The 144,179-nt window shown below is 35.7% G+C and overlaps 1 protein-coding gene across 1 annotated transcript; it reads right to left on the reverse strand.

Moving 5' to 3' along the window:
* Positions 1-120,654: 120,654 nt before the first annotated feature.
* Positions 120,655-121,341, reverse strand: LOC131148248 (uncharacterized). The gene has a single exon (XM_058097973.1). The coding sequence runs from the start codon at positions 121,339-121,341 to the stop codon at positions 120,655-120,657; it is 687 nt and encodes a 228-aa protein (XP_057953956.1).
* Positions 121,342-144,179: the final 22,838 nt, after the last annotated feature.

Below are 144,179 nucleotides of genomic sequence, written 5' to 3' on the forward strand. Positions count from 1 at the left end.
AATGGGGTGTGAAAATGAGTAGTATAGATTTTGGGATTTTCAGAGAATTTTTCTTAATCAAATCTACCAATCTCTTCTTAATTTGCACAAATGATCTCATATAAATAGACATGAGAAGAGATATGACTGTTAGGGACCTATTGGGTATTAATAGGAAAGTTTAATGACATTTCAAATATTTTAACCCTATTTAAAAAATGTTTAATCGCGTAAAAATGAGCGCAACCCGAGAGGTCCGATCGACCAAAACAATTTTGGTTGACCAGAGTTCATATGGTTCGGTCGACCAGGAGGTTTTTGAACTAAAGGCTTGATCAACCAAAAGTAGGCGATTTCCCAATTCTCAGAGGTTCAGTCGACTAGGCCATTTTGAACTGGCCGATTCGGTCGACCAGATCGTTGGAATTTTTCCCAAGGACCCTCGGTCGACCAGGTAGTTGGTATACAAATTTTGCTCGGTCCACCAGATGGTCAAATTGTTGACCTCAGGGGTTTCGGTCGACCGAGGGGTTTTGAACTACACTGGTTCAGTCGACCAGGGCCTTGGTCAACTATTGACCCAGGCCTGTTTTGGTCGACCGGGGAAAAATGAACTACCTTGGCTAGTCGACCGAAAGTGCACAATGTGCACATTTCGGTCCAATCTTGAAACATGCAAACCCTATTCAAGTGCCTAACAATCATAGGTGCAATGGTGTGTGTCGTAAGGTCACTTGGGGTCCAATTTTGAAGTCACCAAAATAGTCTGGTGTCGGTCGATCGAGGGGTAAACCATAAGGTCTTTTTACGGTCACTTTTAGTTCGTATTTGGTTTAAGCTTACATACTATCATGCATGTGATGTGTGTGAGCTTATTACAAACCAAAGACCCTATTTAACTATTACAGACTAATTATGTAAATGAAATACATATTACAACACTGAATATAAATTGGTCTTCAGGCTTTACTTGCTTTGTGCCCATCTTAATCTGAACAATCTTAGTTCCTGCACAAAATCTCAAACACCATTACAAGAAAATTGGTTTTTAGTGATGAAAATATTAGTGACAAATTCAATTTCATCCCTAAAAGTCAGTATTAGTGACGGTTTTTAAGAATCGTCACTAATAGTTTAAGCATTAGTGACGATTGTTTTAGCCATCACTAATACGACATTATTAGTGACAGTTTTAGAACCGTCACTAATATTTTCGTCACTAAAAACAGCGCTGTAAAAATTTCCGCACGAAAATTTTACCAGGAAAATATTAGCAATGATTTTTGTATATTAGTGATGATTTTAGAACTGTCACTACTAGTGTTTGTATTTAAAAAAATATTAAAAAATAAATGGTTAAGGGTATTAGTGATGATTAGAAAAAACCGTCCCTAATAATGGGTATTAGTGACGGTATTGAAACCGTCACTATCAATGTTTTTATTTAAAAAATATTAAAAAAGAAATAGTTAAGGGTATTAGTGAAGGTTTGGGAGTACTGTCACTAATAAGTGGTATTAGTGACGGTTTTGAAACCGTCACTACTAGTATTTTTATTTAAAAAAATTATTTTAAAAAACTAATTAAAGGTATTAGTGACGGCTTGTGAGAACCATCACTAATGAGGGTTATTAGTCACAATTTTTAAAACCGTCACTACTAGTGTTTTTATTAAAAAAATTATTTTAAAAAATTAGTAAAGGGTATTAGTGACAGTTTTGGAACCGTCACTAATAATGGGGTATTAGTGCCGTCACTACTACTTCAGACTTTAATTCCAAAAAAACCCTAATGGCCTCTAACCCGCACGTGGCTCTTACCAAGGCCTCGCTCATCTTTGACCTCTCAGCTCTTCCTATCTCAAATCTCAATCCTCTCCTCTCCTATGGTGCACTACTACGTGCCGAACCTGCCGGTGCTGCGAGCCTGCGAAGTGCAAACGATCCCTAGCTCAAGTCGTTGTCTCTTCCAGGCTCCCCGAACCACAGCCACATGCGTCATTCATCCCCGTCGTCTCCTCCAGGCTCCTGCTGCTCCTTGGTAAGATACAACTTATTTTATGTTCTGTTTTTTTGTGGGATACTAGGGTTGGTTCTGGGGTGGTAGCCTTCTGGTTCGTTTACCTATTCTGTTTGTTTGGAGTTTCTTGGTAATGGTCAGTTGTGGGTTTTTTATGCTCATGGGCCTTTTTGTCGTGGCCATAGGTCTGGTTTTTGGGAAGAGCTTTTTTATGTTTTTCTATTTTGCTTCTCTTGATTGGTTTTAGGAGAGTAATTTATTGTCATTTTATTTTGGGCTGAGAAATTCGGAGGTTCCATTATCACCTCTAGCATGCAATGTCCTGATAGATTTTTCAAGGAGTGCAGTCTTTGTGATTTTACTTTGTCTAATGCTTTGTTTACTCGGTGGTCAACACTGACTGTTCTGTGGCTAGTCGACTGGATAGTTTTGTGTTGTAGTGATTGGGAGGATATGTTTCTCCATATTTCACAGAAGCTCTTTGTTAGGCCTGTGTCTGATAGTTTTCCCCTGATTTATAGTTCTTTCAGTGTTAGGTGGGATCTCACTCCTTTCCTGTTTGAAAATAATAGCTTTTCCAGCCTTCTTTTAATTATTATTTTTTAATCTTTTATATAAAATTTTGGGGTAATTGCTTGCGCGAGGGGTGGAAGGTTTCATACTTGTGGAAATTTAGAGCACTTTGATGGCCTTGAAAAGTTGTAATAGGGATGTATTTAGTGATGTGAGGATTAGGATGTTTTCTATTTTAAAGGAGATTGAGGAAATTGATCATTTATGAGATTTCGCGCATAGGAGAATGTCTCTTTAAGTCTTGGGAATGGCTTCAAGACATTGTTGTTCAAGGTGGAGATGTGTCAGGTACAAAAAGTTAGGTTTAACAAAGAGGTGGATTGTGATTCTAGATTTTTTTTTTCCATATGATAACTAATGGAAAATGTAGGAAGAATGTGATCAAAAAACTGATATTTAAGGGGAAAAGTGTCATTAGGGATCCAGCTAACGTTGAGGAGATTACTTGTTTAGTTTTTATTTTTATTTTTTTTTCTCTCACTCTAGGAATCTTCACAAGGATCATAATACTTGTTGGCCTATAATTGAGGGTTTCGATTGTGTCTGATTTCTGGTGATATATATGCTTGCACTGGAGAGGCTTTTTAAGGAGGAGGTTTAATAGTGTTTAGTATGCATGGAGAGAAAGCTCTTGGGCCAAATGGATTTAATTTAGCCTTTTTTTTTTTTTTTTAGAATTTGGGATGTGATTATGGTGGATTTGATGTTGATGAAGGTTTTTCATGTTTTTCATGCTAATGGCTTCATTCCCAAAAATATGAATTTGACTTTCATCACTTAAGCACTGAAGAGAAGCCACTCTCAGTTTAATTATGAGTGTTATAAGATCATTGGTAAGGTTTTGGTAGACAGGTTTGAGGAAGTGATAGTGAGTACTATTTCTAGTTCCCATGCAGCTTTTGTGAGGGGAGATTATATCTCAAATGCTATCCTTGTGGCTGATGAAGTTTTAGAGTATGTTAGGAGGAGGAAGATTTAGAGCTTAATTTTTGGGTTGGATTTTGAGAAGGCGTATGATAGGTTTAGTGGGGTTTTTCTTTGGATGAGTCTTAGTGGAGAGGCTGGATTAGGGTAACTTTCTTCATCCTCCTTTAACTTGATTATTCCTTCGACAAATTCAGGACTATTAAATCCGTACTATTTCATTCAAAATTATTTTAGGTCTACCCCCTACCCCTTCTACTGCCCCTTACAACAACTCACTCTTCCTCATTGGCACACTATGTGGCTTACACTACAAGTGGCCAAACCACTTGAGTTTCTCTTCCTTATTTTATCTCACATTTCCTTCATAAAATGTAAATTAATTAAGAATATTTGCAATGACCAATAAAGAGAATTCATCTGAGCTATGTGTTTGGTCACATGCAATGATGGTAAATTATTGTGGTACAAAGAAAAAAGAGTATGATTCATAATGCAAGCCTAAAAATAGCAAGAATCAATGCTGAAAGTGACTATCAACTTAGTTGATGTAACTCACCAACTTGTTTTAGCCATTGATTGGGAAAAACAAGAAAATCGGAAAGAGATCCATAGAGATTAACCTTGGAATAATTAATTATTTAACTACATAGAATCATATAGTGATGATCTTTTCTATATATTGTTTATTATTTTGAATATCACTTATAAGATTATGAACACATTCAACAAAATAAAAGAAAAGATAGGAAAAAATAGAAGACAAAATAATTTACGTGACACACCACCGCAATTTTAGATTACAAATTGGGTTAATAAAATTGATCAACGCTTATTTACATACATCACTTAAGTAATTCAAAATTTTTATCCACAACATACATTTACTAGAAATTCAACATAGGTTTACAAAGTATTTCAACAATTCAAGAGTTCAACAGTTCTACTCTAGGTGCCCTATTCAAGGGTTAAAGGATTTTAATGACCATAAACGTAGGCCTACAAAATAAGGAATATTGAAGTAGTGTCTGAAAAAACCCTCCTATACTTAAGTCATGGTGATCAAAGATAGGGCAATAGTGAGAGTTTTAGGGTTTCTAGAAATTAAACTTAGCACCCTTGGGTGTTATTTCTTTTATCATTGTAGGGTGTCGGCTAAGTATAGAGCCAGGCATTTGCAAGATCCCTCATATTAGTAATAATATGAAAAATTCTCTCAGGGTTATGAAAAATTCGAGCAGGTCAACTGTGGCTTGACAGATCTTGGGTGATCTTGGAGTCAAAACCTTCTTGGAAAGAAATACACCTCCAAATCCAACCTCCTGCATTAATCTATGTTTTGGCTAAGATCTTTCCAAACTGACTCCTATTAAGTTGGACCATAAGGGGTTGTCTTTCCTTCTCTCATTCTATGAAACCAAGAAGAAGTTTTGCCTTAGACCAAAACTCATTTTCGATGGTGAGGAGTAAATCAATCTCCTTCACTTCCAAGAAAATAGAAACCTTTCTGCCCTCCGGTATTCCATGATTTTGAGAAAGGCATCATGTTCTCCATTGAGGACCAGGTCAAACAACATCCTTTCAACAGCCACCTCCTTCTTGCGTTGCCTCACATAGAGAGAGGGCTTTGTGTTTTAGATGGCTTATAATATAGTTGAAGATTTTTCAAAATGATCAATGCTCTCTTTGAACTGTAAATATTTAAAATTCTGATTATTTATTAGAAAAGAAGAGATTTCGTTAAGAAAGAAGGGAATATACAAAAAGTTGGAGGTTGAGATATAGCCTCCCAAGATTGTGCAGATTGGCGGAAAAGGATTCATGTTGCCAGCTGCACTAGTTGGTTAAGGCTTGGTTGTGGTTTTTTGTTTTTGGAGGATAATAATTCTCCTAGGAATAAAATCAAAGGCACAAGGAATGAAAAAGAAAGAGTTGAATATATCCGTAAAGCCTTTAATCGTCCTGGAGATTTGAAAACACATGCCTTAAAAATATTAAAAGCCCAAGAATCCAAAAACATGATCCTACCCAAAGCAATAATAATATCAATCCCTTTCTTGTGAAAATATTAAAATCCTTTCCAACTGTATTTCCTACAGAGTAGCAAAATTTGCACCTCCACAATCTCCTTGTATCTTTACTCCTACCCAAGGATCTAAAAGAAGGAGACAAAAATCTTCTAATGTCTCTAGACAAACCCAATTCTCTCCAAACAAACAATCTAGTTCACAAAGCCCAAGCAAATGTAGTACAACAAAAATGGGAATTTGTGTCAAAACTATCAAAGCATGAGATACATATGTAGGGATAGTGCCTTAGAACACCTCCTATTGTATAGCAAATTGTTGGTGTTTACTCTATTAAGAACTACTAACCAAGTGAATGCCTCAATATTAGAGGAAATTTTTGTCTTCCAAATATTGGGGTGAAGAGTAAAAGATAAAGAAGAGCAAATTAAAATCCCATTCTTAGTCTAGTTTGGTGCTTATATAATTTTAGATGCATTATTTCATTAGGGAATCATGCATTACTAGATGTCATTGGTGGTATGTTTGTGTTCAAAATGGGTTTGATACATGTCCAATATCATAGGAAAATACAATGCTTGCAGTAGAAGTATGAATTGAGGGCATTCCCTAGTAAGTATTTATTTTGAAAATCAGAATCATATTGTAATTTATCCTTTACTTTTTTTTGTAAGAAAAAATTCTTGATGATTTCTAGAACTCCCTTATTTTCCCTCTTATAGTTATTTCCAAATTGTTCCCTACATTGAATAATTTTCATAATTGTGCTGTTTGCCTTTGTTACAAAGCATGAATGCCATACTACATGTTAGCTTTACCGTGATCCCAAGAGGGGGGGGGGGGTGAATTGGTATTTTTAAATTGGGGGGGGGGTGAATTGGTATTTTTAAATTTTATCTTCTAGGTATTTCTCCTAGCAGCAGTATGTTCACAATCCTAGGGTCAATCTAGTGCAAATAATGTAAATATACCAGAAATTAAATAAAGCAGTTTAAACAATCATATAAGCGTCAGAAAGCAGTAAAGGAAAGATGACACGCAGATATGTTATCGAGGTTCGGCCAACTGCCTACGTCCCCGCCTTGGCTAACCAGCACAAGGATTATCACAATGCCTTGCTCACTTAAGCGGGTGGAGCGGCACCTATACAAACCAGGTCAAATTACCACAGGGCTGACCTCAACCTTTACACCAATCCTTACCGGGCTGGATTACAACCCCCTCAGGCCACGCCTGGAATCTCTCAGATATACAATCACAAGGTAAAATGCAGGAGTGCTTTCACGTAAAGTAGATTTGTACCACAAATGCGCACAAACACAAACACCACAAGTGATTTAAAATGTAAGCTCTGTGTGGTCTGAATATGTCAACTCTCAACTATGTTTTCTATCAGTGTAGTACGTATGTGAGAGTGTCAATAATAATCTGTGTACTTTAAAATATTCAATCAAGCTTATTCACATAGAGTATCAAACAAGCCTCAACATAATCAATCAATAGAATGAGTCAATCATACGAATATGTATATGCTTGAATGGCAAAATAGATAATCTTTGTTTTCGGTAAATGCTATATTACTTGTATAAATAATACCACAAAGATTAGTGTAACAAGCACAAATACCTTTTCACAAATTGTTCAATAAGTTCCACAAGATATTTGAATAAGCTTGAAATATGTTTTTGCAAATCAAAACAAATACATACTTCCAAAGATGTTGCAATGATAATGCAACACTCAGAAGTTTACCACAAGTTTTCTTAGAATAGGCTTATTAGCGAAGCCTCCTAAGAAAACTTAGGTTATGCTCTCGAGAGAAAAATCAATTTAAACACTCTTAAACAATGAGAGCAAAACCTGTTTGAATATACACTCAAAGCACTTACAAATGATTTGAAGAAATGAGCTAAAGTGCTTTTGGGAAAGATTTGAGCAAGTAGGAATCACAAGGAGGTATTTTTGCTTGAGAGAGATTTTCCTAATCCTTTTTGCTAATCAGTGCTTAATCCACCAAATGAAGGAGTATATATAGACATACTAAGAATTTTGACCGTTGGGGATTAATTAGGGATTTTTAGAAAAGATTAATGACCCTTAAGAAAATTTAATCCTGTTTAAAAAATTTAACCTCGGTAAAAAAATAGGAGCAACCCGAGAGGTCCGGTCGACCAAAAGTGGTTCGGTCGACCGGGACTCAAGTAGCTTGGTTGACCGAGGGAATTTTGAACTGAGTGATCGGTCGACCGGGCTAGGCGATTTTCAGAAACACCGAGGTTCGGTCGACCGGCCCCTTTTTGAACTATGTGGCTCGGTCGACCGGACCGTTGGGAATCCTCTCAAAACCCTTCGGTCGACCAGGTCGTTGCAGTACAATTTTCATCCGTCGACCGGGGGGTCAAAATGTTGACTCCCAGGGGGTTCGGTCGATCGAGGTCAAATGACCTGCAAGGGGTCGGTCGACCGGGACCGGGTCAAATAGTTGATCCGGATCAGTTTCGGTCGACCGGGCCAATTTGAACTGAATTGGCCGGTCGACCGAAAGTGCACCAAGTGTGCATTTCGGTCCCGAATTGATCCAGAAAGGTTTATTTTAAGTGCCTAATCAACATATGTGTATATGTGTGTGTCCTAAGGTCACTTGGGGTCCAGTTTTGGAAACACCGAAAAAGTTCGGTGTCGGTCGACCGAAGATGTTCACGCTAAGGTCTTTCTATGGTTTGGTTTGAGCTTATAAATAAAATCATGCATGTGATGTGTGTGAGCTTATTACAAACCAAATACCTACTTACTATTACAGACCAATTAAAGATATTACATTATGAAATAAAAACTTTGGTCTTCGGGCTTTTCTTGACTTTGTGCACATCATTGTCTCAACACCTTTAGTTCCTGCACATCCTTCTAACACTCATTAGATATAATGAGTATTTGTCATAATCAAAATCGGGCGTGACGCGTAAGGTCAACACTACATATAAGACATTACGTGCAATTGTGTTCTGGTTATCTACAAGCATAGGAAACTCACTTGATGGACATTTAGTATGTGGATGATTTAGATATTGGCATTACCAAAAGACTTGCAATGGAGGCAGTTGGAGTTATGTAACTAGCTGGTTACTTTTCTCATATTCTATTATTGCACTAAAATATATTTTGAATTGTTACGTGTAGATGGCAGTTTAAAACTATGGATTTAGGTTCCCAAGTAGTGAGTTACCTATTATTAATTGTGAAGAGATAGGTTGATCACTTGAACTTATTCCAAAGTTCGAACATTGATTGTGTTGGGGTAGCTTTTTAAACTTTAAGAATCAGCTGGTTGTTTTGAAGTACGGGGACCTCTAGATTTAAATCCATCATTGCCTACCAATCTCAGCAAACCAGTGTTATTGGTTAATACTGTTACAACATGGCTCAAGAAAATGTAGAAAAGATAATTTTAATTGTTTGAAATATTCTAATGCTAAAAGTTGGTATGTATTAATTTTTGGAACAAAACCATAGCTGTTGTCTATTGACCATAAAAGGAAAAAATGTCACTACTCCATGAAACAAAAACTGGCATCAAAGTTAGCATTAGATTTTATACAACAAATTCCAAATGGGAGTTTTTTGGCCTTCCTTGGTATGGCAGGCAAGTCAACAATATTTAGATTCTGACCAATTCAAAATTTAATCAACAAATATGTTTCAACCATTCTTGGATAGATTTAGTTGTGTTTTGTTGTCATAAGATCAATGATCAACAAAACTTTGAAAGCCACTCCGTTATCATTATAGAATGTGGAAAGGTTGAAATGAAGGATGAATTGCACAACTTTGGTATTTATCAAAGATTTGGAACTTAGGAGGTAGCTAGGGGGCTTAGACATCTAAGTTTGTTGTGTCAAACAGCTGATTCACAATTGACCTGTTGGCCTCTCCGACGTAGAATGGCTGTAAATGCTCTAACCATGACGTAGATAGGCAAAGGAATCCCAATGATTCTCAAGATCAGTAACTGCAAAATAAAGAAAGAATTATCTATTTCTTGGACATCATCAAAATTATAGTGTAATAATCTTTTACATGAAAGTGTACTACCCAGTCTTACCATAAACAGTGAAAATGAATATTCTCTAGCTCCACTAATTATAATTGGTAGTGTGTCGCGTAACACAACATTAAATATATTTTTTTGTTTTATATGTATAATAATTTGAGATGACGTGAGAAGAGGGGAAGATAAAAATATGATGTTGGTCCTATTCCTATATATATAATATTTCATTTCTCTAATATCTTTGACATTAACATCTTGTTTGTTCCCGAGAATATACACACGCACACATATATATATACATCAGAGAATATGTTACTAGGATGTTGTTTGAAAGCAACTTCATAGGTAAACTAGCTTGTGGGGGTTCTCTCTCTCCAATGGAACATTTTGCCAAATGGAAGGAAACTTTAGGAGATGGCCATGATACTAGCAGTATTCTAAAAGCTCAAATGTTCTTGCATCCTTACTGCTGATTAGATGAGACGCTTAGATATATTTTAAAGTTATTTGTGCACATCTCTTGCCAAACATGTTTCGTTTCCTATCTCACAATGTGGTCTTCCCTATCTCACGTTATAGTCTTTCCTTGTACTGTTCCCTAACAATGGTTACCTTATAATATAGAGATGAGGTTTACAAGGAAAAGATGGTGAAAGAATAATTTGAATAAAAACATTTATTATTGTAAGATTACAACAATATTCTAGTATAGACTAGTTACAAGAAGATCACATATCCAAAATAAGTGAGCGTCCTAACTTTTTCCTTTTCCTAAAAATTATCCAGAGACCCATATTTTTCAGGAGGTAAGAACTGTCAAGGGGTCTTGGCCTTGTTTCTTCTTAACTTTCCTTAACTAATCATATTTTTGTCATTTTATTACAACACCTTCTTTCAGTTTCAATGAATGAATCAAATCTAAGAATTTGATCTCATTGTTTTATGCGCAGCAGCTTGGCAACCACAGTGTTCCACTGCTGTAGGCACTGCTGCAGGCACGGTGTAGTAATTGTCCAAGTATATATCAATTTTTTTTCTACTTGGCAATATAGGCTCACCTATGTGAGAACTGTGTAGTTTGATTAATGTTTATGATGTTATATTTAAAACTTCAAGGCCATCAAAACGTAAGCTTATTTTAGCCATGATACCTTCCATCTAACTGGTTAAATTTCACATTATGTCCTTCAAAGCCTCAAGGTTGTGGTGGCTGTCCAAAATACATATTCAATGCATTACCTTAGCATAAGACAACTTACAAATGTTTCTGATTCTTCTTCTAATTGGTTGTCAAGTGAAGATACTGTAATGATGTTGTGTGTGTACGTGATCACCTAGCCCTGCTTGCAAATGCTTCTAGCTACTGCTAGATTGTTATCAGCACGGCTGCTTAAGTGCTTGCAGTTATTTCTTGTGGACTATGTGGTCAAAGCGAACCTTAGAGAGGCTATGTATATTTTTGATTCCTCTTAGAATACTAAATTCTGTAGTTGTGGCTGCTTTTTGAACTTAACCTTTGAAGTTCTATAGTGTTGCTTTGTGCTAGTGTGCACTGCCTTATTTGCATTGTTTCTATGTTTTTCATTCTCTGTATTGGTGTGTACTGATTGAGGGGTGGATTATTTCGTCCACTACAAAAAAAGCTTTGCTGATATTGTTTACAATCAAATCGCTGCAATCAAACTGATTGTGGAAAGTGGAAACTTAAAGGGTTAGGGGGGTAGAGCTATGAGCTTGACTTGTGTCTATGCTCTCTAGATCTCCTCACTTTCTATATTGGCATTGGCTAGAAAGTAGAAAGTAGTAAAAAATAAATTTAAATCAAAATGATATATAAATATAAGAGTTTAAGACCATAGGGCTCGGAAGAAGCCTATGCTACTATTTGTCACCATAGGAGAAGAAGAAGGAGACTACACTTTTGGCAGGCTGTTGTTACAATCTGATGTTGATGTGATTTATTTTTTTTGCCTGTATATGTGCTACATAATGATTTATTTTCAAAAATTGTATACTAATTTTTTTAACTTTCTTAATTTGTAAGGTTTGCAACTGTGACAATGTCAAGACGATGTCATGCAGCTCGGATGCAGCTTTCCACTTTTTTTTTTTTTATCTGAACAAATGAAATATATTTAAATTTGAAACTTTATAATGCTGTGCATTTAAATTTGAATTTGTATAACATATTTGTATTTGAATTTGAATTTGTATAATATATTTGTACTTAAATTTGAATTTGTATAATATATTTGTACTTAAATTTGAATTAGAATTTTGAATAATTTATGAATTTTATTGCAATTATGGTTTTTACAGGAATTAATTTGAAATATATTTTTACAGGAACTTAAAATTGGAAAAAAAAATACACTTTACTATTAATTGTGTAATTTAAGTATTAGTGATCAAAATCGTCACTAAAGCCATAAGTAACGGTTTAAAACCGTCACTAAAGCCATAAGTAATAGTTTTGCAGAGCAATAGTGACGGCTCTAAAATCGTCACTAATAATAGACCAATAGTGACGGTTTTAAAACCGTCACTAATAATAGACCAATAGTGACGTTTCTCAAACCGTCACTACTAATGAGTAATAGTGATGATTCTAAAACCGTCACTAATAATGGAGTAATAATAACGAATATAAAACCGTCACTAATAATAGAGCAATAGTGACTAATTTAAAATCGTCACTAACAATAGAGATTTAGTGACGAATTTAAAACCGTCACTAATAATAAAGCATTAGTGACGGTTTTTGATCGATCTGGTGTAGAATCTATAGTGACGGGCTTTGGTCTTTAGTGACGAATTAAAACTGTCACTAATACTCTATTATTAGTGATGGTTTTAATCCGTCACTAAAACTCTATTATTAGTGACAGTTTGAAATATTCGTCGCTAATAAGTATTAGTAACGGCAGGTATAGCGACAAATTGAAAACCGTCACTAATACTCATAGAACTATCACTAATACTAGTAGTGATGGTTTTGTGAGTATTAGTGACTATTTAAAACCGTCACTAATAACCTTATTTTTTGTAGTGCACCCATTAGATACAATGAGTATTTGTCATAATCAAAATTGGGAGTGACCTATAAAGTCAACAGCAATGAAGGCTATTACATGGGATAATCTAAGTTCTAATAGTTCAGAAAGTGAGTCAACTGACCAAGAGGTTGCTTGCTATATGGCATGGGATGATGAGGAAAGCTCCTTATCCAAATCAATTGATGATTCCTGCAATGAGTCATCTAATGATTCCAATGATGAAGGTATACCTTCTTATGAAGAACTTCAAAATGAATTATTCAAGGTTCATAAGATCTTAGTTAATGTGACTAAACGATACACATTATTGAAAAACAAGAATGAAGGTGTAATGAAAGAATTAGAATCGTTAAAACTTGCTGAAAGAGAAAAGGATTCAAAAATCAATAAACTAGAAAGTAAAAATGAAAAGGTGATAAAAGGACTAGAAGACCTAAGATCTCAGAATCATAAGAAAAGCATATATATATTTCTGAATTAGAAAGTAAAATCAGCAAGGTGTCTCAAGACCAAGTAAAGATGCAAGAAAAGGGTAAAAATATACAAGACTTAGAAATTAGTGATCTTAAGAAGAAAAATGAGGATCAAGCCAAAATAATTTACAATTTCACAAGAGGAAAAGAAAACTTTGATAGAATGATAGGTGCACAAAGAATGTCTTTGAATAAAGAAGGCATAAGGTTCAACGGAATTGAAAATACAAAAAAAAAAAAAAAAAAAGAACCTCTATATGGGGTACTCTACGAAAGCATCCAAAAACTATGCTAGCACCTTTTCTAATGCCTATACTCACACTATATGCTACCTATGTAAAAAGAAGGAACATATAAAATTTGATTGTCCATTAAAGAGGAAAGATATGAAAGTTAAACAAGTTTGGAAAGTAAAAGAAGCATCTTTTGTTAAACCATATGGACCCAAGAAAGTATGAGTACCAAGATGAAAGGCTAGTTCATAAACAAATGACTCCATGGATTAAGTCATTTCCCTTTAAAAATTAAGAAAGTCACTTAATTCATTTTTCATCAAATGAACTAGTTGAAATAGAAAATTTTAAGGATGAGTTTAAGATCTTATTGATAACTATAACAATTATAACAAATACAAAAAATGACATTGTTGGCCAAAATCATAGGATGATTTGTACAAGGCTTAACTTAGAAAATATTAAGAATTGGAAAGTAATATGAATTTTGGGTAATCTTATGAAATCAAAAGAAAGAAAATATGAAGAAAAATTGAGTTTATTACATGAGTATTTTGATTAAAAAAAGATATTTAAGAATAAGAAATACTCAAGAAACATGAGAACAATTTGAACAATTGTAGAACAATGCACAATGCAATTATATGGTCCATGCTTATATATGCTGATATGCTACATGCTAAATGCTAATATTCTGATATGCATGTGTGATGAGATACTAATATGAACTATATGCTGATATGCTACATGCTAAATGTTGATATTCTGATATGCATATGTGATGGGATACTAATATGAACTATATGCTGATATGCTATGCTAAAATGCTGACATGTATGGTTTTTATATTGCCAAGACATGATATTGACTTGACTCATATTGAGAATTTATGGCTCACTATACATTGCAAATTTGAGGATGAAATTATTGAGCATGGATAAGAAGCATGAATCTTGGTATGATATGAAATATATTGGTATCCATAAGTATGTTAATTGATACTTGAGCATGACAGGATATTTGTATCCATAAGCATGTGTTGATATTGATATGATAGTGGTATTATTCTTAATATTGGTATCCATGAGCACTTACATGAAAATAAATTAATATTTGAGCATGGCATGATAAATTCAAAAAAACAGTTGGTATCTTTATGAATACATAGTTTTCAATTGGTATCACAAATGAAAATTTGAATTTATTGAATATGAGATACATTTCATTCAGGGGGAATTAGACTTGTTAAATAATGTTATTATGATGGCAATCATTGAAAATTATAATGTACAATCTATTGTATTTTCTTATGCTACTTTGGATCTTGTTGTCTATCTTTTTATGCATGATAAATGCAAAGCTTATGTTTTTAAGCCTTCACTAGATCTAAAATTTTGATTATGATTGCTCAATGCCTTAATATTTATATTTTTCTTGACGTCTTACTCTTTTTGATTGATGTCAAAAGCGAGAGAAATTTTGGGCAAAAATTGAGCATGATACTACATACTTAAGATGATATATTGGTATATTGATCTTGAGTGATATGATTATTAATATATGAGCATGATATTAAAATTAATATTGAAATTGATCTTAATATTACAAATATTGTTAATATGATGCTTATTGTAAGGGGGAGCCTTTTTAAGGCTTACTCAATTTTTTGCTCCTTATTTGCCATCATTAAAAAAAGGGGAGATTGTTGGCCTTACGAGGCTTAAAATCTTGTTTTGATGATAACAAATAAGATGACCTTAACATATTTGATTAAGTGATGATATTTTAGGATTCAAGTATATGAACACAAGGTCAAATGCTCACAAGGATCATTCAAAGCTTATGTTCCAAACAAATATGTCCTAGTAAAGCTTGAAGATCATGAGAGCATGGATGTTAAAGAGGACTTGCTAAAAAGCTTAAAGTATATTAAAACTTGAAGACAAGATGGAGCCAAAGAGAAACAAAGCAAGAGAGCCTAAAGACAAGCATGAAGACTTAAGTATTTAGAATTTCAAAAGTCATAAGAAGTATTTATGTAAGTACTTCGCATTTGAATATCTTATGGAAATATAATGAAATCTCTTCTAGGGTAAATTATGGACTTAGAGACCATATTTAAAACCTTAGAAAATGTTTTATAAGAAATCAAAGTAAGAGAGCAAAAAGGATTTTTGAAAACAAAAATGAAAATTTTGAAGTTGGTCTACCCAGACGACTGAGCTATACCCTAAAAAGTCTAAAGATGCACCCTTAGACAGCTGAAGTTTTATTTTAGATGTCTGAAGAATTTCTTTGAAAGACAGAAGACAGAAGAATTAGTTCAGTCAACTAAAGATTTATTTGTTGAAACACAGAACAGGTAGAACACCCTTAGAAGACTGATCTCGTAGTTCAGTCGTCTGAGCTGGGACTTCCAAAGTCTGAACCTACAGTTCAGTCGTCTGACCCTATGTCTAGACTATAATTTTCAGTACTTTAAGGAACATTAGAAGATTGAACCCGATAGTCCAGTCATCTGAACACTGTTAATGGCTAAAAATTTTAAATGTTTTAAATTTCAAATAATGGTTTCTTGAGACCCAAAATTAATGAAAACTTGGAAGACACTCCAAGTAATCTTGGGCTTTACGAAATTACTTTTCAAAGACTATAAGTACATGGTTCTACAAATCAAATAAAACACCAAGAAAGAAAGAATTGAAAAATCTGCTGAAAGATATCTTTCAAACAAAGCTCTCTTGCTCACTCATTGCAAAATCTAAATTACTGAATTTTTGAGTTGCTGATCCATCCTACCTCTGAGTTTTGAGTTGCTAATTCTCATCTAGAAGGAACTCGGTGATAAATTCTCTTGAGTTTCATTGTATTTTAGATTGATAATTAATTATTGAAGTACATAGTGATTGAATTTGTACTAATATTCTCTTTGTGAGAGTGTCGTTGTACGTAGCTATTGTTTCTTGTTTCTTGACGATTTAGGTTGTTGGATCGTTGATCGAGTGTGGGGTATTACTTGGAGAGACACTGCTCTAGCCTATTGAAGGAGTGACCAAGCGTGGGGTATCGCTTGGAGACATTGCTCTAGCCTACTTAAGGAGTGTTTGAGCATGATGTATCGCTTGTAAAAGGTTTGTTCTGCCTGAAAAGGAACGACATAGTGGAATCCTTTGGTGGTATTGGCCAAAGGCAAGGACAAAGGCTGGGGATAAGCCGAACCTCATAAAAAACGTGGTGGCACTCTCTTTCCTACTCTCTTTAATTTCCAGTATATATCAACTACGTGGATGATTTAAATTTCCTAATCATAAAAACTAAGTGGATTGGATTTTAAATATACTAAAGATTAATTTGTTTTTGGGACTTGCGGAAACCGAAAGGAAGTACGTGGGTTGATCAATATTAATTTCGGAAACTTTAAGAGAGTACGTTGATTGGTCAACACCCAAAACCTATTAATTGAAGGTTTATTTGAAATATGAATTTTGGGAAGAGTGTGGATGTTATATTGCTTATCATCTTGAAAGACAAGTTCATTTCTCTATAGTGCTTGAATCAAATTCATATACATAGGGTTACAAACAAAGCTAAAAATTGCCAAAGTGCTGCATATTATATGTTGTGATTGATTACTTTGAGTTATTAAAGTGCTAAATCTTGAAAGCATTGCTGGAATCAATCTAACTTGTGTATATTGTTTTGATCATTTTTGGTTGAATTGAATTGTTGGAAGAATATTTGAAAATCTACAAAGTATTCAAGTTACCATACTTACACTTATTTATAAATGTTTATAACTTAATTAATTTTCTGCTGAACTTGTGATTATAAACCAATTTTGTTTGTGTTGTGTTGATGTATTAATTTGTGGATTGATTGTCCAAATAAGGTTTGGTTGTGTGATTTCTAGATTTACAAAAGGTTAAGAATTCACGAAAGGAATTAAAAATAATTTTAATAATTCAATTCACCCCGCTCTTGGGACAATTCCTTAACTTTCAATAGCCCTCTCATAACTCCAATTAGCAAATTTTATTAATTTCAAAATCCTCTCAAAATAGTTTTTAATCAAAGTTCCCCCAAAACTCTTTTCATTGCAAAAATCTTCTCTTTGGAGAAAAATTTCTATACTCTCCCACTCTCTTCTACTCATTCTTTTGAAAATCTTTTGGAAGAGAACATTTTATTTAGGCATTTGTTTCATCATTTTAAATCACATACTCTCACTTATTCTTTAATTTTTAAAATCATTTTTGAGAGTATAGCTTAGGTTTCTCCCAATTATTTTCTTGATAAATATTTTTGGGAAAATCTTTTATAGCTTTTGATTCTTTGGACATCTATTGTAAGATTCAAAAGCTCATATAATATTTATTGCACAAATATTTTTGAGCTTAACACTAGAAAAAAACTAGTTTTTAGTGACGATTTAAAAACTATCACTAAAAGCTCTTATTAGTGACAATTTTAAAAACTATCACTAATAATACAAGTATTAGTTACGGTTTTCAAAACCTTCACTAATAAGGAACTTTTAGTGACGATTTCAAAACCGTCACCAATAATTCCATCACTAAACTATCACGAGAAGACACTTTTGGCGCTAAAATTTCTTGAGAAAGTATTAGCAACTGCTTTTATACTATTAGTGATGGTTTTAGGGCGTCACTAATAATGAATTATTAGTCACAATTTCTCAACCATCACTAATAGTAAATTATTAGTCACAATTCACAAAACCGTCACTACTAAGCCATTATTAGTGACGGTTCTGGAAAACCGTCATTAATAGTTTTGTATTAGTGACGGTTCATAAAACTGTCATTAAAAAATTAGCCTTGATTGGGGTAAAAGTCAAGAATATTAGTTGTAGTATTAGTGACGGTTTGAGAAACCGTCATTAATAGTCATGTATTAGTCATGGTTCATGTAACTGTCACTAATAATGTAGTGTTGACCGAAAAAAGTCAATAATATTAGTGACAGTTTAGCACAACCGTCACTAATAGTTTTTGAATTAAAAAAAAAAAAGAAAGAAAACTTCAGGAAAAATATCAAATTAATTTGAAAAGTTATGAAAATTTTTGGGGAGGTAGAGGGTACATTTTGGAGGCCGTGGATAGTCTATTTTTTGGTTTTTCACTCCAGGAAGGGCTTGAAAAATGACAAGGAAAGTTGCGGTGCATGGCGCACGGGTTGGTTCAGGTTTTTTTGTTGTTCCTTGTATTAGTTTTGTATCTGTAGTGAAGTTTTGCAATGATTGGACTGATTTTTTAAATGCGGTAGAGGTTGTGAGATCTTTTGAAACTGTTCATCATAGTAAAATGGAATTTGATGCCTGAAAAAGAAATAGTGCATTTAAGGTTCAGATTCTTTTTTTAAGTAAAATGCTTGAAGAAAAAGATCATCACCAATAGTCTTATATTAGCTAGTACTGACGATTCTTATAAACCATCAATAATAATGCATTTGTATATAGGGACAATGGTCAAGACTGATTCACAAGTAGGTCAATCTAATGTAGCAATGAAAATGGCTAATCAAGTGCAATTAGCGAAACACAAACATAAAAATGACCTCGCTTTGGAAAAACACCTAGCAACTGACCTAGCTGATGAGTCGGGCCAAACATGCAACCCTGTTGGACCAACACCCATCTCTCAAAATCCAAAGCAGAATGATCTATATGGCCATGGACTGGGATTGTTTTTAACATAGTAGATTAAAAAGATGGAAGAGCTATCGATCATTGATAGTGAATATTGTTTGAAAAGATTGATTCTCTAAATTTAAACCTTTTTGAGTTCATACATTTTGAAATGACCATGTATAGACCATGGTCTGCTAGTCGTTTATTTCCGTATAATTCTAGCTAGTGGTGGACAAATAAAACCAATTGATGAGATTGTCCAAGAATCCAAATAGGAAAGAAAATAATTAATTAATGTTTTGGGCAACCTAGCCAGTGCGCTTCACACCACAAATGAGAATCTGGATGAGTTGAAGAAAAAATACAACGAGAAGAGCATGTGCTTAAGTAGAAAGCTTGAAGAGAAAGACCATCACTATTGGTTTTTTGGATTTTATATCAATATATTGTTACAATTATACATAAATGAGTGAATAAATAAAAACAAAACTTATAAAAATAAACTAGTAATGAAATAATTAATAGTACTATTAATAGTAGTACTTATATAAAATAATTATAATAATATCACAATTTTAAAAAATCATCATTAAATAGGTCCAACAAGTATAATTGTACAAAAAAAACATATTTTTATATTAATATATAAAATTAATAAAAAAACCTTACAAAATATCATTTTAATAAAATATTGAAGTTATCATTTATTTATTTTCAAAAGAAAAACAAAAGGAGTAAAATAGTCAAATGGAAAATTTAGTCAGAATATTTGTGACGAATTGGTAAAACCCTCACTAATACTCTTTTTATTAGAGACAGTTTTCAGACACCATCACTAATAGTTGCTATATTAAAAATATATAACTAATTATACTAAATATTAGTGAGGGTTTAACAAGTATTAGTGATGGTTTAAGACCGTCACTAATAGTCTAAAATATTTTAGCCTGAACCCGTGCTGATTTTATCCACTTCCCCACCCCCCCCCCAAAGCCCTCAAAAAACCTCCTTCCCTCTATTCATGCTTCAGCCTCCTCCTCTCCGCTCGTCGGCTCCACTGTGTTTGCCACCGACGCCATTGCCTTTTGCCGCCGAATGCCCCGCCCTTCTCCGTTGAACGCCCCACCGTAGGTGCGTCTTCTTCTTCTTCTTCTTCTTCTTCTTCTTCTCGGGTTTTTTTGTTATTGTAATATTTCTGTACGTTCGACATTTTTTTTTGGGTATTGTTTAGTTTTTTCTTTTCCTAGATATGATTTTCTAGTTTTTTATTTTCAGCTGTATATGTGTGTGTATGAATATATGTATATATGTATATATGTATATATGTATGTATGTATGCATGTATGTATGCATGTATGTGTATATATATTTATGTGTGTGTATGTATATATGTATATATGTATGTGTGTATGTATGGATATATGTATGTGTGTGTATATATTGTAACGACCTGCCTATTTTACCATAATTTTTTTTCCTTCACATACATAAATATCATTCTTAATAATAACCCTGATACCAATACAGGAAAATCAACTCGAACCCTTGGGTGATGGGGATACACCTATCATACACAGCGAACACATAAGCAATAGAAAATATGTAAATTACATCCATAACAAACAGCAACAGACTTTTACTACATTCCATAACATTTCTATAAATATAAATATACAATCCTCCAAAATACAAAAAGGAAAAACTAGGATCATAATCCAAAAATCATCTGACCCTAGCTCAGTAACTCACCCTCCTACCGGGGTAGTATAAATTGCCTCTAACGACGTGGAACTCGATTCGCCTATCTATTTGGATTCCCTAAAATGTTTGTAAGCTGAGGTGAGACATCTCTGAGTAAAGGAAATAAACTAATATCAGTTTTGTGGCGGTATGAGTATATTCATACTATAATAGATAAACAATACATAACACATGCTTAGATAAAATCTAGTGATATAATACTGGATAACACATATATAATCATGATCATGTTAAATCATACTGAATTTTAGTTATTATAAAATCATTTGCTATAACTGATAGTACTAAAATATTACCGAGGAAGGATAGCTAACTGATGTCATGTATTACCCCCCATGACTGGGTTGTGCAACCTGAAGGAGGGATGTGACAATGGCTGGGCGACCACTACCAAGTCAAAAGTATCTGTAAATACGATGGGCCCGCCCCACCCTGGTTTGAACTGCCAGGGGGAGGTCTACAACACTACACTTAAGCCACATCGACTATCCATCTCCCACACTCTCTACTGGCAAGTGTGGTAGCACTAGTTTGAACTAAATTGAATAGCTATAGAACCAAGCCCTGAATACTGATCTAAACTAAACCATCCAAGTTTTGATAACATATAGTATGTTTACATATACTGATTTAACATGAAACTAGATTGATAGCATTTTTCTAAATTCTGACATATCATACATAATCACTGCCTTGTGCCGAATAGCATACATAATTATGGCCTTGTGCCGGCTATCAATCGCGACCTTGTGCTGAGCATATTATAACACACTGAACTGAAATTTGTATTGTTTATCATAAAATTTTGAAACCATAATTTCATGTATTATTTATGGTTTTCCTGAAAAACTGTTGTAATCATGCTTTTACTAAAAATTTGACATAACATAATATTCGTAAAATGATACTCATGCCACACAGTTTTAAATAATATTAAAACTAAATACCTAAGCTGAATATATTTCTGATTAAATATTTTAAAACTGTTTTCCTTTTCAACAACAGTATTCCCAATATTTTGATATAACATACATAATTACTGTAAATACACATTGTTTTAAAATAATAAATTTTCATAAAAATAAACTAACTTAATTTATCCCCTTACTTGGATTTCTTAGAAGCCCACAAAACAACCAACCCTATACCTACAGTGTTCCTAGTACAACACCCTAAAATTACATTTTCCCCCAATAAAACATCAATAGTATCTTACCCTACATATTTTCCTTAGTTTAGAAACACCAAAAACGTAATAAAACTTAAAACAATTAACTTACCCAAATTATGGGATGGTGCCCAAGTTGGCCTAACCAATAATCTACTCCTGCAGATATGAAGAGAAACTTCTCAGGAGTAGCGTGGCGGCTTGGATCGTTGAACCAACGAAGGACCGGGCCAAAAACCTAGAGAGAAGGTAGAGGGGGATGAGTTTAGAGAGAGAGATTGAGAACAATTATGCATGTTTCTCATAGGAAAAAAATGAATTCTTGGCATTATATAGAATGCCTGTCCACGTGACCTCATTGGTGAGCCACATCTCCTCGTTGACGAGTCCAATAAGGAGTTTCGCCAGCGAACACTTTCTCCTCATCGACGAGTATCATGGCTTTGGAAACAGTCCTCTCAGTAATTTCTCGTCGACGAGACCTTGCTGAAACCCCTTTTTTTAAAATTTCGTTTCTTTCCTCTCCTTTTATTATTTAATTGATATAATTTACTGGGGCTCTACATTCTCCCCTCCTTGTGAAAATTTCATCCTCGAAATTTACTATCTGTACTGACACCATCCTTTAAAGAAAAAATGAGCTACTTATTTTATTACTTAACCTCACTTGTGGTAGAGGAATACTGTGGTTACATTGAGGTTCCTAAGAGATTACAAATTCATAAACTAAAATTATTCCAAAACAAAAATTCTACCTACTACCAAAAGATTATTGCACGCACTGATTAACCTGTAAATGGGACATTACATACTTATTAGCATATTTTCCTATTACTACTGAACCCTATTGAATAAATGTGAGTTATTAATTCAGGTGTAATCCAAAAAGGGGGGAGGGGTGAATTGGGTATTTTTTAAAAAACCTTGAAAACTTATTCACCACTTAATCCCTATTTCTATATTTACCAAATTAATTACGGGGGTTTGAGATTGATTCAAATTATTATATCAATGAATTCTTTTTACTCAATTAATTGTCAAGTGCATGTGGGGTTATTTAACATACACACATGCAAGATAAGTAATGAAATGCATTGCAGAAATTAAAAGGAATAAAGGAAGAGAGAAGACAAACACATTTTTTACGAGGTTCAGCCAACCCGGTCTACGTCCTCGCCTTGAGCAACCCACTCAGGGATTCCACTAAATCCCTGCTCCTTTAACCGATATAGAGCTTCCCTTACATCCGCTGCTTATAGGAGGCACAACTTCCTCCTCACCCGGTTCACAACCCGAACCATGACTATAATATAGAATTTCAAATCTGCAAAACAACTCATTATTACTTCTTACAAAGCTAGTGAGTACAATTGAAAACCTAACACATATCCATATGATAAAAATTGAAGCTTAGTATGTATGTAACGATACAATCGTTATATGAATGATATGATTCACCAAATTTCCCTTTTATCAAATATCCTAAGATAATTATATAAGTAAATGCATTGGAGAACTTAGGATTCTAGTTCAACTTTCTAGATGCACGAATACCAAATGTGATCTTTATTAAAAGATTTGTCTTGAATATTATAAAGATCTAAATCAATAAGTTTTCTTCCAAGTATCCAGACACAATATGCTCTTTGTACTATGCATATATATATATATATATATACACGATATGATTTCCAAAGATCAAAAACCTAATAAAATAGTTTTCAGAAAATATCCTTCAATAATATATATAGTTATGAACTCCATGGATATTTAATCAAGTGGTTTTGTAATATCAAAAATATCGAGTCTTTAATAGAATACCCACTTGAGTCAAAACTGTTTAACCAATGGAGAAAAATTTTCTTTAGTGATCTTGTTAAAACAATTTAATATAAGCACACTTAAGATCAATCTCTCAACTAATATTCAATAATGGATTCTAAGATGAAAAATTATTTGAGAATAAATAATAATAAGCAAATCGATTTAGATGAAAAGCTCTATAAGAGTGAATATTAACAAGCAAATTGATTTACCAAACCTCAATACCAAAATGAAAGCACAATGATTGCTAGATTGCCTTTTGAAGATCAAGATAGCCTTAGCTCAGATTTGACGTATAAACCTTGAAATCCCAAGCAAGAACTTCAGCAGTGTGTTCAAAGTTCTCCCAAGTTGTGCTAAACGTATAATATCCTCAAATGTATGCCAAAGGTTCGTTCTCTTGGGGGAAATAAGGTTTAGATGTTGATTATATAGGTAACCTTGCCCTTAGGATGATTTCTAACCATTGGATCAACTTGATTGTAACAAATCGCGTGTTCTCTCAATAAAAATCAAAATTTTAATCTATCTATTAGTTCAAGCGACTGAGGATTAGAGCTCATACAACTAAAGTTCCTTAAAGCTTCAAAAAATTAACTTGGACACAAGGTCAGACGTCTAAAGTTTGGGTTCAGACTTCTGAAGTTGCAGGTTCAGACGACTGAAGTCAGGGTTCAGTCTTCTGGTGTGCATCTGCTTGTTTCTGTGTTTCTCCAATTATTCTTCAGATGACTGAACTTAATCTTCGGTCTTCTGAAGAAATTCTTTAGACTACTAAGCTTAACTTCAATTTTCTAAAGTTGAATCTTCAGACGACTGTTCAGGGAGTTTGGTCTTCTGAACTGAACATTTTGTGGATTTTTCTTTTTATCTTCAAAAATATGTTTATGCTCCTTTTCTTTGCTCTTTTATAGAATATTTTCTAGGGTTTAAAAACTCTCTAAGTTAGTAAATATCACCTGAAGATGTTCATGAGATGTATGAGTCCTAAGGTCAGTCTACAGTATATTTTGAGCCTCAAATTAAATCATATGAAATATGTAAATACATTCAATTCTAAATACCCATTCCCATGACGATCTTGAACTTGCGACTTGAATCTTTATTCTTCAACTCTTTTAGTTCCATGGATTTTGCCAAGATGTATATACTCTAGTTTTCATGGCTTCCATGACTTTCTATCCTTTCGTGCATGCTAAATATTGTTCATGTTCACAATCTCAATGCACAAATCAAATACCAAGTGATTTTTTATTATCAAAATAGGATTAGACTCATAGAGTCAACAATCTCCCCCTTTTTGATGATGAAAAATACACGAGCAAAAATATAGAATGGGTTATGCCTAACAAGGCTCCCCCTCAAATAATGCACAAATATTTAGCAAATGAAATATGCTCATGCTCATACACAATTAGTTTTGCCAAACCATTTTTGCCCATTTTTGCTAGAGCCTGATTCTTCTCCCCCTTTTGACATCAACAAAAAGGTGTATAGTAATACATGAGTGGACATAATCTTATGTTCTTCTCTCCTTTTAAATCTTAAAGTTTTAAACTTATTCAACCATTAGATTTAAAAATTATACTGTGGAATGTGTCTCCCTGTGCTAATTCAATTTACTTCTCCCCCTTGTTAATGCAGAAAGCTGTGTTGTTGAATGTAAATTGCAATGTGAACATACAAAGTGTATCAAATTTCATAGACATGGATAAGCAAACACAGTCACTAAAGTTCGATGATTATGTGAGGATTAACATGTGTAAGTTAATATGCTCTTATCATGATATGAGTTTAATGTCAAATGTGAACAAATGTGATACCAAATGAGAACAAATGAGTAGAATTTGAAATTCTTAACCAATTGTAAATATTAAGTGACGATGCTCCCCCTGAATTATGTCATCTAATATAATTCTAGGCAACCTCTCAACTATGCATCAGGCTTAATTCATGCCTAATTTGGATAAACCTATCCTCTGCAAGTGGTTTCGTGAATATGTCCACCTATTGTTCATCTGTGCATACAAACTCAAGTATCATATATCCTTTTTGCACATGATCACAAAGAAAATGATTTTTAATTTCTAATAACTATCCCATGTTTATATTTCTTGTTCTTATATATCCATTTTGTTCCAATAATTGTCTCATCCTCAGGTCTAGGAACTAATGTCCATAGTTTATTTCTCTTAAAATGGTTTAACTCTTCTTGCATTGACAACACCCATGATTCATCCTCAATTACTTCACTCACATTCCTAGGTTCTTCTCGAGATAGAAAGGCAAAATAACTAATCATATTCCTAAGTGAGGATCATGTGGCTACTCCACGTAATGGTTCACCTATTACTTGATCAATGGGATGATTCTTTATGTACTTCCATTATCTAGGTGGTTCATTAACCTCATTTTCAATTTGATTAGTTTTAGCAGATGGTTCCTTAATTTTAGTTTTCTTTCCTGAATCATCTTTAATGGATAGTTTTTCAAATTCCTTATTTATATCAATTTCATCTTCATCAGTCCTTTTTGAGAAGGGATTTGACTCATCGAACACTACATGAATGGATTCTATAATGGTTAATGTTCATTTATTATATACTCTGTAGACTTTACTATCTAAGGCATACCTTAAGAAGATACCTTCATCTGATTTCACATTAAACTTTCCTAAATGTTCATTGTCTCTAAGCACAAAACATTTACAGCCAAAGACATGATAATATGATATGTTTGGTCTATGGCCATTCCATAATTCATAAGGAGTCTTATTTAGAGATGGTCTAATCATAACTCTATTTAGAACATAGCAGGTGGTATTTTCAGCCCAGAAGTACTTAGGTAGTTATATGTTCGTTAAGCATAGTTCTGGCCATTTCTTGTATAGACCTATTCTTCTTTTCAACTACACCATTCTGTTGTTGTGTTCTAGGAGCCAAAAAATTATGAGTTATTCCTAATGAATTGTAGTAGTCTTCCATGCTTTGATTTTTAAATTCTCTACCCCTTACTTTGGATTTCGGAGACAGTATAATCCTTTTCATTTTGAATTTTCTTACACAGATTTATGAGTTGTTCACACGCTTCATCTTTGTGACCTAAGAAAAGTACCCATGTATATCTCGAATAATCATCAACTATGACGAATGCATATGATTTTCATCCTAAACTCTGAATTGAGTTTGGACCAAATAAATCGAAGTGTAGCATTTGAAGTGGCCTAGTAGTAGAGATTACTTTCTTCTTCTTAAAGCTCATTCTTATTTGTTTCCTAGTTGGCATGCATCACAAATTTTATCTTTCATGAATTTAGTCTTAGGCAATCCCTTAACTAATTCTTCCTTAACAAGTTTAGATATTAAATCCATGTTTGCATGTTTTAGTCTCCTATGCCAAATCCAACTAATCTCATTTATAGGTGAAAAACAAGTAACATGTTGAAAAGCAAGGTTATCAAGGCTAGTAGTGTATACATTTTCATGACGATCAGCAATAAACAATATTTTGTTTTCAGATTTGTTCTTTACAGTGCATTTGTCATGTTCGAAGGAGACTTTATAACCTTTATCACATAGTTGACTTATACTCAATAAGTTATGTTTCAATCCATCAACTAATAGCACATTATCAATGACAAGTGAAGGTTCCCTATCAACTTTACCAACTCCAACGATTTTACCTTTAGAGTTATCCCCAAATGTAACGAATCCATCATCTTTAGATGTGATAGATGTGAACTTAGCTTTATCTCCTATCATATGTCGTGAGCATCTGCTATCCATACACCACTTGTCTTCAAGCACATCTACAGGACATAATCAGCTAACTACTTTTGGTACCCAGATTTTCTTGGGTCCATGAGAGTTAGTACTAGATTCTCATTTGACTTTCTAGACTTTCTTAAGTTTGCCATCTTTATTTTTTAAAGGAAAATCAAATTTTATATGACCCAACCGTTTACATTTAAAACATGTAATATTTCTATGATAGTCTTTAGTTGGAACATATGATTTTGATTCTCTTAGAAAATACCTTGAAATTAGGATAGCCTCCCAAGATGGGGGTGAATTGGGTTTTACAAATTTCTTTTTAATTCCTTTTAAGAATCCTTAACCTTCTTTTATTTCTTTGAACCAATTCTTGACTTGTTTGTTTAATTCTTTAATCACTCAAGAAGTTTGTTCTTTTAATTCAATCAATCAAAACAACTATGAAAACCACCAAGCAACCAAACCAATCATTCAAGTAACCAATCCAACCATTCACAATTTGAAAACAAATGTTAGAATTGGTGTATTCCCAAGAGGGGGGAGGGGGTGAATTGGAATTTAAAACTTTTTCTCCTAGGTTAATCTATTCAACAATAGTATATACACAACCTAGGGACTTGTCTGTGCAATTTTCGAATGTGAGATAACAATGATGTGGAAATTAAATCAAACGCATCATTCACACAATAATATATACGTGCGGTAAATATAAAGTGCGGAAATGTAAATGAACACACGATATGTTATCAGGGTTTGACCAATTGTGCCTACGTCCCCGCCTCTAGCTCGCAAGCCAAAGGATTCCACTAATAGCTCACTTAAGGGTGGAGCGAGATTGTTTACAACCAGGTCAAATTAACACAGGGCTGACCTCAACCTTAACCAGGTCAATTAGCAAGGCTGACCTCAACTTATATGCCTTAACAGGTCAACACACTTAGCTTTTCTAATCGGGTCTAAGCCAATCTGGGACTATTCCAGGGCTAGTCTCCCTCTTCAGGCACATGCTTGGATATACAACAAATGTGTATAAAATCAAATGGTACGGTGATTGTGCTTTCATGTAAAACAGATATGTACCCAGATGTGTACAATAACAAACACCACAATATGATTCAATATGTAAGTTCAATGTGGTCTAAATGGTTCAACTCTCAAAGGTATTTTCTATCAGTGTAATGCATATGTGAGAGTGTCGAACAAGCAATCTTTATATCACAAGATATTCAACAAATAGGTTCACACAAAGATGTCAAGTCTCCAGTATTTCAATCAGCAAGATATCTCAAGCATGTTGGTATTAAATAATGTATATGCTTGGTTTGCAAAAGATGTGTAATCTTTGTATTCAACAAATAATATATGAGTAAAAGAATATTGCAACAAAGGCCATTATCACACAAACAAATATCTCTTCAAATATTTTACAAGATAAAAGTGCAATAGATATTTGGAAGTGTTGAAAAGTTTTTGCAACCAAAAACAAATACAATCTTCTCAAGATCTTTGTAATAAAGGTGCAAGCTTAGAAGATCGAACAAAGTCTTCTTAGGATATGCTTATTAGCAAAAGCTCCCTAAGAATCCTTAGGTTTGGCTCTCAAGAAAATCGTGTTAAACAAGTAGCATAAGGAGAGCAAACCTATTTAAGAAAAACACTCAATCAACTTACAAATGATGTAGGCAATAATAGAAGGCAAGTATGAGTGATTTGAGTAAGAAAATGAGTAGTATAGGGTTTTTATTTTTCAGAGAATTCTTCCCTAATCAAAGTGGCTAATCTTTCTTAATTTTCTCAAATGAACTCATATATATAGACATTGGAGAAAATATGACCGTTGGGGACCTATTGGGTATTATTAAGAAAGTTTAATAACATTTAGAACATTTTAACCCTATTTAAAAAATATTAACTGTGGTAAAAAATCAGGGCAACTCGAGAGGTCCGGTCGACCAGAAATATTTCGATCGACCAAGTCTCATATGGTTCGGTCGACCAGGGGAATATTGAACTAAGGGCTTGGTCGACCGGGCCATTTTGAACTGGCTGGCTCGGTCGACCAGACCGCTAGGAATTCTCTCGAGGACCCTCCGGTTGATCAGGTAGTTGGAGAACAAAAGCTTTCGTCAACCAGGTGGTCAAATGTTGACCAAGGAGGGTTTCGGTCGACCAAGTCTCTTTGAACAACCTGGTTCGATCAACCATGTGGTCAAACTTTTGACCCAGGTAGGTTTCGGTCGACTAGGGCTTTTTGAACTACCTAGTTCAGTCGACTAGATGGTCAAACTTTGACCCAAGGAGGTTTCGGTCGACCAGGCCAAAATGAACTGACTTGGTTGGTCAACCGAAAGTGCACTATGTGAGCATTTCGGTCCCATTTTGAAACATACAAGCCCTATTCAAGTGCCTAGCAAACATATGTGTAAATGTGTGTGTCCTAGGGTCACTTGAGATCCAATTTGAAGACACCAAAAAGGTTCGGTGTCAGTCGACCGAATCTTTCTAAGGTTCTTTCTCATTCATGGTTTGTTTGGGCTTACGTAATAAATCATACATGTGGTGTGTGTGAGCTTATTATAAACCAAATAGCCCTAATTAATATTACAGACCAATTAAATATATTACAATGCTGAATTATAAATTGGTCTTCAGGCTTTGCTTGCGTTGTGCACATCTTGATCTTAACAGTCTTAGTTCCTGCACAAAAATTCAAACACTTATTAGAGACAATGAGTATTTGTCATAATCAAAACTGGGCATGACCAATAAGGTCAACAATCTCCCCCTTTTTGATGATGACAAATACGACAAGCAAAAATATAGGGTTAAGCCTAAGAACGCTCCCCCTCACAATATGCATCTAATGTATTTAAACAAACCCATTATTTTTGCCCCCTTCCATCTCCCCCTTTTGGCAATAGCAAAAAGGGTCATTTGAAATAAAATCCTAGGCCATGGGTAAATAGTATAGTTATACGAGAAATTTTGGAAAGATTTAAAAAAATTTCAGTAGAGTGCCGTTTGTAAATTGGACTTTTGAAAAATAAATCCTGTATAATATGTAACATGCTTGAATTTATATTTCCTAGCAATTTATCCATGACTACTCAAACAGTTCAATATGGTGAACGCATAGATTAGAGGTATAATCTTTCAATCATTCAATAATATAATAGTTATACTTATGCACAAAGATTGATAAAGATAACCTCAACAATTAAGCACACAAACAATATAACTAGCTATTACGAGGTTCAAATGACATATCAAACATGATTAGACCAGAAATATACACAAACCATTTGAAGTTGAAACATATCATAAGACCCGTGGAAGATTTGAGTCAAAGACACCCGACATATGATACCAAAAAGAAGGTTTGAGCATAAATAAAGTCTAACTAGTTCACATGCATTTTCACATATTATCAATGAACCAATTAAGTAATGCAGCACCCTTAAGAGATTTCATGACATAAAATTTTAATTCAGAGAAAGCACAAGTTATGAAGGCATGTAAGCACACTAGCAAGACATACAATATATTCTATATGAGTTCAATTCTTGCTTTCATATATATATATATATATATGTATATATATATAGTATATAGATATAGATATACATATGCATATAATAAATATATATATTCCCCTTTGATATGTGCAAAAGGTACTAGGGGAGTTGCTTGATGAAAAAAAAAAAAAACTTTAATTTTAAGACAATCAAACAACATTTTTTTGGGTTGTCAATTATGCACATACTAAATTATAACTAGAAAAATCATAATCATAATGATCCCAAAAAGAATTTAAGATTCACATGCAAGATCATATGGCAAATCAAGTAACTATGGCAACAAGAGCATATTTTGAATTGATGAATAAAACATTCCATTTAAGCACAAGCCATACTTGATTTGATAGAAGATCTAATCTACGCATATTTGTGAGCAAAACAAAATAGACATTTATTTTCAAATGCTAATCCTAAATGTATGCAAATGATGAAACAATTATTTATATGTATATATACATTTGGCACACACAAGAAGTAATGTTTCAATTATTTGGGCAAATGTCTACAGAAAATTCGGCAATATGCTGGCTGTAAACAGAACATTTCCCAAATTTTACCTGCACAAAAACCATTCTCAAAGATATAGTATCATAGAAGTAAGGCATGTGAGAACCTATCATCTACTAGCAGGAAATTCTCAACAACTGCATCCGCAATGCAGTAGGCATTCTATACTAATGCATTTCAATATAATACACATTTAACCACTAGAACATGCAAGTCAAGAAATTGCATATATATATATACATCATAAATAACCAAAGTAGTATATCATAGTATCATGAGAATACAAAATAAAAGGAAGGAGTTGTTTTTATTTTGGGTAGACCAGATGATATAAGATAAAACAAAAAGAATCAAGGCCATGCTATATGATCTGCAGACAACTCCGAATTCTAGAACTCCCCTCCATCATCTCCTACATCCTCTCCTCCATCACCATCGTTGGCGGCATCAAAATCAAAGTCCATATTCATCCGATCTCTCTCATCCTGCATCTCTTGAATGCGGTCACTCAGCTCACTGAAGCCAGCTGTCATGGACCGCTCCAAGTCTGTAAGGCAACTGGCTGTGGAGATGGAGTGCTGCTGGAACTCCTCCCTAAGTGCAGCGGATGACAATGCTACGTCTTGCAGGTCCGACTAGACTGATCCTAGAAACTATGTGAACATGTTCGACAAGCTGGAGATAGTGGCCATGAAATCCATGTTCGTTGGCTGTGGAGGCCGTGGTGGCTCCTGTGGGGCCTCTACCTATGCTACTACTGCTCTAGAGGGCGCCCAAATGTTCCCAATAAGCTCGCACCCCGTCAATCGTAGGGTCACACCGGAGAAAGTGTCCGCCGGTCGTCTCCTCTTTAGTGAAACCACATTCGTCCTTGTGACTCCGATGTTCCTGAACAACTTGTTCAGAATCCCCCCATATGGCATGATCACTCGGTGGCCATTCGTCTTGGCCATCATCCAACGAATAATCAAACTAGACAGGTCCAACTTCTTTCGAGTAAAAAGGCACCACATAATAAAGCAGTCTAAAAATGAGACGTGCGCTCTAGATCTCGCCTTGGGCAGGACATTGTAGGTGATCAGATGGTGCACTATCTTAGCCTCTAGGGTGAACTGCCTATAATGTGGAGGGTGGATCTGGCTAGTAGTGCCAGGGTCGACCAAGGTCAGGTTGGCGAATGTGGCTACAGTAAATTCTTGCTCACATATCCAGGAGTTAACCACATCGGGGCACTCAAAGTCGCCGCGACCAATGCTAAGGACATCAGAGACATATTGCACGTCAAAACGCACACCTGTCCTCAGAACACGGGAGAAGTACCCGTTTTAATCATTGCCCAGGTTGGCATAAAACATCCTAACAAAGTTCGGGTAATGACCCCCAGGCTGGTAGGAGATAAAGGATGTCCACCCCTGATATTCGAAGATGTCCAAAATATTTCGAAAATACTAATTCATGAAATCGAAGTCGAGTATCTTACCTAATATAGCCTCCTTGGGATGGAACTCCCGTATATATCAAACTTTACACCTCTCTGAGATAAAATACTCATCTTCCACGTGTGCAAGATCATGAGCTTCTATGCGAGCCATGGCAATGAGGGTGTGAGGTTAGGGTGGTTGGAAATGTAGTGAAGGAAAGGGAATTCTCTCAAGATTTCTCGCGCAAATGAGCTAAAAATGAAGAAATCATATATATATATATATATATATATATTGCAGCTCGGTCGACCAAAACTTGATACGGTAGACCAACACTTGAGATTTCCTATGCACCGACACAGTTTGGTCGACCGAGGCAAAATTGAACCGAGAGGGTTGGTTGACCCAGATGGTGCACTGTGCCATGTTTTGGTCGACCAAGAGGAAACTAGAACTACTGGTCGACTGAGGGAATTTGTTCACTAGAGTTCAGTCGATCGTAAGGGTCAAAGTCAAAACTGTTCTAGTCGACCGAGGAATTTTATAACTATAGTGCTCGGTCGACCAAGCATAGTGAATTTTTCCCGATTTTTCCTGATTTTGATCCAAAGGTCTCCCTTATGTCCAGATTTGATATGTTAGAGCATAGGCATGATTCTTAGGGATTCTTAGTGAAAATGTATCGCTCAAATGAGGTGCGTACCAAGAATTGACTTAATGACCTATTTTGGGTACCGGGCATTAAGGAGTATGAGGCTATTCTTAACCTGTGCTTTGTGGTGATTGGAGAGTATCCTATAGAAATGATGATATAGAGGAGAAAGGATACAAACCAAGAAACGAGTGACAACTCACTAAGTATGATCGTGGTTTTGGTGAGGACTTCCTTTTAGGCATCAATCACTCCCTAATCCTACAGTCATCACTGTCTCCTAAACCTAGGAACTAGGGAAGGATAACAAGAAAGCATTTTAGTTTGAATTCATTTTTTCCTAGTCCTATGGGGTTTGCTTCGCTGATATTAATTCCATATCTCTTCAGTGAGACTAGGCCATTGGTTCTATGCAAGCAACCTGAACCCTTTTTGAAATGAGATTTCCTTTTAGATCCAAAGGGTTTATTATGATTATTCTTATCATTTTTAGCTTTGAGTATAAGTCTAGAATAATCATTTATTTCTCCATCTAAACATGCAATTTTCAATATCTTCTCAATCCTTTTCTTTTCAAGAACAGCATGAAAAATTTTCAACCCCTTTAATTGTTTTTATATTCTTTTGTTCTCATTCTTTAAACGTATTTCATGCTTAGAGATTCTAACTAGAAACTTGTGCATTTTCAATAAGGTCTTTCCTAGTTCTTCATGTGATAGCATGCTTTTCATATTCAAATCCGCACATGATTCACCAAAAGAGTTATCACAACAGTTTTCATACAAATCATTGCATGCATGCTCAATAAGACTATCATGAAGTACAACAGATGATTCATTCCATAATATACTGCAACATTCAATGTATGAGTCATCATGTACATCATTATCAAAATTATTATATTCAACAGATGGTCCAGCATTTGATACGTCGCAAGAGCAATTATATGATTCATCACAAGATTTTTCATAATAAACATTGCATGAACCATTTACAGCATTATCAATAGATGATTCAGTATATGACCCAACACAGCATTCATCACATAAACCATCAAATGGGCTAGAGTGAGAGTCATATACCTCTTCGTGGATTTCTAGCTCATGATTTACCTCCTCCTGAACATTAAAGCTTGGAGCATCCAGAGGAGTTACTATCTCTGATTCCTGGGATTTTCCCTATTTCTTTTCCAGTTCATCCTAGATTTCCTATGCAGTCTGACATGCCACAAACTCAACAAAGATATCAGAATCTAACGCAAGATATAACTTGTCCATGGCATTAGAACTAATCATATTAAAACCATTTTTATTTATTTGTGCACATCTTCCTTTGGCAGTCACAAGCTAGACCTTCTAGTCCATAGATTTCAAGAATATGGTCATTCTAACTTTCCATATGGTGTAGTCGACACCACAAAACACTGGAGGATTGAAAAGTGACTGTCCCTCAACGAATGGGGATACACTAATGTCATCCATTGCGACCTTTTTTCAAAAACGTTTAAGTCAAGTGCAATAAGGCTCTGATACCAATTGTTAGAATTGGTGTATTCCAAAGAGGGGGGGCGGGGCGTGAATTGGAATTTAAAACTTTTTCTCCTAGGTTAATCTTTTCAACAACAGTATATATGCAACCTAGGGACTTGTCTGTGCAATTACGGAATGCGAGATAACAATGATGTGGAAATTAAATCAGACGCATCATTCACACAATAATATATACGTGCGGTAAATATAAAGTGCAAAAATGTAAATGAACACACGATATGTTATCGGGGTTTGGTCAACTATGCCTACGCCCCCGCCTCTAGCTCGCAAGTCAGAGGATTCCACTAATAGCTCACTTAAGGGTAGAGCGATATCGTTTACAACTAGGTCAAATTAACACAGGGCTGACCTCAACCTTAACCAGGTCAATTAGTGGGGCTGACCTCAACCTACACGCTTTAAAAAGACGACACACCTAGCTTTCCTAACTGGGTCTATGCCAATCCGGGACTATTCTAGGACTAGTCTCCCTCTTCAGGCCTTTGCCTGGATATACAACAACTGTGTATAAAATCAGATGGTACGGTGATTGTGCTTTCGTGTAAAGCAGATATGTACCTAGATGTGTGCAATAACAAACACCATAATATGATTCAATATGTAAGCTCAATGTGGTCTAAATGGTTCAACTCTCAAAGGTATTTTCTATTAGTGTAATGCATACGTGAGAGTGTGGGAATAAGCAATCTTTGTATCACAAGATATTCAACAAATAAGTTCACACAAAGATGTCAAGTCTCCAATATTTCAATCAGCAAGATATCTCAATCATGTTGGTATTAAATGATGTATGTGCTTGATTTGCAAAAGATGTGTAATCTTTGTATTCAGCAAATAATATATGAGTGAAAGAATATTACAACAAAGACCACTATCACACAAACAAATATCTCTTCAAATATTTTACAAGATAAAAGTGCAATAGATATTTGGAAGTGTTGAAAAGTTTTTGCAACCAAAAACAAATACAATCTTCTCAAGATCTTTGCAATAAAGGTGCAAGCTTAGAAGATCAAACAAAGTCTTCTTAGGATAGGCTTATTAGCAAAAGCTCCCTAAGAATCCTTAGGTTTGGCTCTCAAGAAAATCGTGTCAAACAAGTAGCACAAAGAGAGCAAACCTATTTAAGAAAAACACTCAATCAACTTACAAATTATGTAGGCAATAATAGAAGGCAAGTATGAGTGATTTGAGTAAGAAAATGAGTAGTATAGGGTTTTTATTTTTCAGAGAATTCTTCCCTAATCAAAGTGGCTAATCTCTTTTAATTTCTCCAATGAACTCATATATATAGACATGGGAGAAAATATGATCGTTGGGGATCTATTGGGTATTATTAAGAAAGTTTAATAACATTTAGAACATTTTAACCCTATTTAAAAAATATTAACTGCGGTAAAAAATCAAGGCAACCCGAGAGGTCTTGTCGACCAGAAATATTTCGATCGACCAAGTCTCATATGGTTCGGTCGACCAGGGGAATATTGAACTAAGGGCTTGGTCGACCAGGAAGGAGTAATTTCTTAGTTTTCCGAGGTTCGATCGACCAGGCCATTTTGAACTGGCTGGCTCGGTCGACCAGACCGCTGAGAATTCTCCCGAGGACCCTCTAGTTGACCAGGTAGTTGGAGAACAAAAGCTCTCGGTTAACTTGGTGGTCAAATGTTGACCAAGGAGGGTTTCGATCGACCAGATCTCTTTGAACAACCTGGTTCGGTCGACCAGGTGGTCAAACTTTTGACCCAGGGAGGTTTCGATCGACTAGGGCTTTTTGAACTACCTGGTTCGGTCAACCAGATGGTCAAACTTTGACCCAGGGAGGTTTTGGTCGACCAAGCCAAAATGAATTGACTTGGTTGGTCGACTGAAAGTGCACCATGTGTGCATTTCAGTCCCATTTCAAAACATACAAGCCCTATTCAAGTGCCTAACAAACATATGTGTAAATGTATGCGTCCTAGGGTCACTTGAGGTCTAATTTGGAGACACCAAAAAGGTCTAGTGTCAGTCGACCGAATCTTTCTAAGGTCTTTTCTCATTCATGGTTTGTTTGAGCTTATGTAATAAATTATACATGTGGTGCGTGTGAGCTTATTACAAACCAAATATCCCTAATTAATATTACAGACCAATTAAATATATTACAATACTGAATTATAAATTGGTCTTCAGGCTTTGCTTGTGTTGTGCACATTTTGATCTTAACAGTCTTAGTTTCTACACAAAAGCTCAAACACTCATTAGATAGAATGAGTATTTGTCATAATCAAAACCGGGCATGACCAATAAGGTCAAAAACAAAGAACCAAATGATTTTCCAAGCATAAGTTACTTGCAGCACTTAAAATAGTTTGTTTGTTTATATAAGCCCTGTATATATAAAATTTGTACTTGCTGATATGAAGTCCTGTATTGATTGTTTTTCTTCTTCAATATGATGTGCACTACAACATCCAATCAACACAATATCTACACTCTTCTCAATATTCAGAACTAAACTAAACTCTCAGTTAATTTATCATTGGGCTGTTAACCAAGTAACGTACTCCCGTATGGTTTTCCCAAGATATGGTGTAACTAACATACTCCATTTTGGTTTCCGCAACCCAAATCAAAATCAGACTTCAGGTTTACTTGATTTTGTAGTATATATGATTTCCAATTTAAACCATCCACGCAATTTAAGTATGTTGAAAATAAAGAGTAAGGGAAAGAGAGAGGAACACGAGATTTTACGAGGTTCGACTTCAACACAGCCTATGTCCTCACCTTTGGCAAACCACCAAAGGGTTCCATTATCGCAATTCCTTTATCAGACGGAACAAAACCATTACACACTCCTTTAGCAAGCTAGAGCCCACCTCTCCAAACGATGTCCCCTCGTTCGGTCATTCCTTAATTAGGCTAGAGCCCGCCTCTCCAAGCAATGTCCCCTTGCTTGGCCAATGACCCAAACAGTCATTGGAATCATCAATCTACAAGAAATACAATCACAAAATGAGTACAAGAATTTGCTCTCACAAGAGCTGATTAGTACAACAGTTATACGACTAGATACTTCAATAATTTAAATACCCCCAAGAAATAGAATTGAAGCTCAAGAGTAGAATTCACCAATGGTTCCTTTGTGCTTTGAGAAAATTCAGTATGAGAACCTTGGGATGGTATTTCAGTAGCAATTTAGTTGATTTCTCTTCAGCAAGAGTTTGAACAATTCAAAGCTTTGAAAGAGGTTGAGAGATTTGATACAAGTGTGCTGTGTGATTTCTTGTCTCTTTGAAATCTTGAGATTAAGGAAGTATTTATAGGCATTCTTGGCTTAGTTTCCTTGTTCCCCAAGTGACTTTGAGTGTTTCCCAAGTTTCTACAACGTTCATATTTTGAAAAACCAATTTTTGAAATTTTCCCGTTGGGGTTTAAAAAGTAAAACCCATGTAATCAGTCGGCTGGACAGACAATTGGGTAGTTCAAAAATCATAGCGTCAGTTGGCTAGATAGGTAGCTGACACCATTCTGTCTCCAAAAAATTAATTCAAGAAATTTTCAGTCGGCTGGAAAAACACAGTATATTTTGGGTTAGTCGGCTGGGTGATTTTGCCTTTGTTAAGTCAATCGGCTAGACAGACAAAAAACTGGATTTTTTTTTTTTGGATTTTTAAATTCAATTTTACACTCATGATGTGATTTTTCATAAAATATTTCCAGGAATTTAAAAATAAGTTTCTTAAGTCCATATTGGTCCCTTAAATAGTTTCAACAATATTTCAAAAGATATTTAAATATTAAAGCAATTACATGAGGACTTCTAAACTTTTTTGTTATTCTTGAAAACTTTGAGTCTCCATGCTTTGGTCTTTTCATCTTCAAGCTTAAAGATACTTCAAGCTTTTCTTGTCAATTCTTTATCTTCAAGCTTTACTATATCATCCATATCCTTTAAGTATTCTTTAAGCTTCATATGATCATGTTCCTTTGTGAGTACTTGACCTTGCTTTCACATATGTAAGATATGAAATATCATCACTCAATCAAATATGTTAAGTTCCATTTGTTTGTTAGCATCAAAATGGGATGTTAAGCCTTGTAAGGCCAACAATCTCCCCCTTTTTGATGATGACAAACAATGAGCAAAAATAAAAGTGAGCCTTAAAAAGACTCCCCCTTTCAATAAGCATCGTCTTAACAATATTTGAAAGATCAATATTAATTTCAAAAACTCTTTTTCAATCATGCTCATCACTTCATCATCACTTCATCAATATCAAGAATTTATCCTCCTTTTGATATTCATGCTCAATTTTTGCAATATCATGCTCAATTTTTGCTTAAAACATCTCCCCCTTTTGAAATCAATCAAAAAGAGAAACAAAATAACAACACATTCTAAGTATATCATGCATATCAACCATATGTACACACTCAAGTTATTATTTTTCAATATAACATGCATAAAGTGTAATATCTTTACTAACATCTTTTTCTCCCTTTGATATTATTCAAGATACCAATTTTTTATACCAATTGATGATCTTGAAATTAGGAATAACTTCCCAAGAGGGGGGGTGAATCGACTTTTAAAACTTTCTTTTTAGTTCTTTTTAAAAGTCCTTAACTTCTTTTAATATTTAACCAATTCTTTGACTTGTTTATCTATTTTTTCAATCAAACAATAACTTGGTTTCTCTTAAACAATAAACAAGACAACTAATAAAACATGCAATCTTCAACCACACAAATAATTAAACTAGTCAAGCCTATCAACCACAATGCTCAAACCAACAATCAATTTGATTGCCAAATATAAATTCACTTCAGCACTATTAGATTGATGAAATCATTCAAGACTTAGCACTTTATGAAAAATAACACAGTTCACTCAATCTCAAGCTTTATACCATACAATCACAATATATTAATGGAATATGTAACTTTCAGCTTTTGTATTGTGTTCAACCCTGTAGTAAATGTGAGTTTGAAGAAAGCCCTGTATATATGAAAATTCTTCTTCAGTATAATGTTCAATACAAGATCCAATTACTCTTTCCAAACTTCAAAATTCAAATAAACTGTTAAGTTAGTTTATCTTTGGGATGTTTAGCCAAGTAACATACTCCCATATGGTTTTCACAAAGAATGGTTCAACCAACGTACTTCCTTTCGGTTTCCGCAACCCAAATCAAAATCAAACTTTAAGGTTTACTTGATTTCCAAATATACATAGTTTATATGCTTTTCAAATTTAAACCGTCCACGCAATTTAAATATGTACTGAAAATAAAGAATAGGGAAAGAGAGAGTGAGACGGATATTTTTACGAGGTTCGGCTTATACCCAACCTATGTCCTCGCCTTTGGCAAACCACCAAAGGATTCACTAAACTTGTTCCATTGACGAGTGGAACAAAACCTTTACAAGTGATACCCCACACTCAAACACTCCTTCACTAGGCTAGAGCCTGCCTCTACAAACGATGTCCCCTCGTTCGGTCACTCCTTTAGGCTAGAGCCCGCCTCTCTAAGCAATATCCCCTTACTTAGCCAACGATCCAAAATATCCTTGGAACATCAAAGAACTACAAGAAATAATATATAATATGCGTACAAATATAATCTCACAAAGAGCAAGTTAGTACAAGTTCAGCACTATATACTTTAATGTAAAATATCAATATAAAATACAATAAAGTTTAAGTGTAGAATTCACCAATATCCTTATTAGATGAGAATTAGTAGTAGGAATTCAAAGAGGGAAGGATTAGCACTTCAGAATATCTTAGCAAAAGAGATTTGCAATGAGTGAACAAGAGAGCTTTGGAAGAACAAGAGTGCTTTCAGCTTCTAAAATAGATTTTTCAATTCATTGTTGAGTTTTGATTTGAAAACCATGTATTTATAGGCAATTAGACTTGTTTCCATGTTACTAAATTTTCCTTGGAGTGTTTCCCAAGTTTTTAGAAAGTTTGGAGCCCAAGAAAATAATATTTAAAAAATAAAATTTTTGAAATTTCTGCTCGTTTATAGTGTTTAGATGACTGAACTTTCAAGTTCAGTCGTCTGAGGAGGTTCAGCCTCTATAGAAAATTCAGCAAAAAATCTTTAGACATCTGAAGTTACACTTCAGTCATCTAAAGTGGTTCTGTTTTCTCTTCAATCAGCTAAAGTTCCTCCTGTGAACAGTGTTCAATTGGTTGACAACTGTGACCCCGCTTCAGTATTGTACTCATAACTTTTTCTGTATAACTCCAAATTGGGTGTTCTTGGTGTCAAAATAAAGCTACGAGAAAATACTAAAACTTTCATGTTTAACATTGTTTAAAATAAGGAGTTTTAGATAGAGAAAAATGCACCTAAATTCGGATGTATAAAAACTGACAACATTTGGAAAAACCTCCTTTTGGTGCTTTTCATTCCAAAACTAATTTTAACCTTTTTGAAATATATTTTGACCTTATGAAAATATTTTCCAAGTATTTTAAATGGTATCTAGGTCCAAGAAGTTAACCTAAGAGTTTTATAATATTTCAAACGATATTTAAACATTAAAGTACTTACATAAAGACTTCTAAGACTTTTCTCATTCTAGGTTCTTGAGTCTTCATGCTTTGTCCTTGAATTGAGTCCATATTTTCTTCAAGCTTTCATATTCTTTGAGCTTTCTCACTTTGTCTTTCTTTGGTTCTTTTGACTTTAATATTCCTTGGCTTTCAACAACTCATTCATGTCCTCATATTCTTCAAGGTTTAATATATCATCTTTAAATCCATGCTTTGACTCTTTTAAGCTTCATTTAATCCTTGTGAGCACTTTGACCTTACTTTCTCATATATAAGCCCTAAAATAACATTACTCACACAAAGTTAATCATGATATCAATTGATTAATAGGGAAATTATCATAATATAAGCAGTAAGTCATAACTCCCGTTGAATTCAATACACTCAGTTTTGTTACTAACTTTGCATTTATCATCCCATGTTTCAAAACATTTAATCATGTCATGTATCAAATATCAACATCATGCTAATATCATCAGTGTCATACCATGCTTATAGACATAATCATACTTGTCATGCTCAAAGACAAATTGAACTTTTAGATTGTGATGCTAAGTGAGCTTTTAAATTTTGATGCCAATTAAAATTTTTTAAAATGTGACGCCAAAAATACTTTATAGATACTAAAGTCATTATCACATCATGCATAACTCATGGATACCAATATAACTATTATATCTTTCATAGCTTATAGATATCAATAGTAAAAGTAGTAAGTTTATCCATATGATTCATCAATAGCATGCATGGTCAAGAATTAATCTCATATCAAAATTCATGCTTATACGCAATAATCTCATACTCAAATTTTCAATATAGTGAGTCATAAATTATCAATATAAGTCAAGTTATGTAGCATATAGCATATTAGCACTCACATAAATAGGGAACATATCATATAGGCATGTAAGCATGTAGTATATAGGCTTTCATTCTCAAATATCTTCTTCTTAATCAACATACTTATGTAATAAGCTTAGTTTGATATTTTCTTAATATTTTCTTAAGTTTAAGCATTGTAAAAAATCATCCTATAATCTTGGACCAACAATGCTATTTTCTTTATGTTTGTATGAAGTTATTATTTACTTTTGGTACCCATACCTTTTTGGGTCCGGTAGGTTTCACAAGGGATGTTTCTTTTATCTTCCATACTTGTTTTGTTTTAACACCCTTTCTTTTAAATGTACATTCAAACTTTATATGCCCTTTTTTCTTACATTGATAGCATATGGTGTTAGTGTAGGCATTAGAAGACGTGTTTGCATAGTCTTTGGATCCTTTTGAGAAATATCCCATCTACAGATTCTTTTTCGTTTTATTTTCAACTCCATTGAAACCAATTCCTTCTTTGTTCAATGACATTCTTTGTGAGCCAATCATATTTTCAATATTTTATTTTCCTTTAGTGAAGTTATAAATGATCTTATCTTTATCTTTGATTTGACTCTTGAGATCGTTTATCTCCATCTCCTTCTTGTTGTCAGCTTTCTCTAATGTTTTCTCTAACTCTAGAGATAATTTTCTGATTCCATCCTCTAATTCAGAAATATATATATCTTTCTCATATACCGTAGAGGATAGGGATCGACGGTCTTCTATAATTTGTTCATTCTTGCTTTCTAATTTCCAGAATTTCAAGTCGTTTTCTTTTTCAGCAAGAGTTTTAGCTTCTATTTCTTTTATTGCAGCTTTATACTTATTTTCTATTTTCTTGATCCTTGAATCCTTTTCTCTTTCAGCATTTCTATGGATTCTAACTCTTTCATTAATCCTTCATTCTTATTTTTCAATGAAGCATTTTGTTTATTTACTTTGATAAGCATCTTATGTACTTTGAATAAATCATTTTGTAGTTGATCATAAGATGACATAACCTCATCATTGGAGTCACTAGATGAATTACTACAAGAATTATCTAAGGGTTTGGATGAGGAGCTTTCCTCATTGTCCCAAGCCATAAAGCACGTATAAGCAACCTCTTGGTCACTTGATTCATTTTCTAAACTACTTGTACTCATCATGTCCCAAGTAGTGGCTTTCATGGCCTTTTTCTTCTTAGATTCTTTCTTTAGTAGTGGACATTTTGGTTTAATATGTCCAGTTTTGTTGCAATTGTAACACATAGGAGTTTTATTCTTTGATTTCTTGCTAACTTCTTCTTCTTCTTCTTCTTCTTCTTCTTCTAATTCAGATTTAGATTTTCTTTTGAATTTATTTTTCTTTCTTAGAATTTTTGCTAGCTTCTTAGATATGAAGGCTACTTCATCTTCATCCATCTCTTCTTCACTACTTGAGTTTTCCTTTGAGGCTTTGAAGGCTATTGTTTCTTGGGCTTTAGTTTTGCCACTCTTTTCATTTATTGTCATTTCATATATGAGTAAAGAACCTATAAGCTCATCTGAGGAAGTGGTTTTCAAATTTCTTCCTTCTGTTGTAGCAGTGGCTTTTGGTTTCTATTTAGGTGACAACCCTCTAATAATTTTCCTTATCATCTCATAAGTAGTGTAGGTTTTTCCTAGTGCATTTAGGGAATTGATTATGTGAGTGAACCTAGTAAACATATTAGTTATGAATTCATCTGGGTTCATCCTAAAGGTTTCATATTCACTTGTAAGCATGTCGATCCTATTATCCCTAACATCGATAGTTCCTTCATATGTTACTTCTAATTTGTCCCATATCTCCTTAGCTAATTTGCAAGCCATTATTCTATTAAATTCATTTTCATCTAAAGCACAATATAGAGCACTCATGGCACTAGAATTAACTTGCAGCATCTTATAGTCTATATTGGTCATATCTCTTTCCTCTTTGGGAATTTGTTTTCCATCTATTATCTTAGTAGGAATTTGATCTCCATCTATAACAACTTCCCATACTTTCCATTTCAAGTTTGGAGATAGATTTGCATTCTCTTTTTCCAAAAAGTGTAATTTATACCACAAAATATAGGAGGCCTAGTTGAAGATTGTCCCTCTCCAAAGGGAGCTATGCCTAAGTTAGCCATATAGATCATTTTATAACTACTTGTTAGGATTTGTTATACCCCTCTCTGATACAAATTGAAATTAGGATAGCTTCCCAAGAGGGGGGTGAGTTGGGTTTTAAAAATTTATTTTTAATTCCTTTTAAGAATCCTTAACCTTCTTTTATTTCTTTGAACCAATTCTTGACTTGTTTGTTTAATTCTTTAATCACTCAAGAACTTTGTTCTTTTAATTCAATCAATTAACCCAACTATGTTATCCAACAAGCAACCAAACCAATCATTCAAGTAACCAAGCTAATCATTCACAATTTGAAAACAAACAACCAAATGATTTGCCAAGCACAAGTTACCTATAGCACTTAAAATAGTTTGTTTGTTTATATAGACCTTGTATATATAAAATTTGTACTTGCAGATATAAAGCCTTGTATTGACTGTTGTGCTTCTTCAATATGATGTGTAATACAACATCCAATCAACACAATATCTACACTTTTCTCAATATTCAGAACTCAACTAAACTCTCAGTTAATTTATCCTTGGGCTATTAACCAAGTAATGTACTCTCATATGGTTTTCGCAAGATATGGTGTAACCAAAGTACTCCATTTCGATTTTTGCAACCCAAATCAAAATTAGACTTCATGTTTACTTGAATTCATAGTATATATGATTTCCAATTTAAACCATCCATGCAATTTTAATATGCTAAAAATAAAGAGTAAGGGAAAGAGAGGGGAACACAAGATTTTACGAGGTTCGACTTCAACACAGCCTACGTCCTCACCCTTGGCAAACCACCAAAGGGTTCCACTATCGCAATTCCTTTACTGAGTGGAACAAAACCTTTACACACTCCTTCAGTAGGCTAGAGCCCACCTCTCCAAACAATGTCTCCTCGTTTGATCACTCCTCAATTAGGCTAGAGCCTACCTCTCCAAGCAATGTCCCCTTGCTTGGCCAACGATCCAAATAGTCCTTGGAATCGTCAATCTACAAGAAATACAATCACAAAATGTGTACAAGAATTTGCTCTCACAAAGAGCTTATTAGTACAACAGTTATACGACTAGGTACTTCAATAATTTAAATACCCCAAAGAAATAGAATTGAAGCTCAAGAGTAGAATTCACCAATGGTTCCTTTGTGCTTTGAGAAAATTCAGTATGAGAACCTTGGGATGGTATTTCAGCAGCAATTCAGATGATTTCTGTTCAGCAAGATTTTGAGCAATTCAATGCTTTGAAAGTGGTTGAGAGATTTGATACAAGTGTGTTGTGTGATTTCTTGTCTCTTTGAAATCTTGAGATTAAGGAAGTATTTATAGACATTCTAAGCTTAGTTTCCTTGTTCCCCAAGTGAGTTTGAGTGTTTCGTAAGTTTCTACAACGTTCATATTTTGAAAAACCAATTTTTGAAATTTTCCCTTTGGGGTTTAAAAAATAAAACCCATGAAGTTAGTTGATTGGACAGGCGACTATGTAGTTCAAAAATCATAGGGTCAGTCGACTGGACAGGCGGCTGACACCATTCTATCTCCCAAAAATTAATTCAAGAAATTTCCAGTCGGCTGGCAAAACACAATATATTTTGGATCAGTCGGCTGGATGATTTTTCCTTTGTTAAGTCAGTCGGTTGGACAGACAAAAAATTGGTTTTTTTTTTTGGTTTTTCAAATTTAGTTTTACACTCATGATGTGATTTTTCATAAAATATTTTCAGGAATTTAAAAATAAGTTTCTTGAGTCCATATTGGTCCCTTAAAGAGCTTCAACAATATTTCAAAAGATATTTAAATATTAAAGCACTTACATGAGGATGTCTAAACTTTTTGTTATTCTTGAAAACTTTGAGTCTCCATGCTTTGGTCTTTTCATTTTCAAGCTTTAAGATACTTCAAGCTTTTCATTGAGTTCTTCTTTATCTTTAAGCTTTATTATATCATCCATTCCTTTAAGTATTCTTTAAGTTTCATATCATTATGTTCCTTTGTGAGTACTTGACCTTGCTTTCACATATGTAAGATCTGAAGTATCATCACTCAATCAAATATGTTAGGTTCCACTTGTTTGTTAGCATCAAAATAGGATGTTAAGCCTTGTAAGGCCAACATATCCCATGTTGAGATGTTTCTCTTTTAGATTCTCCTTTCTATTAAAACGAATAACTTCCTTCTCTAGGGAATTTCTTTGAGCTCCTAGGAGTTTTTCAAAATTATTTTGACCTTCAGTGAATTTACAAATAATCTTAGTTTTATCTCCCAAATTATTTTATAACTCCTCGATTTTCAAATCATTGTCTTTCATAAGAGATGCATTAGATTCATTTTGATGTTCAACTAACTTTGAAAATTCTTTCAATTTTAATTTCAAGCCAAATTTTTCTTATTCATTTTCTCAAGAATTTTAAGGGTGTACAAATATTCCTGATGCAATTTATCATATGAGAGAATGCTATTTCCAATTTTTGAATCACTTGAATAGTAATATGAAGCAGAACAAAAGGATTGTGCCTCATGGTCATCATGCGCCATTAGACATAGATTCGCCATCCCATCATCATTGGATTCCGATTCTCAACTACTAGCACTGTGCGTGCCCCAACCCACTTTTAGAGTCTTCTTCTTCTTCTTCTTCTTCTTACACTATTTCTTCAGTTGGGGACGATCTGACTTGATGTGTCCGAATTCTCTACAATTATAACACATGGGAGGATTATCTTCTTGCTTCCTTCTGCTTTGAAAAGCAAGGTGTAGTCCCAAGAGGAGGGGGTGAATTGGGTTTTAAAATTTCTTTTAATTCTCTTCAAGAATCCTTAACCTCTTTTAAGTCTTTTTAATGAATTCTTGTTTTCTTGTTGTTTTATCAAATACACAATAAATATTTAAAAAAAAAATTCAATCCACAACTACAACACAAATGACCAAAACAAGGTTCAATCAAACAATCAATTGATTTGCCAAGTATAAGTTAACTTCAGCACTATTTAGATTGATGAAAGCTTACAAGATTCAGCATTCTTTGAAATATAAATACATTCCAATCAATATCAAAATTTAAACCATTCAACCACAATTTAATCAATATATTAGTTTCAACTTTCAGCTTTTGTTGTCAGCCCTAGGTATATAAATTTGAATCAAGCCCTGTATGTATGAAATGGTTTCTTCAATGCAATCCACAACTCAAATCCCAAATAACTTAGAATTTAAATAACCTCTTGATTAATTTTTCTTTGGGTGTTAACCAACCAACGTACTTCCTTTTGAGGTTTCCACAAAAAGTTTGATCAACCAAGGTACTCTCTTTTGGTTTCCGCAATCCCAAATCAAAATTGAACCTTGAGTTTATTTGACTTCTAAATTACATAGTTTGTATGTTTACCAATTAAACCATCCACGCAATATAAATATGCTAAAAATAAAGAGTAAGGGAAAGAGAGAGTGAGAACGAGATTTTTACGAGGTTTGACTTATACCCAGCCTACGTCTTTGCCTTTAGCAAACCACCAAAGGATTACTAAAGTCAAATCCTTTGCTAGGCGGAACAATACCATTTACACACTCCTTCAGTAGGCTAGAGCCCCGCCTCTCCAAACGATGTACCCTCATTGGGTCCCTCCTTCAATTAGGCTAGAGCCCGCCTTTCTAAGCAATATCCGCTTACTTAGCCAATGATCCAAACAATCCTTTAAATCATCAATCTACAAGAAACAAATCAAATAGATGTACAAAGAATTGCTCCTCAAAGAGCTGATTAGTACAGTTCAAAATATATATACTTCAATAAAATTCTCAATACAAAATTCAGATTGAAGCTCTAGAAATTTTTCACCATAGGATTCTTTCAATAGATGAAAGAATTGACAGTTGAAGCACAATATCAATGAGAAAATTAGCAAGACTTCAGTAGACTTTGTGGAAGATGTGAGCAATAGAGAGCTTTACAATTTCAGAATTCTTGAGAGAAATTTGATTGCTGAATTAAATTCTTGGTATTCAAATCAATGTAACTTAAGGTATTTATAGATGTAGAAAGGTTTCTTACTTGTTCCCCAAGTTTACTTGGAGTAGGGTCCAAGTTTTATATTAATTTGGGCCTCAAGTAATTTAAATTTCAAAAATATGTTTGTTGAGTATTTTGAAATCTGTCGCGAGCCAAACGACTGTGTGATCTCTGGCAGTCATCTGTCCATGTATTTCAAATATAATCTTTACAAACAGTAAGTTTGCAGTCGCCTGTCATCAAGGTGACGGTCTTCTGTCACTGAACAACTTAGTTTTTAACAACATACAGAAGAGTGACAGTCTGCTAACAAAACACACCCAGTCATCTTAGTTGTCACTGGCAGTCATTTGTCTAGTACCTCATAGTCATCTGTCAAGCTTCTGTCTCTTCTTAAATATTTTTAATTATGGAAAATGACTAACCAAGGGCAGACAATCGTCTATCAACTAGTTTTTCTTCGTTTAAAACATTTTTGATTTCTCTTTTCATTTCTTGATTTATCTTGGAATATTAACTTGATGAACTTAGAAAAATATGTTCCAAGACTTAAACTAAGGTCTCTAAGTCTCGTTGCCTAATGAACTTCAAAATGAAAAATCATATTTGAATCATTCTTGAAGTACTTAAAAAGACTTGTCCTAAGAATACTCCTCTTTGCTTTTGAGTTCTCTTTATTGTTGAGCTTCAATGATCCTGAATTTGATGTGGACTTTCAATTCTTTATCTCTCTTGATCTTTCATCACTATTTTAGACTTTGAGCTTCATTGATCTTTGAGTATTCCATGTTTATCACCTGAGTTTTCATTCTTGAAGCTTTTTCTTTAATATCAATGCTCTCATGATCTTCAAGTTTTAATCCATGCCTCAAGTTTGATATAATCATCCTTAAACAAGTCCCAAAAATACATCACTTAAACAAAGCATGTTAAGTTCTACTTGTTTGTTAGCATCAAAACAGGATGTTAAGTCTTATAAGGCCAACAATCTCCCTTTTTTGATGATGACAAACAAGAAGCAAAAATTGGAGTGAGCCTTAAAAAACTCCCCCTTTCAATAAGCATCATCTTAACAAGCTTTCAAAAACTCTTTTACAATCATGCTCATCACTTCATTAAGTTTATCAATCAATATCAAGTACTTCTCCTCCTTTTGATATATTATGTTCATGCTTAATTTTTACAATACTATGCTCAATTTTTGCTTAAACCTTCTCCCCCTTTTGACATCAATCAAAAGGAGAAAAAAAATGATTAAGTTCAAATAAAATCACATTTTGAGCATATCATCAAATATGCATATCAAATATATGTACACACTCAATTTATTATTTTTTAATATATCATGTATAGTGTGTTTTAATAGTTATGTATATGAGTTGTAACATCTTTACTAACAGCTTTTTCTTTTAAAATTATTCAAGATACCAATTGTTGGTTTTATGATACCAATTTAAAATTTAATTCATGATATAAATTTAAAGTTTTATTAATTTATGATACTAATTGATTAATAGGGAAACAATCATAATATAAGCAATAAGTCATAACACTCCCCCTGAATTCAATACATTCAGTTTTGTTACCAATTATGCTTTTATCATCCCATGTTTCAAAACATTGATTTACATCATGTATCAAATATCAATATCATGCCAATATCATTAATGTCATACATGCTTATAGATATAATCATACTTGTCATGCTCAAAAACAAATTTAACTTTTAGATTGTGATACCAAGTGAGCTTTTAAATTTTGATATCAATTAAAATATTCATGGATACCAAATTACTTTATAGATACCAAAGTCATTATTACATCATGCATAGCCCATAGATACCAATATAACTATTATATCTTTCATAGCTCATGGATGTCAATATAAAGAGCAGTAAGTTTATACATGTGATGCATGGTCAAGAATTAATCTCATATCAGAATTCATGCTTATGCTCAATAATCTCATGCTCAAATTTTCAACATAGTGAGGCATAAATTATCAATACAAGTCAAGTCAAGTCAAGTCATACACATGTAGCATATAGCATATCATATAGGCATGTAAGCCTGTAACATATAGTCTTTCATTCTCAAATATCTTTTTCTTAATCAAGGCACTTATGTAATAAGCTCAATTTGATATTTTCTTAAGTTAAGCCTTGTAAAAATCATCTTATGATGTTTGCCAACAATGCCATTTTGAATTTGTTACAATAAGCTCTTAAACTCATCTTTAAGTTTTTCTATTTCAACTAGTTCGTTTGTTGATCGTGAATTAAGTTACTTTCTCAATTTTAAAGGGGAATGATTTAATCGATAGAGTTTTTCGTTTATGAACTAGTCTTTTATCTTGGTACCCATACTTTCTTGGGTCCAGATGGTTTAATAAAGGAAGCTTCTTTTACTCTCCATATTTGTTTTGTTTTTACACCTTCCTCTTAAATGGATATTCAAACTTTATATGTCCATTTTTCTTACATTGATAGCATATGGTGTTAGTGTAGACATTAGAGGATGTGCAAGCATTATTTTGGGATTCTATTGAAAAATAACCCATGTAAAGATTTTTTTTTTTAATTTTTAATCCCATTAAATCCAATATCTTCTTTATTTAAGGTTATCCTTTGTGAGCCTATCATCTTGTCAAAGTTTGTTTTTCCGTTTGTAAAGTTATAAATGATCTTTTTATTATCTTCAATCTGATTTTTGAGATCTTTTATCTCTATCACTTTCTTGTTGTCAACCTTCTTTAGTGATTTCTCTAATTCTTGAGATAATTTTCATACTTTATCCTCTAATTAAAAAATATATATGTCTTTCTTATACTCCATAGAGGATAGGGATAGAAGGTCTTCTATCATTTTTTCATTCTTGCTTTCTAATTCTTTGATTTTCAAGTCTTTTTCTTTTTTCAGCAAGATTTTTGGATTCTAACTCTTTTGTCATAGCTTCATTCTTGCTTTCCATTTTCTTGATTCTTGAATCCTTTTCTCTTTCAGCTGTTTTAAGGGATTCTAACTCTTTCATTATTCCTTCATTCTTGTTTTTCAATGATGTGTTTTGTTTAGTTACTTTAATTAGCATCTAATGAACTTTAAATAAATCACTTTGTAATTCATAATAAGATAGCATACACTCATCATTGGATTCATTTGAAGAATCACTACAAGAATTATTTAAAGATTTAGATGAGGAGCTTTCCTCATCGTCCCAAGACATAAAGCACGTATAAGCAACCTCTTGGTCACTTGATTCATTTTCCGAACTACTTGTACTCATGTTGTCCCAAGTAGTGGCTTTTATAGCTTTTTTGTTTTTCTTTTTAGACTCTTTCTTCATTAGTGGACATTCCGCTTTAATATGTCCTGCTTTGTTGCAACTATAACATGTAGGAGTTTTATTTTTAGATTTCTTTTTGTTGATTTCTTCTTCTTCTTTATCTGATTCATATTTGGATTTTCTTTTGAATTTATTTTTCCTTCTTAGAATTTTTGCTAGCTTCTCAGATATAAAGGCTACTTCATCTTCATCAATCTCTTCTTCACTACTAGAGTTTTCTTTTGAAGTTTTAAAAACTATTGATTCTTGGGCTTTGGTTTTACTATTCCTTTCATTCATTTTCATTTCGTATGTAAGGAGAGAACCTATTAACTCATCTAAAGAAGTGTTTTTAAGGTTTCTTCCTTCAGTTATCACAGTGGCTTTTGATTCCCATATAGGTGGTAGCCATCTAAGAATTTTTCTTATCATCTCATAAGTAGTGTAGGTTTTTCCTAAGGCATTTAGGGAATTTATTATATGAGTGAACCTAGTGAACATGCTAGTTATAGATTCATCCGAGTTCATCTTAAAAGCTTCATATTCACTTGTAAGCATATCGATCCTATTATCCCTAACATCTATAGTCCCTTCGTAAGTGACTTCTAGCTTGTCCCATATTTCCTTACCTGATTTGCAAGTCATTACTCTATTAAATTCATTGGCATCTAAAGCACAATATAAGACATTCACGACACTAGAATTTACTTGCAGCATCTTATAGTCTAAGTCTGTCATATCAATTTTCTCCTTGGGAACTTGTCTTCCATCTACTAGTTTAAATGGAATTTGGTCACCTTCCATGACAACCTCCCATGCTTTCAAATTCATAGTTTGAAGATAGATTTGTATTCTCTTTTTCCAAAAGGTATAGTTGTGTCCACAAAAGATTGGTGGCCTAGTTGAAGATTATCCCTCTCCAAGGGAGCTACGCCTAAGTGAGCCATAAGGATCTTTTTGTAGCTACTAATTAAGATTTTCCATAACTCGCTCTGATACCAATTGAAAAGTAAGGTGTAGTCCCAAGAGGGGGGGGGGGGGTGAATTGGGTTTTAAAATTTCTTTTAATTCTCTTCAATAATCCTTAACCTCTTTTAAGTCTTTTTAATGAATTCTTGTTTTCTTGTTGTTTTATCAAATACACAATAAATATTTAAAAACAAAATTCAATCCACAACTACAACACAAATGACCAAAACAAGGTTCAATCAAACAACTAATTGATTTTCCAAGTATAAGTTAACTACAACACTATTTATATAATGAAAGCTCGCAAGATTCAGCACTCTTTGAAATATAAACACATTCCAATCAATATCAAACTTTAAACCATTCAACCACCATTTAATCAATATATTAGTTTCAACTTTTAGCTTTTGTTGTCACCTCCGTGTATATAAATTTGAATCAAGCCTTGTATATATGAAATGGTTTCTTCAATGCAATCCACAACTTAAATCCCAAACAAATCAGAATTTAAATAACCTCTTTGTTAATTTTTCTTTGGGTGTTAACCAACCAATGTACTTCCTTTTGAGGTTTTCGCAAAAGTTTGATCAACCAACGTACTCCCTTTTGGTTTCTATAATCCCAAATCAAAATTGAACCTTGAATTTATTTAACTTCTAAATTACGTAGTTTGTATGATTACCAGTTAAACCATCCACACAATATAAATATGTTGAAAATAAAGAGTAAGGGAAAGAGAGAGTGAGACCGGGATTTTTACAAGGTTCAGCTTATACTCAGCCTACGTCCTTGCCTTTGGCAAACCACCAAAGGATTACTAAATTCAGTTCCTTTGCTAGGTGGAACAGTATCATTTACACACTCCTTCAGTAGGCTAGAGCCCCACCTCTCCAAACGATGTACCTTTGTTCGGTCACTCCTTCAATTATGCTATAGCCTGCCTCTCTAAGCAATATACCCTTGCTTAGCCAACGATCCAAACAATCCTTGGAATTTTCAATCTACAAGATACAAATCAAATAGATGTACAAAGAATTGCTCCTCAAAGAGCTGATTAGTACAGCTCAAAAACTATATACTTCAATAAAATTCTCAATACGAAATTTAGATTGAAGCTTTAGAAAATTTTCACCATAAGACTCTTTTAGTAGATGAAAGAATTGATAGTTGAAGCACAATATCAATGAGAAAATCAGTAAGACTTTAGTAGACTTCGTGCAAGATGTGAGCAATAGAGAGCTTTTGCAATTTCAAAATGCTTGAGAGAAATTTGATTGCTAAATTGAATTCTTGGTATTCAAATCAATGTAACTTGAGGGTATTTATAGATGTAGAAAGGTTTCTTACTTGTTCCCTAAGTTTACTTGGAGTAGAGTCCAAGTTTTATATTAATTTGGGCCTCAAGTAATTTAAATTTCAAAAATATGTTCGTTAAGTATTTTGAAATCTGTCGTGAGCCAGATGACTATGTGATCTCTGGTAGTCTTCTATCCATGTATTTCGAATATAATTTTTACAAAAGTAAGGTGGAAGTCACCTGTCATCAGGTTGGTAGTCGTTTGTCACTGAATAACTCAGTTTTTAACAACATACAAATGAGTGGCAATCGACTGGTAAAACACACCCAGTCGTCTCATTTTTCATTGACAGTCATCTGTCAAGCTTTTGTCTCTTCTTAAAGCTTTTTAATTATGGCAGATGACTGACCAAGGGTAAACAATTTTTTGTCAACCAGTTTTTCTTAGTTTAAAACATTTTTGATCTCTCTCTTCATTTCTTAATTTATCTTGGAATACTGACTTGATGAACTTTGAAAAATATGTTCCAAGACTTAAATTAAGGTCTCTAAGCCTCTTTGCCTAATGAGCTTCAAAATGAAAAATCATATTTGAATAATTCTTGAAATACTTACAAAGACTTGTCCTAAGAACTAAGACGACTCCTCTTTGCTTTTGAGTTCTCTTTATTGCTGAGCTTCAATGATCCTGAATTTGATGTGGGCTTTTAATTCTTTATATCTCTTGATCTTTCATCACTTATTTAGACTTTGAGCTTCATTGATCTTTGAGCTTTCCATGTTGATTACCCGAGTTTTCATTCTTGAAGCTTTTTCTTTAATATCAATGCTCTCATGATCTTCAAGTTTTAATCCATGCCTTAAGCTTGATATAATCATCCTTAAATAAGTCCTGAAATTACATCACTTAATCAAAGCATGTTAAGTTCTACTTATTTGTTAGCATCAAAACAAGATGTTAAGCCTTGTAAGGCCAACATGCTTAACTCTCCCTTTTTTACTTTTGAGGCCTTGAATTTTCTGGTGTATTTCTTGTTCTTTCTCATGAACTCTCCAAATTTCTTCGTAATGAGTGCCATGTTGTCATCCGATTCTGAATCACTTCCCTCACTGGAGCAATGAGATAATGGCTTAAGTGCTGTAGTTTTCGTTGCTTTAATTTGCTCATTCTTCCTCTCATTTATTACAAATTCATAGGTGATGAACGATCCAATTAGTTTGTCAACTGACATCTCCTTCAGATTTCTCCCTTTCACTATTACAGTAGCTCTCAAGCTGGAGGTAGTCCCCTGAGTATTTTCCTGATCAACTCACAAGTAGGGTAAGATTTACTAAGTGCATTTAAAGAATTCGTGATGTGTGTGAATCTAGTGTACACGGATTGAATAGATTCATCAACAGTCATTTTAAATGCTTTATACTCACTAGTGAGCATGTCTATCCTACTCTCTTTAACTTCCTTAGTATCTTCATATGTAACTTCTAATTTTTCCCAATTTTCTTTAGTAGAGTTACATGCCATTACCCTGTTAAACTCATTTGCATCTAGTGCATAGAACAACATATTCATTGCAGTAGCATTTATTTGCATTGATTTCAAGTCCTCTTAAGTACACTCATCTTCAATTTTGGGTATATTAACCTTATCAACTACTTTCATAGGTACATGATTTCCTTTGGAAACAATTTTCCACACTTTCCAATCTACATTTAATAGATATATACTTATCCTTCTTTTTCCAGTAGGTGTAATTTACACTGCATAAAATAGGTGGTCTAGTGGACGAGTATCTCTCATCGAATGGAGTTACACCAATGTGTGACATGTGAACTTTTTACAAATGAACAATTAATTCTAAGTAAACCCTCTCTGATACCAAATGTTAATTCAGGTGTAATCCTAAGAGGGGGGGGGGGGATGAATAGGGTATTTTTAAAAAACCTTTAAAATTTATTTACCACTTAATCCCTATTTCTATGTTTACAAAATTAATTACAGGGGTTTGAGACTGATTCAAATTATTATATCAATGAATTCCTTTTACTTAATTAATTGTCAAGTGTGTGTGGGGTTATTTAACATACACACATGCAAGATAAGTAATGAAATGCGTTGCGGAAATTAAAAGGAGTAAAGGAAGAGAGAAGGCAAACATAGTTTTTACGAGGTTCAGCCAACCCGGCCTACGTCCTCGCCTTGAGCAACCCACTCAAAGATTCCACTATATCTCTGCTCCTTTAACTGGGACAGAGCTTCCCTTACATCCACTGTTACAAGAGGCACAACTTCCTCCTCACCCAGTTCATAACCCGAACCGTGATTACAATATAGAATTTCAAATCTGTAAAACAACTGAATATTGCTTTTAACAAAGCTAGTGAGTACAATTGAAAACCTAACACATATCCATACGATAAAACTTGAAACTCAGTATGTATGTAACGATATAATAGTTATATAAATGATATGATTCACCAAATTTCCCTTTTATCAAATCTCCTAAGATAATTATATAAGTAAATGCATTGGAGAACTTACGGTTCTAGTTCAACTTTCTAGATGCACGAATACCAAATGTGATCTCTATTAAAAGATTTGTCTTCAATATTATAAAGATCTAAATCAATAAGTTTTCTTCCAAGTATCCAAAAACAACATGCTCTTTGTACTATGTAAATATATATATATATACACACACGATATGATTTCCAAAGATAAAAAACCTAATATAATATTTTTCAGAAAATATCCTTCAATAATATATATAGTTATGAACTCTATGGATATTTAATCAAGTGGCTTTGTAATATCGAAAATAATGAGTCTTTAACTAAATACCCACTTGAATCAAAACCGTTTAACCAATGGCGAAAACTTTTCTCAAGTAGTGATCATGTTAAAATAATTTAATATAAGCACACTCAAGATCAATCTCTCAACTAAAATTCAATAATGGATTTTGAGATGAAAAACTCTTTGAGAATAAATAATAACAAGCAAATTGATTTAGATGAAAAGCTCTACAAGAGTGAATATTAACAAGCAAATCGATTTACCAAACCTCAATACCAAAATGAAAGCACAATGATTTCTAGATTGCCTTTGGAAAATCAAGATAGCCTTAGCTTAGATTTGACGTATAAACTTTGAAATCCCAAGCAAGAACTTCAACAATGTGTTCAAAGTTCTCACAAGTTAAGCTAAATGTGCAATATCCTCAATAGTATGCCAAAGGTTCGTTCTCTTGGGGGCACTAGGATTTAAATGTTGATTATATAGGTAGCCTTGCCCTTAGGATGATTTCTAACCGTTGGATAAACTTGATTGTGAAAATAACTCGCATGTTATCTCATTAGAAATCAAAGTTTCAATCTTCTCATAAGTTCAGACGACTGAAGCTTCTTAGAGTTTCGAAAAATTAACTTGGACATAGGGTTAGACGTCTAAAGTTTGGGTTCAAACTTCTGAAGTTACAGGTTTAGACGACTGAAGTCAGGGTTCAGTCTTCTGGTGTGCTTCTTTCTGTTTCTATGTTTCTCTAATAATTTTTCGGACAACTGAACTTAATCTTACGTCTTCTAAAGAAATTCTTCAGATGAATGAGCTTAACTTTGACTTCTTTCAGACAACTGGTCTGGGAGTTTGGTCTTCTGAACTAAACATTTTCTGGATTTTTTTATTTTTAAAAATCTGTTTATGCTCCTTTTCTTTACTCTTTTATAAAATATTTTCTGGGGTTTTAAAAACTCTCTAAGTCCATAAATATCCCCGAAAGATGTTCATGAGATATACAAGTCCTAAAGTCAGTCTACGGTATATTTTGAGCCTCAAATTAAATCATATGAATTATGTAAATACATTCAGTTCTAAATACCCATTCCCATGACAATCTTGAACTTTTCGCTTGCATCTTCATTCTTAAACACTTTTAGTTCCATGGATTTTGCCAAGATGTATATACTTTAGTCTTCATGGCTTCCATGACTTTCTATCCTTCCGTGCATGCTAAATATTGTTCTTGTTCACAATCTCAATGCATAGAACAAATACCAAGTGATTTGTCATTATCAAAATAGGATTGGACTTATAGAGTCAACACGGGTATTTCTGTTGTATCTGCTCCTCGAGTTCCCTTGAAGCTTCTTCTACCGTACGATATCTCCATAGGACTTTTACTAAAGGAATCTTCTTATTGTGCAATTCCTAATCTTTCCGGTCCAGAATCTACACTGGTACATCCTCATACATCAGAGTATCCCTGAGCTCAATCTCACCAAAACTGATCTCATGGGAGGAGTCTGAGACGTATTTCCTCAACATAGAATACGCCATGTATTCTGGACAAAATGAGTGGTAAGTGATTACGTGTCAAAACTGTGTAATTGGGCACTTTAATCCGGGCATTATGGCTTCTCTTTTTAATTAAATGTATAATTACGTCCAAAATTTTAAAAAAGTGCCATAATTATCGTTTTTGAGTTTTATTGCACAATTTATGAAATTTTGGCAATTTCTTTATCGCAAAAAAATTCCTGGGAATCAAAATCGGCACCTGTTTGTAATTCACATATAACTTTTATGTCCAAGCTCAGATCGAGATGATTCAAATTTCCAGAGAAAAAGGAAAGGATTATCTACAACTTCTATGTTTCTAGTTTTATGAGAAATGGACTTTAGAAAGGTCAAATTTGTCTGTGAATAGAGAATAAAAAAATGAAAAAAAGAAAGAAAATATATATATATTCAAGCTGATGAGACCTGGCCATGCAGGCCGGGTGGTCATGGTCGGGTGGGTTGGATAACCAGGTCAGCTTGATGGCTTCACGAGTCTAGGGCAAGCCAATTTTTTTTCCCTTTAAATAATCTCTTCCTCTTCCTATTGTCCTGTTGGGCACTGCCCCCAGCCAACCTCTTAACTCTCTTTGTCTCTCATTCCCTTTTCCCTTACCTTCTCTCTTGGCTCCCTTGGTTTCTCTATCTCTTCTTCCCTTCACCCTCTCTTCTTCTCCCTCCCTCTTCCTTCAACCCTTCATCCCTCTCCCGAACTCCCTGTGGCTTGCCCCTTCACTAGTGGCCCTCTTCTCTGCTTCAGCAACTGCTTAGTCCCCCTCTCCTCAGCTCTGCTCCAACAGGTTCTCCAATAGATAGGTTCTCCGTCAACAACAACAGCAGCACCAGTCATGACTACCTACCCAGCCCCACTCCACAGCTCCAAACTAGCCTTCCACAATAAGCAGTAGAGTACAGCAGCTGAAAAAAAAAAAAAAAAAAAAAAAAAAAAAAAAGCCACCAACAGGCCGAGAGCTTTTCCAACAGTTCGGGCCACCACAGTAGACCAACTCCACCCACGGCTCCATCCTGCTACAGCATACAGCAACAACCCTTCATAAGCCCCTGCTCTCTCTCTCTCTCTCTCTCTCTCTCTATATATATATATATTGCAATTGAATAATGTTTTTATTTATTTATTCATTACAGTTTATTGAAAATTTAGAGTTTGAATACTTGTTAAGTGATTTTAATTTTTTTAAGTTTAATTCTTATTTACTTATCTTGTATTTAATTCAAGTTATTATTAGATTTAATTTAGTAGTTTTTATTTATCATTCTTTTAATTTAAATTCTGTTTTAATTTAGTTGATCTTTTCAAATTTAAATTTCTTGTCGAAACTTGATTTAGTTTAGGGTTAAGTCGTATTGAAGTTTTCATTTTTATTGTGTTCAGTCTAGTTTAGGTTGTTAGGGTTAATTTCTTTATGAGTTCTTGGTTGCCCTTGAAGTTTGGTTTTGATCCAATTTCTTAATTTTGTTAAAGGTTCGATTTTTACTGTTTGCAAGTGTGTTTAATTTTAACCGTGTCTCCATTGCATGTTTAAATTCCATATTCTAAGTTGCCATATTTAATTGACGCGTGTTTCAATGTTTCCTTGAGTAGACTAGGGTTTCCATTCTTACTCTTTAATTCGATGCATATTAGGACTTTAATTTGTGTGTTTATTCAATTGGCCAAAACAAGTCAAACAATCTTGAAAATCCCGAATCTGAACTAAGTTCAGTACAATTTTATTTTCGATTGGGAGAAAATAAGAGTTGAGATTAAACGCATTCCATGAGGAGATGATCTAGCCCTTGGGTTGAATATTACACGACGTAACTTCTATACTTGGGATAGCTTCCGAGTTGTTCATTTTTCAAGTGAGTCAAGTTTTTGGGGCCGTTGCTGGGGAATGTCGGTCTTAGTCTCAAATTAGTGTTTTTCCCGTCATTTTAATTTATTTTATGGAAAATATAAAAAAAAAGAAGAAAACTAAAAACATAAAAAAAAAAAATGAGTTTTGAAAAAAAAATAATAAACACATAAATATGGCTGCATCTGCACTGTGCACGATAATGGACTTTTTGCAGCTTGAATACGCCACTGCATCCTCTTTCACTTTGCCTAATGAAGAACTTGATTTCATGAGGCAGCGTGGGAGGAAGTCATTGTTACCTTAGTTCTACGGGATGAAATCTGAGTGCCCTTATTGACACCGATCAGAGTTCGAGTTGACTTGAAATATATTTTTCTCTCGTGCTAGAACTTATGAATCTACTAGACTACATTTATTTCTTGGCTTATTGAAGGATAGAGCACAGATGTAGTTTAATTCTTTGAGACCTCATTCTATCACTAATTGGGCTGATATGGAGCGTGAATTTCTACATGCGTTTGTCCCTCACAAAAACCTCAATTTTTGCAGGAACAAATTCTTAATTTTGCGCAACAAGATGACGAGACATTTCAGGCTTGTTGGGAGCGATTTAAGGATCTGCTAAGCACTTGTCCACCTCACGGGTTTGACTCATGGAGGTTAGCTGATTATTTTTATACTGCTCTTACCCCTGATTGCAAGTACTTTGTCCAGATCATGTATAATGGAGAGCCCATCAGCGAAGATCGAGATCAGGTACTATCATTCTTTGATTACTTAGCTGAAAATGTCCCACAATGGAACACACAATACACTCAAGCACCTATGGCTGCACACCCTATCGGCACAATTAGTGGTGGAGATGCATATGAGCGATCATATTACCCAAACAACTCTCCACCTCAATATCAGCCACAACAAATCCCTCAAAGCTGTATGCCGTTAGACCTGTTTGAGGAAAGCATAACACAGATGGCGAACATGCTCCAGCAGTTCATGCAAACTCAAGTCAATCATAATAATGAATTGTAGGATACCATTAATGCATAAGCATGCAGTTGGATATCTTAGAAAACGAAGAATTGCTCGTGGAACCTCAGCTTAGTCCTTAAGAGTACCAGCTGCCACACCAACAAATACATGATGTTTCTCTTGAGATAGTAGAGACCGCCACTACTTCGAGAAGTGAGAAAGAAGTTCCTTAACCTGAAATGCTCATCGCAAGTCAACCAATACTCTTTGCACCAGAAGTTACGGCTGAAATAGATGAATTCAAAGAAAATCAGAGGAAATGGGCCTAGAAGTGGAGCAATCAGTTAATGAGGAGACTGATACCAATATAAAGTACCAACCTACGGTACCTCACTCTCAGAGCCCAGAAACTATGGAACCGTCACTCCCACCTGAATCAAATGTCAAAGAGACCAATGTGGATGCAGACCGTTATAGCGGTGAGATGATATGTACACCCAATAAAGAGGGTGACCAGACTGGTGAGAGCCTCATTTTCAAGGAATCAGGTAAAACTTTTAATGTTAATACTTCTGAAGAACTACATGTAATAGCTCCAATAACTTCCCATCACATGTTAGTTCATAAAGCAGCAAATTTCCTGGACACGATGTTGAATAAAGACCCTTTCTTGTCAACACACGAGGGTCGATCTGCACATATATTGTTTGGTATTTTAACAAGTATTAATTCATTTGAGGCTGATTTTCGTGCAGGTTTGAAGACTGATCGATTAATGCAGCTCAAATTTGGAGACCTGCCAATGCAATTTATATACTTGCAACCACCAGACGAAAGTCCTCCCGAGCTTCCTCCAGACAATTGTCATTTTTTTATTTCACTTATTTTCCTTTTATTTTATCTTATTTTATTTTTAGTCAGTTTTCAGGTCCAGTTTCTTGTAATTCAGTCTTTCTTTTCTATTATCCCGTCACTCAGGTACGCCTTACTTTTCCCGTGCACAGTCCTTTCTATTTCCCCTTTGCTTTCACATTGAGGACAATGTTCCACTTTAGTTGGGGAGGGGGGGGTGACCATTTGCATGTGACATTGTGCACGTACACGTACCGTGTTTTATAAAAAAAATCCAAAAAAAAGAAAGAAAGAAAGAAAGAAAGAAAGAAAGAAAGAGAATTGAGGAATTGCACTGCATTATGTCATGCTTAACACTGACTCATACCCTTCACATACTTGCGTATAACTTACAAATTACACACTTGAGTCAATCATACATAGTCTCTCTTTATATAACTTTATGACTTTATGACTTCATGAAGAATTAATTGGTAGTAAACTCGTGTTAATCTGATTATATAATTTCTTATATTTACACAGCATCTTACGAGGCTGAATAAAAACATTCACGTGATTCATTGTGCTTAGAGTTTCTTGTGAGCACTGAGAGAACACCCATGACGACTATGACACCTTGTGAGGTATTGTTGAGCCAATTATTGTTCTTTTGAGTTTTTGATGTCAGCTCAGAGTTCATGAAACTCAAATTTCCTTTTGTTTTTTTTTTTTTTTGGATATCCGTTGTACACTAGTCTATGTTTTGATTTGCTAGCCTAGAGGTGACACCTAATGGGGAGATAGAAACTTAGGTCTTGTAGCCTACTCAAAATGTGAAGGCTAGGCCACCCCTAGAGATAGACTTAATTCATAGACCACTATTCGAGTTCAAATACCATTGATTGTTTGAAGATTACAAAAGAAGTGTTATGATTGTCCTAATTGATAAAGAAAAGAAAGAAAATGAAGAATGAGTAGAAGAAAGAACAAGAAATACACATGCGCTTGAAATGAAATGCTAATGTCAGCTCCACATACATATCACAAAAAGTCGAGGACACGACACATGTTTTCCATGTATGAAGATTCTTCAATCGGTTAATGCCTTAGATGTATTCATGACAAGTTTGTGAATAAGTTGATCTAGGGTGGTCTCGGTTGGATGTGGCGAGTAGGTGAGAAGATGCTAGGGTGAAGGACACAACACCTTACAGATAGGCTAGATCCTTTCCAGACTAGTCCACTCCATATACTTAGTGTTTGTTCCTTTTAATATGTGGGATGTTTGATCGCGACACTCCTCCTCACATATGATGAGTGAACCCATTTTCTTTGAGTTTTTTTTAGGGTATACATGTTAGGACGAGTCAAAGTGACCATTCTGTAAGTGTCCACTAGTATCCTAGGTATACTGAGTCACACACATCATACACACCTCGAGAGTTTACTTGTTTATACTCGAACTTATATGATTGCATTAACTCTGAATTGTGCTGCTAATTAACTTCATGTGAGTACATTATTCTTAAATGACACATAAACGATTAAACTTGCATGAGTGACGTGCTTTAGAGTTGTGTGTATTGAATATGAACAAGCTAGTGTGAAATTCAGTTATATTCTTGTATGTGAAACAATATGATCGTGTCACATGTGTATTAATTTCATGTTCACCGGAGTTCGTAGTTATGGGTACTACTCTGAGATTCATTCACGTCATTTGTTAGAGACTAGCAAAACGTTAGTTGGGTGGTGTGATTACGCTTCAAAACTGTGTAATTGGGAACTTTAATCCATGCATTATGACTTCTATTTTTAATTAAATGTCTAATTACATCCAATATTTTAAAAAAGTGCCGTAATTATCATTTTTGAGTTTTATTGCACAATTTATGAAATTTTGGCAATTTCTTTATCGCAAAAGAAATCACTAGAATCAAAATCAGCACCTGTTTGTAACGTTTCCGTTGGAGCTCTGATCGAGACGATTGAAATTTCAAGAGAAAGAAGAAAGGATTATCTACGACTTTTGTGTTTTGAGTTTTGTGAGAAATGGACTTCAGGGAGGTCAAATTTGGCTGTGAATAGAGAATAAAAAAATGAAAAAAAGAAAAAGAAAAAGAAAAAGAAAATATATATATATTCAAGCTGATGTGACCCAGCCATCCAGGCCGGGTGGGTTGGCTAACCGAGTCCGCTTGATGGATTCACGAGTCTAGGGTAAGCCAATTTTTTTCCCCTCTAAATACTCTTTTGCTTTCCCTATTGTCCTATTGGGCGCTGCCCCCAACCAACCTCTCAACTCTCTTTGTCTCTCATTCCCTTTTCCCTTACCTTCTCTCTTGGCTCCCTCGGTTTCTCTATCTCTTCTTTCCTTCGCCTTCTCTTATTCTTATCTCTCTCTCTTCCTTCAACCCTTCAGCCCTCTCCTGAACTCCTTGCAGCTTGCCCCTTCACCAGTGGTCCTCTTCTCTGCTTCAGCAACTACTTAGTCCCCCTCTCCTTGGCTCTACTCCAACAGGTTCTCCAACAAATAGGTTATCCATCCAAAAAAATAGTAGCACCAGTCGTGACTACCTCCCAGCCCCACTCCACAACTCCAAACCTAGCCTTCCACAGCAAGCAACAAAGTACAGCAACTGAAAAAAAAAAACACCAGCTGGCCTAGAGCTCTTCCAGCAAATCGGGCCACCACAGCAAACCAGCTCCACCCACGGCTCCATCCTACTACAACATACAGCCCTTCATGAGCCCCAGCTCTCTCTCTCTCTCTCTCTCTCTCTCTCTCTCTCTCTCTCTCTCTCTCTTTCTCTCTTTTTGTTGCAATTGAATAATGCTTTTTTTATTTATTCATTACAGTTTATTAAAAATTTAGAGTTTGAATACTTGTTAAGTGATTTTAATTTTTTTAAGTTTAATTCTTATTTACTTATCTTGTATTTAATTCAAGTTATTATTAGATTTAATATAGTAGTTTTTATTTACCATTCTTTTAATTTGAATCTCGTTTTAATTTAGTTGATCTTTTCAAATTTAAATTTCTTATCAAAACTTGATTTTGTTTCAGGTTAAGTTGTATTGAAGTTTTCATTTTTATTGTTTTTAGTCTAGTTTAGGTTGTTAGGGCTAATTTCTGTATGAGTTCTTGGTTGCCCTTGAAGTTTGGTTTTGATCCAATTTCTTAATTTTGTTAAAGGTTTGATTTTTACTGTTTGTAAGTGTGTTTAATTTTGACTGTGTCTCCATTGTGTGTTTGAATTCCATATTCTAAGTTGCTATCTTTAATTGACGTGTGTTTCGATGTTTCCTTGAGTAGACTAGGGTCTCCATTCTTACTCTTTAATTTGATGCATATTAGGACTTTAATTTGTGTGTTTATTTAATTGGCCAAAATAAGTCAAACAATCTTGAAAATCTCGAATCTAAACTGAGTTCAGTACAATTTTATTTTTGATTAGGAGAATGTGAGGGTTGAGATTAAACGCATTCCTTTGGGAGACGATCTAGCCCTTGGGCTAATTATTACACGACATAACTCCTATACTTGGGATAGCTTCCGAGCTGCTCAATTTTCAAGTGAGTCAGTAAGGTTAGCCTGTAGGCAACTGACCCCACTCTCTTAAGCATCTCAAACGGGCCAATAAACCTAGGGCTAAGCTTGCCCTTCCTTCTAAATCTCATAACTCCTTTTAATGGAGCTATTTTCAGAAACATGTGATCTCCCATATCAAATTCCAATTTCCTATGGTGAGTATTAGTGTAACTCTCTTGCCTGCTGTGAGCTGCCTTAATCTTGTCTCTGATGAGTAGAACTTTATCATATGCCTACTACACTAGCTCTGGCCCCACAACTCACCACTCACCCATCTCATCCTAGTATAATGGGGAGTGGCACCTTCTTCCATACAACGCTTCACAAGGTGCCATCTTAATGCTGGTCTAGTAACTATTATTGAACACAAACTCTATCAGTGGCATATACTGGGTCCAACTATCCCCAACTCACTCTGCTCATTTGTATGAGGATGAAAGACATTACTGAAAGATAACTGAGACCCCAGATCCTCTTATAAGATCTTCCAAAATCGTGACATGAAACGTGGGTCTCGATCTGATACTATAGACACTGGCACACCATGAGAATGAACTATCTCCTAAACATAAATCTCTGCTAGTCCGTCCATGGAGTAATTGATTATAATGGGAATAAAATGGGTGGTCTTCATTAGAGGATCCATGATCACCCAAATTGCACTCTGACCATGCAATGTCGATGGCAGCCCCATAACAAAATCAATAGATATGTGATACCACTTCCACTCCCGAATGAAAAGTTGCTACAACTGACTTACCAGTCTCTGGTGCTTAACCTTAACCTACTGGCACGTCAAGCACTGTGCTACAAACTTGGTAATCTCCCTCTTCATGTCGCTCCGCTAGAAAAATTCCCAAAGGTCTGTATACATTTTTGTACTATCAGGATGAACCGTGTATAGAAGTCTATGAGCTTCCTCTAAAACCATTCTCCTGATATCAGTATTTGTCGGCACCTATAATCTGGTGCAAAACCTCATAGTTACATCATCTGAAATATTGAACTCCTCTCCCTGGCCACCCTGTACTTTAGCTATTACCTCTGCTAATTCTGGTCATCTTTTTGAGCAGCTTTAATCCTTTCTTGTAATGTAGGATGCACCACTAAGTTGGCAATAAATTCCTAAGGATTACTCTCTACCAACTCTACACCGAGTCTCTGCAGATCCATCTGGATTGGATGTTGAACCTCCATAGTTGCCAGTGCTGATCCCACTGATTTCTTGCTCAGAGCATTAGCTACCACGTTTTCTTTCCCTAAGTGGTAACTGATCTAAAGTAGTCTTTCTAAGTCTTCTAACCTGTGTAGTGTGAGTAGCAGAACTTATAATATCCTTCTCTTGGTTACAACTAAATGAAATGGGTAAAGCTCTCTTTTGATTTAAACTTTGATTTGCACTATATCCTATATGTTCTGTATCCTCAAAAATAAAAGAAAAAAATTGGGCATGTAACGTTCAAAAATAAGGAATTCGGCATGCACTTAGCTCAATTCCAGTATTTCCTAAATGTGGACCTAACTAACATGCAAACATCACATGCAATTTTCACATTGAAATTCTATCACATGGAAGCACACAATTGCACATGAAAATTCTCTCCCCCCAACAAAAATGAAACATTGTCCTCAATGTGAAAGCATAGGGAGGGAAATAGAGACATACCTAGGTGGGGAAGTAAAGTAAAAGAAAAATTGAAACTCATTACGCGCTTAAACTGTGTAACTAGGCGTTTTAATTTGTGCATTGGGGTTTATATTTTTAATTAAATACATAACTATGCTCAATATATTAACATGGTGTCCTAATTATAATAATTGGGTTTTATTGAGCACTTTATGAATTTGTGGCATTTTTTAATCGCAGGAAAATTTTGGGGAGCTAAAACCGGTATCATTTTGTAATTTACTCATAACTTTTTTGTCCAATTTCTGATTGAGACGATTTGAAATCCTAGAGAAAGAAGAAAAGATTATTTACAACTTCTTTTTTTTGAGTTTTGAAAGAAACGTGCCCCAAGAGGGTCAAAATCACCCTTTTTTCCAAGAAGAAAAAAGAAAAAAAAATTAAAAATTTATTTGATGTGACCCGGCCATATAGCCGGGTTGGGTCTTCTTGTTCGGGTCTCTTGTAGGCATTGGGCTCCACCCCTCCCCTATGTATTTTCTATTTTATTCTCACTTTCAAGGCCACACCTTGCTCTCTCCTTCCCTTCCCTCTCTCACTCTTTCATTCTCTCTTTCTCCCTTTTCTCTCTCAGCCCCAAGCATCCCCTCCTTGCTTCCCTTTTTCTTCCCCTTCCTCTCTCCCTCTCCTTCCAAATCTCTCTTTCTCAGAAGCCCGTTGAGATCTCCTAGCATAACTCCACTTCGGTTGCTACTCTTTGCTCTGGCCGTTGCCTTGCTGTCTTCTTCTTCCTTTTCTTCTTCTTCTTCTTCTTCTTCTTCTTCTTCTGTTGTAGCTCGTGCTACAACCACTCCAAGCTCTACCAATGTGTGTTTTTGAGCCCCTGCAGTGCTGCGTCACTGAACTTCTATGGACTCTGAAACCTCCAGCTACTGTTGTATCTCCAGAACCCCATAAGAACCTGCTGCCAAAGGAACCCGAAGCCCAGTTTGCCGTGAAGCTTCCCAGTTGCTGCTACTGCATCTTGTTGGTGCTACCTCAAGCTCCCACGGACCATGCTGCTGCTGCTGCTGCCAGAGGAACTCGAAGCCCTCTCCTCCAACCCGTAGCTGCTGGTTGCTACTGAAGGACGAGGACCCGAGAAGGTTTACCCCATTGTTGCTGCTGCGGGTTCATCCTCCGGACAGTCTTCACTGAAGAAGCTTCATCCTCTCTCTCTCTCTCTCTCTCTCTCTCTCTCTCTCTCTCTCTCTCTCTCTCTCTCTCTCTCTCTATTTTTTCTTTTTTTATCTCTTTATTTCCTTTCTCGTGTGATTTTATTCTTGTTTTGAATAGTTAGTTGAGTGTTGTTAGTTTTGAATTGAGTTTAGTTAAAATAATTTTTTTTTTTCATTTTGTGAACTTTTGTTTGAGTGATATCATTATTAGAGTTTTTTTATTTTTCTCGTAATTTAATTTAGCATTAGATTTAAATATTACTTGAGTTATTTTTCTGATTAAAGTCCGATTTAATTCTTGAAAAAAATATATGTAAAAAGAAAAAAATACAAAAAAAAAAAAAAATTTGTTTTTGTTTTTAGAATTTGAATTAGTTGTTCTATTTAAGATTTAAGTTTTGCTGAAGCTCGATTTAGTTTAGGGTTAGTCTTATTAAAGCTCTTATTTTTATCATGTTCAGTTATCGTTTAAGTTGTTAAAACGTTAAATTTTGTTGAGTTCTTGTTTGCGTTTAAGTTTGATTATAATTCAACTTCTTGATTTTGTTAAAGGTTCAGTTTTTATCGTTCGCATTTGTGTTTGATTGAGTTTTATTTTTGCGGGTTTTAATTATGTATTAAAGTTATCGTGTTTAGTTTCTATTTTGAAGTTTAACGCATGTTTAAATTCTTGCCTGATTAGATGTACGATTTTCGTTTCTTGTTATTTAATTCGGTGCATGCTAGGATTAGGGTTTATTTTGCATGTTCGTTTAATTTGTCAAAAGAAATCTCAAACAATCCAAAGAACCCGAATCTGAACTAAGTTCAGTAACTTTTTTATTTTTGATTGGAAATACGCAATATTTCACATTAAGCAGCATTCTCTAAGGAGATGATCTAACATTTGGGTTGAATATCACACGATAGAACTCCTACACTTGGGATAGCTTCCGATCTGCTCATTTTTCGAGTGAGTCAAGTTTTTGGCACCGTTGCCAGGGAATGCCAGTTTTAATTTCAAAATTTGTGTTTTTCCAATTATTTTTTATTTTTCATTAAATTAAAAAAATCAAAAAATATAAAAAATATAAAAATATAAAAAATAAAAATTAATTTTTAAAAAAAAGTTGAAAAAAATTAATCATGCTTATTTGCTGCTGTGTTAGTGATTTTTTGTTATTTGCATTGATGTTTGATGCTCTGGGTTGGAGAAAATTCGAATAGACTGCCTAAAATTTCACCTAGCACCCATAAGGACACACAGAGCACGGAATCTGACTGTTCTCCTGTTAATTCTATGAGTGATTCTGAAATTGATTTGAGTAATTGGTTTGACCTATTCTTTAAGGAAGTCATGGCTGCACCTACACCATGTACATTTCAGGATTCTCTATAGCCCACACGCACATCTACACCTTCATGCATTGTGTTGCCTCAAGATGCACCAAACTTCAATATTAAGCATGGCATGGGATGGATTCTAAGAGTCCATACCAACACTTGACAGATTTTGAGTTGGTCTGCACCACTTTCATTAATAGGGTTGGAACTGATGAATATATGAAGGTTTGCTTGTTTCCCTTTTCTTTGAAAGATAAGGTAAAAATATGGTCTAATTCTCTGCGACCTAACTATTTTACTAGCTGGGCTGAAATGCAGCGTGAGTTCTTACATAAGTTCTTTCCTTTTCAGAGGACTCAGTGCCTACAAAAGTAAATCAGTCAATTCATGCAAGAAGGTGATGAGACATTCTAGGCTTGCTAGGAGAGATTTAAGGACTTGATGAACATATGTCCACACCACGGATTCGAATCTTGGAGGTTAGTGAATTACTTTTATACTGCTTTAACTCCTGTGTGTAAACAATTTCTCTAGACTCTGTGCAACAGGGAGTTCTTCCACAAAGAACCATATTAGGCTTTATCATTCTTCAATTATTTAGCTAAGAGTGCCTAGCAATTGAACACATGACATGAATGGGCATCGATAGCAGCACAACCTCTCTGAGCGATCAGTGGTGGAGGCAGATACGAAGTCAAAGAGAAAACTAGCTTACAGACTCTTGTTGTTGTGCTGTTTAAGAAACTAGAGGTTATGGAATCAAAAAAAGTGAAAGCTGAGGACTGCTTTATTTGTGAGACCTTAGACCACACACTTCATGACTGTCAATTTCTACTAGTATGGCAAGAGAGTAGATTTCATCGGGTGCCATCGACAAATTGGGTAAAAAAAGCACAGAATCAGCCATTCTCAAGCACTTATAACCTAGTATGGAAGAATCATCTGAACCTCTCATGGAGGAATGATTAGCCTGGTCCATCATCCTCATGGTATTAGCGAGTTCCTCAACCTTATGCACCACCTCCATAACTGACATCTCACCCAGTTGCAGCTCCTCAACCGCAATATTAGCTGCAATAGATTTCTCAAAGCTACACACCATCAGGATTCCAACCAACTCTAGCTCCTATTCTAGTAAAGAAATCTCTTATTGATGGCATGGCATAGATGGCGAACGTGCTCTAGAAATTCATGTAGCTTCATGCCACGACCACCAAAGAATTGAAAGATGCTGTGAATAAGCTAAGTACATAGCTGAATACCCTAGAAAAGGGAAATTTCCTGCGCAATCTTAGCATAATCCCCAGGTATATAGATAGCAACAGCAGCTGGTGCATAATGTTTCAGGGGATGCTTTTGAGTTAGCTAAGGTAATTATTACCTTGTGAAGTGAAAAAGAAGTTGCCCGTCCTAAAATGCCCACTGATCAACAAACAGTTGCTCCCACACCTGAAGTGACAGCTGAGCCAGATAAGGGAAAATAAAAATTAGATGAAGCCAGCTCAAGTTTAACAAAGTCATATAATAAAGAGGATGAGCCGGTTAAGGAGTATCAACCTATGGTACCCTATCTTTAGTGGTTGACATCTGGTGAAAAGAGTAAGTATCACACCGAGATCCAAGAAATATTCAAACAGGTGAAGATCAATATTCCACTTCTAGAGGCCATACAACAAATCCCTGCATATGCAAAATTTTTGAAAGACCTATGCACAGTAAAAAAGGAAATTGAACGTGAAGAAAAATGCTTTCTTGACTGAGCAAGTTAGCGCGTTGATATTAAGTTAGACTCCGCATAAGCTTAGAGACCTTGGTTCGCCCACCATTTCAATCATGATTGGTGAATCTCGTATTAAGAGAGCTCTACTTGATTTGGGGAGTAGTGTGAACTTGCTCTTGTTTTCGATATATGAACAATTGAGTTTAGGTGAGCTGAAGAGAACTACTATGATATTACAGTTGACAGACAGATCTATCAAAGCTCCACGAGGCGTTGTTGAGGATGTATAGGTTCAGGTTGACAAATTTTACTACCCCATGGATTTCGTTGTTCTGGACATGCAACAACCTGTTTCCACCATATATTAGGCCCCTATCATTCTTGGGCGACCATTCCTTGCTACGTCTAATGCCCTGAATAATTTTTGAAGCAGAGTACTTAAGCTTACGTTTAGGAACATGACATTGGAAATGAACGTATTTAATGCTCACAAGATGTCAAGTGGGTGTGATGACACAGAAACACATGCAATTGATGTAATAGATAATTTGGATATTTCAGAGCTACCGTCAATACTTGATGTTGATGGCACGTTTGAAAATGACTCTTCTAAACAACTTGAGCAATTTGATGAAAATTTTCCAGGATTAGAGGGGCAGATTCTATAGATAGATGGTAAACCCCGCGTGTTGGATGCAAGTTACGCAAGTAGTTGGCATAAGCCTACATTTGAGGCCATCGATCTACCAGAAATTATGAAGTCATCAGAAGAAGAAACTCCAACACTCAAACTGAAACCATTTCCTGAAGAACTAAAATATGTTTTCTTGGGTCCAGCAGACGGCACAATCCTTGTGGTAATTTCTTCTCACCTTACTTTTAAACAAGAAACTGAGCTATTATAGGTACAAAGGAAGCATCGCGGAGCGATAGGATGGACCATTACAGACATCAAGGGTATCGACCCCTCAATTTGCGCTCACAACATCTTCCTTGAAGGAGATGCTAAACTAGTTCGAGATGCACAATGGAGGCTGAATCCAACCATGAAGAAGGTGGTAAAGAATGAAGTGCAAAATTATTAGCTCCGATATCATCTACTCGATCTTCGACACCAAATGGGTAAGCCCAACACAAGTAGTTCCAAAAGAATCTAGTTTGGCCATCAATGAAAATGCTAATGGAGTATTGATCCCATCTAGAAAAGTAACGAGTTGGAGAATGTGCATTGATTTTTGTAAATTGAATTCGATCAGTTGAAAATATCACTTCCCGTTACCTTTCCTAGATAAGATACTTGAAAAAGTAGTTGGTGATTCCTTTTACTGTTTCTTCGATGGATTTTTTGGTTATTATCAAATTGTTATAGCACCTGAGGATCAAGATAAGACTACCTTCACTTGTCCCTTTGGTACCTTTGCCTTTCGCAAAATGTCATTCAGTCTATGCAATTCACTTGCTACTTTCCAGTACTGTATGATGAGTATTTTCTCTGATATGTTAGATGATATATGTGAAATTTTTATGGATGCATTTTATGTGTTTGGTAAGTCTTTTGACATTTGTTTGAAAAATTTGACTGCTATTTTGAAAAGATGTAAGGAAAAGAATTTTCTTTTAATTGGGAAAAATGTCAATTTATTATAAGTACTGTTTTAGTACTTGGTCATTTGGTTTTTGAGCATGGTATAGAGGTTGGTAGGGCCAAAGTAGAGTTGATTTCCCAATTACCTGCCCCTAAGATAGTTAGGGATATCTGTTCTTTCCTTGGTCATACCGGCTTCTATAGGTGTTTTATTTAGGGTTTTAGTAGTATTTCTAAACCAATATGTACTTTATTACAGAATGAGACTGAATTTTTGTGGATTGATGAATGTCAATAGGCTTTTGAAATGCTAAAGAAATATTTGACTATTGCACCTATCATGCAACCTCCTCGGTGGGACTTGCCATTTGAAATCATGACTAATGCTAGTGACTACGCCCTTGGTGCCGTCCTAAATCAACGAATTGATAACAAGCCGCCTGTCATTTATTATGTGAATCGAACTTTGAATGATTCTCAGAAAAATTATACCACCACTGAGAAGGAATTGTTAGTTGTTATATTTTCCTTAGAAAAATTTTGTTCTTATGTCGTTGGATCACCTGTTATTATTTTTACTTATCACTTTGCTTTGAAATATTTGTTAGCAAAGAAGGATGCTAAACCCAGGTTGATCAGATGGATTCTACTTCTCTAGGAATTTGACATCACTATTCGAGATAGAAAGGGCATGGAAAATGTTGTAGTTGAGCATATCTCTCATTTGTAGCTACCTTAGGTGTCTGTATTTCCTTCTCCCTTAAATGATGATTTTCCTTATGAGCATCTTTTTGCAGTGTCACAAGTTCCGTGGTTTGCCGATATTGTGAATTACCTTATCACTGACCGAATGCCAGAACATTGGTTAACTCAGGATAAGTGTAAGTTCCTTTCTAAGATATGACATTATTTTTTTGATAATCCATACTTGTTTAAATATTGCTCTAATAAGTTGGTGCGTAGATGTGTTTCTGATGATAAATTCACTTCGGTGATGCATTCTTGTCATAGTGGGGCATGTGGAGGCCATTTTTCTGCAAATAAAATCGTTTCAAAATTTTTGGAAAATGGACTCTACTGGCCTACTATATTCAAAGATGTTGAGAATTTTTGTAAAACATGTGAGGCCTGTCAAAAGTTAGGAAAAATTACTGCAAAGAATGAAATGCCTATGTCCCCTATTTTGACTCTTGAAATTTTTGACTCTTGGGGGATTGAATTTTTGAGACCATTCCCAAACTCTTTTGGGAATTCCTACATTTTAGTTGCTGTGAACTATGTTTCAAAATGGGTGGAAGCTATACCTTGTAGAACAAATGACCACAGGGTTGTCTTCCATTTTCTCAAGGAGTTATGTGCATGTTTTGGCATGCCCAAGGCGATCATTAGTGATGGAGGGTCACATTTTTCTAACAAATATTTTGAAAAAATCATGCAAAAGTATGGCGTGACCCATAAAGTCTCTACTTCCTACCACCCTCAAACTAATGGTCAAGCTGAGTTGCCTAATAGAGAGATCAAAATTATACTTGAGAAAACCGTGCGTCCTAATTGAAAGAACTGGTCAGAAAAACTTGTTGATACACTCTGGGCCTATCAAATGGCTTTCAAGACAAACTTGGGAATGTCTCCCTATAGGTTAGTTTACGGTAAGGCATGCCATTTACCTGTTGAAATTCAACATCATACTTTATGGGCTATAAAACAGATGAACTTTTCACTTGATGATGCCAAAGTCTTAAGCAAATTGTAGGCATGTGAGCTTGAAGAGTTTAAGAGGGAAGCTTACGAGAATGCTTGCTTAGCCAAGGAGTAGATGAAGTTACTACATGACATGAAAATCAAAGACAAACAACTTTTCCCTTCTGAGCAAGTGCTTCTCTATGATTCCAGATTGCATGTGTTTCCTAGGAAACTGAAGTCCTGATGGGGCGGCCCGCACGTCGTTGAAAAGGTTCATTCTCATGGCATGGTAGAGATTATCGATCCAAAGAGTGGCAACCACTTCACAGTCAATGGATAGTGTCTAAAGCCCTTCATGACTCCATTCAATCCCAATAAAGAGGTCTTGCTTCTGCAAGACCCTAAGGGAGTCCTCTAACCTTTCTATTTTACTATTTTATTTTTCATTTTTTTTCTTTTCATCGTATTTGTTTCATTGGCATTTTTTTTTTTCAGTCACATAAGTTGGTAGTGATGTTCTATTAGTTTGTACACTCGTGCATAGTTTTTCTATTTCTCCTACGCTTTCACATTGAGGACAATGTTCCACTTTAGTTGGGGGGGGGTGAGCATTTGCATGTGACACTGTGCACGTATACTTGCTGGGTTTTATATTAAAAGAGAAAAAAAAAAGATAGAAAGGAAGAGCATTAAGGATAAACAATTATGACATGATTAACACTGACTTATACCCTTCACACACTTGCATATAACCTAAGAATTACACACTTAAGTCATTTATGTGTAGTTTATCTTTATATGACTTTGTAACTCCATGAAGAATTGATTGGTAGTACACCCGTGTTAATCTCGCTTTATTATCTCTTATATTTACATAGCATCTCATGAGATTAGATAGACACATTCACCCGATTTATTGCATTTAGGGTTCCTTGTGAACACTGATAGAACACCTGTGGCGACTATGACACCTTGTGAGATATCCTTGAGCTATTTATCATCCTTTTGAGTGTTAACATCAAATCAAAGTTCATGAAACTTGATTCTTTTTTCCTCTGGATGATTCTTTGTACACTAGTCTCTATTTTTGACTTGCTAGCCTAGAGGTGACATCTAGTGGGGAGATAGAAACCTAGGTTTTGTAGCCACTCAAGATGTGAAGGCTAAGCCACCCCTAGAAATAGTCTTAGTTCATGGGCTATTGTTCGAGCTTAATTCCTATTGATGGTATGAAGATGACAAAAGAAGTTTAATGACTTTCCTAAGTGACCAAGAAAAGACAGAAAATGAAGAATGAGCAGAAGAAAGAATAACAAATAGAAATGCACATGAAATGAAATGCAAATGCTTGTTCCTCACAAATATAACAAAAAGTCAGTAACACAACACATGTTATCCATATATGAAGACTCTTCAACAGCTTAATGCCTCATATGTATTCACATCAAGTTTGGGAATAAGTTGATCTAGGGTGGTCTCGGTTGAACATGGCGAGTAGGTGAGAAGATGCTAGGTGAAGGACCTGACACCTCACAAATAGGCTAGATCCTTTTCAGATTAGTTCACTCCATATACTTAGCGTTTGTTCATTGCAATATATGGGATGTTTGATCACGACACTCCTCCTCATATATGACGAGTGAACCCATACCTTTTGAGTGTTCTTGAGGGTATACCAGTTAGGCCGAGTCAAATGACTGGTCTGTAAGTTTCCATTGGTATCCTAGGTGTAATGAGTCACACACATCACACACACCTCAAGACTTCACCTTTTTATACTCGAACTTATATGACTGCATTAACTCTGAATAGTATCGCTAGTTAACTTCATGTGAGTATTCTGTTCTTAAATGCTATATAATGATGAAACTTGCATGAGTGACGTACTTCGGAGATATGTGCATTGAACATGAATGAGCTTGTGTGAAATTCAGTTATATTCTTATATGTGGAACGGTATGATTGTGTTGCATAGGCATTAATTTAATGTTTGCTAGAGATAGTAATTGTTGATATCTTCCTGAAATTCATTCACGTTATTTGCTAAACCTTAGCTGGGGGGGTGTGATTATGCGCTTAAATAGCATAATTAGGCATTTTAATTCGTGCATTAAGGCTTATATTTTTAATTAAATACCTAATTATGCTCAATACGTTAACATGGTGTCCTAATTATAATAATTGGGTTTTATTGAGCAATTTATGAATATTTGGCATTTTTTTATTGCAGGAAAATTTTCAAGAGCTAAAACCGGCATCAGTTTGTAATTCGTGCATAACTTTTCCATCTGAGATTCAATTAAGATGATTTAAAATCTTGGATAAAAATGAGAAGATTATCTACAACTTCTGTGTTTTGAGTTTTGATAGAAACGGGCTCCAAAAGGGTCAAAATCACACTTGTTCACCAAGAAAAAAAAAGAAAAAAAATTAAAAATTTATTTGATGTGAGCCGGCCATGCAACCGGGTCGGGTCTCCTTGTCTGATTCTCTTGTGGGCATAGGGCTCCCCCCTCCCATATTTATTTTCTCTTTTCTTCTCACTCTTAAGGCCATACCCTGCTCTCTCCTTCCCTTCCCTCTCTCACTTTTTCATTCTCTTTTTCTCCCTCTTCTCTCTCAGCCCCAAGCATCCCCTCCTTGCTTCCCTTTTCTTCCCCTTCCTCTCTCCCTCTCCTTCTAGCTTTCTCTTTCTCGAAAGACCACCGAGACCTCCCTGAAGAACTCCACTCCGGTTACTGCTCTTTGCTTCAGCCGCTGCCTTGCTATCTTCTTCTTCTTCTTCTTCTTCTACTGTTGTAGCTTGTGCTGCAACCACTCCCAGCTCTACCAATGTGTGTTTCTAAGCCCCTACTATGCTGTGTTGCTGAACTTATGCAGAGTTTGAAACCCCCAGTTGCTACAGCATCTCCAGAATCCCTTTTTGTCTTTTTTTTTTCAAATTAATATATAATACCTAGCAAGTATACGTGCACAATGTCACATGCAAATGCTCACCCTCCCCCCCCCCCCCCAAAACTAAAGTGGAACATTGTCCTCAATGTGTAAGCATATGGAAAATAGAAAAATTGTGCACAAAAGAAGTAGGCCATATTTGGGTGGAGAAGTAATGGAAAAGAAAAACTAAACTACAAAAAAATGTACTTGAAAAATAAGTAAAAATAAAATGAGGTAAAACAAAATGAAAAGAAGGGAAAGGAAAATATCACCGTTGTTTGGCGTAGGATTTGGAGGAATTTTGTCTGGTGGGTGCAGGTCTATAAATTGAACTTGTGGGTCTCCAAATTTGAGCCGCCACAATGAATTAGTCTTCTTAACTGCACAAAATTCAGTCTCAAATGAATTAATACTCTTCAAAATACCAGACAATATGTGTGTAGATTGACTTTCTTGTTTTAACAAGAAAGAGTCTTTATTCCACATATTTTTTAGGAAATTTACTTCTTTACGAACTGGTGTTTAAGGAAAGGCTGTTGGAACAGTTACCTTTAGTTCTTCAGAAGCATTAGCATTAAAAGTTTTACCTGGTTCCTTGAAAGTTAAACATTCACCATTTTACTCACCCGCTTTATCGGGTGTACCAATTATCTTACCACTGCAGGGATTTGCTTCAGCATTGGATTCCTTGACATTCATTCCTGTTGGGAGTAATGATTTCATGGCTGCCAAGCTCTACCATAGGTTGGTATTCCTTATTAGTATCAGCATCCTCATTAGCTAACTGCTCCACTTCTAGGCCCGCTTGCTCTGGTTTTTCTTTGACTTCATCTAATTCAGCTGTAACTTCAGGTGCTAGGACAACATGTTGTCTAGCGATGAGCAACTCAGGTTGGGGAACTTATTTCCTGGTTCTTGAAGTAAAGGCGGCCTCCACTGTCTCAAGAGAAACATTATGTATTTTTTGTTATTGCTGCTGGTATTCTTGAGGACTAGGCTGAGGTTCCATTGGAAATTCCTTTTTTTCTAAGTTATCCAACTGCGTGCTTATCACATTAACGGCATCCTGCAATTCATTTATGTCCTAAGCATACTAATTGATTTGAATTTGCATGAACTTCTATAGCATATTTGCCATGTGTGTCATGCTATCATCAAAAAATCCTAATGGCGTACAACTCTGAAGGATCTGTTGTGGCTGATATTAAGGCGGAAGAGTGTCTGGATAATATTTTGGCTCACATTTATCTCTACCACTGATTGCTTTAATAGGTTGTACTGCCATGGGTTCCTGATTGTATCGTGTATTCCATTGTTGGACACTTTCAGCTAAGTAATCAAAGAATGATAGTTCCTGATTCAGTTCCTTGCAGAAGGGTTCTTCATTGCACCTGGTCTGGACAAAGTGTTTGCAATTAGGAGTAAGAGTCGTATAGAAATAATTAACTAACCTCTATGATTCAAACCGGTGATGTGGATAGGTACTTAGCAAATCCTTGAATCTCTCCCAGCAACTCTAAAAAGTTTCGTCACCCTACTACACAAATTGAATCAGTTCTTTATGAGGGACAAAACCTATGCAGAAATTCACGCTCCATATCAACCCAATTAGAGATAGAGCAAGGTCTCAAGGAATTAAACGACAACTGCGCCCTATCCTTCAATGAGGCAAGAAATAAGCGCAGTCTAGTAGATTCATCAATTCTAGTATGAGAGAAAAAAAAATATTGCAAGTTAACTCGAACTTCGTCTGGTGCTGATAAGGGCACTCAAATTATGTCTCGTAGAACTGAGGTAGCAACGACGTCCTCTTGCGCTGCATCATGAAGTCAAGTTTGTCATTAGGTAAAATAGTGTAAGATGGTGCAGTAGTGTGTCCCCGGCAACGGCGCCAAAAACTTGACTCATTCAAAAAATGAGCAGCTCAGAAGCAATTCCAAGTATAGGAGTTTTGTCGTGTAATATTCAGCCCAAAAGCTATATCGTCTCCTCAAGGAATACAGTTTAATCTCAAATTTTACGTATTTCCAATCGAAAATAAAAAGTCACTGAACTCAGTTCAGATTTAGTGTTTTCAGGATTGTTTGAGATTTCTTTTGACAAATTAAATGAACATGCAAATTAAACCCTAATCCTAGCATACATTGAATTAAATAACAAGAAACAGAAATTCTTTGACTAATCAGGCAAGAATTTAAATACGAGTTAAATTTTAGAATAGAAACTAAACATGATAACTTTAACACATAATTAAAACATGCAATAATGGAAACTCAATCAAACACATGCGCAAATGATAAAAACCGAACCTTTAACAAAATCAAGAACCTGAATCAAGATAAAAAATTAAACGCAAGAAGAGTAGGATCAACCCTAAACTATACTGAACTTCAACAAACACAATTTAAATTTTAAAGAGAACTACTAATTTAACTTCTTAAAAAAGGAATTATTTTTTTCTTTTTTTATTTTATTCTTCTTTTTTTATTCTCAAGAAATCAAAATGAACATAGTCAAACACAAAAAAATAAAATAAAATTAATTAAAGAAAAAAAAAAAAAAAAACAACTTTAATATAAAAATAATACTAAATAATAAAAAGAAAGAATTTAAATTTTCTTAAACAATAATAACTCAATATAAAATTAAAGTTGAACTTCACTTGAAATAAAAAAAAAAAAGTTAACAATATTTTAAAGAAATAATAAAAGAGAACAAGAGAAAGAAAAGAAAAAAAAAAAAAGCGATAGAGAAGGAGAGAGCGAAGCCATTGGGAAGTCCTCAAGTGTGGCTGGAGGCTTCAGCACCAAGTTCTCAGCAGTAGAGGGTGGCTCTTGGGTTGGTAGCATTTGCAGCAGCTATGGATGGACCTTGACAGTAGCAGCAAGGGGCCTCCTCGGCTGTGGAACAGCAGTAGATAGCAATGGAAAGGCTGGGTAGCCACAACAGCTAGAGGAGGAGTTCATGGCAGCTCTTCAGTCCTTCACGCACCAACAGATAACTTCATGACTGCATTCCAGGAGTAGCAGGGAAGAGCACTTGCAATAGGCAGCAGGGAAGTCTCGGGTGGTTGGGGGAGCCACAGCAGTTCTGGCAAGCAGGACAACCACAGCTGGGAGTTTCAGCAGACACTGGAGAAGAGAACACCAGGGAGAGTTCGGGGAGTAAAGGAGAAATAGGGAAGTTAAGGGAGAGAAGGAAGAGATGAGGAGAGGGGAAGAATAAGGAAGAGAAGGGAGAGGAGATCGGGAGCCGAGAGAGAGAAAGCCAATGGAGAAGGGATAGAGAAGGCTACGGGGGCTTGGGGCTAGCAGAGAAGAAAGGAAGAAAGAGAAAAGAGGAGAGAGTGTAAGAGGGAAGGGAAGGAGGTGCATGGGGTGGCAGAGAGAAGAGGGAAATATAAAAGAAGGGGGAGAGAAAAAGATCACAATCTATCTGGCAGAGGCTCTGGAGGAATTTCATCTAGTTGGTGCAGGTCTATAAATTGAATCGGATAGTCTCCAAATTTGAGTCACCACAATGAATTAGTCTTGTTACCTACACAAAAGTTAGCCTCAAATAAATCAATACGTTCTAAGGTACCAGACAAAACATATGCAGATTGCCTTCCTTGTTTTAACAAGAAAGGATCTTTATTCATAATATTTTCTAGGAAATTCACTTCTTTAAGAACCAGTCTTTGAGGCAAAGTTGTCAAAGCAGTTACCTTTGGTTCTTCAGAAGCATCAACGTTAAAATTTTTACTTGGTTCTTTGAAAATTCAACGTTCACCATTCTATTCACCCTCTTTATCGGGTGTACCCATCACCGTACCACTATAGGGATTTGCTTCAGCATTGCACTTTTAGACATTTACTCTAGTAGGGAATGATGGTTCCAAGGCTATCAATCTCTGAGGGTAAGGTACCACAGGTTGGTACTGCTTACTCATCTTCGCCTCCTCATTAACTGACTTCTTCACTTTTGTGTTCGCTTCCTCTTATTTTTCTTTGACTTCATCTATCTCAATTGTAACTTCAAGTGTCGGGAGAACTGTTGGTCTTTCAATGAGTATCTTAGGTTGGGAAACTTCTTTTCCACTTCTCGAAGTAATAACGGCCTCTACTGTCTCAAGAGAAACATTATGAATTTGTTGCTATTGGTGCTGGTATTCTTAAGGATTAGGCTGAGGTTCTATAGGAAATTCCCTTTTTTCTAAGATATTACACTACGTGCTCATCTCATTAATGGTGTCCTGTAATTCATTCATGGTTTGAGTATTAATCTGCATGAATTTCTAAAGAGTATCCTCAACAGACTTCTTTGGTGGAGTAGGTGCTGCATTAGATTGAAATCCTAAAAGTGCATAGTTCTAAGAGATTTGTTGTGGCTGATACTGATGCTGAAAGGCAGCCTGATGATATGATGACTGATAATGAGGTGCATAGGACTGGGAAGGTTGATTCCAAAGTTGTTGTGTACTATTCTACTTTTCCATCTCCATAGCCTCCACTCTTCTGGTGAGTTTAGCCATACGTGCCCCAACATAAAAATCATCTTTCAGTTCATACCACTCTCCACCATGTATTGCTCTCAATGGTTGAGCTACAATTGGTGGTCTTATATCAATCCTAGTGTTCCACTACTGAGCATAGTTAGCTAAATGATCTAGAAAATCAAATGCCTCATCAGGCTCCTTGCCGAAGAAATATCCTGAACACATAGTATAAACAAACTATTTCGATTTAGGAGTCAAAGCAGTATAGAAACAGTTGACCAAGCACCATGATTCAAATCCATGGTGGGGAGCCATGTTAACCAGAAGCTATCCCAAGTGTAGGAGTTCAGTCGTGTAATAATTAGCCCAAGGTCTAGACCGTCTCCTCAGGGAATGCAATTTAATTCCAAACTTTATGTAATTTAAAACCAAAAAAAAAAAAAAATTAAGAAATTTTTTTTTACTGAACATAGTTCAGATGCAGTTTCTCGAGATGTTTGAAATGTTGCAGTGGAACTTAAAACCTCATTAAAGATTTAACATGCATAAAATAACTTAAATGAATAGTAGATTCAATTCTAGAATAATGAAAGAAACACATCCTACAATCATTCAACTAAATAAAAATACTAACTTAAAACACAAACCCAAACAAGAATAAATTCTAATTAAATAAAAACACTAACTTTAATAGTAAAAACACCCAAAGAAAATATCTGAATCCCTACAAAAACTTTAAATAAGGAAAAGGAAACTGAATTTAACAATAATAATGCTCAAACAAGAATCAAACACAAGAGAGAGAGATTGAAACTATGATATTAAAAAAAGAATCGAAAAAAACTAAATTTAATACGATAATCCAACAAAAATTAAAACCTTCAATACTTTAAATGAAACAAAGTTGAAATTGATAATAATTTAAATAAGTGTTTAAGTGCGAGAGAGAGAGAGAGAGAGAGAGAGAGAGAGAGAGAGAGAGAGAGAGAGAGAGAGAGAGAGAGAGGGAGAGAGTGGCTAGCCGTGGTGAGAGACACAACAGGATGCTCCCTGTGGCCCTGGCTCCAACAGGAGATCCCAGAAGACTCCCCTTTACTGCCTTTTTTTTTGCCCCCCAGCGCACACTGCCCCCTATGCACACTAAGACCCCCCAAGCACACACACACCGGCCAGCTCCTTCGCTTCTTTTACATGGCTGCGTCACATCCAAACTCGGCCTTCCACCTCCCCCTTTTTTTTTTCTTTCATTTTTGTTCCACCATGGCCATGGTCCTCACGTCAAGCCCAACTACATGGGCTTCTCTTCATTTGTACGCGGCTCTAGCTCCGGCTCCCTAATTCTCATGGCCTTGTTCACGTCAAGCCCACCAAGACTCCAGTGCTCTCCACGGGCTTGCATTTTGAAGCCCAGCTCCAGCTCCCTAATTCTCATGCACACAACCATGTGTCCTTTGTTGCACAATACATACATGCATATATATATATATATATATATATATATATATACACACACACACACACACACACACACTTTTTTTTTCTTTTCGATTTTTCTTTAAGTGTACAAGAGAGCCTTTGGCACATAAACTCATTTGATGCTCATGAACTTGCATGGCTTCTTCATGGGCTCAAGCTCACGCATGCATGACTTTCTTTCTTCGCACATGCACATAGCTCACGTACATGGCCTCTCTTTGCGTGCATGGCTTGGTTTTAATTTTTAAAAATTATTCTACAATAATCCATAACTTTACGGAAAAAATAGGTAGATTATCTCAAATGAGCTCAATGTTAAAATACTAAACATAATTAGTTATTTAATTAAAATTATAACCTTTAATGCATGATTTTAAATGCCTAGTTACCCAACTTTGACGTGTAATTAGATGCCCTTGAAGCTAAGTAGGGGGTAATGGAGTCTTGAAACTTATGATAATAATCCAATCAATTAATATTTTTTATTAATTGCTTTTGTGAATGTTTTTATATTTTCAGCACATCTTGTGAATAGAAAATAATGGATGTTCTTTTTTTCTATAGTATTGTAAATTGGTTTTACTGTTCAAAATGAAACTACTAATTAACTCCTTATTATTATGTATGGTATGAGGTTGACTTCTTTTTTCGTTTTATGAACTAATGTACTTTACTCTATTAAGAGTTGAACATGTTTTGCTTAGACACAATTTAACAATGGAGAACTGGCCTACCGCCTTACTAGCATTTGGTTCAGATTCAAAAGAAGGCGGTGATTCTAGTGTTGCATGTGCTGCCTACCATGAGGATATTTATAGTTCAAATGTCAAGAGCAAGTCAATTTTGTCTCAATATATAGAGAAAGATTTAGATATGGGTGGGGAAACTTCACTTATAAATAGAATCATTGGCTATGACCATTTCATATTAATTGACAATTTGGAGAAAGACTTGTCCCCGGGAATAGTTGTTGAATTCATATAGAAGCGGAAAACCATATCAAAAAGTCTACATTTTCCTAAGCTTATCTTCAGAGATATACATGAGGGGGATCATTGTGTTGGACTTTAAAGAGAACTTGGAGAAATTATGGGAATTTTTGGATAATCCAAAGCACATTATAGCATCTTTAATAGGAAGGTATCAACATAATGCATTATTATTGTTGATTCTATAGTGTCAACTTTTTACTCTATTTCTATATCGAATTATATCGGATTCAGAGTAATTGCTTTCATCAGAACTTATATTTCTCTTGTCAGTTAGCTTTCATTGTTTTGTTCATTTTTCTGCAGTTCATAGGTGATAACTGAAAAGATAACAAGGCATGGATTGTTTAAACCATTAATTACGTCCCTAGCATGTTTTTCATTTTTTTTTCATTAATTTTTTAGGAAATATCATCAACTATAAAAGTGAGATTTTGTGCTACTATTGGAGCTCTGTTGTGGAATTGCATAATTGATTTTATGATTCTCATATTACAGCAGGAATTATAGAGTACAAATGCTATAATTGGCGAAGAATTAAAGCTCTGAGACTCGGGAACTGTAGAATACAGGATAGCTAAGGAGTTAAGGGATTTATTTTTGGAGTTTGCATATCATCAAAAGAGACTGCACAAGAGGCTTGCATCGAAAGAGAGAAAAATCCTCGACACGTCTACCCCATAAGTGTTTGTAGATTTCAGACGTGTTCTTGGATGGCCACTCAAATAAGCAGGTGAAAATTTGTGTCTCATTTTTGTAAACTGAGTGAATGATTACATTTCTTCGATGGACAGTTTATATTTTGTAAGAACTATTATTTGAGCTACTGGATTACATGCCTTATCTGGAATGCCACCTGTATGGCTAATGCAATGATTTATATTTTTTATGCTATAGAAATTTGCTAGGCTATATGGTATACTCTCTTTGATTTACAAATTTGGAAAATGTTTTATTTACAGACGGCATACTGCCGAAATTTTGTTAAAATTTTTCGCAAAATAATCAAAGCCCAAAAACCAAGTGCTAAATGTTTATAATGTAATGCATGCTTAAATTGTTATTGAAAGGATGAGTTATTGCTAAATGAAGATTGATCTTCATCCTAAATTGAAAATGCATGCATAAGAACATATATGGAGGAGCTAAGCACCATTCTTAGAAATAGAGCATGAAGAACCAATTTGCATCACGTGCTTTGCTTTTTCAATATTGAGGCTCTTTCGAAAACTTTGAATATCATACCTATATCTTAAAGCTTTATGATTAAATATGGATTGTTCTTTGGTTATGAACACAAAATCATGCTCTGTACATATATGTTCAAACATTGTATACTAGCTAGATAATTTCTTGTAAAATTATTATTTTTTAGGACTTTCGGCTCTAAGAACACTACGACGATGCTAGACACTTCAGTTGGGTTGAATGTGCGCAACTTTTGACTTTTCCTGTGTTTATTATTCACTAAATAGACTTAATTTGTATATTTTAATTTGAATTTGTGTTTGTATGTATTTTAATTTTAAACAATTTGTATTTTAAATTTTAATAATTTATGAACGTTTTAATAATTTTGGTTAAATTTTATATATGTTCAAATGTAATTACAGGTTTTTACAAAAATTTAAACAATTTTTACGATTTGTAAAACTGTTACTAATAATGGAAAGATGAAGCATTAGTGATGGTTTAAAAACCATCACTAAATGACCAAAACTGTCACTATATAATCAACCTTATGAGGGCCAAATATTAGTGATGGTTCTATAATCGTTACAAATAGTTAATTATTAGTAACTGTTTTAATAATCGTCACTACAAAGCGTATTAGTGACAGTTTCTTGTCATTCACTACTATAGTCATATTAATGACGATTATTAAATCTATCACTAATACATGTGCATTAGTGATGAATTTTAGATGGCCATATATAATTTATAGTGACAGTTGTAGGATATTAGTGACGATTTTTTTTTTCGTCAGTAATACTCCACTATTAGTGACGATTTGAATATTCCGTCACTAATAAGTATTAGTATCCACAGCAATAGTGACAAAGCTAGAACTGTCACTAATACTAAGAGAACCATCACTAATAGTATTAATGATGATTTTTTTATTATATATGAGGGTTTAAAACCATCACTAATAACTTATTTTTTGTAGTGTTAACTCCCAACTTTTCCAAATATTTTTATTGCAAAAAAAAAAAAAATCTTTATTGGAGAACATGCTTACCACATTCAAATCTTTGATAAGTTTATTCATCTCACATCAAAGATCATATACATACATACATACATATATATGTATATATATATTATTTGTGCAAAAATTATTTGAAGCCAAAATTCCTAGATTCTCCTACTTTACATTGAAAATATTTTTTGAAGAAATATTTTGTAGGGCTTAAATCTTTGAAGTTATCATCATATACATTATTTGGGGTATTCCTTGCCCCGTAACGAAAGTATGTATGGTTGTGGCTCAACCCTGTAATTGAGCTAGAGTTTACCTTGTAGAAACCCGAAATCAGAAAAAAAAAAAATAAAGGAATTAAATAAGAAAAGAAGTAAGGAAATTTTTAAAAAGCAAATAATAGGATTTGTTACTAAACTCCTTATTTTTGTCGACGACGTTCCTTCTGCAATTCATAGACGAAGTTCAGGCGTCGTCGATGAGGTAATGCCGAGAGATATTTTAGACTTCACTTCGTCGATGAACCCATTGTTTCATTGACGAACATCCTTCCACAGTTCGTCAATGAAGGCACCATTTCGTCAATGAAGTTGGCTGAGTCAACGACCTATAAATAGATATTTTTAGTAGCTCAAGGATTAAGAAATCATAATTTTTTTTTCTCTCTCTCTCTCTCTAACCGGTGCCCCTTATTCTCTCTTTACAATTCTTCACCGTTCATCGCCAGATTTGATGATCGGAAGTTACCATGAGGATCTAGGGGAAGTTCTCTACTAGTCTAGTAGAGTAGATTTTTTAATGGGCTCTTTCTAGGCCCCACTCCAAAACTAGGGTAAGTAGGTATTTTGGAGTTTTATTGTTGATTTGAAGTATAGGGAGCCTAGGGAATGTTTAATAAAAAGAATTCTGCAGGTGGGGATGGTTAGTTTGAGGAAAATGTATTTCAGGGTTTTGAGTTTTGAATGCCTTAAGGCATGGATCTAGGGTTTTAGAAGGCTTTCCAGTAAGCCAAGTAAGGGGATTTTTTGACCTTAAAGGTTGTTCCCGATTTTGATAATGACAAATACTCTTTGTATTTGATGACTTTCAAGTTTGTGTGCAGGATCATACTAACTAGATCATATTGATGGCATGCAGCAACTTGAAGAAGAATGAAGACCCCGACATATTTACTTGTTGTATTTTCATATTCGGGTATGTAAAATTTAAATTCAAAAAGACCTGTAATAATCTGCATGTCATGCATATAGGACTATAAGCTAAAGACCTTAGAAAGACCTTAGGGGTCACCCTTTGGTCAACCCATGCCGGAATTTTTTGGCGAGCAAAACAACCTTAGAAAGACCCTAGGTCCCAGCACTTGCACATAAAATAGTCCCCATAATCACCTATATTATCAGGGGAAACAATTGAATTGAAATAGGATATAAAGGGCCAAAACTGTGAGGATTTAGGTGACCAAACCCCTGGTGTTCAAAACACCTCAGGCGACCGAACCCTTGACCAGTTAGAAAGTTGACTGGGTTTTGGGCGACCGAACCAATTTGACCATAGTGTCCTCAAGTGACCGAACCGCTATTCTAACTTTTCCCACCAACTCTGCAGCCCAAAGTTCATGTTCAAATTTGCCTCTGGCTACCAAACATATGAGTTCAGCAGACCGAACTCAGGACTGGGCGACCAAAATGCGGTCTTTTGAAATCGCCTTTGGTTCAGCAGATCGAACCCTTATTCAGGCACCCTGAATGTTCAAAAATAAATTTTTCTGTTGTGTCTATTCGGGCTACCGAACCAAGGGTCAAGCGCCCGAAACTCTAAAGTTGCTTAATTTTTAACTGTGGTAACTCGGGTTAATTAAGGGTAAAATGGTTTAAAACAAATTTAATCATCCCTTCTATGTCCCAACGGTCATATTTTTTGTAGAGGCTATATATATACCCTCATTTGCAATAATTAGTATGTGATTAGGGGTTTTAATTAGCAAAATTTCCTCTGAATTTTTGATGGCACTATTCATTCATACAAACCCCATACGCTCATATACTATCCTTCTCCTGAGAAATCGAAGCCATGTGAGTGTTTATATATTGTTTTACATTGTTAGAAACTCTCATTACATCTGTTGATATTTGATTTTCATATTGAGAGTTAAGCAAATATTTTTCCACTGATTTAATTTGATAAATTTGAGTGTGGAAAAATATTATAGCTAAGTGTGTCTTTGCATTGTTATTGTAAGACTCATTTGAGCTTGTGATTTTTGAGTGTGCAAAAATATTTTTACAAAATTATATTTGAATCTCTTTGTGCTTTGATATTGAGAAAAACTATTTTGAGATATTCTAAATTTCCATTGGCTTGAATCTTTGAAACCCTAAATTGAGATTGAGATTTTATCATTACTTAGTTTCAAAGACTTGCTCATAGATACACTATTTGTGCTTGATTGAATATAGACATTACTTTGAGTGTTAGCACAAAAATTGCACCGAGCTTATAGTTCCTGTATTGTTGATGTGCATTGATTGATATTGATATAAATCTGCTTGTGTAAGAAACATTTCCGTCTATGTAATTTTTTATATCTATTATCTTCCAGGCACGGGGCTGAAGAGGGAGACTAGTCCTGTTGAATAGTCCTGGATTGACTTAGAGCCGATTAGGAAAGCTAGGTGCACCATCCTGGTAAGGTGCAATTGTAGGTTAAGGTCAACCTCATAAATTGACCTAGCTGCATTAGGTGCTACTTCACCTGCTAAGTGAGCATTAGCAGAATCCTTTTGCTGGTGAGCCACAGTGGGGATGTAGGCAGCATTGGCTGAACCCCAATAACTTATCATGTGTGCATTTTATTTTTTCATAATTTATTTATTGCATATGTACATTATATTGTGAATGCTACGCATGATTTAATTTTCGCACGTTGTATTTATTTGTGCATTTGGAACTATATAGATAGACCCTAGGTTGTGGATATACTGCTGCTATTTATTTTTACCTAGGAAGAAAGTTTAAAATTCCAATTCACCCCCTTCTTGGGAATACTCCAAAGTCAATAAGATTAAGTTAATTCAGGAGTTTTACTAAAATGGAACCAATTAAAATGTTGTGTGTGTGTGTATATATATATATATATATATATATATATATATATATATATGTTTTTGGTTGTCATTTCAAAAACCAACTGTTCAAAATGGATTTTTCAAACCTAGGATATATGATATGGTATTTTGAGTAAAAATAAGCGGTAGAAAGTTTGGTTTAATGTTATAAATGGGATATACCATATACTTAAATCTTGTGACAAATGGATATTATTTAAGGGTTTTTGTATAACCAAGTTTATGAAACTGTTTGTGAAATACTGGAAATGCTTGTGAAATACTGGAACTGTTTGTGAAAATATAGGGAGTTTTATATGAAGGTCGCGAGGGCCAGGATTGCACATAGCGGCTATGAGTCGAGTTTTATATGATGGTCGTGAGGGCTAGGATTCGATATAGCGGCTATGAGCCAAAAGGTATATGACAGATGGGTATATCATGACAGATATTATATTAAATAAGTGGAAATATAGTTTTTATTACTTAAATTGCATGATATTTTAGGAACCCTGAGGACCAGTTCTATTATTAGCACGATAGCATTGCTAGAGTTTCAGTATTTGGCCATATGTGCCCACACTATTCTAGATGAAAGTGTAGGGTGGTCTCAGCCGATTAGCCTCAATAGAGGGTGTACCTTCCCTAGAAGCCCGGACTTTTAGGATGTGGTAGGGCAATCGAAATCCTACAAGCGAGTTGCGGATGCCTGCTAGTCCGAGTTAGATATAGATGTATGATTTGACTTTGTCTAGGTTGATCACCCCTGGTTTGGTCCAGACCTTGGGCCGCACAACCCATGCCATGGGGGAAGTAAATGGCATTAGTCATAGGGAATGTCTTTTATGCATATCTGTAGATTTATGTAAATGATGTTATTTATTTACTGAATTGTTTATATCATGAAAATGAGATGAGTATTTTCAGCAGTATAAAGAGAATACAATGTATAAATGTTATTTTCAGTTAAATGAAGGATAAATGTTTTCTATAAACACCTAATTCATGTTGACCACACACTGATGTTAACTTAATCTGCCCTACTCAGAAGTGTCTCACCACAATATATAAATTATCTTTTCAGTACCATTTCAAGGTCGAGGTTAGAGAACTTCAGGGTGGGTTGATAGCTAGTTAGATTTTGGTTAATAAGAATTCTACTCTATTTAAGTTGGTTTTTAAGCCCCTGAGCATGTAATGTGGGTGTATGGACTGAGTTAGTTTTAATATTGTCCTACGGTTTTTATTATGAGCATTAGAAGACTTTGATGTATATTAGTATCATAGAAATCTGGTAATGGTGCATGAATAATATTTTATTTATTTTATATACAATTGTGCAATGATTATGGTATCAGGTACACAGATGTCACTAAAGTAGCACCCCAGGCCCATGTGTCGGGTTGGGGCATTACAGGTGGTATCGGAGCCTAGGTTTGCTAAGTTATGCAGACTTTGATGGTTGATAATTATCAGAGGATAGATGGAGATAAGTTAAGGATAAGAATGGGTAGGTTAGGTTGGGTTTTAGTCTGGAAGTCTAGAGACAGTGATCTTTCGATGGTCTTCTGTGTTTTTCCTGGAATGACGATTTCAGGAAAACCATGGCAAATCCATCGATGGTTTCGATTCTAGGTTGAGAGACTAAAGCTCGGAAATTTAGGTTGGGAACATTAGGTTGGAGGAGTATGTACATAGTGTCAGTGTTATGATTAGGGGTTGGTACCTTGGCAGTTTTGTAACAAAAGTGTATAAATGATTCCTGTAATTGCAAAATTGTATGTTTTAATTGTTAGTCATTCCATACTTAAATCAACCATGATAAATGGGGAATTTCTAAGTCGGTTTCTATCCTATCTTCAGGATGGATTCTAGGGGAAAGGATGTCATGGCTGGATGGGATAATCATGTGGATACCTCTAGTGAAGATGACATCGATGCCTCGTTAGTCTTGTGCATTATAGCACGTTAGGCTAGGAAGGAAGCTCAGAAGGATTCCCGAGAGCAAGATCAACTATTGGCGAATAGGGGTTGTACATTCCAGTAGTTTACCTGAATGAATTCACCAGTGTTTGCTGGAGGAGTGAACCCAATTGCAGCTTAACATTGGGTTCAAGAGATGGAGGAGCTATTAGGCGTGTTAGAGTGCACAGAGGAACAAAACTTGAGGTTTGCCACCTTTAAGTGTGTGGGGAAAGTAAAGAGCTGGTGGAGGTCGGCCAAGCTGTTGGAGGAATAGCACCCAGGATATGCATCTATTACCTGGAGCCACTCCAGAAAGGTTTTCTTCAGGAGATACATCCCTATTGCCACCTGAGAGGTGAAGGCAGAGGAGTTCCCACATTTGACCTAAGGGCCTATAACTGTGCAGCAGTATGTGGCCAAGTTTATGGAGCTCTCCTATTTTGCTCCTCATATGTTCCCAGATGAGCTAAAGAAGGCTCGTATGTTTGAGAGAGGTCTAAGGTAGGGAATACACTCACAAGTAGTGGTGTTATTGACGTAGAGTTTTACTGAGATGGTGGACAGGGCCATGGCAGTCAAGACCAGCATTAAGGAGGGGGAGAGAGTAGCAAATCAAAAGAGGAGGCCCTTGCCTCAAGATTTTCAGTCTAGCTCTAACCATAGTTTATGGAGGTGGCCTAGTAATTTTATGGGCCAACGACAGGAGATGGGATATCGAGCCCCTCAGGGGAATTCTTAGCATCCTATCTATCCTAATTGCCATAAATGGCATTGGGGCGAGTGTAGGGTGGGAACAATTGGATGTTACCGGTGCAGTGGAGTAGGACATTAGGTGCAGGACTGCCACACGATATTGAATTATCCACCCCCGTAGCATCAGTGTGGGAGAGGTAATCAGGCACCCTGAGGTGGTCATTGGAGGGGCACCACTTAGGCACGGGTGATTCTATGACTCCGGGTGACACTGAGCATGCAAAAGATATAGTTATAGTTAATATTTATGTGCTTTCAAATAAATCTATTGCGCTCTTTGATTCAGGTGCAACCCTCTCATTTGTATCTCTAGTGTTTGTTAAAGTGTGTGGAATAGAAACTCGGTCATTAGAGGTCGAGCTAGGTGTGGTCGCGCCGACAGGGTCATTGGTTGTATGCAGTAAGGTGGTTAGAAACTATCTAGTAGAGATTCAGGATAAGAGGTTGCCTGCTAGTCTAATCATCTTTGATATGCATGGATTTGACATTATTCTGGGCATGGATTGGCTAGCATCTAGCTATGTGAGCATAGATTGCCACATGAAGGAAGTGGCATTCAGACCTCTAGGGGTGCAGGAATTTAATTTCGTTGGGTCGTGTGTGCGCTCCGCACTACAGATCCTTTCGGTGATTTAGGCACGAAGGTTAATTTGGAGGGTTGCCAGGGGTACCTTGCATATGTGAAAGAAGCACCAAAGGAATGATTGAAGCCGGAGGACATTATAGTGATAAGGGAGTTCTCAGATGTGTTTCTTGAGGATTTACCGGGATTACCTGTAACAACCCCAAAAAGAGATATAAAAGATTAGTGGAATGATTTCCAAAAATAATAATAATAATAATAATAATAATAATAATAATAATTAATTAAACGGATTTATAAAAAAGAAAGAAAAAAAATTAATTAAAATAAAATTTAATTTTATTAATAAAATATAATATTATTAATATTAATTAAATATTATTATTATTAATATTATTATTATTATTATTATATTTACCTTCCTGAAGCTTCAACAAGCTTCAGGAGATTCAAAATTGAATTTATTCTTCTTCTTCTTCTTCTTCTTCTTCTTTACGTTTTCTTTTCTTCTTTCATGCAACTCTGAACTCTCTCTCTCTCTCTCTCTCTCTTCACATTCTCTCTCCCTCTCTCTTCGATTTCATGAGGGATTTTTACCCGATAGAAAATTCGAAGATACCACTGGACTCCATTCGCCGCTCCCGTCATTTCTACTGGAACGGATTGGTGGTATGAGCGGCGTAGGCATATTCCTTGTGGTAAGCCATTTTCCCCTTTTTCTTTAATTTCTTGTAAAATATAAGTCCAATTGACGAACGGACACCACTACGAGAATCTAGGAATGATTCTCTACAAGTCTAGCGGGACAGAATTCTCGTGGGGGTGTCGAGCCAAAACCCCAAATTTGGGGTACAGGGATTATTAAGGGGCTTACTTTTAATTAATTAGCATTAATTTAGAAATGCTAAAATATTGAGCATATGAGGCTGAAGTAGGATCTCTGGAATTTAGGGCGCGAGTGAGCGCCGTGGGTATAATTTTGGGACTCGTAGGCAAAATTTGGAAAATTAAGTGGGGATGTTAAATAATAGTTTAAATATTAATTTGAGGTATATGGAGCCCAGTGAAGGCTAGATGAGTATTATTTTGGAGAAATAGATTAATTAATATAGGAAAAATGTAAATTTCAGGAGTTGAATTTCGGGCGCCAAGGGCGTAGGATTTGGGTCCTAACGAATTTCTCAGTAGCTAGGTAATGGAATAAACTAAAGCACTTATTTTGTATACAAATTATTATTAATTATGAGTAAACTTATTTTCAGAAAAGCATATGCTATATTGTTTATTATGAATGAAATGTGCAATTGGGAAAATACTGTTGTGATGATTAAAATATATATATATATATATATGTATAAGATGCCGGAAAATCACGATTTTAGAATGTGAAGTATGACTTTTAACAGCATATGTGTGGCATGAATATTATTTTATGTGAGATTTATTATGATGTGAAAGATTTTACAAACAAAGCATGATTTCAGGTATTATGAAAAGATGAGTTATGTTGTGATGATTTTGACGATTATATGATAAATGATTTATTTTTAGAATATATATACCTGAAGCTATTTTGGCACGAGGCCATGTATTTATGTTATCGGCACGAGATCGTATTTATGTTATCGGCATGAGGTCATATTTCTGTTATCGGCGCGAGGCCGTATTTATGTTATCAACACGATGCCGTATTTATGTTATCGTCACGAGGCCGTACTTATGAAACTCAGAACCCGGATGTTAGTTTAGTTTAGTTAAGGAGCTCGGTACCGTAGCTATATTGTAGATCAGATATCTACGTCAGATTAGTACTAACCATCCCATGAGGGATGGGAGATGGATAGTCGATGTGGCTTTCAGTAGCGTTTGGACGTCCACTTGGAAGTTCGGACCAGGGTGTGGTGGGCTCATCGTACTTACGAACATATTTGACTCGGCAGTGGTTGGCCAACCATTATCGAGTCCCGCCTTCGGGCTACACAACCCATCATGGGGGGTAATACATGACACCAGCTAGTTATTCATCCTGGGTATATGTTTTTAGTATTATCAGTATAACAAATGTTTTATGTATGATATGAATTACTAGAAAATACGAAAGCATGTGATTTTTCAATATGGTATGATGAACATTTATGAAATATGAAATGTACAGTATACGTATAATTGCATTAAATATTCATGTTACCACACAACTGTATTTAGTTTACTTTCCCTTACTGAGAAGTGTCTCACCCTCAAACTTATTTAACTTTTTAGGAAACCTAGAGAAACCAGCGGGTCAAGGCCTTCGTTGAGTGAGTGGAGCTTCCCTACTAGAAAGGTAAGCGTTGAACTAGGACAAGGAGATTTTTGTTGTACGGTCCTAATGTTGTTTTGAATTTTTGATAGTTGTGTATAAATACAGTATTTTGATGATATACTAAACTCTAGTATTATGTATGATGGATTGATGATTTCAATTTTATACTTACTGTTGCTTAGGTTTCCGCAGTAAATAATAGGTGTCCCCGTTACCCATGGGTTTGAGTTGACCATTTTATCTATTATGTGTGAAATGAAGAATAGCTTCCTAAGAGGGGGGTGAATTGGAAATCTTTTAATTTTATTTGATTTTTAAGTTTTCTAATTTTAATAACCCAACAAAATACAATATATAACAACACTTAAGAAAACTGGAATTTAAAATAATAATTCAATCAACATAATCAATCAATCAATAACATTTAGGCTTCCGTTGCTTTCCATGTAACATTTTATTATTCACTTTACTTGATTAAGATTTCCGCAAATTAATCAACGTACTCCCCTTTTGGGTTTCTGCAAAAGATTAATCAAAACGTACTTTCTATTGATTAAGAACTTAATTTAAATCCTGCAACCTGCACTTATGAATTTTATAACAAAAGCGAATAAAGTATGTAAATTAAAATAGAGAGAAGGAGGCAAGAGTTTTTACGAGGTTCAGCTTCAACACAGCCTACGTCCTCCCCTTTGGCAAAAACACCAAAGGATTTCACTATCTCAGTTCCATTACCTGGTGGAACAATACCAACTTACAATGCACTCCTTCAATTAGGCTAGAGCCCGCCTCTCCAAATAACAACCCCTTATTTGGTTCAACGATTCAACAACTCAGAATCGTTTAAGAAAGATAACGAAGAATATGTGTACAAAAGAAAACTCTCACAGTAGAGTGAATTAATACACCAATCAGCTCACTTTATACCTCAAAGTAATTTAAATATAAGAAATTTCAAGCTCAATTACTTGGTATGGATTATCAAATAATTTTCCAAAGAAGATAAAAATTTTGATCGTTGGAAAACTTAATTTCAGAATGTAAATTGATTTCAGATCAGAGAGTTTATCTTAAAAGAATTTCAGATCTTTTGAAAATAAAATTTTGAATACTTGAAGATTAGTTGATCTAAAACCTTTAAAAAAAAAAAACTTACTTTGATCTAAAAGCCTTTGAATATTTCTGGAGCAGAAAAGTTGTTGAAAAGCACTTGATCTGGAAACTTTAGAGGATTTCTTAATTTCAAAATTCGTTTGAATATTTCATCAAAGTTCTTTCTCTCTTTCTTTGTACTTTCTTTTCTCTAATTTAAAATGTTTGAGATTAGAACTATTTATAGAGTTTTTTTTTTGAAATCATCCATTACTCCCAAGGATTTCTAAAATTCATTTCCAAATATTTTGAAATAAATATGTTTAAAAGCATGGTTTAAAAAATCTTCTCTTTTTAAGCCCTTTTTATTTATAAAAAAAATACTTTTTAGAGTATATATGTTTTTAAAAAATATTTTTTATTTTCCAAATATTTTGAAATAAATATGTTTAAAAACTTCATTATTTCAAAAAAAAAAATTTCTTTTCTTAAACCCTTTCTTTTTATGGATTTAAGAAATATTGTTTTGAGTATATATATAAAAACATATTTTTGAATTTTTATGAGCTTCAAATTTCTTTATACTTAAGATTTACTTTGAAGTACTTACATTTGAGAATATCCTTAAAAGTATAATCTAGTCTTCAAAACTTGTTCTTCCACCATCTTTGTAGTTGCATTCTTTCCTTTGAGCTTTTCACAATATGACTTCATTCTTCATGCTTTTTGTAATCCATGAACTTTTTTATACACTTGAGCTCTGTTATTTTCCTGAACACTTTTACTTGAAACATATTAAATATATCATTTGATTTGTTATCTCAAAATAAGAATTGTAAGCCTTATTAGGCCAACATTCTCCCCCTTTTTGATGATGACAAATCGAGAGCAAAAATATTAAGCTTTTGAAATTAATGGCTCCCTTTATCAATAAGTATGGTATATTTTCATGACTTCCCCTATCAAAAAGCATGGTATACTTTATAGAAAAAAAAACTTCATTAAAAGTCACAAACATACTTCAACATAGCACAAACATACTTCATATTTTTGCACTACAACTTTCTCTCCCCCTTTGGACATCTATCAAAAAGGAGGGAAGGAGAAAAACAGAGATAATACTTCAAGTTAAAGTGCTAGTTCTAGAACACCAAAAGTTGCATAGCCAATAAAAACTTGAATACATAGAAACACAAGAAAAATCAGTCATAAATAGTGGCAAAAATTCTTGTGGTGTAAAACCTTGAGCCATAATCCATTGCTTCTCAATGATATGAATCTTGAAATCCCCTGGCATAATTCGAAGGATCTTTCCCAAAGATATGGAATTTAGTTGAATCTCTTTCCCAAGCATATTTGTTTTGATTCCATTTTCACATCGCTCCATATTTGCATAGAAAATACGTACAACATTAGGATAATACCCTTTAGCTTGGTAGGTGATGAACCTATCCCATCCAATATCCTTGAAGAGTACAAGATTTTGGGAAAATCTGAATGAAATAACATTACGTTGAGTACCTTACCTAATTTCGGTTCTGCTGAAGCAATTTGATTTCGGTAGAGGTGCTTGGCGTGTGGAGTGACTAACCATTTCTCCACTTCATGGTTAATGATTCTTGTGGAAGAGGAAGATCTTTTAACACCAACGGATTTTGGTCTAGGCATGGTTAGATGAAGAATAAAATCAAGGAAACTCGAAGCTAATGGTCAGTTTTTATGTGTTAAAAAAGGATTTGATGCTAGATTTCTAGATGTTTTTTTTTTTAGCACGATTTTTGTATAAAAAGTGATGGAGACGAAGGGTTTTTGAAGGAAAATAAATGGTCAGGTGCCTGGAGGGTTTTAAAATGACTTAGAATAGGGTTTTAGAACCCAACCTTCCGCGAGACAGCCGCCTGGTACCCTGGTGGCAGTCGCCTGTTAACCAGAACAACTCCTAAATAACTTCCCGATTATGAAGCATGCCCAATTCTCTTCTTATAAATATAAATCTTTCTTCTGACAAAGGTTTTGTGAAAATGTCTGCTAATTGATCATGTGTATTCACAAACTCCAGTACTATATCTTCATTTTGTACATGATCTCTCAAAAAATGATGTCTTATATCAATGTGTTTTGTTCTTGAGTGAGATACTGGATTTTTTGAGATATTAATAGCACTTGTGTTATCACATTTGATAGGGATAGTTTGATATTGTATTTGAAAATCTTTTAACTGTTGTTTCATATATAATGTTTGAGCACAACAGTTTCCTGCAGCAATGTATTCTGCTTCTGCTGTGGATAATGCTACTGAATTTTGTTTCTTTGAAGACCATGAAACTAGAGAATGTCCTAGAAAATGACACGTTCCACTTGTGCTTTTTCTATCTATTTTACATCCAGCAAAGTCTGCATCTGAATAACTAATCATTTCAAATCCAGATTCCTTTGGATACCATAAACCTAGTTCAAGTGTACCTAGGAGATACCTAAGAATTCTTTTTACTGCTGTTTGATGTGATTCTTTTGGGGCTGATTGAAATCTTGCACACATACATACGCTGAACATAATATCTGGTCTACTTGCTGTTAAATAGAGTAGGCTTCCTATCATTCCTCGATAATGCTTTGTATCAACTTGTTTCCCTTTTTCATCTTTTTCAAGACTAGTTGAAGTACTCATAGGAGTTCCTATGGGTTTACTTTCTTCCATATTAAACTTTTTTAACATGTCTTTAATGTATTTGGTTTGATTTATAAAGATTCCATTTCTTGCTTGTTTGATTTGTAATCCAAGAAAGTAATTTAATTCTCCCATCATACTCATCTCAAACTCTTTTTGCATACATGTGGCAAATTCTTTACATAGATCTTTATTTGTTGCTCCAAATATAATATCATCCACATATATTTGAACTAGTAACAAATCTTTGTTTTTAGTTTTAATGAATAAGGTACTATCAACTTTTCCTCTTGTAAATTCATTTTTGAGTAAGAACTTACTTAATCTCTCATACCAAGCTCTTCGAGCTTGTTTCAGACCATAAAGAGCTTTTGTCAATTTGAATACATGGTTTGGATGTTTAGAATTTTCAAACCCTTGGGGTTGTTTGACATATACTTCTTCGTTTATATATCCATTAAGAAATGCACTCTTCACATCCATTTGATATAACTTAAAGTCCTTATGGGCAGCATAGGCTAAGAGCATCCTAATAGCTTCCATTCTTGCTATAGGTGCAAAAGTTTCATCATAATCTATTCCCTCTTCTTGATTATATCCTTGTGCCACTAACCTGGCTTTATTTCTTACAACAATTTCGTTTTTATCTTTCTTATTTCTAAAGACCCATTTTGTTCCTATAATCGATTTATCTTTGGGTTTTGGTATTAGTTCCCATACTTGACTTCTTTCGAATTGATTTAATTCCTCTTGCATAGCAATAATCCAAGAGTCATCATTTAAGGCATCTTCAATATTTTTTGGTTCATATTGGGATAAGAAGGCACAATGATTGCAAATATTTTTTAGTGAGGCTCTAGTAGTTATTCCTTTTGATGTTTCACCTAAAATTAGTTCTTTTGGGTGATTTTTGTCATATTTCCACTCTTTAGGAAGTTTAAGTTTTTCTGAAAGGTTTTCATTTAATGTATCATTATCCTTTTCTTCCTTTATTTCAAGAACTTCTTCTTTTTATGAAATAACTTTTTTTTCATCATTCATATTTTTTATATTATAACAATTTGATTCATCAAAGGTTATATGAATTGATTCCATAATTGTAGAAGTTCTTTTATTATAAATCCTATAGGCTTTACTATTTGTAGAATAGCCTAAGAAAATACCTTCATCTGACTTTGCATCAAATTTTCCTAGGTCATCTTTAGTATTTAAAATAAAACATTTGCAACCGAATACATGAAAGTAGGATATATTTGGTTTTCTATCTTTCCAAATTTCATATGGTGTTTTATCTATTTTCGATCTTATAGATACCCTATTTACAATATAACATGCTGTATTTACAGCTTCTGCCCAAAAATATTTAGGTAAACTATTTTCATTGAGCATCGTTCTTGCCATTTCTTGCAAAGTTCTATTTTTCCTTTCAACAACTCCATTTTGTTGTGGAGTTCTAGATGCTGAAAAATTGTGAGTTATTCCATGTTCATTACAAAATTTTTCTACTTCTTTATTTTTAAACTCTCTTCCTTGGTCACTTCTAAAGCTTGTTACATTATAACCTTTCTCATTTTGTAGTTTCTTGCATAAGGTTATTAGTTTATTGCAAGCTTCATCTTTGTTTGCTAAGAATATTACCCAAGTAAATCTTGAAAAATCATCTACTATTACAAAAGCATATTGTTTTCCACCTAAGCTTAAGGTTCTAGTTGGACCAAATAAGTCTAAGTGTAGGAGTTCTAGGGGTCTTTTGGTGGATATTAATTTTTTCTTTTTAAAACTTGTTTTTACTTGTTTTCCCTTTTGACAAGCATCGCATATCTTGTCTTTTACATACTTAATATTTGGTAATCCTTTTACAAGGTTTTTCTTAGTTAATTTAGATAGTAGGTCAATGCTAGCATGTCCTAGTTTCCTATGCCATAACCAACTTACTTCATTCATAGCTGCTAAACAAGTTATGTTTTGATTTGTTATTTTCTCAAGATTTATACAATAAACATTATTTATTCTATAAGCCATAAACACAGTTTCTTTATTTTTGGGATTCTTGATGACACATTTTTCTTTCATGAACATTACTTCGAACCCTTTATCACTTAATTGACTAATACTTAAAAGATTATGTTTTAGTCATTCTACTAATAACACATTATCTATAGTAAGTGAAGGTTCCTTACCAATTTTACCTATACCAACAATTTTACCTTTGGCATTGTCGCCGAAGGTGACGTATACCCCATCTTTTTGTGTTAAGGTTGTAAACTTGGTCTTGTCACCAGTCATATGCCTTGAGCATCCGCTATCCAAGTACCATTTGTCAGTTGTCGTTGTTGTCCTAAGGCAAACTTATAATAAGGGACACTAAGTGTTAGTTTTTGGAACCCAAATTCTTTTGACTTTTATTGTTTTACTATTAGTTCCACTATTTGTCTTCCATTCTCCTTGGACTTTAACATATTTTCTCTTTAATGGACAATTAAACATTATATGACCTTTAGTCTTACACATATAACAAGTGGTGTGTTCATGTTTGTTATTTGATGAAGTGCTAGCATAGAACATAGCTTCCTTATTAAAGTATCCCATGTATAACTTTTTATTCTTTTTATTTGTTTTACCATTGTAGCCTATTCCTTCTTTGTTTCCATGAAGCCTTTGCTGTCCGATCATTTTTTCAAAGTTCTCTTTACCTCTAGTAAAGTTATAGATAATCTTTTCTTTGTCCTCAACTATCTTTTTGAGTTGATTTATTTCAAAATCTTTCTTATTCAACCCATCCGTATGAGTTTTATCTAATTCTTGTTTTATTTCGTCTTCCAGCTTCTTAATATAAATATTTCTTTCTTCTTCAATAACTTTGAATGATTCTACTTTCTTTACCAGTTCTTGATTCTGATTCTTCAAAGTTATATTTCTTTTAGACACTTTTATAAACCTTTTATGTAGTAAAAATAATTCAGTTTGTAATTCCTTATAAGGAGGCAAACTGTCACATGATTCATCACAAGACACATTTTGAGATTCTGTTGAAGAGTAATAAGAAATTACCTCTTCATCGTTTGCCATGAAGCATATATTTGCCATCTCTTGCTCACTTGATTCCGTTTCAGTTTCGCTAGAGCTTGAATCATCCCAAGTAGCTTTCATTGCTTCCTTCTTTTTCTTCTTGTCTTTCTTGAGTAGTGGACATTCTGGTTTAATATGCCCTGACTTTTTGCAATGATAATAAATTGGTTCATTCTTACCTTTATTTTCTTTCCTACTCGTATCTCCTTTTTTCAGTTTTCTTTTTATAAAATTTTCTAGGAAACCTTTTATTTCTTCTATAGAATTTTCCTAATCTTTTAGTAATGAATGCCAATTCATCTTGATCTAGGTCACTTGTTTCACTTTCTTCTTCACTAGAACTATAGTTAGATACTTTTAGAGCTATGGATTTTTTATTTTTAGGTTCAGGATTCTTTTCTTTCAATGCCATTTCATACGTAAGAAGTGAGCCTATAAGTTCATCCAAAGAAGTAGTTTTAAGATTTCTGCCTTCCGTGATGGCTGTGGCTTTTGGTTCCCAAATAGGAGGTAGACCTCTTAGAATTTTCCTAATCATTTCGTATGTAGTATAGGTTTTTCCTAAGGCACTTAGAGAGTTTATTATGTGGGTAAATCTGGTATACATGCTTGATATTGTTTCTTCAAAATTCATTTTAAAAGCTTCGTATTCACTTGTCAGCATGTCTATCCTATCGTCTCTAACATCAACCGTTCCTTCATAAGTTACCTCTAGTTTATCCCAAATTTCCTTAGCGGTTTGCAGGCCATGACTCGATTAAACTCATTTGCATCAAGTGCACAATATAATGCTTTTATAACGCTTGCATTAATTTGAAGCATTTTATAATCTGAGTCGGTCATGTCTTTCTTTTCTTTTGGAATATGTTTTCCATCAACTAACTTAGAAGGAATAAGGTTTCCATCCATGACAACCTCCCAAGCTTTCCAATCCATGTGTTGGAGATATATTTCCATACTCTTTTTCCAAAGAGTGTAGTTATGTCCACAAAAGATTGGTGGACGGGTTGAAGATTGTCCTTCACCAAAGGGTGCTACTCCGATATTTGCCATTTGATCTTTTTATAGTTTCTTGTTAGGAATTTCTATAACTAAGCTCTGAGACCAAATGAAATGAAGAATAGCTTCCCAAGAGGGGGGTGAATTGGAAATCTTTTAATTTTATTTGATTTTTAAGTTTTCTAATTTTAATAACCCAACAAAATACAATATATAACAACACTTAAGAAAATTGGAATTTAAAATAATAATTCAATCAACGTAATCAATCAATCAATAACATTTAGGCATCCGTTGCTTTCCATGTAACATTTTATTATTCACTTTACTTGATTAAGATTTCCGCAAATTAATCAACGTACTCCCCTTTTGGGTTTCCGCAAAAGATTAATCAAAACGTACTTTCTATTGATTAAGAACTTAATTTAAATCCTGCAACCTGCACTTATGAATTTTATAACAAAAGCGAATAAAGTATGTAAATTAAAATAGAGAGAAGGAGGCAAGAGTTTTTACGAGGTTCGGCTTCAACACAGCCTACGTCCTCGCCTTTGGCAAAAACACCAAAGGATTTCACTATCTCAGTTCCTTTACTTGGTGGAACAATACCAACTTACAATGCACTCCTTCAATTAGGCTAGAGCCCGCCTCTCCAAATAACAACCCTTTATTTGGTTCAACGATTCAACAACTCAGAATCGTTTAAGAAAGATAACGAAGAATATGTGTACAAAAGAAAACTCTCACAGTAGAGTGAATTAATACACCAATCAGCTCACTTTATACCTCAAAGTAATTTAAATATAAGAAATTTCAAGCTCAATTACTTGGTATGGATTATCAAATAATTTTCCAAAGAAGATAAAAATTTTGATCGTTGGAAAACTTAATTTCAGAATGTAAATTGATTTCAGATCAGAGAGTTTATCTTAAAAGAATTTCAGATCTTTTGAAAATAAAATTTTGAATACTTGAAGATTAGTTGATCTAAAACCTTTAAAAAAAAAACTTACTTTGATCTAAAAGCCTTTGAATATTTCTGGAGCAGAAAAGTTGTTGAAAAGCACTTGATCTGGAAACTTTAGAGGATTTCTCAATTTCAAAATTCGTTTGAATATTTCATCAAAGTTCTTTCTCTCTTTCTTTGTACTTTCTTTTCTCTAATTTAAAATGTTTGAGATTAGAACTATTTATAGAGTTTTTTTTTTGAAATCATCCATTACTCCCAAGGATTTCTAAAATTCATTTACAAATATTTTGAAATAAATATGTTTAAAAGCATGGTTTAAAAAATCTTCTCTTTTTAAGCCCTTTTTATTTATAAAAAAAATACTTTTTAGAGTATATATGTTTTTAAAAAATATTTTTTATTTTCCAAATATTTTGAAATAAATATGTTTAAAAACTTCATTATTTCAAAAAAAAAATTTCTTTTCTTAAACCCTTTCTTTTTATGGATTTAAGAAATATTGTTTTGAGTATATATATAAAAACATATTTTTGAATTTTTATGAGCTTCAAATTTCTTTATACTTAAGATTTACTTTGAAGTACTTACATTTGAGAATATCCTTAAAAGTATAATCTAGTCTTCAAAACTTGTTCTTCCACTATCATTGTAGTTGCATTCTTTCCTTTGAGCTTTTCACAATATGACTTCATTCTTCATGCTTTTTGTAATCCATGAACTTTCTTATACACTTGAGCTCTGTTATTTTCCTGAACACTTTTACTTGAAACATATTAAATATATCATTTGATTTGTTATCATCAAAATAAGAATTGTAAGCCTTATTAGGCCAACAATGTGACATTTTATGTTAAGAAATTGAGGGACGTTACATTTGGTATCAGAGCCTAGGATACTAGGTTTTGTAGACTCTAGAGTGCAGCATTAATAATACTAGAGTATAGGATAAGTGAATTGGAGGTCTAGTTTTGTAGTCTAGATGCAGGACTTCCATGTTGGTTTCTGTGATTTTCCCGAGATGACGACTTCAGGAAATTCATTGTAAACCATCGTCGGGTTGGGTATCTAGGTTGCAGGATTGAACCTTGAATTAAGATTAAGAGTGACGAGTTAATTAGGAAAATATACCATATGAGCTGAATGATATGTATAGATAATGAGGTCTTGAGTTAAGTTACATGTTTTTCCGGATGGACCTTGGTGGCAATAGTGCCCACACCAATGGGAGTGAGGGTGCTGGACCCTCGGGCACTGCGAGTAGTGATTTAGATGCCGTTTTACGCAGTGTAGCACAACAAGTGATGGTAGAGATTGCTAGAAGTTTGAAGGGACAGGGTGGTCCATCTGGAGGCCACAGCAGCTCGATAGAGAAGTTCATAAAGATGAATCCTCCAGCTTTCTTAGGGGGAATGGATCCTGTAGTTGCTGAGAAGTAGGTGCAGGAGATAGAAAAAATATTTGTAGTGCTATAGTGTTCTGAGGAACAGAGGGTACTATTTGCCACATATAAATTGACTGAAGAGGTCGAGAGGTGGTGGTCGGCGGTGAGAGTATTAGAGCAGGAGAGGATTGTACCTGTAGAGATGATGTGGGAACGGTTTAAAGAAACATTCTTCGAAAGGTATTTTGGAGCCTCTTCTAGGGAGGCTAAGATTGAGGAGTTCCTGAATCTGAAGCAGGGACAGCTATCAGTGCAGCAGTACGCGGCGAGGTTCATCGAGCTATCTTGTTTTGTCCTGTACATTATTCCAGATGAGGCAAAGAAGGTATGACAGTTTGAAAGAGGCTTGAGGAGAGAAATTTATAAGCAGGTATCGATTTTGAAGTTACAAGACTTCGCCGAGCTGGTTAACCGAGCCACTATAGCAAAAACTAGTGATCGGTTGGAGGCTGAGGAGCAGAGGCAAAAGAAGAGGTCTGCACCTTCTGGTTCCCAGTAGAGAGTTGGCCGTGCTGCGTGGAAGAGAGGTAGCTATTATAGGGACCAGAAACAAGAGACCAGGAATTGTGGTTTCCAGGGTGCATAACCATCTCCCGCTTGCCCATCTTGCAGGAAGAGACACCTGGGAGAGTGTCGTGCTGGTCGAGGTGTCTGCTACAGGTGCGGTATGCCAAGATGTATGATGAGGGAGTGTCCAACACAGACTGGTACTGCTCCTAGACCTGCACAAGGAGGTTACTAGGCACCACGAGGAGGCCAACAGAGGAATACAACCCCAACTAGAGTTTTCTCTTTGACGCCAGACGATGCTGAGGCGGCCGACGATGTGGTGACAGGTACTGTTTCAATACTGTCATTTAAAGCTACTGTTTTGTTTGATTCTGGGGTGACACATTCGTTTATTGCCTGGGATTATGTTAAATTGTGTGGGTTTGAGCCTCAGTAGTTAGAAATTAGTCTATCTATTGCTACGCCAACTAGGACCATAGGGGTATATAGAAAGGTACTCAAGGACTGTCCAGTGGATATTCAGGGGACGTCTTTGTTAGCTAATCTGATGGTTTTAGACATGCATGGTTTTGAGGTAATCTTGGACATTGATTGGCTAGCTGCCCACTATGCCAGCATTGATTGCCATTAGAGAGTGGCAGTATTCAAACCTCCAGAGGGTCAGGAGTACAGATTCATGGGTTCACGTGTGCGCACCCCACCTCAATTATTATCTGCTATTCAGGCACATAGATTGCTATCAAAAGGTTGTTAGGGATATTTAGCCTATGTGAAGGCTGTATCAGAAGGGGAACTGAGGGTGGAGGATATCCCAGTGGGGAGGGATTTTCCTGATGTATTTCCTAAGGATTTGTCGGGACTACCTTCCGATCATGAGGTATAGTTCGTTATTGATCTGGTTCCAGGGACAGCATCGATTTTGATGGCGGCATATAGAATGGCACCGACAGAGTTGAAAGAATTGAAAGAGTAGTTGTAGGAGCTGTTAGATAAGGGGTTCATTCAGCCTAGTGTGTCACCCTGGGGAGCACCGACTTTGTTTGTGAGGAAGAAGGATGGCTCGATGTGGTTGTGCATCGACTATCGAAAAATAAATAAAATAACTATCAAGAATAAATACCTGCTCCCGCGTATTGATAATTTGTTTGACCAGTTACAGGGGACACATATCTTTTCGAAGATAAATTTACGCTCCGGGTACCATCAGGTGAAAGTCAGGGCCAAAGATGTTCCGAAGACGTCATTCAAAACACGGTATGGTAACTATGAATTTCTAGTTATGCTGTTTGGGTTGACGAATGCTCCTGCAGTGTTTATAGATCTTATGAACAGGATTTCTCACCAATACTTGGATCAGTTTGTGGTAGTATTTATTGATGATATACTGGTGTATTCGAAGAGTCCAGAGAAGCATGAGGAGCATCTGAGTATAGTGTTGTAGGTGGTGTGAGAGAAGAAGCTTTATGTGAAGCTCAAGAAGTGTGAGTTTTCGTTGGAACAGGTTACCTTCCTTGGACACGTTATATCCAAGGGTGGTGTTGCTGTTGATCGGAGTAAAATTGAGGTGGTAGTAGACTGGGTACGACCAAAGAACGTGCACGAGATTAGGAGTTTCCTTGGATTGGCTGGGTACTACAGCAGGTTTGTTGAGGGCTTCTCTAGATTGTCAGGCCCGTTGACCAGATTGACCAGGAAAGGAGCGAAGTTTGAGTCTGATTAATGTAAACAGAGCTTCTAGGAGTTGAAGTAGCAACTCATCACTGTGCCTGTGTTGACGATTCCTTCAGGGAAAGAGGGGTTCATAATTTATAGTGATGCGTCCCATAAAGGGCTTAAATGTGTACTGATGTAGCAGGGGAGAGTGATAGCCTATGCCTTACGACAGTTGAAAGAATAAGAGAAGAACTACCTTACCCAAGATCAAGAGTTGGCGGCGGTTGTTTATGCGCTGAAGATTTGGAGGCACTATCTATATGGGAGTAGGTGTGAGATATTTATTGACCATAAGAGTTTAAAGTATTTCTTCACACAGAAGGAATTGAATATGAGGCAGAGGAGATGGTTGGAGCTAATAAAGGATTACGACTGCACTATTAGCTACCACTCAGGAAAGGCTAATGTGGCTGCTGATGCTTTGAGTCGGAAATCAGGGGAATCATCTGTATCTGCAGTGGAGATTCAGCATCCGATTCAAATGGATCTAGAGAGGCTCGGTGTGGAGCTGGTAGAGGGCGATCACCAGGTATTTTGTAGCCGACTCTACAGGAGAGGATTAAAGTAGCTCAGAGGAATGATGCAGAATTAGTAGAGCTTATGGGAAAGGTTTAGGATGGTCAGGAACCAAAGTTTAGCATTTCAGATGATGGAGCCTTGAGATTTTGTACCAGGTTATGCGTTCCTACTGATCCTGAGATCAAGAGGGTCATTCTGGAGGAAGCGCATCGGTCCCTATATACTGTACATCTAGGTAGCACTAAAATGTATAGGGATCTCCGAGAGTCTTTCTGGTGGAACAACATAAAAAGAGAGATAGCTCAATTTGTGGATCAATGTTTGACGTGCTAGCAAGTGAAGGCTGAGCATGAGAGACCGGCGGGATCATTGCAGCCAGTCCACATTCCTGAGTGGAAGTGGGAGCATATAGGGATGGATTTCGTCTCAGGATTACTGCCAGCATTGCATGGACATGATGCTATTTAGGTAGTGGTGGATTGATTAACGAAGACTGCCCACTTTTTTCTGATCAGAGTTAGCTACTCCTTGGACAGATTGGCTGAGTTATACATCCAGGAGATAGTTAGACTCCATGGCATCCCAGTGTCCATAGTTTTAGATAGAGACCCACGGTTCACATCTCATTTTTGGAAGAGTCTGCAAGGGGCCATGGGTTCTTAGTTGTCGTTCAGCACAACTTTTAATCCTTAGACAGATGGACAGATAGAGAGGATGATACAAATTATGGAGGATATGCTGCGAGCATGTGTGCTAGACTTTGGAGGTCCTTGGATGGAGTATTTGCCACTTGTTGAGTTTGCTTATAACAACAACTACCAGGCCAGCATTGGGATGGCACCATATGAGGCACTATATGGCGGGAGGTGCCGATCCCCGTTGTACTGGGATGAGGTTGGAAAGAGATAGGTATTGGGGCCAGAGCTGATACAGCAGATTGAGGATAAAGTTAGACTCGTCAGAGACAGGATCAGGACAGCGCAGAGCCGGCAGAAGAGTTATGCTGATACTCATTGGCAAGAACTGGAATTTGACATAGGAGATCACATATTCCTGAAGGTGGCACCGCTGAAAGGTGTTATAAGATTCGAGAGGAAGGGTAAGCTGAGCACTAGGGACCATTCGAGATTCTTGAGAGAGTGGGTCCAGTTGCCTATCGTTTGGCATTACCACTAGTCCTATCAAGGATCCATGATGTATTCTACGTTTCTATACTGAGGAAATACGTCACAGACCCCTCCCATGTGATCAGATATGAGGCATTGTAGTTGGGTGATACTTTAGCTTATGAGGAAGTGCCAATGTAGATTCTTGATTGGAAGGAACAAGAGCTACGCATGAAGAAGATTCCATTGGTAAAAATTATGTGGCACAACCATGCTATTGAGGAGGCTTCCTATGAACTAGAGGATTAGATGCGCCAGAGATATCCGCATTTATTTAGTGGAGTTTAGAGTTGAGCTAGTCAAGTGAATGGAAAAACCATGAAAATAAAATTAATGCAAAAACCATGAAAATCAAGGCTTGAAAACATTTTTGTGACTTTTCTAACTTTTATGTTTTTGAGGATTTTGGTGCATTTTTGGATTTATTCAAGTAGTAATGATGCAAACTAAATTGGCTCAGTCACAGTTTAGAAGACCCGGCCGGTTGGGGTAGAAAATCGGAAGGGTCAACTAGTTTAAGATCTGGTTAAGACCAAGGAGCTTAGGGTGTGTGCGCGAATATGTGCGTAAAACAAGTGTGGAGATATGTGTGCATGAAAAGGGATGTGAATATACGAAGGATGGCCTATGCATGCATTTGTATATGTGTGTGTAAATGTTAGAATGCATAGATGTGGACATGCATGAATGAAAGTGCATATGGGTGAGTGTGTTCATGCATGTGCATGCATGTATGTGTGTAAGTGTTAGAATGCATGCATGAATGAAAGTGTACTTGTGTGAGGGTGTACATGCATGTGTGTGCATGTGTTTTTAAGTGTTAGAATGCATGCACAAATGGAAGTGTATTTGTGTGAGTGTGTACATGCATGTGCATGCATGCATGCATGTGTTTGGGGGTTAGAATGCATGCATGAATGGAAGTCCACTTGTGTGAATTTGTACAAGCATGAGCATGTATGTATGTGTGTGTAAGTGTTAGAATGTATGTATGAATGAGGGTGTATTTATGTGAGTGTGTACATGCATGTGCATGCATGCGTGTGTGCATAAGTATTAGAATGCTTATGAGTGAACATGTGTGATGGAATTATGACTTAAAATATTTTGGGAATTTTCTCTTATTTTTCTATATTTTTTGGCATTTTTCATGGATTTTTATGAGTTTTTATCGAATTATTTAAAGTTTTAGAAGAAATTATTTAAAATAAAATAAACCAGTAAGAACCGGTTTGGCGAGGGAGAGGGACAGGTCAGACTTTGACTGGTCCAAGGAAGTCGGTTCAAGGTTCGAGTTAGGTGCATTTGGCTCATGGCCAGAGCACGTGTCAATCCCCAGATGGTGGACCGTATGGAATCTGAATGGGCAATGTGGTCGCGTCACGTTTGTTGCTAGAAGATACTAATTGAATGATTTTTGGTGGAACACGCATTCCTTTGCATGGGTGGAGACAGGTGCTCCATGTGTCTACTGGCGAGCGAGGGCAAGAGAATTAGCCTAGACTTATGATGTGGGAAGATTGCGGTTGTCCATCTAGGAATATGATTGGATGGTTGTGGAAGGCTTACGTGGCCACGACGTAGAATGTGGATGCGAGCAACAATCGACGGTGAAGATTTGGTTGAGGGATAGGGGTATGACGTGGTGACGAGTGAGTGAGCCGTCATTAAATGCCTCCATCAGACCTTGGGAAGAATGCGTCATGCTTGTGTATATGGGAAGCTAGTCCGCCAGGTGGCGCTGAGCAAATGGAGAAGCATGTCGTCCTTTAATGCCATCTAACGCAAGGAAAATCTCAACCATTGATGTATGGAGAGGATCAGATGGTTGAGGGCTTGACCCGCATATATCTCCCATTGTGGCATGATCTGATCCGTTCAACGGGTGATGATTCGACGACTTATGTGGAAGGCTTGTAGGCTTTTGAGCGCATTAATGATGATGGTGATGCACTTACCAAGTGTCATCCAGAGAGTGGTGAGACGTGCAGGCACTTATAATGGCTCCTTCAAAAGAGAAGATTTAAGCCATTGCTGATCTGTGAGGATCAAATAACTGCCCTAAGTACTGACACAACGAGATCTGGGTAGTTGATGGGAAATGAAATGGACGCTCACAAGGGAGCCTTGTGTTTTCTTCAATCGAACGATTGATGGAATGCCACGTGTTTGAATCTGGTGGCTCCAGGGCTTTAGATACTTAAACCCAATCTTTTCCTTCTATTCATTTTTCCACTTTTCATTCTCTCGAACTCCCTTTCTCTCCCTCTTGTTTCCTTTCCCTCTTCTTTGTATCCTAGGGTGTTTCTTTTCTTTCCCCCTTTCTACAACCCTCTCTACTCTTGTCTCTCTCGGCTTCTCACCCTTTCACTTCTCTCTCAGTATTCCTTTATCATACTGGAGAAACCCCTATCCTCAACACTCCTTGGTTGTTAACGGGTCGCTGAACACATAAATGTGTTCAAAGTTGACAGAGTTCGCTTGGATGATGACAAATAGTTAGTGGACCGAAGGTCTATCCGGGAAGATCCAGAAATCTAAAAAGCTAAGTCCCCTTATTCTCTCCTTTTGATTTTCTTGTCAATTTTTCACTATTTAAAATCCAGTATGGGTGTGATGTGTTGATCTGTGTGTTGATGATGGCTTTGTTTTAGGGTTTCGATTGTAGATGCACGGGTGAGGATGACTTATGCTCATCATAGTCTGGGTAAGTTAGTGGGTGAGTGGAACCTGAGTTGAATCGTGTGAGTTAACCCAGTGTGTGTGCAATTCAAACTTGGGTTGACTTGTGCAATTCAATCCATGTGAGACAAGAGGACTCGAAGAACCCCAAGCAAGCCACGTGGGCTTCGTCACGTGCTCGAACCATGTATGGGTTTTGATATTTGTAAGAATGGGATGGAGTGAGTTGGGCTAGGGTGAGTTAACTTTCAAAATGGGCCAAGGTTTAGTTAATGAGCTGACCCAATTTAAATTCTAAAAGAGGGCCACTTTTGATTTTTGAAAGAAATGGACCGGTCCAATTTCAGTTTTAAAATAGGGCCTCTTTGATTTTATTTTTTTTTTAAGAATGGGCTGGCCAAATTTCAATTTTTAAATAAGGCTTATTTTGATTTAAAAGAATTGGTTGGCCCAATTTTAGTTTTAAAATAGAGCCTTTTTTGATTTTTTAAAGAATAAATGAGTCGGCCTAGTTTAAGTTTTAAAATAGGGCATCTTTTGATTAAAAGAACGGGCCATCCCAATTTCAATTTTAAAATAAGGTCTCGTGGGTTTTTGAAAACAGAATGGGCCATGGATCTTTTAAGACTGACATTGGTCTCTGGTTGGGTTAAGTTGGAACTGGGTAGACTCAGGATGAACTACCTGGGTCTGAGGGGTAAGTGGGTACTGGTTTTTGGTTCAAAACAGAAACTGGGTCTGGGGGGTTTCACACTGGGTTTGATGGTCCGAGCTCAGATTCAAAATTTTAGAGAGAAGGATACTTATGTACAAGCACTCAATCTAGCATCAAAGTGAATTCAAAGAAACAAGAAAGACACTTTGAAATTTTACTTCCTTCTTCCAACTCCTCCTTTCTTCTTTTCCATACTCTGGGTGTGTTTTGGCCTGAGGTGCCTAGCTCAGTTCTCTTGCAACTTCTCTCAGTCTCCTCCCTTTGTAGGACTCCTCTCTATTCTCTACACCTTCTAATGCAGAGTTGGTTCTGTAATTTGGGCAAAATTTCTCCTCCTTAACTTTCTCTCTCTCCCAATTCTCACAAGGCTTCTGTATGCTATTTCTCTCTCTAAATTTCCATAGAGTAAATTTGTGCTCCTTCCCTTGTCTTGCTATAGTGCTGGGACTCCCTATTTATTGGGAGCCTAGGATGACCTTTGGCACCAATTTCCTCCACAATTCCCCATAAACGGCTAGTGTTAGGGAATAATTCCCTGCACGTGCAAACCATTTTTCCTGATTTTGTGAATTTCTTGCTAACCAACTCTCATTCTTCTTTTCATGCACAGGTGAAGGTCTATGTGGCAATTTGGGACTTGCGGGCTTTTTGGGTGCTCCCAGGTGGCAATCTGGGAGTGGAGGGTTCAGAATCAGCTTTTGCTTTTTGTATTTATTTATTTATTTTTATTTTTCTGTATTTTCCTTTCTTCTACTAACGAGTTTTATTCTTTCACTTTTGCGCAGGTGCATGGGGTAATCCAGATGACAGCACAGGACTTGTGAGCTCGTCATCTTCCTTGCCTTTTTTTCTTTTTGTTTTCTGTATTTTTATTTGTTTTTATTTCTTTGTATTTTGAATGCTGATATATGTACCCTCGTGTTTCCTTTCCTGCAATTTTAATTTGTACACCTTCCTTGTATTTTCGAGTTGCCATCTTGTATTTATTATTTCCTCTGCACCTTATGCATTATTTGCTTGCGCGTGTCACTCTGCACGTGCTCCCCCTTGAATGAAATTGTGATGCAATTTAATTTTATCTTTTGGGAGTTGACTGATCTCTAAACAAAATAGAATAAGACTTTAATCTCCAAATGAAATTGGTTATTTTTTTTTTAAATTAAGACCCAATTTCAAAATAGGGTAAGATTTTGAAAGCTCGATTCAAAGTTCAAAAATTCTCAAACTTGTGAAAACATCAAGGACTCATCAAACTAAACTGACTTCTGGGTTTTCGAAAGTACAATTAACCTTAGAGACTTATTACAAAGAAAAATGATTTTGAAATTAAAGAACCACACTCGATCTATTATAAGGACTCTACACTAATTTTTTTTTTTTTGGATTTTAAGATTAAAATTTGGAAAATTGGAGAATAAGACCTAAGCTTGTTAGGAAGAACAAAAAATTCTATAATTAAAGGACCTTAAAGCCTAGTTAATAATGAATTTGGGAACTATGCAGCTCCATTAAGGATGTTTGAAGGAGATTAAAAGGGCTCGATTTCCTTTTGAAAATCACGAGTATTGAGGGTCTCAATTTTAAAACTCTGGGTCCTTTAGATCTAAAAGCTAAGTCTTCTTTTGCTAGGTTTGCTTGGGGTGGCCTAGTTAAAATTAGAGTGTGTACAGTTGTCCCTCTTTGCAGGCTTCATTGCTTCAATGTAACAATAGGATCTCTCAAACGTTATTTGGAGTGAACAAGTTTGCAAAGATAAAAGACACTTATTTTAACCAGGCCACAGCTTTGGTCAATCAACTACAATTGACTTTTGTCAAGGAGGGACACACTTCTTTATTTTATTTTATTTTAGTTAGATGTTAAAAGTTAGAAGTTAGTGGGGGTTAGTGATTAGTATCGAGTGTAGAAATCACAAAAGATGTGAAGTGGCATACTGCAGGTGTAGGAATCCACGCCGTAGGGGGTACGATGATCTAAACCTCTATGTTGATTTGCTACGATCATGGGAGCCCGAGTTGTGGGGGTACGATGACCCAAACCTCTATGTTGGTTTGCTGCGGATGTGGGAGCCCAAGCCGTGGGGGGAAGATGACCCAAACCTCTGTGTTGATTTGCAATAGACATGGGAGTCCGAGCCATGGGGGTATGATGACCAAAACCTCTATGCTGGTTTGCTACGGATGTGGGAGCCCAAGCTGTGGGGGTATGATGACCCAAACCTCTGTGTCAATTTGCTGCGGACTTAGGAGTCCGAGCCGTGGGGCTATGATGACCTAAACCTTTGTGTCAGTTTTCTACAAACGTGGGAGCCTGAGCTGTTGGCGTACGATGACCCAAACCTCTGTGTCAATCTGATGTAGATATGGCAGCCCAAGCCATGGGGATACAATGACCCAAACCTTTGTGTTGGTTTGCTATAGACGTGGAAGTCCAAGTTGTAGGGGTACGATGAGCCAAACCTCTGTGTCGATTTGCTACAGATGTGAGAGTCTGAGCCGTGGGGGTGCAATAACCCAAAGCTCTATATCGATTTGATGTGGACATGGGGGTCCAAGTCGTGGGGATACGATGACCCAAACCTTTGTGTCGATTTACTACGGATATGGGAGCCCAAGCTGTGGGGGTACGATGATCCAAACCTCTATGTCGGTTTGTTGTAGACGTGGGAATCCAAGTCGTGGGGGTATGATGACCCAAACCTCTATGTCGGTTTGCTGCGATTGTGGGAGCCCGAGCCGTGGGGGGTATGAGACCCAAACCTCTGTGTCGATTTTCTGCAAACGTGGGAGTTTAAGCCGTGGGGGTATAGTGACCCAAACCTATGTGCCAGTTTGATGCGGATGTGGGAGTCCGAGCGTTGGGGGTACAATAACCCAAACCTCTATGTCATTTTTCTACGGACGTGGGAGTCCGATCCATTGGGGGCACGATGACCCAAACCAATGTGTCAGTTTGGTGCGGACGTGGGAGTCCGAGGCGTGGGGATACGATGACCCAAACCTCTATGTCAGTTTGCTGCGGACTTGGGAGCCTGAGCCGTGGGGGGTACGATGACCCAAACCTCTATGTCAGTTTACTGCAGGTGTAGGAGTCCAATCCATGGGGGTATGATGACTCAAACCTCTGGGTCAGTTTGCTAAGGACATGGGAGTCTGGGCCATGGGGGTACGATGACCCGAACCTACATTTCAAATTGTATTTAAGTGTAGTTTGGAGTTTTAGGTTTGAAACATAGTTGACTTGCTAGGGAATATCAATCAGGGACAAAATCCCAAGATCTTTATTGGAAAGTTAGTATTTTGGAAAAATGGTTACCCTATTAAGGATGATCAATGGGGTGTGAGATCCCAAGATTCTTTTAGAAGATGTCCTCAGGTGTAGGGCTCAGAGTTACTCCACTAGGGATGATCAATTTGGAATGAAATCCCGAGATCTTTTTTTGAAAGTCAGTATTTTGGGAAAATGGTTACCCTATTGAGGGTGATCAATCGGGTGCGAGATCCCAAGATTCTTTTGGAAGATTTCCTCAGGTGTAGGGCTCAGAGTTACTCCACTGGGGATGATCAATCAGGAACGAAGTCCCGAGAAATTTTTATTGTCTTTAGATTACTCAATTTGGAACTCAAAAACCAATGCCTTAATTAGTTTCTGAGGTCAGCTCCCCTGGTTTCAAGGTATGTTGATCTATGTGTGAGGTCCACTACCTCAGGTTCAAAATTTGTCAATCTATGTTTGGGGTTAGTTGCCCTAGTTTCAGATATCAAAAAGACAAGATCGGTCCAATCAAGAATGCCAAAGGATTATTCACAAGCTTATTTCACTTAACAAGTATGAATGGTGCTTTGTTGCTATATGTATGTGTGTTTCTAACTTGTGATGCTAGAATACAGGGATATGTTGCTATATGTACATGATGCATGTTACATGACATGTATGCATGTCGCTACCCGTAATACGAATGCCTTTCCTTAAATGTATGAAATGCATGAGGATGCGTGAAATGAATGAGGATACATGACCTTTCTTCTTCTAATGCCACTATAGTCAATAACTCAATCCCGGATCTTTAACATGAGAACTGCCCCAGTTTCATTCATGTATTCACTAGTCATGGCCCTATTTTCGACTTCTATTATGCCATGAAAGCTCTTGATTTTGCTCCAATGGAACTCAAAAACTGCCCCAGTTTCGGTCTTCGGCCACTGATATTGGCTATATTTTCATCTTGTGCTCTGATATGAAGGCATTCGAATCATCTCAAACAAAACTCAACCCAAAATCAGTCCTAGTTACCATTGATTGTCACTAGTCTTGGCTTCAAATTTGGCTCAGACATGAGGGCACCTGAATTGGCTCCACTAGAACTTAATACGGAGTTTTCCTCATTTGCATTTGTTTGTTTGCCGACCTTGGCTCTATTTTTATACTCCAAATTATTGCTGATCCGAACCTTATTTCAAATTCCAAAAGGCGCTCTAAATCTGCCCCAGTGTTTACTTGCCACTGATCCTGGTCATCTTTCAGGTTCAATAGGTGCTCAAAGCCTACCCCAGTGTTTACTTGCCACTAATTCTGCCACGCTTAAATTCCCCACAAGCACACGAAATCTGCCCCATTGTTTTCTTTCCATTGATCCTATCCGCATTCCAAATTCTACAAGGCGCTTGAAATCTACCTCTGTTCGTGGGGTCCAACCATACTTGCCATAGATGCCTAAAATCTGCCATAGTGTTTAGAACTATTAATTCTTTTTATTGTCCATTTTTTTGGGGATTTTTGAAAAGCGAAAGGGTTTTTGGTAACAAAAATGATTATACACTTATGTCATCAACTTGCTAAATCAGGATATTAGCCTACTGTGCAAGATAGGTGTTTTGCTATGGTAAAAAAATGCTTCTGGAAAAGGGTAAATTTTACACCAGTGTCTCCTAGTCTTATGATACTGACATTAATTTATGGAAACTAACTCTCCCCCTTTTCACCAACTGCCTCAGTTTCAACAAAAGGACCCGACACTTCTTGATGTTGTAAGGCTGAATGGTGCCCTTAGTTTGATTGTTTGCTCATAATCCACTTGGGCCATGCTCATGTTTCGATCTCTGGATGGTTTTTAAGACTCGGGATGAAACGTAGGCTTTTGAAAGAAAAGGAAACTAAAGTTCAAAAATCTCATCCCCGAATGATATGCTCTACCCCAGTTTAGGGTTTTCTTTCTGCAAATCATTGATCGAGCTTGTCAATTTGATCAAGCTGCCTACGTGCCTATTGTAGGATCAAGTCATTACCTAGTTCAGACTCAACATTGAGTATGACAAATCATTTGAGACAACAATGTGTGTACCAATCAGATCAGGTCTTTTATTTGGACCGTAATGTAGGCTGGGGGTATAGGTTAGAGAAGGAAAAGGGTACAATACGGTTCAAACTTTATTGAACTTAAAAATGGTAATCTTTGGTCAAAGATCACATCTTAAGCATGTCCTTTTTTGTTTTATTTCTTTATCTCATTTTTCTACACTTTCTTCTTTCATGCTTTCCCTTTATAGAGGAATATTGGCTCTATCTTGATTTGAATTCCGTTAGAGACTGATTTTTTAAACTACCCTAGTGTGGGGTGTGATCATTTGATGGGTTAGCCAAGAAATTAAACATTTCAAGCTCAACGAGGTTAGTAAAGGGTATTTTATTTTGTCAAATTTTAGGGTAGCAGAAAAAAACAACTCACAACTAGTTGTTGTCACTTCAACAACTAGTTGTTGTCTCGTATGATTTTCCAGACCTTTGAAAAACCCCAGCCCAGTTTAATTTTTAGGAAATGACTTTTTGAAGAAAACTGTTTAATTTTAAAGCTCAAAAGGTTTTCCAAGTGATTAACAAAACTTTGGGTTTTTTAAGGGGGGAACTAGTGGGCCAAGAATGGTTATCCTTCATTTAATCAAAAAAATGATCAAAGAGAGGATGCATTGAGTAACGACATGATAATTTTATTAACATTCCTTTGAAAATATACATAGCTCTTAAGCGTAGAACTTCTTTACAACATCAAAATAAACAGGATACAAGAGGTCATTTTCGTCCATGTCTGCCAACAATAGGGCGCCTTTTGAGAATGCCTTCTTTACCACATAAGGCCCTTCGTAGTTAGGCATCCACTTACCTCGAGGGTTTGTATGGATTAGAAAAATATTCTTAAATACTAGATCCCCCTCCTAGAATTGTTGAGGTCACACCTTCTTGTTGAACGCCCTTATCATTCTTCTTTTGTACAATTGTCCATAGGCTATGGTGGCTATCCTTTTTTCTTCAATTAGGTTCAACGGGTCATACTATAATTGCACCCATTCTACCTCAGTAAACTATGCTTCATCTAGGACCCTCAAAGACAGGATTTCGACTTATATTGGGACCACAGCCTCCATTCCGTACAACAGAGAGAAAGGGGTAGCAGTTGTGGAGATTCAAACTGTGGTTCTGTAGGCCATCAGAGTGAAAGGAAACTTGTCATGCCAATCTTTGTAAGTTTCCATTATTTTTTCCATGATATTCTTGATGTTCTTATTGGCTACTTCTACTGCCCCATTCATCTGAGGTCTACAAGGAGCCGAATTGTTGTTTTTGAAGTTGAACTGACTGCACAACTTTGTCATTACTTCACTGTTCAAATTTTTGGCACTGTCTTAGATTATTCTTTCGAGGATTCCGTATCGGCTAATCAACTCTCTTTTGATAAAACGAGTGACCACGTTCTGCATGACACTAGAATATAAAGCTGCCACTACCCATTTAGTGAAATAATCAATTGCTATAAAGATGAAGTGGTGCCCATTGTTGGCTTTTAAGGTTATTGGCCTGATCACATCCATACCCCAGGCTAAAAAGGGCCAGGGTGCTGATAAAACATGAAGCGAGACCGATGGAACTTGTATCTAGTCTCCATAAACTTGGCACTTGTGGCACTTTTGGGTGTAATCAATGCAATCCCTCTCAATGGTCATCTAGTAGTATCCACTCTTGAGGATTTTTCATGCCAACGAGTGACCCCCCAACGTAAGTACCATAGACTCTTTCATGGACTTCACGCATGATTTGTTGTGCCTCCTTCGCTTCTATGCATCGTAGAAGGGTCATATGGTAGTTCCTTTTGTACAATACCTCGTCATCTAACAAGAGTCCCATGGCCAGCCTCTTGATTGTCTTTCGATCACTACTGGTTGCCCCTTTAGGGTACTAATTTTTTTGGATGTATGTGTTGATATCGTGGAACCAAGGCTTCCCATCGGTTTCTTCTATCACTGCATAGTAAACAGGCTCTGACTGTATTCTGATTCGAATAGGCTTAACCCTCATCCCTTTTCCTACTTTAAACAAAGTTGCCAGAGTAGCCAACGCATCAGGAATCAAATTCCTTTCCCTCGGCATGTGGGAGAAAATGATGCTATCAAATCCTTTGATCATCTCATTAATATAATCTTGATACGGTACCAGTTTGGCATCCAGGGTTTCCCATTCCCCGCTCAACTGATGAATGACCAAGGCTGAGTCTCCTTTCACCATTAACTCTTTGATACCCTGATCCATGGCAACTTGTAATCCCAATATACATGCTTCATATTCATCTATGTTATTGGTGCAAGGAAAAATGAGCTTGGCCATGACTGGATAATGTTTCCCTTCCAGTGATATGAGTACGACTCCTATTCTGTATCCCCACACATTGACTGCCCTGTCAAATAACATCGTCCATTTTTTGGGATCTTCTTCTTCTTGGATTATTGAGTTAATGCCCTTGTCTGGGAAATTGAACTCCATAGGCTGGTAGTCCTTCACAGCTCTGTTTACCAAATATTCCGCAATGGCGCTTCCCTTGATGGCTTTCCTGGTGACATAGGTAATGTCATATTCGGTCAACAGCATCTACCACCATGTTGCTCGTCCTGTCACGGCGGATTTTTCAAACGCATACTTTATTGGGTCTATTTTTGAAATCAGCCAGGTTGAGTAATACAAAGTGTATTGTCTCAGTCTACTAACTATCCATGCTAAAGACCAACATGTTTTTTCCAAGTTGGAGTACTTAGATTCGTAATCACTGAACTTCTTGGTTAGGTAATAAATGACCCTTTCTTTTCTTCCTAATTCATTATGCTAGCCCACTAGATACCGGTCTTGCCCGTGAGCCTTTCCCTTCTTTGTTGTTCTTTCTGTGCCCTCTTCTTCTTTATGTCTGTAAAAGTGGGCCTATAACCCAAGCCATATCTATCTTTCACTTCTGGAATCGTCAATGGCCTCAGAATTCCCTACAAGCTCCTTTCCAGCTCCTAGCCTGGATGGTACCCCTACCTGATCAGTTCCATAGCAATTATACACGCTATAAAGGATACCCAGGGTTGTGGAATCGGGGATCCTTCAGCTACAATCATTGCATTGATGATCTCAAAAGCATGAAATGAATCCTCTAGGGCCTCCTCAGCCGCTTCAACGTAGGGGGTGGAAGTTGGCTTGGTCACCATCAAATCTATCTCCCTATAGACGCATACCAATTGCCTGCCACAATGAATTTCACCCACTAATGCAAAGATGACAAAACTATCCCGGTATTGTGTATCCATGGCTTTCCCAATAAACAACTATAGGATGGTGTGATGGCCTTGACTTGAAATGTGATTTCAAAGGTAACGAGGCCGATCTGTATAGGGATATCTATGGATCCCATTGATTCTCTGCGGGTACCGTCAAAGGCTCGCATGGTTAGATTGTTCTGCTTCATATAGGAGAGGTCAATAGGAAGTTTCTGCAAGGTCTTTATAAGCATGAGATTCAAGGAAGACCCATTATCAGTTAGTACTTGGGCTATCATGTGGTCTCGACATTTAGTAGAGATGTGTAGTGCCTGGTCGTGCCCTTGTCCTTCCACTGAGATTTCTTCATCAGTGAATGTGATGTAATTGGTGGTTGTGAGGCTGCCAATCACATGGTTGAATTTTTCAACGCTGATATCTTGAGGAATATAGTCTTGGTTAAGGGCCCTCTACAAAGCCTCCCAGTGAGTTTTTAAGCTTAGTAGCAATGACAGGATGGAAATATGTGCAGGCATCCTTTTGAGCTAGATTAATTGAAGATTATCCCACAAATTAAATGTAATAAGCCTTTAAGATTACCTCTTTCCAAAAATTGAAAAAATGAAGGTACTATATAGGTATTCCCTCAAATTCGGGCCATATCGTACTCCGAAGAGTTCATGCCACCCTTCGAAATCATTGGGATAGAAAATTGAGAAAATAGTTTACCAAAATACACTCCTGGGATTTTGAAATTTTTATAAGATTTCCTAAGAATGAAAAATAATATTCCAGGAGGCTTTTCGAATTTTTTCAGGATGAAAATAGTTTCTTGGGCCAAAAAACATTTTGTGATTTTTCTAAGTGTGAAAACATTTTTTTGATTTTTGTGATTTTTTTTCCTAAACTTCAAAATAGCACAAATAAATTAAGACAAAACCCATGAAAATCAAAGCTTGGAAACATTTTTGTGACTTTTTTAACTTTTATGTTTTTGAGGATTTTGGTGCATTTTGGGATTTATTCAAGTAGTAATGATGCAAACTGAACTGGCTTAGTCACGGTTTAGAAGACCCAGCTGGTTTGGGGAGAAAACCAGAAGGGTCAACCTTTTTAAGGTCTGGTCAAGACCAAGGATGTTAGAATTGGTGTATTCCCAAGACCGGGGAGGGGGGGGGGGGTGAATTGGAATTTTAAAATTTTCTCCTAGGTTGAACTAGATGTTAGCAGAATATAACAACCTAGGGTCTTTCTATGCAGTTCCAAATAAGCCGATAAATATAATATACGGAAATTTTAAATCAAGCGTATCATTCACATAATAACATACACGTGCAGTAAATATAAAGTGCAGAAATATAAATAAACACATGATATGTTATCGGGGTTTGGCCAACTATGCCTACGTCCCCGCCTCTAGCTCACAAGCCTGAGGATTCCACTAATAGCTCACTTAAGGGTGGAGCAGCACCGATTACAACCAAGTCAATTAGCACAAGGCTGACCTCAACCTTAACCAGGTCAATTAGCGGGGCTAACCTCAACCTACACGCCTTAACAGGATGGCGCACCTAGCTTTCCTAACCGGGTCTAAGCCAATCCAGGACTATTCCAGGGCTAGTCTCCCTCTTCAGGCCCATGCCTAGAAATACAATAGATTTTGCAATCAAATGATATCGATACAGTGATTGTGCTTTCGTGTAAAGCATATATGTACCCAACTACGCGCAATTACATACACCACAATATGATTTAATATGTAAGCTCAATGTGGTCCAATATTTCAACTCTCAAAATATTTGCTATCAGTGTAATGAGTACGTGAAAGTATCAAGCAGTATGATCTTTGTATCAAAATATGTGTTCAATCTAATAGCTCACACAAAGATATCAAGTCTCAAATATTTCAATTAGCAGGATGTCTCAAGCAAGTAAATATCAAATAATGTATTTGCTTGGTTTGCAAAAGATGTGTAATCTTTGTATTTAGAAAATAATATATGAGTGAGTGAATATTACAACAAAGATCACTATCACAAACACAAATATATCAATATAAATCACACATCAACCCAAAGACAAATACAAACTTCCTAAGATATTGCAACGTAAATGCAATACTCAGAAGCTTAAGAAAGTCTTCTTAGGATAGGCTTATTAGCAAAAGCCCCCTAAGAACACTTAGGTTTAGCTCTCGTAAAAAATCGAATCAATCACTCAAGAGTGGGAGAGCAAACCTATTTAGACTAACACTCAATCAACTTGCAAAGGGTTTAATCAGTATGAGAAGGTAAGTATGAGTGTAGGAGGCTCAAAAATTTATGTTATAGGTTTTTGGATTTTCAAAGAATTCTCCCTAATCAAATTTGCTAATCTTATTCTAATCTTAGCAAATGATGGACTATATATAGATATTGGAAGAATTATAGCCGTTAGGACATGTAGGGTATTATTAATATTGTTTAAGATCATTTTAACCCTAATTAACCCTGTTTAAAAATGTTTAGCCGCAGTAAAAATCGGGGCAACCCGAGTGGTCCGGTCGACCAGAACCATTTCGATCGACCAGAGTTCATATGGTTTGGTCGACCAGGAAACTTTTGAACTGATGACTTGGTCGACCAAAAGTGCTTGTCCAAAGGGCGATTTTCCATTTTACTGTGGTTCGGTCAACCAGACAGTTGAGATTTCTCCCGAGGATCATCGGTAGACCAAGTAGTTACAATACAAATTTGGCTTGGTCAACCAGATGGTCAATTTGTTAACCTCAGGGGGTTTTGGTCGATCGAGGCTTTTTGAACTACACTGGTTTGGTCGACCAGGACCTTGGTCATCTATTGACCCAGGCCTATTTGGGTCAACCGGGGCAGAATGAATTGCCAAGGTCGGTTGACTAAAAGTGCACAATATGTGCATTTTGGTCTTATTATGATCCACTCAAACCCTAATCAAGAGCCTAACATTCATAGGTGCAATGGTGAGTGTCGTAAGGTCATTTTTGTCCAATTAAAGACACCAAAAAAGTTTAGTACCCTAAGGTCACTTTAGGTTGTGTTTGGTTTGACCTTATGTATTATATCATGCATGTGATGTGTGTGAGCTTTTTACAAACCAATCCCTATTTACTATTACAAACCAATTACACAACTGAATATATTACAATTGAAAACAAGAATTAGTTTTCAAGCTTTACTTGCTTTGTGCCCATCTCGATCTTAACAATTTTAGTTCCTACACAAAACCTCAAACACCCATTAAATACAATGAGTATTTGTCATAATCAGAACCGGGCGTGACCTATAAGATCATCAAAGGAGCTTAGGGTGTGTGCGCAAATATGTGTGTAAAAAAAAATATGCGTGTAAAACAAGTTTCGAGATATGTGTGCATGAAAAGGTATGTGAATGCATAAAGGATGGCCTATGTGTGCATGTGTATGTGTGTGTGTAAATGTTAGAATGCGTAGATGTGGACATGCATGAATGAAAGTGCATATGGGTGAGTGTGTTCATGCATGTGCATGCATGTATGTGTGTAAGTGCTAGAGTGAATGCAGGAATGAAAGTCTACTTATGTGAGTGTTTACATGCATATGTGTGCATGTATGTGTAAGTGTTAGAATGCGTGCATGAATGGAAGTGCATTTGTGTGGGTGTTAGAATGCATGCATGAATGGAAGTGCACTTGTGTGAATGTGTACAAGAATGAGCATGTATGTATGTGTGTGTAAGTGTTAGAGTGTATGTATGAATGAGGGTGTATTTATGTGAGTGTGTGCATGCAAGTGCATGCATGCGTGTGTGCATAAGTGTTAGAATGCTTGTGAGTGAAAATGTGTGATGAAATTATGACTTAAAATATTTTGGGAATTTTATCTTATTTTTCTAGATTTTTTTGGCATTTTTCCTACATTTTTATGAGTTTTTATGGATTTATTTGAAGTTTTAGAAGAAAATTATTTAAAATAAAATAAACTAGTAAGAACTACTTTGGGGAGGGGTCAGGATCGGTCAGACTTTGACTAGACTGAGGAAGACCGGTTTAAGGTCCGAGTCAGGACCACCGGGCTCATGGCCGGGCCATGTGTAAATCCCCAGATGGTGGACCGTATGGGATCTGAATGGGCAACGTGGCCACATCACGTTTGTTGCTGAAAGATATTGATCGAACGACTTATGGTGGAACACGCATTCCTTTGCGTGGGTGGAGACAAGTCCTCCACGTGTCAACTAGTGAACGGGGGCTAAAGAATTGTCCTGAACTGATGACATGGGCGTATTGTAGCTGCCCATCTGGGAATATGATTGGACGGCTGGGGAAGGCTCACATGGACATGACTTAGAACATGGATGTGGGCAACAATTGATGGTCAAAATTTGGTTGATGGGACACAGGTGCCACATGGTGACGAGCGAGCGAACCATCATTTAATGCCTCTGTATAACCTTGGGAAGAACATGTGATGCCTGCGCATGTGGGAAGCCGGTCCGCCACATGGCGCGGAGCGAATGGAGAAGCAGGTCGTCTTTTAATGCCATCTAATGCAAGGAAGATCTTGACCATTGATGGTAGGAGAGGATCAAACAATTGAGGGCTTGACCCACACATATCTCTCATCGTGGCATGATTTGATCCGTTCGATGGGTAACGATTTGATGGCTCATGGAGAAGCCTTGCGAGCTTCTGAGTGCATTAATGATGATTGTGATGCACTTGCTAAGTGTCACCCAGCGAATGGTGAGACATGAAGGCGTTCATAATGGCTCCTTCAAATGAGAAGATTTGTGTCATTGCTGATCTGTGAGGATCAGACGGCTGCCCTAAGTACTGACAGGGTGAGATCTAGGTAGTTGACAGGAAATGAAATGGACGCTCGCAAGGGAGCCACGTGTTTTCTTCGACCGAACAATCGATGGAATGCCACGTGTTTGAATATGGTGGCTCTGGGGCTTTAGATACTTAAACCCAATTTTTTCTTTCTATTCATTTTTCCACTTTTCATTCTCTCAAACCCTCTTTCTCTCCTTCTTGTTTCCTCTCCCTCTTCTTTGTCTCCTAGGGATTCTCTCTTCTCTCCTCTTCTTTGCAACCCTCTCTGCCTTTGTTTCTCTTAGTTTCTCACCCTTTCTCTTCTTTCTTAGTATTCCTTTCTCAGACTAGCGAAACCCCCATCCTCAATACTCATTGGCTATAAACTGGTCGCTGAACACACAAGTGTGTTCAAATCTGACAGAGTCCGCCTAGATGACAATGAATAATCGACGGACCGAAGGAGTATTCAGGAAGATCTATAAATCTAAAAAGCTAAGTCCCCTTGTTCTCTTCTTTTGATTTTCTTGTCAATTTCTCACCATTTGAAATATGGTTTGTGTGTGATGTGTTGATCTACGTGTTGATGAAGGCTCTGTTTTAGGGTTTCGGTTGTAGGTGCACTGTTGAAGACGAGTTATGCTCGTCTTAGTCTAGGTGAGTTAGTGGGTGAGTGGAACTTGGGTTGAATCATGTGAGTTAACTCAGTGAGTGTGAGAGTCAACCCGTGTGAGGTAGGAGGACTCGGGGAACCCCGAGTGAGCCACGTGGGCTCCGTCACATGCTCGAATCATATGTGGGTTTTGATATTTGTACGAATGGGCTGGAGTGAGTTGGGCTAGGGTGAGTTGACTTTCAAAATGGGCCAAGGTTGAGCTAATGGGCGGGCCACGTTTAAATTCTAAAACAGGGCCACTTCTGATTTTTAAAAGAAATGGGCTAGTCCAATTTCAGTTTTAAAACAAGGCCTCTTTTGATTTTTCTAAATATTGGGCCGGCCTAGTTTCATTTTTACAACATGGCCTTTTTTGATTTTTTTAAAAAGAAATGGGCCAACCCAGTTTAAGTTTTAAAGCAAGGCCTCTTTTGATTACAAGAACATGCCGTCCCAATTTCAGTTTTAAAACAGGGCCTCCTAGGTTTTTGAAAATAGAATGGGCCCTGCACCTTTTAAGAACGAGATTGGGCTCTAGTTGGGTTAAGTAGGAACCGAGCAGACTCAGGATGGACTACGGGTTCGGGTCCGAGGGGTAAGCGGTTATAGGTTTCTAGTTCAAAACAAAAACTGAGTTGAGGGGGTTTCGGAATGGGTTTGGGGATCCGAGCTCAGAGTCAAAATTTGAGAGAGAATGATACCTATGTACAAGCACTCAATCTAGCATCAAAGTGAATTCAAAGAAACAAGAAGGAAACTTAGATTTTACCTCCTTCTTCCAACTCCTCCTTTCTTCTTTTCCAGACTCTGGGTGTGTTTTGGCCTGAGGTGTCTAGCTTAGCTCTCTTGCAACTCCTCTCGGTCTCCTCCCTATGTAGGACTCCTTTTTGTTCTCTACACATTCTAATGCAGAGTTGGTTTTACAATGTGGCCAAAATTTCTCTTCAGTAACTTTCTCTCTCTCCCAATTCTCGCAGGGTTTCTGTATGCTCTTTCTCTTTCTAAATTTCCACAGAATAGTTCTGTGCTCCTTTCCCTATCTTGCTATAGTGTTGGGACTCCCTATTTATAGGGAGTCTGGGATGGCCTGTGGCACTAATTTCCTCAGAAATTCCTTACCAATGGCTTGTGTCAGGGAATAACTCCCTGCACGTGCAATCCATTTTTCCTGATTTTGTGAATTTCTAGCTAATAAAACTCTCATTCTTCTTTTCTTGCGTGGGCGAAGGTCCAGGTGGAAATTTGGGACTTGCGAGCTTTTTGGGTGCTCCTAGGTGGCAACCTGGGAGTGGAGGGTTCAGAATCAGATTTTGCTATTCGTATTTTTTTTATTTGTATTTATTTTTCTGTATTTTCCTTTCTTCTACTAATGGGTGAAGGTCTAGGTAGCAATTTGGGACTTTCGTGCTTTTTGGGTGATCCCAGGCGGCAGCCTAGGAGTGGAGGGTTCAGAATCAGCTTTTTCTTTTTGTATTTATTTTTTTATTTTTATTTTTCTGTATTTCCCTTTCTTCTGCTAACGGGTTTTATTCTTTCCCTTTTGTGCAGGTGTAGTGGGTAATCCACATGGCAGCACAGGACTTGCGAGCATGGCATCTTCCTTGCCTTTTTTTTTGTATTTTTATTTTTATTTATTTCTTTTTATTTTGTATGCTGATGTATGTACCCCCATGTTTCCTTTCCTGCAACTTTAATTTGTACACCGTCCTTGCATTTTCGAGTTGGTAACTTGTGTTTATTATTTCCCATGCACCTTATGAATTATTTTCTTGTATGTGTCACTCTGCACGTGCTCCCCTTTGAATGAAATTGTGACACAATTTAATTTTATCTTTTGGGAGTTGAAAAATCTTGACCAATCTCTAAACAAAATAGAATAAAACTTTAACCTCCAAATGAAACTAGTTTTTTTTTTTTTTTAATTACCAATTTTGAAATAGGATCAGATTTTGAAAGCTTGATTCATAGTTCAAAAATTCTTGAACTTGTGAAAACATTGTGGACTCGTTGAACTAAACTGACTTCTGGGTTCTTGAAAGTACAATTAACCTTAGATCTCAAAGCTAAGTCATATTTTTGTAGGTTTCCTTGGGGTGGCCTGGTTAAAATTTGGCTATCTATAGTACCCACAAATTTTTGTAGGTTTCCTTGGGATTCCGTATATGAATAGTCTTTAAAAGAGTTTGGTGTGACATTGTAATCTCTCGATACAATATATGTAACCGAGTTATTCCTTTGCAATAAGTGAGAGTATCTAATAAACTTGGGACGGGGCCGCTATGTGGGTGGCTACTGACTCTTTGGTAGGTGCTGACCTAAGTGGTCATATCCCATTTTGATAATAACAACTACCTTAGTATTGATGTTTGCCCTGAGCTTGTTTACAGGTTCACTCTCCGTATGAAATTGAAAAGAATCCTATCTCATGATGGTGTATGTTGACCCCAAGGAAAAATGAAGACTATTGTGTTTATTTGTAATTGTAATTTTTATATTCTTCATTTTGGGTGGTAACATAGTATGGTCTATAATAACTGCATCACGCATGATAGACCTATATACTCAGGTAGCCTTAGATTGACCCCTAGGTTTCTACACATTTAGTGCACATGACCCTACTAAATCACATGTCATCAGGGGTGAATTTAATTTAAAGTATGGACCTTAGGCTTAAAATGGAAGGGCTTTGGGTGACTGAACCAGGCACGTTGAAAATGCCTCGATTGACCAAATTGTTGACTAGTCAAATAGTTGACTTGACTTTGGATGGCTGAACCCAAATGAACTGACTATTCACGGCTGATTGAACTTGTACCCTAACCTTTTCCAAAAACTTGGGCACCCAAACATTTACATTCAAAATAACCTCAGGCGATCGAACATGCAAGTTCAGCAGACCAAACTTGAGGATAGGCGACCGAACCTTGGATAGTTCGGAAAATCACCTTGTTCAGCCACCCAAACCATTTTTTAGGTACCCGAAGTTCAAAATTGCCTTTTTCTCATATGTCTGTTTAGGCGACCGAACCTAGGGCTTGGTTGACCGAAACTCTCAAGTTGGCCTAATTTTTGCCATGGTTAATTGGGGTTAAATAGGGTTAATTTTTTAAAACTTAATTAAAACAGTTTTAATATATCCCTTGGTGTCCCCAATAGTTATAATTTTGGCCTTATCTATATATATATATATATATATATATATATGTTCATTTGCTCAATTTAAAAAAATTAGCATTTGGATTAGCCTAAAAATCTTCTGTATTTTTTAGAGCATATTTTTCAAATACAAAGCCCATAAACTCTTCCTTTGCTATTCCCTTGATAAATCAGGTTCCTAAAGATTGTCCTTGAGTGATCCTAGTGGGACTCCACTTGCTTAAAACTCCTTGTTCTAGTTGATTAATTTTTTTTGATTAAGAGCTTTAGCCAAGGTTTTTCCCCAATTTAATTAATAATCATTGTGTGGGAAAACCTTGTAGCTTGTGAGTCTTTGCAGCATTATTACAAGACTCATTAACCTTGTGTTTTTTATTGTGCTAAAATTATTTTTGCCAGCTTATTTTTCAAATATGTCTTAAGAAAATATTTTGAGAAAATTATTTTTGGGATATTTTGAATACTCTTGTGGGAACCTTTTGTAACCCTAGTTGTGATTGATTAATATTGATCGTTTCAAAGAGTATTTGAAAATACACTCTAGGACTTGATTGCATATTGATATCAGATTGAGTGTTAGCACACTTCATTGGCACTGAGCATAAATTTTATCATCTGTGACTGCATATTTATCTAGATTATATTGTGGTACATATCTACTTGTGTGGAAGCACTTAAATTTGTACGCAAAAATTCATATTCATTGATTGTATTACAGGCATGGGCCTAAAGAGGGAGACTTACTGTTAGCTTTGGTGTATTCAATGATATAAACTTGGCATTTTGATTGTAGGCTTGATGGACCAAAAAGTCACAATGAATATCTTTCCTACGAGCTAAGCCTATCTTGCCTCTTTTCTTATGAATCTCAATAGGTTTCCTTTCAAATATGTTTCTTCTTCTAGATTGAGACTTAGGCAATCAACTTAGCCATTCAACTCATTTCTAAGGATATGAAGCTCTAAAGGATATGACTTAACATTTTTAAAGCTTATGAGATGAAGTAAACAAATACTCTTAAAAGTTAAATTTCTATTAAGTTCATAAGAGTATTTAGGTAATAATAGGACATTATACATGATAACCATTCTAAAGAAAATGTCCTAACTGTTTTGGCAGAGTGCATATAGGAGAATATGAATATTTTTTACCAATGCTCTTTGGTGATTGGAAGTATCCTTAAAGCACGATCACAATATGGAGCAAGGATACGAACCAATGAGAGGGTGGATCTTTACCGGATGTGGTCGTGGTATGGTAAAGATTTCCTATAGAGGGGATATGTGAATCAAGATTAGAGGATTTAATAATTAAACTCAAAGGGAATAATTTGATTGAACAAAAAAAAAAAAAAAATGAATTCACTAGTGGATGCCTCTAATTTTGATTCTAAGAGGATATCTTATAATAAGCACTTATCGGATTAGGAATTTATAATAACTAGTGCTTACACCTAGAGTGATGATTGCTACTTGTTCAAGGCTATAAAGTTCAAGGATGGGTTTAGGATTAAATGACATATAGTGTGAGATGGATTCCCTAAACCACAAGCTTGTGCAATGGACAATGAGTGCTTAACTAAAGATTTTCATATTTGCGTGTGAATTAAGCAATCAGAATTATATACTACGCCTAGTTGCCTTGTCCATTTGGAAGTGGATTTCATTTTAGCAATTTGCCAATGTTTTCACATTTTTCACTAATCATTATGATATATATGCATTAAGTTATGATTGGATATATTACATGTATTTCCACACTGACATGATTCTCTAAAGGTTCTTAGTAAAACAATATCATATAGTGAATACATATACCAAGATTTGATATTTTAAGCAAAGACCACTTCCTAACCTTTTTGTCATCACTACCCTTAAACCTAGGATATAAGGGTGGATTAAATGATGATATAATATTAATTTAAATCCATTTTTCCTTTGGTCCTATTGGGTTCAGGATAACCCACATCATTTCTTTACTCAAGCCTCTGGCACTTTTAAATAAACAATAAAACCAAATGTGCCACATCATATCAATGAATAAGCAAGTTTTATGTATATGTGAAGAATCATGCTTACTCGTTTTGTTTCCATTGAATGAGGCATTAAAAAACTTATGGGATGTGAAGGATGAACCCTTTTTGAAAGAATTATTTCTTTTGCCTCCTAAGGGTTTATTATGATTATTCTTTTCATTTTTAATTTTGAGAACAACTTTAGAATAATCATCTATTTCTTCATCTACACAGACAATTTTCAATATCCTTTTAATCTTATTTTTATCTAGGATAGCATGATATTCTTTTAATACTTTTAATTGTTTTTCTATCTTGTTAGTGTCATTTTTCAACAATGTTTTATGCTTAGACAACCTATCTAGAAGCTTATGCATTTTACATAAAATATTTTCTGGTTTTTCAATCAAAGGCATGCTCCCATCAATCAATTTAGCACAAGATTCATCACCAAATTTACTACAAAAATTGTTACCAGAATTAGTGCATGCATCATAATCAGCCAGTATATCACATGATTTAGCAAATGATTCATCACAAGTTATATCGCAAAATTCTTTATGAGAATCATCACATGCATTATCAATAGATTTATCACAAAGCTCAATAGATGATTCAGTATATGACATATCACAACATTTATCACAAGAATCATCAAACGATCTAGAGTGAGAATAATATACCTCCTTGTTGATTTCTAGCTTTTGATTTACCTCCTCCTTATCATTTGGGCTTAGTACATTTGGAGGAGTTATGATATCCTTCTCTTGGGATTCTCCATATTTCTTTTCTAATTTCATCCTAGATTTCCTGTGCACTAAAACATGCCACAAACTCAACAAAAATATTAGAATCTAATGCAAGATATAACATGTCCATGGCATATGAATTCACATGCATTAACCTACTATCATTTTCATCCAAAGGCATACGAATTCCGTTAACAATCACCCACCAAACCATCCAATTCATTGATTTTATAAATATGCTCATTCTAATTTTTCAAGTGGTGTAATCAACACCACAAAATATAGGAGGCCTAGAAGGTGACTGTCCCTTTTCAAATGGGTATACACTAATATGAGCCATTGTGATCGTTTATAAAAGTTGTTAAGCCTAGTGCAATGAGGCTCTAATACCAATTATTGGAATTGGTGTATTCCCAAGAGGGGGTGAATTGGGTAATTAAAATTTCCTTGGTTGATTTCAATTCTGCAATCAGTAATTCCCAACCTAGGGTTGTGTAAGCACATACCAATACCCCAATAGAATAATACTTAACAAATATATAAAATAGATGCAGCAGACTCAGTATTTCCAAATCATTCACAGTATTTAAAGCATGTACAACATTCATATAACTATTCAAATATAAGCATACATGTGCATAAATTGAATTACAGAAATATAAAGAGTATAGGGAGAGAGAAAGCCGACACAGGATATGTTATAGGGGTCTCACCCACTGTGCCTACGTCCCCGCCTTAGCTCACCAGCACAAGGATTCCACTATAAGCTCACTTCACGGGTGGAGCGGAACTGTTTACAATTAGGTCAATTAGTGGGACTGACCTCAACCTACACCTTACCAAGATGGTGCACCTAACTTTCCTAACCGGGTCTAAGCCAATCCGAGACTATTTACCAGGGCTAGTCTCCCACTTTAGGTCCACGCCTGGAATACAATCAGAATAGTACAAACCAAACCTTAAATAGTGATTGTGCTTCTCAATCAAGCAAATATGTACCAATTACAATCAATCAATGTACATCAATAATATAGGATCTATAAGCTCAGTGATGTAAATGCATGCGAACTTGTTACACTATGTCCATGCTCAAACCAACTATTTGTTATCATATGCCGTGTACTTTAAACTCAAATCTTCCACAAGTCTTATGATATGTTTTAATTGCAATAGTTTATGTATATTTATGGTCTAACCTTGTTTTCATGTCATTTAAATCATTTAAATGACTAGTTATATTGTTTGTGTGCATAATTGTTAATTTCATACTTTGTTATTCATTGTGCATTGTATGTTTATATTATCTTTTTGGATGCTGAAAGTTATATCTCCATTTTATGTCTTGATCATACTAGATTGATTGATTTGCTTGTCATGGCAAAATTGTATTCTCATACTCAATCAGGTCGTTAGAATGCATATTGCTTTTAGGAAATGTTCTATTTTCAAACGACATGCTGCCAAAATTTTTTAAAAACGATTTGCCAAAACCATATTTGTATTAGAATAATAATTATCTTTTATTGTCTATCTACTTAAATGTTTATCTAGACCCTTTTTCCTGTTGCCAAAAGGGAGAGAAGTAGTCAAGTATTTGTCATCATCAAAAAGGAGGAGATTGTTGACCCTATGGGTCATACCCTATTTTGATTATGATAAATACTATGGTATTTAATATTTGTCAAGTTTGTGTGCAGGCTTATATTATGAAGATCATTTGAAGGCACCTGAAGACTAAAAACCTAGAAGATTTATTTTGTGTTGTAATTCATACCATGTTTAATTTGGGCCTATAATAGTAATATAGGAAATGGTCTATAATGATTGATGTGCATCATGCAAGTAGGAAATAAGCTCAGCAAATGATCATACACAAACCATAGAAAGACCTTAGGGATTACCCTTCGGTCGATCAAAGGTTGACCGACACCGGATTTTTACGCTTTGTTAAAAAGCTCAAAAAATGACCTTAGAAAGACTAGGTCTTTGCACTCACATGTAAGATAGTCCCCAATATCACATATAATATCAGGGGAATCAATGGGCTTAAAATAGAACTTAAAAGGCTAAATGAACTGTCTTCGGGCAACCGAACCAGGCAAGTCAAATTTCCTTGGTCGACTGAACCATGGACTGGTCAAAACATTTACCGGGATTCAAGCGACCGAACCCAAAAATATTTCACTATTCACACTCAACCGAACTCATACCATGTACTTTTCCATCATCCACGGGTGCTCAAACTCTTAGTTCATTTTGAACTTGGGCGACTGAACTTCGAAGTTCGGCAGACCAAACTCAGGACCGAGTGACCGAATCATTATCTTTTGGAGAATTACCTGGTTCAACCACCCGAATATAAATTCGGGCGCTCAACCATGGAAAACTCAATTTTTCCATTGTTTCTATTCAGGCAACCGAACCTTGGGCTCGGTTAACTGAAACTCTGGGGTTGCACAATTTTTACTACAAGTAATTGCGGTTAATTAAGGGTTAATTGGTTTTAAAATTCATTAAAAAAATTTAATAATACCCTTTGTGTCCTAATAGTTATATTTTTGAGTAAAGCTATATATATGTGATCATTTACAAAAATTAAGACAAGATTAGGGATTTAGATTAAGGAAATTTCCTCTGAAATTTTGAGAGCTCTATCTTCCCATACTAAGCCAGATACTCATCCTTTGCTCATTCATTTGAAAAATCTTATTGTGTGAGAGTATTCTTGAGTGATTTTGCAATATTCCTACTTGCTAAAAACTCTCTTTGATTTATTGCTTGATTGATTTTTATCGAGAGTTTTAGCTTATAGTCCCCCCCGCCCCTCCCCCCAGTTTATTTAATAACTTCATTGTGTGGGGAAAACTTTGAAGCTTGTGAGTCTTGGCATTTGCATTGCAAGACTCCAAGGCTTGTATTTTAATTGTGATAAAATTATTTTTGACAAGCTTATATTTCAAATATCTCTTTGTGCTAGAATCTTGAAAAAATATTTTTAGAGATATTTTGATTACTATTGTTGGAAATCTTTGAAACCCTAATTTGTAATTGAGATATATTTTGGTTTATAGTTTCAAAGATTAGCTTATTGAAACACTCTAGTACTTGCTTAAGAATAATGATTAGACTGAGTGTTGATTGCACACATTTACATCACTGAGCTTAAAGATCGTATAGTATTGATGTGCATTGATTGTTGTAATTGGTACATATCTGCTTGATTGAGAAGCACAATCACTGTTCAAGGTTTGGTTTGTACTGTACTAATTGTATTCTAGGCATGGGCCTGAAGAGGGAGATTAGCCCTGGTAAATAGTCCCGGATTGGCTTAGATCTGGTTAAAAAAGTTAAGTACACCATCCTGGTATGGTGTAGGTTGAGGTCAGCCCTGCTAATTGTCTTGGTTGTAAACGATGTCGCTCCACCCATAAAGTGAGCTTATAGTGGAATCTTTGTGCTAGTGAGCCAAGGCAGGGATGTAGGCACAGTTGGTCGAACCCCGATAACATATCCTTTAACGAATTTCTCTCTCCCTATACTTTTTTTATTTCTAAAATTTAATTTATGCACATGCATGCTTATATTTGAATAGTTATATGAATGTTGTGCATGCTTTAAATACTGTGAATGATTTGGAAATACTGAATTTGATGCATCTTTTTTATATATCTGCTCAGTATTATTCTATTGGGGTATTGGTATATGCTTAGACAAACCCTAGGTTGGGAATTACTGATTGCAGAATTGAAATCAACCTAAGAAATTTTAATTACCCAATTTACCCCTATTGGAAATACACCAATTCCAACACTTGCCCTATGAAAAGTCTCTGATTGGCTTTAACCCGGTAAGGAAAACTAGGTGCACCATTTTGGTAAGGTGTTGTAAAAGGTGCCGCTCCACCTATTAAGTGAGTTGTAATGGAATCCTTGTACTTGTGATCCAAGTCAGGGATGTAGGCAGTATTGGCTAAACCCCGATAACATTTCTTATGCCTGCTTTTGATTTCCGAACTTAAATTTACTTACTTGAATATTTTTATTTTAATTACATTGTTTGGTTGAGAAATACTAAGATTGCTTTACATTTCTATTCAGTTTGATTTTTGCTGAGTTGGATACTACATAGAAAGACCATAGGTTGTGCAATATTGTTGCTGGATTAGTTGAACCTAAGAAGAATTTTTTAAATATCCCATTGAACCCCTCTCTTGGGATTGCACCAAAGTCAACAATTGGTATCAAAGCCTTGTTATTTAGACTTAAATGTTATTTTGCAAAAGATCATGATGGCTCGGGTTGGTGCATCTCCATTTTTTGAGGGAAGGTTATCTATGAACCCTCTAGTGTTTTGCGGTGAAAATTTCACTGAATGGAAATTTAGAATGACCATATATGTTAAAGCTTTAAATTGAAGGTTTTGGAAAGTTATTGCCCAGAGAAATAGTGTTCCAATAAAAATCATTGATTGTGTTGAAATTCCCAAATCTGAAAATGAGTTGAATGATAATGATAGGGGCATAATATAGATAAATTTTGATGCTATAAACACCTTGCTCCATGCTTAGATTCTAACATTCTATGTGAAGTTATGACATGTAATAGTGCTAAAGAGATATGGGAGGAACTTAAAAAGAGATATGGAGTAACTAAGATAGAAAAGGCAATCACTCCTTGTGACTCAAGCTCAAAGGATCTTGAAGGAGAGAAATGGTGTTTTATAGCTTTAACCGATGATGAGGTAAATTCATCTCCTTCTACTTTATCAAATAATCCTAGTAACGATTCATGTTATAATTATAATGATGCATCTAATACTGAATCATGTGATAGTTCTGGTAGTAAAAGCATGCCTACTTATAAGGAATTGCAATTGAATATGTTAGAATTCATAAGTTTCTTGTGAGAGTTATGGTGTATTCCCAAAAGTGAGGGTGAATTGGGTATTTAAAAAAATTTTCCAAGGTCAATTTATCCCTATTTTAATTCCAAAATCAGTATAATACAACCTAGGGTAATTCTAAATAAGCATGAATCCCAAAAATAATAATGTATCTAAATATTTAAAATAATTATAACATACAACACAAATTGAACATAAACATACAAGTGTGGAAAGTAAAGTGCAGAAATTAAATAGAGTAAGGATGAGGAAGCACCAACACAAAGTTTTTAATGCGGTTCAGCAACTCCCGCCTACATCCTCGCCTTGGGAAAACCACCCAAGGATTCCACTATCCTCTCCTTAAAACTGGGACGGAGCTTGCTGTTACAATCTGCTTTTCACCAGGGTGAAGCTTTCCTTTACATTTCACTGCTTACATGAGGCGTAGCTACCTCTTTACAATCCACTACTTACACAAGGCATAGCTACCTCTTTACAATCCACTGCTTCCACACAAGGCGTAGCTACCTCACCACGGTTCACAATCCGATCTGTAAATTCAAATGATATAAGGAATGAATTTTTCATACAATGAAATGTTTCTCAATAAGCTGAGTTGTATAATGTAAAAACCTTAATGCACTCTAAAATAATTTATAAAATTTGAAGCTTGGTAGAGTAGGGATATTTCTCTCAAAAATATTTTTCAAGTAAAAATGAGAGAGTGGAATAATTTTCTTAAAGCTACCTTGTAAAACTCAAAATATTTTCTCCAAAGGATTTTTCAAAATGAAGAGTAGGAGAAGAATATTTCTTCAAGATTGACCTTTAAAAACAAATACCAAGAAGGCTCTCAAGAAAAATATATGGAAGAGAATATATGCTCAAGCCTTGCTTCTATAACCCATAAGAATTTCCTCAAAAAAAATTTCAAAAAAGAAAAAGTAGGAGAAAATAGATTTGATCTTCAAAGAGAGTATAAAGATGAATAAAAATGAAAGAATTTTCAACAAGGTTTTCAAAGTGTCACTATTGTCTTCTCCAAGTGTATAGACTTGGTATTTATAGTCAAATCAGGGATATAGCCATTTTATGGCCGTCAGGGTATTAAAATATGAACTAATTTGAAAATTAGCCATTTTTCGGCCATTGGGGCGCTTTCTGGGTAGACATCCTTTAGTTTGTCAAGAATAACGTTTTCTATACAACTTCAAATTGGACGCTCTTTGTATCCATAGAAACCTAAGAGAAAACCACAAAACTTTCATGTTGAACACGTTTTAGGATAAGGAGAGTTTGATTGATAAAATTGCTTATCAATGAGACAGAATAAACATGAAGGGAATTTTTCTACTGCTGACACCCTTCAGTATTTTGAATATAACTTTATCTACACAAATTCAAATTGAATGTTTTTGGTGTCAAAAGAAAGCTAAGAGAAACTTCCACAAAGTTCATGCTAAACACCTTTTAATATAAGGAGTTATTGATAGATAAAAGTGCTCATCAATGTGACAAAAAAAAACATGAAGGGGTCTTTGAAAAGCTTGCTTTGGAGATTTTCATTTCAAAAAAGATTTTTGGACTTGCAATAATTTTTTCACATTTGTAAAATGATTTTCCATGAAATATAGAGTGCCTAAGGTCAATCTAAGGTCAAGTATGAGTTTCAAATTAAATCATGAGATGCATGCACAATTAAACCTAATTAATTATTACAACCCAAAAATAAATAAAGTCTTCAAGCTTGCTCTCCTGATTCCCTTGGAATACGCCGATTGGTGCGAGCTTGAAGTGCATTTATGGCTTCAATTTTGCATCCTTCACTTGTTCTTCCAAAATTATAAACATGTGTTTTCACTAAGTAGACAAGTGAGATGTTGTTGTTTGTCATGATCAAAATAGGGATCGGACTCAAAAAGTCAACAATATTCTCATTTTTCATGATGACAAACACATGAGCAAACTTAGGTATGCCTGACAAGGCTCCCCCTCACTTTATGCATAATTTAAAAGGTATTTAATAATGTTCATTTTCACAAATGAAGACTTTAGAAATTTCCAAGTTATACATTTAAGCTTAGTGGTTCAATGTGCAACATATATTTTAAGCTTACGTAAAAAAATATTCAATTAAACACATTTATCATTTTTCATTTTTGTAAAACAAAAGTAAGAGAATAAATGAATTTTAATTTTGCTCATAGATCTTCTCCCCCTTTTGTCATTAGCAAAAGGGAAAAAGAAATTTTCTTTGAAAAATAGAACATGTAAATTTTCTTCCATTTTTCCTTGAATTTTAGAAATATCATGACAAAACGATTTGAAGGAAATTACAAAACATATGTCATGAATGCTTTTAAGCTCAAGGCAAGAGATAAGATGTATCTTTTACAAAACCAGTTCTTGTCATAAAAAAGAAAAAACTAAAAAAATCTCCCTTAATATTAACAATAAGTGCTAGGGACAATGCTTGCAATATAATAATTTTAATCACTAAAGATCAAGCAAGCAGAATTTTTCTAGTAGTCGTTTGAGCACAACCATTTCAAAACTTAACTAGAAAACTCAACCATATAAATTGTAAAAATATAAGAAAATTAAACACAAGATCATAAGGTCAATTTTAATAAGATTGTGGCAAGCAACAAGTTATCACTTAGGATTTTCAATAAAATCATCGTGCTTTAAGTATATGTCACTTAAAGCTCAATATAGATCTAAGCCAAAAAAATGTGGGCGAGCAGAACAAGATATGGAAATTTAATTTGAAGGGCTCCCCCTTTCAATTTGAGTGCTTGCTTAGATGCAGTAAATTTCTTATACTTTTAAAATGTTTCTACTGGATATTGACTAAAATAATTTTATACAACTAGTAGAATCATTCCTATAGAGCACATATGCATTAGAAACGATATTAAACCATTTTGTGATCATAAACACCAAGAACAATCCATATCATCTTATAAATCCGTAAAAACGGGATATGTTGTTCATGGTTTTCACACGAGCTTATGACTTAAAAACAAGAACAATGATGTTCTCATGCATATGATGTCCACAAGAATGTTACATTAAAGCTCTTATTTTCTCTAATGATGGAGCTCAACTCCCCGGTATATTCTCAAGCACACATAAGTGCATTTATGGTCAAGGATGAGTTTCATTTAAGAACACTCCTTATTTATTCATCCTTCATGATAAGACTTGGCATGCAAGAGATTATAGGCGTTTGGCACGAGAGGTATTCAAAAATACCATCAGGACTCAAAAGTAAAACCAATAGAATAGTAGTGCATACGAGTCCATGGGGCAGGTGAATTTAATCATTTTTATTAAGGATGGGGCTTAAGCTCCCCTATATATTTGCAAGTAGGCATACTTACAATTAGTTCAAGGATGATGTTCATTTACACGCACTCATCATATATTCATCCTTCAAGAGATTTTCAGCATTTAGTAAATATTAGACTTTTAGCATATAGGCATGACATTGCATTTCAATTAGCGCTCGATAGCCAATCAAGGCCATACTCAAAAATTATGCAATAGGGGTTCAATATAAATATGATACAACTCAAAATACACAATGAGTGTGTTACAAATGAAAACTCTCACTATGTCATGCATTTGATCTAGTTTATGGACCATCATCAAAACATGTGTCATTTAAATACAAGGATAATATTTTACCATTTAGGTCCTAAGTGAAAGTACATTTGGACCAAATTGTGTCCATAAATTAGTCCTTCCTATGATTATAGAATGTGTACATATCTTTCAATTTATAGAGCATTTTGGATTCAATCATGTACTAATCTTTTTAAATTATCTTGCATGCATTTTCTACAAAGGTATTCCTAAAGTCCAACCAACATGCAATAATCTAAGTGACCACTTAAGATTTAATCACTAAGTTTGAACAAGGTCACTTACTTTGAAACTACATAAGACTTGTAAAAGAATTTGGAATTTAAAAATAGTCTTATGGAGTCATGATTTTAGTCAACTAGCTAGCATGTATAACTGTATGTGATCATTCAAAACAACATGCAAGATCCTAATTAACTACCAGCATGCAGTTCATAAGGATCTACATTAGCCATGTAGATGGCACTCAGCTCAAGCATGCATATCAGTATAGTTCAAAATAAATATAAACTATCCATCAAATAGTATAACATTTACCAAGCAAGGGATCGCAGCATTTAGTTCTTGCAAAACATCCTATTAGAATTGGTGTATTCCCAAGAGGGGGGGTGAATTGGAATTTAAGCTTTTCTTCTAGGTTAAATCAAAATTCAATATGATTTAGCTACCTATGGTCTTTCTATGCAATCCCAAATGCGCAAGTAGATATAATGTACAAAAATTTAAATCATGTGCATCATTCACACCATAACAAACACGTGTAGTAAATATAGAGTGTGGAAATATAAACAAACACACAATATATTATCGAGGTTCAGCCAACTGTGCCTACGTCTCTACCTTTAACTTGCAAACTCGTGGATTCCACTAAGGGTTCACTTAAGGGTGGAGCGGCACCGATTACAACCAAGTCAATTAGCACAGGGCTGACCTCAACCTTAACAACCAGGCCAATTAGTGGGGCTGACCTCAACCTACACCTTAACAAGATGGTGCACCTAGCTTTTCTAATCGGGTCTAAGCCAATCGGGGACGATTTCAAAGGGTTAGTCTCCCTCTTCAGGCCCGTGTCTGGAATACAACAGTTTTGCTCAATAAATAAAATAGTACAGTGATTATGCTTTCAAGTAAAGTAGATATGTACCCAGTTATGCGCTATCATATACACCACCAAGAAGATATAATATGTAAGCTCAGTGTGGTCTAATATTTCAAATCTCAAAATATTTGCTATCTGTGTAATGAGTACGTGAGAGTGTCAACCAGTGTGATCTTTGTATCACAATATGTGTTCAATCTAACAGCTCACACAAAGATACTAGCCAAACAATATAATGTATATTTCAATCAGCAAATTTTCTCAATCGTATGATGCTCTAGTAATGTATATAATTGGTTTGCAAAAAGATATTCAATCTTTGTATTCAGAAAAGGATATGTAAGTTAATGAATATTGCAGCAAAGATCAATATCGCAAACACAAATATTTTTTCACAAATATATCAAGATAAATCACACAAGATATTTGAGTATGTTTTTGAAAACGTTTTTACAACCTAAAAACAAATACAATCTTCCCAAGATATTGCAACACAAATACAATACTCAAAAGCTTAGGTAAGTCTTCTTAAGATAGGCTTATGAACAAAGCCCCCTAAGAACACTTAGGTTTAGCTCTCAAGAAAATCATTTCAAACAAACATGCAAGGAGAGCAAACCTTTCAAGACAATCACTTAATCAACTTACAAACGACTTTTGGCAATAAGAGAAGGTAAGTATAAGTGGTTAGGGCTTAAATATGAGTATTATAGGTTTTGGTAATTTCAAAGAATCTCTCCTAATCAAAGAGGCTAATCCCTCTTATTTTTTGCAAATGATGGGCTATTTATAGAAGTTGGATGAATTTTAGTCGTTAGGACATATAGGTTATTATTAATTTTGTTTTAAATCATTTTAACCCTAAATGACCTTGTTTAAAATATTTAACCACGGTAAAAAAATTCAAAGCAACCTGAGAGACCCGGTCAAACAGAAACCTTTCGGTCGACCAAAGTTCATATGGGTTGGTCGACTAGGCTAATTTTGAATTGGGGACTCGGTCGACTAGACATACATGTCCGAGGCGATTTTTCCATTTCATCGAGGTTCTGTCGACTAAGCTAATTTTGAACTAAGCGATTCGGTTAACCAAACACTTGGGATTTCTCCCGAGGTCCCTCGGTTGACCAAACAGTTGGAATAAAATTTTGGCTCAGTCGACCAGGTAGTCAAATGT

The sequence above is a fragment of the Malania oleifera genome, chromosome 2 (assembly GCF_029873635.1).
Source record: "Malania oleifera isolate guangnan ecotype guangnan chromosome 2, ASM2987363v1, whole genome shotgun sequence".
Lineage (NCBI taxonomy): Eukaryota > Viridiplantae > Streptophyta > Magnoliopsida > Santalales > Ximeniaceae > Malania > Malania oleifera.

Excerpts from the sequence above, each read along its gene's own strand:
- LOC131148248 (XM_058097973.1), bottom strand. The coding sequence starts at position 121,341 with ATGCTGTTGACCGAATATGACATTACCTATGTCACCAGGAAAGCCATC.